Raw genomic sequence first — 144,179 nt, 5'->3', positions numbered from 1 at the left:
CTACCACTAGTCCTTCATAGCATCAGGAGAACTCCCAGACCCCCTCTTAATCTGTCCCCCTTTGAAGTACTGTTTGGTAGACAACCTCATTTGATTATAAGTCTACAGAAAGATTTGAAAAGCAACAACGAGGTAACTGTAAGGCATCTTATAACAATGAGTAAACAGTTGAAGCAGCAACAGCAGAAACTGAAATTGTTGTCATATGATATGCCAGAAACAAACTGTCATGATGTTGAACCTGGAGAATTTGTTATGATCAGAAATTTCTTACGTTCAGGTTGTTTGACAGATCGTTGGGAAGGTCCGTATCAAGTGTTGCTGATGAGTACAACTTCCTTGAAAGTGGCACAGAGAGAGATACCAGGGTCCATTCCACTCACTGTAATAAGTCAACCAACCGGTGGAGAAACAAGGTGGAGTTGAGGCAGATAACGTAGACCTGTCAATTGCCAGTCTGTTCCAGGAGGGTTAAAAGTTGCAGTGAGACAGCTGAGCTAAAGAAATTTGTAGATCACTGATCCAGCAATGGTATGCTGGGGTTACGTTTGTGTCTTCTTCCAGAGTTTTCATCATCCTAGTTTGTTTTGGGATTTCTGGTTTCTGTGATGGAGGACAGATGACGGAGAGGGGAGCTGATGGTGATATCGATGGAGTGGAGTTGGGAGAAGGAGTGCTAAACCAATCGGGGGAGTATCTGACCAAACCCAGCACAGTAACTGTTAAGAGATCTGTTATTTTGGAAACTCGGAGACAGTGTGAAGGTCTATCATCTGAGGATTATTGTATTTGTGAGTTTTGTGGGTCCCTAGTTGATGAGAGATGCATCCAGCGGTGTCAACCTAAGTATAACCCGTATTGGGGTGGGTATCCTTTAGAGGATTACCATACCATGGTGGGCAAAGTTTTAAACCAAACTGACTGTTGGGTGTGCTCTCACGTGCCTCAAGGACAGCATAATGTAGGGTTAGTGCCATTTCCATTAAATGTCCCTGAGGTCTTAGAATTGCAACAAGATGCTGGATGGAAAATTTCTTATGTCCAAACCACCGCATTTTAAACTCCACCAGTACCAAGTAGATAGATCACTTTTATGTTTGAACATCACCAACTTCAATAAACCAGGAAGTTGGGAGGTGACTGGGAATTACCAGACGATGACCTTCTCACTAAGAGCTGATAATGAGCCTATACATTTTGAACTGTTACGCACAATTAGGTTAAGTGGGAAACACTTTGGTATCGGTACACACTAAGTGACATCAAGAAATGGTTGGTAGAGTACCAGAAGGTTACTGTGCCAGGGTTATACAACCAGAAACGTGTGTTAGCCAGATGGGAGAACCTGAGATAGGATCATTTGTTGGGGAAATTGGTTGGATGATTATGATGCATTCTATTCCTTATGTTCTCCCCGATGATGTATATTTTATATGTGGTAGGAAAGCGTATAAGTGGCTTTCTCCGAGTTCAGAAGGTTTGTGTTACCTGGGAAGAGTACCCCCAGAGGTTATGACCTTTACACATAGTGAAATGCTTGGTAGTCATAAAAACATACCATCACCATATCTTCACACACAGTATGAACACAGAGACAAAAGAAATATGATACCTGGTGATGTACATAAAGCCACACAGTTGATTAGTGAAACAACCGGCTTTCAAGTTTTAGTAGCATTAGATCCCACCAGGATCGCTCGGGGTACTCTAAATTTCAGATATATTCAAGATCTTGCTAAATTACTAGATAGTATCACCGAGATGTATGTTGACACATTTAGGTATACAGGTAGAGAGTTACAAGCTTATAAGAAAGAACTTGTGCAACATAGGCTAGTGTTAAATTATTTAATAGCTGTCACTGGAGGGTATTGTGTAACTTTGGCCACCCAATTTGGTGTCAAGTGCTGCACGTATATTGCCAATAATACTAGTGACCCCAAGGAGGTGATAGACCAGAAGATGGATGAAATTCTACAGCTGAAATGGGAATTTCAGAAGAACCATAATGCTTCAGTGGCTGAAGTAGAGGAGAAGTTAGAAGAATGGGTTTCTTGGTTGAACCCAGTGAAATGGTTCTCTGGTCTAGGAGAGTGCTAGTATAGGTAATCTCCTGATCCTCATATTGGTTGTCATCTTATGTAATTGGCTTATGTGTCAGGTGTGTTCCTACTGTGTTGAAATGTGGAAAATGTAAAACTAAAGCAAATCGAAGGTATGAAATTATGATGGTGGTCAATAGTAACAATATGAATACTGAAGTAAATGAAGAATTGCATTACAACCCTGAACTACAATGTACCATCAGATGATGTATAGATTTAGCCATGCATGAAATGTATTATGAAATGTTATTTTAAATGTCTTAAATAATGTAAGTCCCTATCCCCTTCAAGACTTCCTTTATAGGTTAGGTGCATCCCCACATCTTTCCCATGATCTTCCAAGATCCGCAGTATGCGTATAAGGGTAGTTTTATATCCCTCCCAGAGATACATTATTGATGGTTTAAGAACCACCTTGTGCCATCCCATAATATAAAATTAAATAATATGTCATAGTGTAAGACTAAAAATAAATTTAAGACCAGAGTGTGATAGCGTATTGTTTGCTATCAAAGGGTGGACTGTTGAAGCTGGATGATTGGCCGAGACCAGAACTCAAGTTAATATCGGGCAACGCCATTTTGTTGCCCCTGACGACGCCATCTTGCGTTGTCAGCATGAAACCATTGTGTTCGATGCTAATATGATATTATTAGCATTGTGCGACTGCATTGCTACCGCATATTGTTGAAAGTCCTACCATACCCCATACGCGCATTAAATCATACATATAATATACAAGATGCACAGTTGTGCTGTTTATTAAAACACTCTGCTCATAAAATGCACCACGCATATTAGCGACTACACGCAATATCCTTACACTTACACATACCAAAACTTATAAAAAGGTTCCCTAAGCATTACCGTTAATATTAGAGGTTTTATACATTATCAAGTCTATTGTGAAATACATATATTTGGTATCTAAGGTTTAATACATGATAAGCAGACCATGTTTGGTGCCATTCTAAACCACTGTTTATTTGCAGACTTCCAGTTCCATCGGCAAGGAAATCGCAACATGTGTCTGCGAATTATGGATCATAGAGAGATAGGCATTGAAATGTACTCTGTAATGTAATGTTTATTAGCCAGTTTAGACTTGTTCTTCAGCAGGAAAATGCACACAAAGAGCTGTTGGAGGGCTGAACTATTACAATACAAACTGACCTATGAACTGTATTGTAACAGAAGAACCAGGAGGAAGAACCAATGGGATTATGCCAACTTGTTCTATTGTATTGCCTATCTCTGCAAGGGTACATATGCAAGCACTCTAGATCTGGTAGTGAGTCATCTTTTCTTTCTGTTGCCGGAAGTTTCATAGTTGATGCCAGGAAATCTGGATCCAGAGCGCATGTGTATGTATCGACTGTACCTTGTATTTTGTATAACCTTTGCGCTAATTGTATTATAGATCAAGGCGTGTATGTAACTATATGCTTTTTATGTGAATAATAACTTTTTGTGCTTTGGAACCACACTAAAAGTCTGGAAAGCGATTATTTCATATGCGTACGCAATGCTAAACAGCGACTTTAAGGTATAGAGGTTAATAGGAATTCATAGTAGTTACACTGGTTGTTAGGCGGAGATTGATTTCTGTCTGGAGGGGCTGATTTGTACTAGGGGGAAATGATTATCTGTGAGTGGGGGTATTCTGTTCTAGGGGGAGATAATCTGTTTGAGGGGGAGGGTTGTGGGTTATTCTGTTCTAGGGGGAGATGATCTGTTTGAGGTGGAGGGCTGGGGGTTATTCTGTTCTAGGGGGAGATTATCTGTTTGAGGGGGAGGGCTGGGGTTTATTTCGTTCTAGGGGGAGATGATCTGTTCGACGGGGAGGGGAAGTTATTCTGTTCTAGGGGGAGATGATCTGTCTGAGGGGGAGTAATTCTGTTCTAGGGGGAGATGATCTGTCTGAGGCAGAAGGGGGGTTATTCTGATCTAAGGGGAGATGATCTGTCTGAGGGGGAGGGGAGGTATTCTGTTCTTGGAGTAGATGATCTTTGTGAGGGTTAGGGGGGTTATTTAGTGCTAAGGAGAGATGATGATCTATCTGGGGAGGGGGATATTTTGTGACCGGCCAGCAGGATGGTCCTGGGGAGACGCAGGAGGATGGTGCTGGAGATGGTGCTGGGGAGCCACAGTATGATGATATTGCGGAGATATGGAAGGATGGTGCTGGGGAGAAGCAGGAGGTTGGTGATGGAGAGCCACAGGATGATGGTATTGCAGAGACACTGAAAGATGGTGCTGGAGAGCCACAGGATGATTGCTTTGCAGAGGCATAGGGGGATAGCGCCAGAAAGAAGCAGGGGCATAGCTCTGGAGAGACACATACTGTAGAGGGGGAATGGGCTGGAGACACACCAAGGTGATGGTGCTGGAGACACACAAATAGGATGGTAGGACCACTGGGTCTATTGGAAGAAAAGACTGGGGGACAGTAATCTTCAATAAGACAACAATTCTAATGAAACCATATAACTGATGCAAATGGTACCATATGAGCAAATATATTTTATTAATATAAAATTGATATGAGAAATTCACATTTTGTCCTACCCAAAACTTCTGTTACTATGTATTATCTGGTTGAACCTCTGTTACATGATAATGACATTGGCTTTATTGCTACACAAACAGGCGGCTTCCAGACCATGTGATCTCCTGCATGAATAGTGAATACAGACTCAAGACACTGACTGACCAGGAAGGATCAATTGCTTCAGAGGTTTCCCGTTGCAGAGAAATCATATACTGTAGGTAAGAAAATACTCATTCATATGCTTGCTGTTCTTATTCACTGCAGAGAGGGACTGTGGGCATGTCCATCTGCTCCTCGAGCGGTGGGCATGCCCCCAGCATGACGCAATGGGAGTTGTCGATTGCGGGCATGGCATTTCACATTAGACCACACCCCTTGCAGCAAGGCCATGCCCATCTTTGCAGGTGCACGCACATAGGGCCTCTTTTATGCTTTTTCCAGGGTCACTTTAAATTCCCAATCCACCCCTGGGTATGCTGATGCTTACTAGAAAGCTGAGTAACTTGGACATGTATGTTGGTGAGCTGTGCTCCCTGTGTGATGGTATTTAGTAGTTGGGTATGCCAGGGTTGCAACTAGGGGGGGGCTGGAGGTGCATGTGCACCGAGTGCGCCGCTGCACCCGCTGCCAGTGTTCTCCAGCCCGGCCACTGCAGGGGGGCTCCAAGCCGGACGCCCGCTGAGATTTTATTACCAATGGGCGCCCAGCTGCTTCCCTGCTGCGCCGTGATAGGCAGAGGCTGGAGTTCTCTCCTGAACTCCACTTTCCAGCTCTCCCCACGGGCACTATGGGAGAGATGTCATGACGTCTCTCCTATAGTTCCGAGGAGGAGCCAGGCGGACCGGACAGTGGCGGACATAGGAGCAGGGTTTAAGGTAAGTTTGTTTTTTTGGTTTTTGTTTTGTGTAAGCGGCAATACGGGGGCACTAATACGGGAGCATTACCATATGGGCACTACTACAGGGGCATTACTACGGGGGCATTACCATATGGGCACTACTACAGGGGCATTACTATATGGGCACTACTACAGGGGCATTACCTCAGGGGGCATTACTATAGGTGCACTGCTGAAGGGGGCATTACTATAGGGGCACTGCAGCAGGGGGGCATTACTATGGGGGAATTACCAGCGGGGGCACCAAATTACTGTCTTGCCCCAGTGACAAAAATCCTAGTTTCGGCCCTGGGTATGCTGATGCGCACTAGAAAGCTGAGTAACTTGGACATGTATGTTATTGAGCTGTGCTCCCTGTATGATGGTATTTAGTAGTTAGGTATGCTGATGCGCACTAGAAAGCTGAGTAACTTGGACATGTATGTTGGTGAGCTGTGCTCCCTGTATGATGGTATTTAGTAGTTAGGTATGCTGATGGCTCACTAGAAATAGTAGAGTAACTTGGACATGTATTTTGGTGAGCTGTGCTCCCTGTATGATGGTATTTAGTAGTTAGGTATGCTGATGCGCACTAGAAATAGTAGAGTAACTTGGACATGTATGTTGGTGAGCTGTGCTCCCTGTATGATGGTATTTAGTAGTTAGGTATGCTGATGCTCACTAGAAATAGTAGAGAAACTTGGACATGTATTTTGGTGAGCTGTGCTCCCTATACTGTATGTGCCAATCCTGATAACCAGATCTGTTCATGGAGCTCTTCATTCTACCAGGGAAGACTTTAAAAATGAGTCACGTGACAGAAGTGACATCACTATCCCAGATATAAAGGTATATTTTAAAGGATATATTCCTCATATTAATTTCACTCATTCTAAGCTATTTTTAGTGTATCTTTGGGAATTATATAACACACTGATTCCAATTGTCTACATAGCAATTACTTCTCTCTCCACATATTCTGCGGGAGTAATACTGTCATTAGGAGTATTTAATGAGTAGAATGGAAATATGGTATCATGTGGTAAACAAAAGTATGCAAGGAAACCACCAGTTAGACGCTTGCTCCAGTGTTTGTTGCAGTACAGACAGTACAGATTTAGTTGCTCTGTAACATCCCTTTTGCAGATAATTGTAGGTGAATCTCTTAATGCACCTCTGCTCATACACATCTATGTCCTTTTTCTCTCTCTCAGACAAATTAAATGTGTTTAATGGATCTCCTACCAATAACATCCCACGAGAACAGTGTTTCCAAAATGTGCAATGGATTGGCCAAGTTTTCTAAAGGAGACGATGAGGCTGGATGCAGAAATATTATTATTATTCTCCTTTGTACATAATCAAATGAGCAAACAAGAAAATAGCTACTTACAGTACAAAACAATGCAGGACAAGGACATGGTTTATAAACATTGCTCCAATAGCGATCATAACACTCAAAAGTAGCAGTGAATCAGCAACTAAGTGTTACAGGACTGGCTCGAGGCATGTTCGATCAGTGCAGTCAAACAGGGGTGCCACCCCTCCCAGCCATTCCCGATTTCAGCGGGAATGGCTGTCCGTTTTTTCAGGCACTGGCCCACTGTTCCACTTTGTCCCGCGAGCAGTCGGGATGCTGGGCACCTCAACCGCCGCAGCTGTGTGCCGGTGTCGGCCCCTGGGAACAACAATGGATGTCACGCACATGCATGCAGCATCCATTCAGTGCAGTGAGAGAGCTGGGGGCCAGCCTGACGTTAAATGGGAGGCATGCAATATGGGCACGTCCCCAAATAGCATCAGTATGGGGGGGTGGCATATGGTAAATATGGTAATCTCCTTGTTCGGAGATTTGTGGCATCTGTATACTTCGCCGAACAAGGCGCGGATCAAGCTGGAGCCGCCCCTGAAATGTTAGGTGCCCTTGTGGGGAGTTTGGAGTAGATGATGGTATGAGTAAGGGAAGAGAAGCACATGCTCGTGAGAGCTTATGTGATTTTTTTCTCTTCCGATCCTCAGCTTTAGCCATTATGAGAAGGATGATAGCGATAAGAAGACTGCAGCAGGACATGTCTTGCAGAAATCCTCCTTAAATAGGCTCCCCAGGCCATGGGGATGTTATTGCCGACGATAACCATTGCTCTCCAGCAATCTGTAGCTATCACTAACCGAGGGTTTTTTAAATAGGGAGAGGTCCTATCTTTTGCAAAAACACCTGTTTTCAGTGGATTTAGGGCCTGATTCAGACCCAGCCACAACCGGGTCGATGGTGGCCCACAGCGCATGCGCACGACGGAGCTGGCTCCGTCGTGCACATGTGTGATACCCGGCTAGCGACGGGCAATCCGTCGCTCTGGGTCTCGCAACAAAGGGGGTGAGCTGTCGATGTTGAGTGACAGCTCGCCCCTTTTGGTGGGCGGGCTGGGGGGATGGCTGCCCAAACGGAGGCGTTCCCATGAGAACGCCTGCCATTTGGGGCCGGCCCCACTGACATCACGGGTGATGTCAGTGGAGAGATTCTGGCTCTGTTAGAGCCGAAATCTCTCTGGGGCTTGCCGCCACGAGACCCTACCACAGGGGTCTCGTCGCCAGCCCGATGGTCTCGATGGTCTTGACCATCGCGACCATCATCATGGCTGCACTGACCACAGCTATGCGAGCAGCCAAGAGGCCGATCCAAATAAAAATGCCAGGCCCTGATTCAGAGCGAGTGGCTCTGAATCAGGCCCTTAGTGCCTATCATCCCTATCATAATTGCATCCCATAGGCTTCCAATGTACTAAAGGAAATAAATATAGCTATAGATTATTATTATTATATTATTACTATGATCATGTATATTATCATATTATGCAGAGCTGTACAGAGAATATGTATTATTCAGTCCTTGCCCCAGTGAGGTTTGTATTCTAAATTCCCAACAATGCACACAGCCTATCACAGCTGCTATATAATATACAAATGCTGGTATCAGCCTTCCCCTGGTGTAGTAGCCTGCGCCTGAGTGTGCAAGGACTGAGACACCCACTATCAGCGTCTCTGTACGCTGTAATACCACCAGTGATTCCTAAGATGCCACTATTGCGTTCACCATTAACACCTGCACCAGCCCTATGGCAGGTGCACATTCTCCGTCTGACTGTGGCCACTGCGGCTGTGCATTTGGGAATGCGGCCGCTGTCACTGACACACCCACAGCACACCCACAACGCTCCCATAACACGCCCATGAGTCACAATTCTTTTGCATTCCCTTCTAGCCACCACCCAAGAATGCCCATCACATTTCCATTTCTGATACCGTCTGTCCCGATCACAACAACAGATATGTGCGCAGATTCTGTGTAACACATGGGCCATAGAGGTTTTCTGAATTGTTTGCGCAGTTGAAAATAATCGCTGCACTACCTGAACATCGACACTGCCTGAGCCTCTGGGTTGGGCCCATAAAGTGTGGTGGAAGAGGCCTGGGAGTGAGCACGAGGTAATAGGGACACATCCCACTCTTATTTCTATGTTCTCATCCAGGTGACGATGGCACAGAGGGATTTACATTGTCTGTATTACACATACCAAGGTTACCAGGCTATTCTCACTGCAGGGGGACAACATTTAGCCTGAATGGGAGAAGGATATTAACCGTAATATGAATAAATAGTATAATGCAAAGACTTCATCATGGAAGAGGGCACTTAAATATGTAACCTATGATAATATAAGACCATACACTTTCCTCCCCTTTACATCATATCTTATTTTACAATCAGTTACATATTACCGGGCATTCTGCTAATCACTGAATTAGTGACCTACAGTATGTCTAACAGCTGTCTTTGGTGATTTTGTGTTGGGCCCAGCTTATTGTTGATTTATTCCAACCTACATGAGGCCACTTTTCATATTTTTTCAGGGACAGAAGAAGCTTGAATAATAAAGCAAAGTTATCTAAAGTTGGATACCCCATTTTTAAGCACCTTAAGACCCATTAGGGAACAACTATATATAAATATTATTATTATTATTATTATTATTATTATTATTATTATTTTATACTATGAATGTCTTACCCTATTTACCAAGGCAAAGACATGATCAATAATAATTTTAACTTGCTAATTAAGTGAAAGGGGGACATAGCACTGTCAGGGAGATGTATCAAGCCTTGGAGAGAGATAAAGTTGAGTAGTTGACGAAATCAACCAATGAGCTTCTATCATTTGAAATATTGTGCTACTGTACATAAATGACAGAAGCTGATTGGTGACTTTGGACAACTTCTCCAGGGCTGCTGTATATAATATATGATTGTGTCTAGCAGCTATACAGCACCAGAAGGACAGGACAGTAACAATCATATCTGTAATAATTTGTAGACCCTGTGAAAGTAGCAATCAGTAAGGAATGGAGACTCTGGCAATGATTACATCAAACAGTTATTATATGTTAAAATATAAAACATTTTTATTATGCAGAATATTTAACAACAAATATTTGTGAATTATCCAATCAGAGCCACTGTACCTGCATGTGATTGATAGGTGACTGATGGGTGATAATGGCGTAACAGCCACATACTTGGGCAACCTCCTGACTCACGAAGAGTCATCCTTCAGCACTCAGGAGAGGAAAAACCCCCTGTGGGGGAAACCTCTGGGGAACCATGGCATCAGGATCGCCCTTCCCTCTGGGCAATAAGAGGTGTACTAATAGGTACAGGGAGGGGTTCAGTACTTACCAAAGATCAGCAGCTTCTGTGCAGACCAAGGGGAGAAAGAGGAGAAGATGTTGTTAGTGTATGAGCAGGCAGAGGGACAAACTGTAACCTTGGTGCAGTTGTGAATTTTATTCCCCCTAATGTGTGGATCATATAAATAAGTTTTCGTTCTTATAGTAACAAGTGGGAACCTTCTGAAAGGAAAGTTGTACAGTAAATAAAAGCTATACAGTAAATTTCTAACGTTTAGGTGTTAAATGCGATAAAATAGTATACTGTACTGGTGCAATTGTGTGCAATAATGAACAGGATTCTGGGAAAAGAGCTATTTCACACTTAATATTTGCATAGAAAAAGAGATAGAAAAATATTCACTTATTACAGCTCTATATCACACGTTAGCCTATACTAGTTTGTAATATTTCATCATTTGGATATACAGCACTTTGTTCAGTTAGATAAAGGTTAGTACTTTCATTATCTCCAGAAGAGTAGCTTAGCCACCTCCACAGGTCCAGGAGTTTCCCACATGCCCCTTTTAAGGCCCATCAGATCCCCTACATGCCCCCGATCTGTATGTTCTGTTTTATGCCCCACTAACCTGTATGTCCAATATTGGGCCCCAATCTGTATTGTTCTCCCCATGATCAGTATATCCTGCATTATGCTTTCCCCACATTCCTTGTTTGATCTGTGTTCTATATTACCACCAGAAAATAATGTATATCCTGTATTGTGCACTTTCTCTCCCCTCATCTGTATGTCCTGTAGTGTACATTTCCCCATTTCTATGTTTTTCTATTGTGCCCCCACACCCACATCTCATGTCCTATACTGTGTTGGTCCCCATCTGCTTGTTTTGTATTGTCCACTCTCCACACACCCCACATACACACACACACGCAACACACTCATACAAAAGTACGCTAAATCACCTCATACATGCTATCCTCCAGTCCTGCCTGCCTCCGCGGCCCCCTCTAGCCATCTGCCGTCCACACTGTGCCACTGCTCCAGAAGCGGCTAACATCCTAACTACGCTACCACTCCAGAAGCGTCTGACATCCTACATGTAAGAAAAGACACACTGCAGATCCTGCCTTCCTCTGTTCCGTGGCTCCCTCCAGTCATCTGCCATCTGGCATCCTACACGGGGGAAAAGACAATGCAAATTCTGCCTTCCTCCATTCCGCGGTTCCCTCCAGTCATCTGCCGTCCGATGTCCTACATGTGGGAAAAGACAATGCAGATCCTGCCTTCCTCCGTTCCGCAGCTCCCTCCAGTCGTCTGACGTACTGACTCCACCTCTGCTCCTGAAGCGTCCGATATCTTACATGTTGGAAAACAACACACTGCAGATCCTGCCTTCCTGCATTCCGTGGTTCCTTCCAGTCATCTGCCGTCCGATGTCCTACATGTGGGAAAAGACAATGCAGATCCTGCCTTACTCTGTTCCGCGGCTCCCTCCAGTCATCTGCTGTACTGACTACGCCACTGCTCCTAAAGGGTCCGACATCCTGCATGTGGGAAAACAACACACTGCAGATCCTGCCTTCTTCCATTCCGCAGCTCCCTCCAGTCATCAGCCATCCGACGTCCTACATGTGGGAAAAGACAATGCAGATTTTGCCTTCCTCCATTTCGCGGCTCCCTCCATTTCATGGTTTCGTCCAGTCGTCTGCCGTCCTGGCTACGCTTCTGCTCCTGCAGGGTCCGACATCCTACATGTGGGAAAACAACACACTGCAGATCCTACCTTTCTCTTCCGCAGCTCCCTCCAGTCATCTGCCGTCCTGATTATGCCACTGCTCCTTAAGCGTCCAACGTCCTATATGTGGGAAAACAACACACTGCATATCCTGCCTTCCTCCATTCCGTGGCTCCCTCCAGTCATCTGCCTTCTGGCGTCCTACATGTGGGAAAAGACAATGCAGATCCTGCCTTCCTCCGTTCCGCAGCTCCCTCCAGTCATCTGCCATCCGACGTCCTACATATGGGAAAAGACAATGCAGATTCTGCCTTCCTCCATTCCGCGGCTCCCTCCATTTCATGGCTTCATCCAGTCGTCTGCCGTCCTGGCTACGCTGCTGCTCCTGTAGGTTCCGACATCCTACATGTGGGAAAACACCACACTGCAGATCCTACCTTCCTCTTCCGCAGCTCCCTCCAGTCATCTGCCATCCGACGTCTTACATGTGGGAAAACAACACACTGCAGATCCTACCTTCCTCTTCCGCAGCTCCCTCCAGTCATCTGCCATCCGACGTCCTACATGTGGGAAAACAACACACTGCAGATCCTACCTTCCTCTACCGCAGCTCACTCCAGTCATCTGCCGTCCTGACTATGCCAATGCTCCTGAAGCGTCCGACATTCTACATGTGGGAAAACAACACACTGCAGATCCTTCCTTCTTTTCTGTGGCTCCCTTCAGTCATCTGCAACCCTGACTATGCCACTGCCTTAGAAGCATCTGATGGCAGTGGCGTAACAAGGGCAGGGCGAGCGGGGCATGTTCTCTGGTTGCCATGGCAAGCCCTACAGAGGGAGGCACCGCTGGCCAGGGCATCATACCCGCACACCCTCCCCTGCACCACCATTGTGTCCTGAGTCTGGTTTTTAACGAGCAGGCAAGTGTGCCTGCTAGCCTGCTGTTGGCTTGGCTGCCTGTAAGGGCAGCTGCAGCGGAGGCTCGCAACCCCTCCTAGGCAGCCTTCCTACCAGCTCTATCCTCCTCCTGACCTGCTGGAGTCCTAGACTAGAGCTTCCGTCCGCATCGGCTGAGGAGTGATTCTTCCCTACCCGGCGCTCTCCATCGCCGCTGCCCGTGCTCACTACAGGTAAGTTCTTGGGGGAAGGGGGGGGTGGCTAGTGGATATACTGCCGCTGGGGGAGGGGCTGTATTGGATGGCTAAACTGCTGCTGGAGGGGGGGGGGTGTTAATTTTTAATGTGGGGGGCTGTTGGCTGCATTTGTGTGCGTAAGTGTATGTCTCTGTTTAGGCTTTGTGTGTGTGTCTCTGTATAAGCTTTGTGTGTGTGTGTGTGTGTGTAAGTGTCTCTGTATAGGCTTTGTGTGTGTAAGTGTCTCTGTATAAGCTTTGTGTGTGTGTGAGTATCTCTGTATAGGCTTTGTATGTAAGTGTCTCTGTGTAGGCTTTGTGTGTAAGTGTCTCTGTATAAGCTTTGTGTGTGTATGTATGTGTCTCTGTATAGGCCTTCTGTGTGTGTGTAAGTGTCTCTGTATAGGCTTTGTGTGTAAGTGTCTCTGTATAGGCTTTGTGTGTGTAAGTGTCTCTGCATAGGCTTTGTGTGCAAGTGTCTCTGCATAAGCTTTGATTGTGTATGTGTAAGTGTCTCTGTATAGGCTTTGTGTGTGTGAGAGTCTCTCTATAGGCTTTGTATGTAAGTGTCTCTGTATAGGCTTTGTGTGTGCATGTGTATGTGTGTGTGTATAAGTGTCTCTGTATAGGATTTGTGTGTAAGTGTATCTGTATAAGCTTTGTGTGTGTGTGTGTGTAAGTGTCTCTGTATAGGCTTTGTGTGTGTGTGTGTGTGTGTGTGTGTGTGTGTGTGTGTGTGTGTGTGTAAGTGTCTCTGTATAGGCTTTGTGTGTAAGTGTCTCTGTATAGGCTTTGTGTGTAAGTGTTTCTGTATAGGCTTTGTATGTGTGTGTAAGTGTCTCTGTATAAGCTTTGTGTGTGTGTAAGTGTCTCTGTATGGGCTTTGTGTGTAAGTGTCTCTGCATAAGCTTTGTGTGTGTGTATGTGTAAGTGTCTCTGTATAGGCTTTGTGTGTGTGTAAGTGTCTCTGTATAGGCTTTGTGTGTGTGTGTGTAAGTGTCTCTGTATAAGCTTTGTGTGTGTGTGTGGTGTGTAAGTGTCTCTGTATAGGCTTTGTGTGTGTGTCTCTGTATAGGCTTTGTGTGTGTAAATGTCTCTGTATAGGCTTTGTGTGTGTGTGTGTGTCTTTGTATAAGCTTTGTGTGTGTAAGTGTCTCTGTATAGGCTTTGTGTGTGTAAGTGTTAGGGGTGAGCGGGTTCGGATTTCTGAAATCCGAACCCCCCCGAGCCCCCCCGATCCGAGTCCGATCCGAGTCAGGCTCGACTTTTCCCGCCTGACTCGGATCTGAAATCGAGGCAAAACGTCATCATCCCGCCTTCCGAGTCTCGCGGGTTTTGGATCCTATATAAGGTACCCGCGTCGGCGCCATTTTCTCACTCGGCTGTGGACAGTGAAGAGGGAGGGTGGGAGTTAGGGCTGTGTAGTGTAGTGTAGTGTAGTGCTGCTGTTGTCCACTACTTCAAAGTCCATAGGGGCTGGCTGTGTTGTGCTGCTGTTGTTAATAGGGGCTGTGTCCACTACTTCAAAGTCCATAGGGGCTGGCTGGACTGTGTTGTGCAGTCAGTTCTCCATAGGGGCTGTGTCCACTCCAAAGTCCTGTGCAGTGTCCCAGTCCTAAAGGAGTGCTGTAGTGTTGTCCAGGGGGTGCTCTGTCCATCAGGGGTGCTCCCCCCAAGTGCTAAAAAAATAATATATTTTCTGTGTTTGTGAATTGTGTGCGCAGTAGCCGCACGTGCATCAACAAAGTAGTGCCAAGCGTGCGCCTGTGTCATAAGTAAAGGGCCGGCTGGCTTGACCGTTAAAGGGTGCTGTAACCCCCGAAAGTACACTCCAGTCCAAACCAAAAAAAATTATTTTCTGTGTTTGTGAATTGTGTGCGCAGTAGCCGCACGTGCATCAACAAAGTAGTGCCAAGCGTGCGCCTGTGTCATAAGTAAAGGGCCGGCTGGCTTGACTGTTAAGGGTGCTGTAACCCCCGAAAGTACACTCCAGTCCAAACCAAAAAAAAAATTATTTTCTGTGTTTGTGAATTGTGTGCGCAGTAGCCGCACGTGCATCAACAAAGTAGTGCCAAGCGTGCACCTGTGTCATAAGTAAAGGGCCGGCTGGCTTGACCGTTAAGGGTGCTGTAACCCCCGAAAGTACACTCCAGTCCAAACCAAAAAAAAAATTATTTTCTGTGTTTGTGAATTGTGTGCGCAGTAGCCGCACGTGCATCAACAAAGTAGTGCCAAGCGTGCGCCTGTGTCATAAATAAAGGGCCGGCTGGCTGGACCGTTAAAGGGTGCTGTAACCCCCGAAAGTACACTCCAGTCCAAACCAAAAAAAAATTATTTTCTGTGTTTGTGAATTGTGTGCGCAGTAGCCGCACGTGCATCAACAAAGTAGTGCCAAGCGTGCGCCTGTGTCATAAGTAAAGGGCCGGCTGGCTTGACCGTTAAGGGTGCTGTAACCCCCGAAAGTACACTCCAGTCCAAACCAAAAAAAAAATTATTTTCTGTGTTTGTGAATTGTGTGCGCAGTAGCCGCACGTGCATCAACAAAGTAGTGCCAAGCGTGCGCCTGTGTCATAAGTAAAGGGCCGGCTGGCTTGACCATTAAAGGGTGCTGTAACCCCCAAAGTACACTCCAGTCCAAACCAAAAAAAAAATTATTTTCTGTGTTTGTGAATTGTGTGCGCAGTAGCCGCACGTGCATCAACAAAGTAGTGCCAAGCGTGCGCCTGTGTCATAAGTAAAGGGCCGGCTGGCTTGACCGTTAAAGGGTGCTGTAACCCCCGAAAGTACACTCCAGTCCAAACCAAAAAAAAATTATTTTCTGTGTTTGTGAATTGTGTGCGCAGTAGCCGCACGTGCATCAACAAAGTAGTGCCAAGCGTGCGCCTGTGTCATAAGTAAAGGGCCGGCTGGCTTGACCGTTAAAGGGTGCTGTAACCCCCGAAAGTACACTCCAGTCCAAACCAAAAAAAAATTATTTTCTGTGTTTGTGAATTGTGTGCGCAGTAGCCGCACGTGCATCAACAAAGTAGTGCCAAGCGTGCGCCTGTGTCATAAGTAAAGGGCCGGCTGGCTTGACCATTAAAGGGTGCTGTAACCCCCGAAAGTACACTCCAGTCCAAACCCAAAAAAAATTATTTTCTGTGTTTGTGAATTGTGTGCGCAGTAGCCGCACGTGCATCAACAAAGTAGTGCCAAGCGTGCGCCTGTGTCATAAGTAAAGGGCCGGCTGGCTTGACCGTTAAAGGGTGCTGTAACCCCCTAAGTACACTCCAGTCCAAACCAAAAAAAAAATTATTTTCTGTGTTTGTGAATTGTGTGCGCAGTAGCCGCACGTGCATCAACAAAGTAGTGCCAAGCGTGCGCCTGTGTCATAAGTAAAGGGCCGGCTGGCTTGACCGTTAAAGGGTGCTGTAACCCCCGAAAGTACACTCCAGTCCAAACCAAAAAAAAATTATTTTCTGTGTTTGTGAATTGTGTGCGCAGTAGCCGCACGTGCATCAACAAAGTAGTGCCAAGCGTGCGCCTGTGTCATAAGTAAAGGGCCGGCTGGCTTGACCGTTAAAGGGTGCTGTAACCCCCAAAAGTACACTCCAGTCCAAACCAAAAAAAAATTATTTTCTGTGTTTGTGAATTGTGTGCGCAGTAGCCGCACGTGCATCAACAAAGTAGTGCCAAGCGTGCGCCCGTGTCATAAGTAAAGGGCCGGCTGGCTTGACCGTTAAAGGGTGCTGTAACCCCCGAAAGTACACTCCAGTCCAAACCAAAAAAAAATTATTTTCTGTGTTTGTGAATTGTGTGCGCAGTAGCCGCACGTGCATCAACAAAGTAGTGCCAAGCGTGCGCCTGTGTCATAAGTAAAGGGCCGGCTGGCTTGACCGTTAAAGGGTGCTGTAACCCCCGAAAGTACACTCCAGTCCAAACCAAAAAAAAATTATTTTCTGTGTTTGTGAATTGTGTGCGCAGTAGCCGCACGTGCATCAACAAAGTAGTGCCAAGCGTGCGCCCGTGTCATAAGTAAAGGGCCGGCTGGCTTGACCGTTAAAGGGTGCTGTAACCCCCGAAAGTACACTCCAGTCCAAACCAAAAAAAAATTATTTTCTGTGTTTGTGAATTGTGTGCGCAGTAGCCGCACGTGCATCAACAAAGTAGTGCCAAGCGTGCGCCTGTGTCATAAGTAAAGGGCCGGCTGGCTTGACCGTTAAAGGGTGCTGTAACCCCCGAAAGTACACTCCAGTCCAAACCAAAAAAAAATTATTTTCTGTGTTTGTGAATTGTGTGCGCAGTAGCCGCACGTGCATCAACAAAGTAGTGCCAAGCGTGCGCCTGTGTCATAAGTAAAGGGCCGGCTGGCTTGACCGTTAAGGGTGCTGTAACCCCCGAAAGTACACTCCAGTCCAAACCAAAAAAAAATTATTTTCTGTGTTTGTGAATTGTGTGCGCAGTAGCCGCACGTGCATCAACAAAGTAGTGCCAAGCGTGCGCCTGTGTCATAAGTAAAGGGCCGGCTGGCTTGACCGTTAAAGGGTGCTGTAACCCACAAAGTACACTCCAGTCCAAACCAAAAAAAAAATTATTTTCTGTGTTTAGCCGCACGTATATATCAAATCGATATAACATAAATGGAGGACCAAACTTTCTCCGATAAAAATAAAATAGAGAAAGATCAAGAACCACTTCCTCCTAGTGCTGAAGCTGCTGCCACTAGTCATGACATAGACGATAACATGCCATCAACGTCGTCTGCCAAGGCCGATGCCCAATGTCATAGTAGAGGGCACATACAATCCCAAATGGCAAAGTTCAGGAAAATGACCTTGAAAAAGACATTTAAATCAGCTGAAGAGAAACGTAAACTTGCCAATATGCCATTTACGACACGGAGTGGCAAGGAACGGCTAAGGTCGATCCCTAGTATGTTCATGACTAGTGGTTCAGCTTCACATGACGATGGAAGCCCTCCTCCCACTAAAAAAATCAAAAGAGTTAAGCTGGCAAAAGCACAGCGAAGAACTGTGCTTTCTAAGAAGATATCACAAATCCCCAAGGAGAGTCCAAGTGTGGTGGTGGTTGCGATGCCTGACCTTCCCAGCACTGGACGGGAAGAGGTGGCTCTTTCCACCATTTGCACGCCCCCTGCAAGTGCTGAAAGGAGCACCCACAGTCCACTTGCTGATATGCAAATTGAAGATGTCACTGTTGAAGTACAACAGGATGAGGATACTGGTGTAGCTGGCGCTGAGGAGGAAGTTGGCGAGGAGGATTCTGATGGTGATGTGGTTTGTTTAAATCAGGCTCCGGGGGAGACAGTTGTTGTCCGTGGGATGAAAAAGCCCATCACGGTCATGCCTGGGCAGAAGACCAAACATTCCACCTCTTTGGTCTGGCAATATTTCTATCCAAATCCGGACAACAACTGTCTTGCCATATGTACCATATGTAAAGGTGAAATAAGTAGGGGTAGGGACGTCAACCACCTAGGAACATCCTCCCTTATACGGCACCTGCAGCGCGTTCATAAAAAGTTACTGTCAAGTTCAGAAACTTTGGCTAAGACCGTAAGCAGTCCAGGGACACCTAAATCCCGTTGTCCTGTTGTATCCAAGCGCCTGCAAACCACACCATCAACTCCCTCCTCGTCAATTTCCTCCTTAGTCAGGATCGGAAGTAGTCCTGCAGGCCATGTCACTGGCATGACTGACTCTCCTATCCGGGATTCCTCTGGAGGATCCTGCATTGCTACGCCTACTGCTGCCGCTGCTGCTGTTGCTGCTGCTGGGAGTCGTTCATCATCCCAGAGAGGAAGTAGGAACACCACTACTTTTACTAAACAATTGACCCTCCAACAGTCCTTAGCGAGGAGGATGAAGTACGACAGCAGTCATCCTGAAGCAAAACGTATAACTGAGGCCTTGACTGCTATGTTGGTGTTAGACGTGCGTCCGGTATCCGCCATTAGTGCAGTGGGATTTAGACAATTGATGGAGGTAGTGTGTCCCCGGTTCCAAATCCCGTCTAGATTCCACTTCACTAGGCAGGCGATACCGAGACTGTACAGAAACGTCAGAAAAAGTGTCCTCAGTGTCCTGAAAAATGCCGTTGTACACAATGTCCACTTAACCACGGACATGTGGACAAGTGGAACAGGGCAGACTAAGGACTATATGACTGTGACAGCCCACTGGGTAGATGTATCACCTTACGCAGCAACAGCAGCAGCGTCACCAGTAGCAGCATCTCAGAAACGCCAGCTCGTTACAAGGCAGGCTACGCTGTGTATCACCGGTTTCAGTAAGAGGCACACCGCCGACAACCTCTTAGAGAAACTGAGGGAAATCATCGCCCAGTGGCTTACCCCACTTAGACTCTCCTGGGGATTTGTGATATCTGACAACGCCACCAATATTGTGCGGGCATTACATCTGGGCAAATTCCAGCACGTCCCATGTTTTGCTCACACAATAAACTTGGTGGTGCAGAATTTTCTGAAAAGCGACAGGGGCGTGCAGGAGACGCTTTGGGTGGCCCGAAAAATTTCTGGCCACTTTCGCCATTCAGCGACTGCGTGCCGAAGACTGGAGCGCCAGCAAACACTCTTGAACCTGCCCCGCCATCACCTGAAGCAAGAGGTTGTGACGCGGTGGAACTCAACCCTCTATATGCTTCAGAGGATGGAGGAGCAGCAAAAGGCCATACAAGCCTATACATCCACCTATGACATAGGCAAAGGAGGGGGTATGCACCTGACTCAAGCGCAGTGGAGAATGATTTCCGTGTTGTGCAAGGTTCTCCAGCCCTTCGAACTTGCCACACGTGAAGTCAGTTCAGACACAGCCAGCTTGAGTCAGGTCATTCCCCTCATCAGGCTTTTGCAGAAGCAGCTGGAGAAAGTGAAGGAGGAGCTAAGACGGAGCGATTCCGCTCGGCATGTGGGACTTGTGGATGAAGCCCTTCATTTGCTTTGCCAGGATTCCAGGGTGGTCAATCTGTTGAAATCAGACCACTACATTTTGGCCACCGTGCTTGATCCTAGGTTTAAAGCCTATGTGGTGTCTCTCTTTCCGGCCGACACAAGCCTGCAGAGGTGCAAAGACCTGCTGGTGAACACACTGTCAGCTGAAGCGGAACGTGACACGTCAACGGCTCCTTCTTCATTTTCTCCCGCAACTGGGGCTGCCAGGAAAAAACTTAGGTATCCTAAGCAACCCGCTAGCGGTGATGCAGGGCAGGCAGGACCAAGTTTGGACATCTGGTCTGGACTGAAGGACCTGGCAACAATTTCTGACATGTCTACTGTCACTGCATATGATACTGTCACCATTGACAGAATGGTGGAGGATTACATCGGTGACAGCATCCAAGTAGGCATGTCAGACAGTCCATACCTGTACTGGCAGGAAAAAGAGGCAATTTGGAGGCCCCTGTACAAGCTGGCTCTATTTTACCTGAGTTGCCCCCCCTCCAGTGTGTACTCCGAAAGAGTGTTTAGTGCAGCCGGGAACCTTGTCAGCGAAAGGCGTAGGAGGTTGCTTCCACAGAATGTGGAGAAGATGATGTTCATCAAAATGAATTATCAGCTCTTCCAGGGAGACCAGCCTCCAGAAGGTACAGAGGGACCTGTGGTGGTGGATTCAAGTGGGGACGAGTTAATACTTTGTGAGGATGAGGATGTACACACTGAAGAGGGTGAGGAATCGGTGGATGAGGAGGATGAGGATGACATCTTGCCTCCGTAGAGCCAGTTTGTGCAGGGACACATTAATTTCCAGCTTGTTTTGTGGGGGCCCAAACGAACCAATCATTTCAGCCACAGTTGTGTGGCAGACCCTGGCGCTGAAATGATTGATTTGTTAAAGTGTGCATGTCCTGTTTATACAACATAAGGGTGGGTGGGAGGGCCCAAGGACAATTCCATCTTGCACTTCTTTTTTTTCTTTGCATTATGTACAGTTTGGGGCCTAGTTTTTCTAACTGCCATCCTGTCTGCCACTGCAGTGTCACTCCTAGATGGGTCACGTGTTTGTGCCGCCCACTCGTGTCGCTTAGCATAGTCATCCAGCTACCTCGGTGCAACCTTTTGGACATGAAAACACTATTGTGAGGTGTGAGGTGTTCAGAATAGACTGGAAATGAGTGGAAATTAAGGTTATTGAGGTTAATAATAGCATAGGAGCAGAGAAACCAACAAATTCTGTGATTTTAGCTGTTTTTATGCTTTTTAAAAAAAAAATACAGATCCAAAACACAAAACCCAGAACCCAAAACACGGAAGGGTGGTTTTGGCAAAACCAATCCAGATCCAAAACACGAAGAAAGATCCAGATCCAAAACCAAAACACAAAACACGAAAAGTGGCCGGTGCACACCCCTAGTAAGTGTCTGTATAAGCTATGTGTGTGTGAGTGTCTCTCTATAGGCTTTGTATGTAAGTGTCTCTGTATAGGCTTTGTGTTTGTATATGTGTGTGTGCGTAAGTGTCTCTGTATAGGCTTTGTGTGTAAGTGTCTCTGTATAGGCTTTGTGTGTGTAAGTGTCTGTATAAGCTTTGTGTGTGTGAGTGTCTCTCTATAGGCTTTGTATGTAAGTGTCTCTGTATAAGCTTTGTGTGTGTGTGTGTGTGTGTAAGTGTCTCTGTATAGGCTTTGTGTGTGTGTGTAAGTGTCTCTGTATATGCTTTGTGTGTGTCTCTGTATAGTCTTTGTGTGTAAGTGTCTCTGTATAAGCTTTGTGTGTGTGTAAGTGTCTCTGTATAGGCTTTGTGTGTAAGTGTCTCTGCATAAGCTTTGTGTGTGTATGTGTAAGTGTCTCTGTATAGCCTTTGTGTGTTTGTGTAAGTGTCTCTGTATAAGCTTTGTGTGTGTATGTGGTGTGTAAGTGTCTCTGTATAGGCTTTGTGTGTGTGTCTCTGTATAGGCTTTGTGTGTGTAAGTGTCTCTGTATAAGCTTTGTGTGTGTGTAAGTGTCTCTGTATAGGCTTCGTGTGTGTGTGTGTGTGTAAGTGTCTGTATAAGCTTTGTGTGTGTGTGTAAGTGTCTCTGTATAGACTTTGTGTGTAGGTGTCTCTGTATAGGCTTTGTGTGTGTAAGTGTCTCTGTATAGGCTTCATGTGTGTGTAAGTGTCTCTGTATAGGCTTTGTATGTGTGTGTAAGTGTCTCTGTATAGGCTTTGTGTGTAAGTGTCTCTATATAAGCTTTGTGTGTGTGTAAGTGGCTCTGTATAGGCTTTGTGTGTGTAAGTGTCTCTGTATAGGCTTTGTGTCTAAGTGTATCTGTGTCTCTGCATAAGCTTTGTGTTTGTGTGTAAGTGTCTCTGTATAGGCATTGTGTGTGTAAGTGTCTCTGTACAAGCTTTGTGTGTGTGTAAGTCTCTGTATAGGCTTTGTGTGTGTGTGTGTAAGTGTCTCTGTATAGGCTTTGTGTGTGTCTCTGTATAGGCTTTGTGTGTGTGTGTGTGTGTATGTGTGTATGTAAGTGTCTCTGTATAGGCTTTGTGTGTAAGTGTCTCTGTATAAGCTGTGTGTGTAAGTGTCTCTGCATAAGCTTTGTGTGTGTGTGTATATGTAAGTGTCTCTGTATAGGCTTTGTGTGTGTAAGTGTCTCTGTATAGGCTTTGTGTGTGTGTAAGTGTCTGTATAAGCTTTGTGTGTGTGTAAGTGTCTCTGTATAGACTTTGTGTGCAAGTGTCTCTATATATGCTTTGTGTGTGTGTGTAAGTGTGTTTGCATAGGCTTTGTATGTAAGTGTCTCTATAGGCTTTGTGTGTAAGTGTCTCTGCATAAGCTTTGTGTGTGTGTGTGTGTGTATCTGTAAGCGTCTCTGTATAGGCTTTGTGTGTGTGTAAGTGTCTCTGTATAAGCTTTGTGTGTGTGTAAGTGTCTCTGTATAGGCTTTGTGTGTGTGTCTCTGTATAGGCTTTGTGTGTGTAAGTGTCTCTGTATAGGCTTTGTGTGTAAGTGTCTGCATAAGCTTTGTGTGTGTGTGTATGTATGTGTCTCTGTATAGGCTTTGTGTGTGTGTAAGTGTCTCTGTATAGGCTTTGTGTGTAAGTGTCTCTGTATAAGCTTTGTGTGTGTAAGTCTCTGTATAGGCTTTGTGTGTGTGTGTAAGTGTCTCTGTATAGGCTTTGTGTGTAAGTGTCTCTGTATAGACTTTGTGTGTGTGTGTAAGTGTCTCTGTATAGGCTTTGTGTGTGTGTGTCTCTGTATAGGCTTTGTGTGTAAGTGTTTCTGTATAGGCTTTGTGTGTGTGTGTGTGTGTAAGTGTCTCTGTATAGGCTTTGTGTGTGTGCATGTGTTTGTGTGTAAGTGTCTCTGCATAAGCTTTGTGTGTGTGTATGTGTCTCTGTATAGGCTTTGTGTGTGTGTGTATGTATGTGTCTCTGTATAGGCTTTGTGTGTGTAAGTGTCTCTGTATAGGCTTTGTGTGTATATGTGTAAGTGTCTCTGTATAGGCTTTGTGTGTAAGTGTCTCTGTATTGGCTTTGTGTGTGTAAGTGTCTCTGTATAGGCTTTGTGTGTAAGTGTCTCTGTATAAGCTTTGTGTGTGCGTGTGTAAGGGTGTCTATATAGGCTTTGTGTGTGTAAGTGTCTCTGTATAGGCTTTGTGTGTGTCTCTGTATAAGCTTTTCATGTGTGTGTGCAAGTCTGTATATGCTTTGTGTGTGTGTAAGTGTCTCTGTATAGGTTTTGTGTGTAAGTGTCTCTGTATAGGGGGTGTGTGTAAGTGTCTCTGTGTAAGCTTTGTGTGTGTGTGTAAGGGTGTCTATATAGGATTTGTGTGTGTAAGTGTCTCTGTATAGGCTTTGTGTGTAAATGTCTCTGTATAGGCTTTGTGTGTGTGTATAAGTGTCTGTATAGGCTTTGTGTGTGTGTAAGTGTCTCTGTATAGGCTTTGTGTGTAAGTGTCTCTGTATAGGGGGTGTGTGTAAGTGTCTCTGTGTAAGCTTTGTGTGTGTGTGTAAGGGTGTCTATATAGGCTTTGTGTGTGTAAGTGTCTCTGTATAGGCTTTGTGTGTAAATGTCTCTGTATAGGCTTTGTGTGTGTGTAAGTGTCTCTGTATAGGCTTTGTGTGTAAGTGTCTCTGTATAGGCTTTGTGTTTGTAAGTGTCTGTATAAGCTTTGTGTGTGTGTGTAAGGGTGTCTATATTGGCTTTGTGTGTGTAAGTGTCTCTGTATAGGCTTTGTGTGTGTAAGTGTGTCCGTATAGACTTTGTGTGTGTGTGTATGTATGTGTCTCTGTATAGGCTTTGTGTGTGTAAGGTTCTCTGTATAGGCTTTGTGTGTATATGTGTAAGTGTCTCTGTATAGGCTTTGTGTGTAAGTGTCTCTGTATTGGCTTTGTGTGTGTAAGGGTTTCTGTATAGGCTTTGTGTGTGTGTGTAAGTGTGTGTCTGTATAGGCTTTGTGTGTGTGTGTATATGTGTCATGGTGTATGTGTATATTTGTCAGTGTGTGTATATATATATGTGTCAGTGTTTGTGTGTATGTATCTGTTATTATATATATATTAAGTATTTGTCAGTATGTATAAGTGTCAGTGTGTATGTATATTATCAGTGTGTGTGTGTGTATATGTGTTAGTGTGTATCTATGGTAGTGTTTGTGTATGCCTGTGTATCTGTGTCAGTGTGTATCTATGGCAGTGTGTGTAATTGTGTCAGTGTGTGTGTATATGTCTGTGTGTATCTGTGTCAGTGTGTGTCTTTGTGTTGAGAGACAACGCGGGGGGGTGATGGTGTGCTGAGAGTTGATGCATGGGGGGGAGATGATAGTGTGCTGAGAGATGACGCAGGGGGGGCAGTGATGGTGTGCTGAGAGATGACGCAGGGGGAGGAGGCCATGGTGTGGCTAAAAAGAGATGACATGCAGGGAGATGATGGTGTGGCTAAGAGATGATGAAGTGAGATGATGGTATGGCTGAGAGACGCAGGGAGAAGGAAGTTACACAGGGGGGATGAGTCTGGTTGAACCGCTATCATATGATGATGACCTTGTTAATATTCCTATACAAACAGGCATCGTCCAGATGATGTGACCTACATGAATAGTGAATACCGACTGAAGACGCCATCGTCCTAGGGAGGATGTATTTCTTCAGAGGTTCCACATTGTGAGAAACCACCATATAGGTAAGGTGCATATGGAATAGAAAGGAATGTTCCCAGACTGACAAGAAATTGGTGGCGTGTCATGTTGGCTCGCCCCATTTTCAGTAGCCATGCCCCTTTCATCGTTTGACCATGCCCATTTTTTGCCGCGCGTGGAGGGGTGCTGAACTTGGATTGGGGAGGGACGGCTCCAATCTTAAATTTGCCCGGGGCTCCGAAGATCCTAGTTACGCCACTGTCTGACGGCCTACATGTGGGAAAAGAAACAATGCAGATCCTGCCTTCTTGCATTCCGCAGCTCCTTCCATTTTTCTGCTGTCCTGACTACGCCACTGCTCCAGATGTGTCTGACATCCTACATATGGGAAATGACACACTGCAGATCCTGTCTTCCTTCATTCTGCAGATCCCTCCAGTCGTCTGCCGTCCTGCCTTCAAAATTTCTTGGTTAAACATACTATTTGTATAATTTTACTACTACATTTTGTTGTGACTTTCAATTTTATACATTTTTCTATTAATGCGGTTTAATTAGAGATGAGCGGTTCGGATTCTGTGGAATCCTAACCGCTCCGAACATTGGGGATCCAAGTCCACCCGAACCCTGTTCGGGTGTTCACCGCCTGACTCGGATCCCCATTCGGGGCCGAACGGCGGCCGCCTGATGTCGGATTATCATTAGAGAATACGACATCAGGGCTCCTATTGTGTAGGGCAGAGCGCTGTAATAGCGGTCTGCCCTACACAGATACAAACACACAGCCGCCAGCGGCAGCTGTGTGTTTTTTACAGCAGCCAATGAGAGTCACACAGACTCTCATTGGCTGCTGCACGGAGGGAGCCGGCTGGAGCTCACACACGAGCTCCATCTTCCCCGGCTCCCTCCTCAGCGTGTGATAGCAGAGAGGATGGCACGGGAGCGGGGAATCAGGTAAGTTTTTTTTTTTTTACTTGTGTAAGGGCCGGGGGCGCTACTGGGGGGGGGTCTGCTACTGGGGGGGTCTGCTACTGGAGGGGCCTGCTATTGGGGGGGCCATACTACTGGGGGGGCATACTACTGGGGGGGCCTGCTACTGGGGGGGCTACTACTGGGGCGGGCCATACTACTGGGGGGGCCTTACTACAGGGGGGGCTACTACTGGGGCAGCCTACTACTGGGGGGGCCTGCTACTGGGGCAGCCTACTACTGGGGGGCCATACTACTGGGGGGGCTGCTAATGGGGGGCATGCTAATGGGGGGCATACTACTGGGGGGGCCTGCTAATGGGGGGCATACTACTGGGTGGCATGCTAATGGGGGGTATACTACTGGGGGGCATTCTACTGGGGGCACTGCATAGGGGAGCCTACTACTAAGGGGACTGCATTGGAGGAACCACTACTGGGGGCATTGTGTAAGGGACACCACTACTGTGGGCATTGTGTAAAAGTGGCACTACTGTGGGCACTGTGTAAAAGGGTCACTACTGTGGGCATTGTGTAAAAGGGGCACTACTGTGTGTGTTGTAACATAAATAAGAGACACTACGCTATGGTGTAATGTGAATCAGGCCCTATGTGCGGTGTAATGTGAATAAGATTGTGCACTGTGACTCCTTGGGCCGTAGCCCACTATTTAAACAAGTACTGTGACTCTGCTGGCCGTACCCCACTGGGTGGGTGCATTACTTTTCATTTCTGCCACTGCTGTGTGGCAATGTGTCATAGAGGTGCTTTATACTGTGATGCCTGTGTCGTTGTGCCACTGCTTTGTCGCTTAGTAACCAGTCAGCTCACTGCAGCCTTTGGCCAATAATGTTGAAAACAATATTATAAGCTGTGATATGGTCTAAATTGACTGGAAATTAATGTTATTGAGGTTAATAATACTCTAGGAAGAGAAAAAAGACCAATTTATGTGATTTTAGCTTTTTTTGTCAATTTTTGTAAAAAAATCCAAATCCAAATCCAAAGCCAGTCACCGCAGTTTGGCAAATCCAAATCCAAAGCCGGACGACAAATTAGAACCAAATCCAAATCCAAAATGGTCCGGCGCACATCCCTAGTTTTTATTACTCTTTCATCCAAAACCGAGATCCTACCTCATAGAGGCCCAAGTTATCTGCTCCAGGTTTTATCTTCCCTAGTGTTAAGACCATGTTAGAACCATACAAAACTCACATTGCTGGTTACACACTAGGTCAACCTGCCGATCTATGTGACGATTGGTAAGTACATATACACTTACCAATCGTCCGCCCGATGTGACGGGCCTGATGTCACAACTGGGCGGGCATTTACATTTGCCCACCCAGTTGAGCTGTCACTCACCGCCGAGTCCCTGCAGCAAGTGTACGTGCGATCGGCAGACATATCTGTAGATGTATAGGCCGTCTGCTCTGCTGCAAAGCCGTTGCGATATGTCTGTGAACAGCATCATTCACTGACATATCTATGGTACACACCCACCGACATGCTTGCGATAAATCGGCCATTCGATTGAACGTCCAATATAGCGCTAAGTGTCCACCCAGCTTTAGAGATGAGCAGTTTGCACTTATGGGGGTCATATGTGACAATTGGGGGTAAATGGGAACAAATATGATAAGGGATATGGGGGCATGTCTCTTGCTCACAATGCATGTGGTGATAAATAAAATCGGCTTAATCATTGCAATTGGGCTTAGTTGATAAATATACCCTTAAACTTCTGTATGTACAGTCATTGTTATCACATGCTGAGCACATTTATCTGAAACAAATTAATTTATCTGCTCCGTCTGTCTCTCACTCCATCAACCTGTACCTCCTCTCAGCCCATTGTATTACTAATGATCCCTCTGCCAGCCCTTCTCACTCTGCATCGTCCTTTGTTACTATCTCACATGGACAGATCTCTTGTCTTTTCCTCTTCCATGACCCAAGTCCCTGTTCTTCCAGCCACTGTACTTACTGTATGTGTAATTTCTCTAATACTACATGATACATTTTTATGCCTAAATGTGTTATTCGTCCCTGTACTTCTCCTAATTATATGTCCTTGTACATATATTCCCTGTTCTATCTATCTTGTCCTGCCTTTCACCCTATTATACTGCACTCTCCTTACCCCCCTCCATCTTACCCTGCTATGTAGAACTCACCTTCCTCCTTCCTGGCCAGTAACTGGAAACTGCACCAACTGTAGGTAGGATGTTACAGGATGAAGTACTGTGATGTCACAGGATAGGTGTATGACGTCATAGCAACCATAGCAACCAATGCTGCTGAGTTACAGCTATCCTACTTATACAATGTATACATCAGTTATAACTGGATTTACATGAACTTACAGTACAAAAAAAGAGAATATTTTAGAAAAAGAACATTTTGTTATGAGTGCCCCAATATAAAAGAGAAGGGTAAATGTAAACAACATCAATATCTAGATTACAGTAGAGTAGAGTTTGTGGGAGAGATGTACTAAGCCTTGGAGAGATATAATGTACCAACCAATCAGCTTCTAAATGTCAGTTTACAGGCTGTGTTTGAATAATTAGAGTTAGGAGCTAATTGGTTGGTACTTTATCTCTTTCCAAGGCTTAGTACATTTACCCCTGTATGTTCTCCCTGTGCTTGCGTAAGTTTCCTCCAAGTTCCTCCCACTATCCAAATATATACAGGTAGGTGAATTGTCTCCTGACAGAAAAAAACATTAGTGCATTAGTGTGTCTGTGTGTGCACCTTCCTGTGTATATATATATATATATATATATATATATATAGCAATCCAGACTTGCTTTTTATATTAACTTAGGATACTTCTTTATAACTATATAGGTGCGCCCTAATTGGGGATCGTAAGGGTGATTCTTGTTGTTTTAGACTGTAAGCTCCATTGGGTCAGGGACTGATATGAATGACTGAAATTTTCTCTGGAAAGAGCTGCGATATATGTGCTATATAAATAACAAATAAAATTATAATGATAGAGAAATGAAGAGTGTAGACATGGTAACTGTATGTATTTGATGTTGCTTGCAGGACTGTAACTAAGGTAGTGCGACATGTGCCGTGGCACAGGGCACCACAGGGCAGGGGGCGCTGTTCGGGCCTGTCTATGGGCCTGATTCAGAGCTGAACACTCTGACCAGAGCGCTCGCTCTGAATCAGGGCCCTCCTCCATGAAAATGGAGCGGCCTCCTGGCCGCTCGCATAGCTATGGGTGACCACGCACAGCATATGCGAGCGTCCATGATGATGGTCGCGATGGTCTTGACCATCACGACCATCAGGCTTGCGACGGAGACCTGCGGTAGGGTCGCACTGCCGCAAGCCCTGGAGTGATTTTGGCTCTATCAGAGCCAAAATCACTCCCACTGACATCACTAGTGATGTCAGTGGGGCCGGCTTCAGACGGTAGGTGTTCCCATGGGAACGCCTCCGTCTGGCAGGCACGCCCCCGGCACGCCCACTAAAGGGGGCGTGCTGTCAATCAACATCGACAGCACGCCCCCTTTGGTGCGAGACCCGGAGTGATGGAGAGCCCGTCGCTCGCCGGGTCTCGCGCATGCGCACGACGGAGCTCCCTCCGTCATGCGCATGTGCAGTGGGGGAACATCGACCCGCTTGCGAGCGAACTTCCCGCGTGAGCGGGTCTGAATGACCCCCTATGTTCCTGTTTATTATCATTCTCACTTGTAGCTTCCTCTTCTTTTATCCCCAGCATCTCCTGCCCCCCCTCTATCTCTTCCTTGGCCCTTCCCCATGAGGCCATGGCCCTTTTTCAGGTGCACTATCTTATGTCCCTATTTCAAAAATGTACCAAAAAGATGATCTAAATTGTTTTATAAGAGTTTTCAGCAATTACCTCTCTGAGATAGGTGAGATTATCTTCTCCTTGGCATGGTGTTAGCACAAACCCGGGTTCTCCAGACCACACTGTTCCTTATTGTGTATAGAGGCGCTGGCTACTCCTTGATGATCAGTAGTGATGAGCACTTGATTATCAGCACATGGCTCATATTACCTTCTTTCTTGTTGTGGAATCGCCATGGACATGCTCACTTTATCACATGGTGTCTTCATGTTGTGTGTTTGTCACTTGAGATTAGATTGATATAATGTAAGGACTTGGGGCCAGTTTAGATTCGGCCGCAACTGGATAATGTTTCTTCTACTGTGCATGCATCTGAGCCACACTGTGCATTAGGACACAGGATGACAGCGACCGCTTGGAAGAGGTAACGGGGGAGTGGCAACAGAAATGCAGGAGTGTTGTGACCATTTTGGGTGCATGTTGAAGCCCGCGACTGTGTCTTCAGTCGCAGTGTCACTGGCCCAGGCATCTTACTTACGATGGGTGTACTGAACAACCATAGGTTTGCACAGAGGTCCGATGGTGCGACCGATGTTTCAGACGTTCATCCCATGCTGACTTTTCTGACGCAAATGGCGGATCTGAGAAGTCAGCGGTAAATGTTTCTTTACAAATGACATCGGCTGCAACACAGTGCAACGGACCCATAGACTTAGCGGCCGATTTTGGTAAGCGCCACTTACCACACTTAACAATTGACCGCACGATCTGGTCTGAGCAGACATCACAGATGGGCAGCCATTTACATTTGCCTGCCCAGTTGTGATGTCAGTGTCATCGGCTCCTGCTGCCAGAGTACAGTCGGTCAGTGGGTTGTCCGTACACACAAGCAGATGCGCACGATAGATCTGCAAGATATATTGCATATGCCGTGCTGAACAGCCGACACGACATATCTGTAAACGACATAATTCATAGATATATTGTGTGCACACACTTAACGATATATCGTTCATCAGCTGTACGATCAATATACTGCACAGTGGGCCTGATTCAGACCCGCTCGCGAGCGCTGAGCGCTCGCAACCGCGTAGATGGTGCCCTAGTGCGCATGTGCACGATGGAGGGGGCTCCATTGTGCGCATTCGCGAGACCCGAATAGCAATGGCCAAGCCGTCGCTATGGGTCTCGCACCTGTCGATGGTGAGTGACAGCACGCCCCCTTTGGTGGGCGTGCCGGGGGCGTTGCTGCCCAGACGGAGGCGTTCCCATGGGAACGCCTACTGTCTGGGGCCAGCCCCAATGACATCACTAGTGATGTCAGTGGGAGTGCTTTTGGCTCTGGTACAAGCACTCCTGTGCTTGTGGCAGCGAGATCCTACCGCAGGGTCTCGTCGCAAGCCCGATGGTCGCGATGGTTTTGACCATCGCGACCATCTTTTTGGCGCTCGCATAAGCTGTGGGTGATCACCCACAGCTATGCGAGCGGCCACGAGGCCGCTCCAATAATAGGTAGGACGGCCCTGATTCAGAGCGAGCGCTCTTGTCAGAGAGTCCGGCTCTGAATCAGGCCCAGTGTGTACCCAGCATTACTGTGGTTCTGCCTTTCTACACTCCGAGTAATGTTCTTTCTAACAGCAAACTACAGAAAATGTGGACAGAGTAATAATTATGTATAAGGTACTGTAGGTGCAGGCAGCCGGGCTTTGTGTGACCATGGATGATATGTGTCAGTGCAGTATGTGATGCTATGAGGCGGACACTGAGGGGAAGTGCTGTCAGGTGGTTATTGTACTGTATATTGCTTCCTATATATTATATCAGTCACAAGAATAGTCTCAGTTTGTCAAACAAGGCTGGTAGGTGATGTCTTTGATTATAGTTATTTTTCACAAATATCATTACACATTTAGGGGGGAATTCAATTAGACGCGATAAAGCGCAAACTTCACGTCGGTGACATTTTCACACACTTTGGGTGTTTTTGTGAGATATTTTAGCGTCTTTTGTCTATGCACACTCCCGTTTTTCGCACTTTCCTATTACTAAAGACGTGAAAACGCATTCGCACGAAAACTGTTCGTGGAGTAACCTGCGAAAAGTACAGCACTTTATGAGGAAATCTGTACCCCATAAAAAGGCTAACTGACAGATCAATTTCTAAGTGTATTATTGGCCCTAATAAAAGTGTGTAAAATGGCTGTTATATGCTTATATGTATAACAGTGGAAAAATGAGAAAAAGCTATTATTTTGGGGCAAAATAAATGCTACAGTTAAATTGGGAGTACATAAAAATGGGTCCAAGTATAATTTTGAGTCCAAGAAGTGCACTTTAAAAAAATGTGAAAAATACACCAGGTGCAGCATCCTGCTATTTTTAAAACACATGTCCCATCCAAACAGCCCCCAAATACCAGACCCACTACTTTAAATACATTTTCCATTACTTTTAATTTTTTCACCCCAAAATGACATAATTATTTGCCAAATTAAGCTAATTAAAAATATTTTTTGCCTAATTTGTCATTAAGGGGGGAGGGTTGGTGTCCAAGGTGAACCAAGTACCCACATTTTTAGCCAAACACAGGGATTTTGCACAAGCCACATCCCTATTAGATAAACTACGCTTGCAGTTTTTATGTAACGTCCATTATGCCGTTGCTTTGCACTGGTAGAGAATCCTGGGTTAGTTAATTGCATTTGCCCCCAGGCTAAAACTTGCCAGCCAACCTCTGCCTATGGTCCGTTACTATCAGAAGCTAATTAACTTACCAGTATGTCATTGGACGATGGGAGGAAAATGGAGCACCAACATATGAACAATTGACCCCTGTTCCCAGGGCTGCAAGGTAGCCATGCTAACTACTGTGTCACTTTGCTATCCTTATAATTATATAGGGGCAGCACAATTAGTGATAATTGTTCCTCTTCTTATAATAGGGAGCAGAAAGCTGGGTTTACATTTGGTTGACACTCAACTCAACTCTTGTGCTTCTAATAGAGCGCTTTCATTGGGAAAACTCGCTGCTTGAAACTATGTCGGGAAAGAAGGAGAACCTCTGGCTGCATGGCAGAGCAGCGGGTGAATAAGTGCCGTGCACATCTTTTCACTGTGAGGGGAGAGCCTGGGGGCAGCCCCTCATCTCCGAGAGTGCTGGGTTTCGCCCCCTGAGTAATGTAAACGGGGGCGTGCTGCGAGGCCAAAGCCCTTTACCAATACGTCACATCCCCTTTTCTGGAGTGGAAGTCCCGCATCTAATATTGCAAATGTTGGGAGGTATGATTTATCCAAACATAGACACAGAATACCATTGGTGGGAAATAGGGTCAGCTTTATTTACCTTTATTACTTTTCCTTGAAGTTTTACTGTCAGAACTCCTCCTCCATCGCTTGCTCACTGTCACTGATTGGGCGTTCGGTCTCCGCCCGGGTGGGTCTGTGTCCGGTCCTCTCACGGCGGCTCCTGGCTCTTCGTGCGGCAGGAGAGACAAATGCGTGATGACGTCACAGTGTCCTCTCATTCCTGCCAGCACAATGGGAGGGGGACCAACGGGGATCGAGGGAGGCGGGCTGAGTGTCTAGCGCTACACAACAGCCACATATACTGATATTGGAGGAGCGGCGGCAGGTGGCAGCAGGGCAGGCAGAAAGTCTCATTCAGTCAGGCAGCCACAGCACTGTCTATACAGAGTGCTGTGGCCATGAACACTGCTGCCGTCCGCCTCCCTCCCCCGCGGCACTGCCTGGACCGGCCCCATCTGGCCGATGGTCAGTCCGGCCCTGCCTACATGTATCATATTGTTAGTCTCTATCTGTAGACCACCATCTGCACAGTTAGTGACCATGAATTACAATCCCGCAAATGTAGGACTTATTAGCTCTTAGAACATCTGACACAATCCAAGAAAGTTTTGACAGGTAAAGGCCCCCATACATCAGCAATTCTGCAATTTGCAATCGATTGTGTATAAATATCTTTCCCTTTTTCAATCGATTGCAGAATTGCCACAATCGATTGAAAAAGGGAAAGATTTTTATACACAATCGATTGCAAATTGTAGAATTGCTGCAATCAATTGCTGGTGTATGGGGGCCTTCAGAGCAATGCTAATTGCCATAATGGTAAGATAGCTTTATTCCATATTTTACACTTTATAGTTTATACATGTTACTTATCATTCAGATGTCTTTTTCTGTAGAAACATAAATGCATGCAGATTCTATCGTATTTATTTGTGTTTTATTCATCTCCATTATCTCAGCGAAACCTGCCCGAATAACCAGTACCTGTCTCTGAGATGCTCAGGTAATCAGCTCTTTAATTTCTCCCATTTATAGTACAGTGAGGCAATTTTGTGGGCTTAAACCATATTTAGAAGACATCTACAATGACAAACTTGCATTGTAAATACATTTTCAATACATTTCTTTCAAAAATAAAATATTTGCAGATAATTTCAGCACAAAGGGAACTATTAGCTGAATACTGCAATAGTTCTATGAGCCAAACTATAGGGAAGCTGTCATGTTTTAAGTGTGAACCCAGGTTATTGAGATTTCCAACCCTGCATATCTGCAGCATGTATCACAGTTAAGATACAGTCAGGTGCATAAATATTGGGACATTGACAGAATTTTCATATTTTGGCCTCTATTCACCACCACAATGGCATTGAAATGAAACAAACAAGATGTGCTTTAACTGCAGACTTTCAGATTTAATTTGAGGGTAATTACATCCAAATCAGGTGAACGGTGTAGGAATTACAGCGGTTTCTATATGAGCCTCCCACTTGTTAAGGGGCCAAAAGTAATAGGACTCTCATCTCAAAAGCTATTTCATGGACAGGTGTGGGCTATTCCCTCGTTATTTCATTATCAATTAAGCAGGTAAAAGGTCTGGAGTGACATTTGCATTTGGAGTCAGTTGCTGTCGACTCTCAATATGAGATCCAAAGAGCTGTCACTATCAGTGAAGCAAGCCATCATTAGGCTGAAAAATCAAAACAAACCCGACAGAGAGATAGCAAAAACATTAGGTGTGGCCAAATTAACTGTTTGGAACATTCTTAAAAAGAAAGAATGCACCGGAGAACTCAGCAACACCAAAAGACCAGGAAGACCACGGAACACAAATGTGGTGGATGACAGAAGAATTATTTCCCTGGTGAAGAAAAACCCCTTCACAACAGTTGGCCAAATCAAGAACACTCTCCAGGAGGTAGGTGTATATGTGTCAAAGTCAACAATCAAGAGAAGACTTCACAAGAGTGAATATAAAGGGTTCATCACAAGATGTAAACCATTGGTGAGCCTCAAAAACAGGAAGACCAGATTAGAGTTTGCCAAACAACATCTAAAAAAGCCATTACAATTCTGGAACAACATCCTATGGACAGATGAGACAAAGATCAACTTGTACCAGAGTGATGGGAAGAGATGAGTATGGAGAAGGAAAGGATCTGCTCATGATCCAAAATATACCACCTCATCAGTGAAGCATGGTGGTGGTAGAGTCATGGCGTGGGCATGTATGGCTGTCAATGGAACTGGTTCCCTTGTATTTATTAATGATGTGACTGCTGACAAAAGCAGCAGAATGAATTCTGAAGTGTTTCAGGCAATATTATATGCTTATATTCAGTCAAATGCAAACTAAAAATTAAGCCATGCAAAACACAATAGCATAGTAACAAACAATGGTAGCAGCCTCCTGTAAATGCCCCCGTCTGTAATTACTGATAATTTTAAATCATTCATCCAAATGAAGTCTAAAATATCATTACTTTATATAGTGAAGATCATGGGAAAGGAAGGGGATGAGTGAACTCAATGTATTATCTATTAAACTAACTTAGGGCCTGATTCAGATTTGAAGCCAATGGTGAGAACCGCAGAATAAACTTTAGTAACCTGCGGCTTTCCATTGGCTTCAATGGAGGACCCGTTCATTGGCTGAGAGAGGTGGGGGCTCACCTCTCTCAGCCAATGAACGCTCAGATATAAAGGCAGAAGCCACGTCTGAGCGTTTCATTTGGGAGATATCAACCATTCTGGTTGGTATCTGTTGCGTGGATCGGAATTTTCGTTTTATGATTTTAAGAAGACCTTGGATGCCTACTTTGGACAAGGAGACCACTCCTGGTAATGTAGGTGAGTATGTGTGTGTGTGCGTATGTTTGTAATAAAACAGTACTTTCACGGTGTGTGTGTGTTTTGTGTTTTTTTAGACATTTCTTTACAGGTACCAGCAGGCCCTTAATGTCCCGCATGCTGGTACTTGTGGTTCTCCAAGTACCAGCATGCGGGGGAGGCTTGCTGGGACCTGCAGTTTGACTGTAAAGACAATGTTGGTACTTCTATTTTTTACACACCACACATACACTATCAACCCGTGAACCACCGCTCAGGGGTGGCAGGGATAGCCCCAGGCTATCAGCCTAGGCCAGGGGTGCCCTGGAGAGTGGGACCCCTTTATTGGGGGGGTCCCCAACTCCCCAAGGATCCCTGGCCTGGGCTGACTAGCGGTCAGGACTGATGCTGCAGCTGGGGGGCCCAGTGAAAGGGCTCCCCTGGCTGTGGCATCACCCCCCCACTAGAAAGAGTTTGGTGCTGGTTCTAGTAAATACAGGGGGACCCTACGCATTTTTTTCCACTGTATTTCCAGAACCAGAGCTGGCTCAGAACTCAGTGCTGGTTGCGCTGAATACGGGGGACCCTTACCTCATTTGTCCCTCATATTTTGGCAACCAGGACTCGTTCTCAAAAGCTTGGTGCTGGTTGGGTTTCATACGGGGGACCCCCTACATCATTTGTCCCCTGTATTTAGCACAACCAGTACTGGCTTTCCAAAGCCCGGTGCTGGTTGTTTTTTGGGAGGGGGCCACACCATTTTTTTTTAGTCTTTTTAATTTAATTAAACACAGAAGCACAGACGGGTCTCACTGACTGGTCCCTGCTTCTGTGTTTGTTTTTTTAAACACAGATGCAGGTATTACGGATATTCCAGATCCGAGCCTGCATCTGTGTGCTGCTACCTTCCCCAGGTCCTAACGCCTGCACCACCACCACCGCTAACATCCCCGGTTCCCAGCCGCAGCTAACGCTCGCTAACCACTGCTCTCTCTCCCCCGCATCCCGGCGGCAGCAAACGCCAGATTCCTTCCCTCCAGACCTGGCCCCCGCTACCACCTGCAAACGACGGTCATCTTGGTACACTCAAGTGAAGCCACAGTGAATACACCTGCTGGAGGCTCCTACTGTGGCTGCGCAACAAGTTGAAAAGTCCTATCTATTCAATGGCGCATTCTTGAGGTAATAGTTTAAAAACTGTAACTTTTTAATTAATAAGCATACAACATGTGAGAATGGCCATTTAGATGCTGATTTATAAATGTTTTTTATATGTTAATACTGTGTAATTTTAATAAAATATTTTATTGTATTACATGTATCCTTATGTCTATGTGAGCGCACCCTGAGGTGAATAATTTCAGATACCACCTCTTATTAACTTTTTAATTTACCTGAACCCCAAAGGCACGTACCCTGGCACAATAGCTACCTAATAAAACAAACCCCAAGTCTAAATTTGACCCCTACCCTGAGTTATGCCTTCCCAAAAAAAAACATAGACTACAGCAGAAAAGTGAGAATGTCAGAAAAATGTGACAATTGGAACTTCAGATTACTCCCAAATCCTCATTTTTATGTTTTTGCCCTGAAATTGCATGCAGCACCGAACAACAGTTTTACCCGCCCGTGCCAAATTTCAGCTCGGTACCTCCAATAGCTTTTGAGGTGTAGCCCCTTAAACACCCTACCCCCCTCTGGAATTCTCTATGGGAGAATTGCAGTTTTATAAACGCAGCCTTAATATAAGTACACGACTATGCCCTTATAATACATATAGTATATGTGTATATATATATATATATATATATATATATATATGGGGTGTGCACCGGCCACTTTCCATTATTTGTGTTTTGGTTTTGGATCTGGATCTTTCTTCATGTTTTGGATCTGGATTGGTTTTGGATCTGTATTTTTTTTTTTACAAAACATAAAAACAGCTAAAATCACAGAATTTGTGGGATTTTCTGCTCCTATGCTATTATTAACCTCAATAACCTTAATTTCCACTCATTTCCAGTCTATTTTGAACACCTCACAATAGTGTTTTTATGTCCAAAAGGTTGCACCGAGGTAGCTGGATGACTATGGTAAGCGATACGAGTGGGCGGCACAAACACGTGGCCCATCTAGGAGTGACACTGCAGTGGCAGACAGGATGGCAGTTTGAAAAACTAGGCCCCAAATAGTACATAATGCAAAGAAAAAAAAGAGGTGCAAGATGGAATTGTCCTTGGGCCCTCCCACCCACCCTTATGTTGTATAAACAGGACATGCACACTTTAGCAAACCAATCATTTCAGCGCCAGGATCTGCCACACGACTGTGGCTGAAATGATTGGTTCGTTTGGGCCCCCACAAAACAAACTGGCAATTAATCTGTCCCTGCACAAACTGGCTCTATGTCGTCCTCATCCTCCTCATCCATCGATTCCTCACCCTCTTCAGTGTTGTGTACATCCTCATCCTCACAGAGTATTAATTCGTCCCCGCTGGAATCCACTACCACAGGTCCCTCTGTACATTCTGGAGGCTGGTCTCCCTGGAAGAGTTGATAATTCATTTTTATGAACATCATCTTCTCCACATTTTGTGGAAGCAACCTCCTACACCTTTCGCTGACAAGGTTCCCGGCTGCACTAAACACTCTTTCGGAGTACACACTGGAGGGGGGGCAACTCAGGTAAAATAGAGCCAGTTTGTACAGGGGCCTCCAAGTTGCCTCTTTTTCCTGCCAGTACAGGTACAGACTGTCTGACATGCCTACTTGGATGCTGTCACCGATGTAATCCTCCACCATTCTGTCAATGGTGACAGTATCATATGCAGGTTAAGTAGACATGTCAGAAATTGTTGCCAGGTCCATCAGTCCGGACCAGATGTCCAAACTTGGTCCTGCCTGCCCTGCATCACCGCCAGCGGGTTGCTTAGGATACCTAAGTTGTTTCCTGGCAGCCCCAGTTGCGGGAGAAAATGAAGAAGGCTTGTGTCGGCTGGAAAGAGAGACACCACATAGGCTTTAAACCTAGGATCGAGCACGGTGGCCAAAATGTAGTGGTCTGATTTCAACAGATTGACCACCCTTGAATCCTTGCAAAGCGAATGAAGGGCTTCATCCACAAGTCCCACATGCCGAGCGGAATCTTTCTGTCTTAGCTCCTCCTTTACTTTCTCCAGCTGCTTCTGCAAAAGCCTGATGAGGGGAATGACCTGACTCAAGCTGGCAGTGTCTGAACTAACTTCACGTGTGGCAAGTTCGAAGGGCTGGAGAACCTTGCACAACACAGAAATCATTCTCCACTGCGCTTGAGTCAGGTGCATACCCCCTACTTTGCCTATGTCATAGGTGGATGTATAGGCTTGAATGGCCTTTTGCTGCTCCTCCATCCTCTGAAGCATATAGAAGGTTGAGTTCCACCGCGTCACAACCTCTTGCTTCAGGTGATGGCGGGGCAGGTTCAAGAGTGTTTGCTGGTGCTCCAGTCTTTGGCACACAGTCACTGAATGGCGAAAGTGGCCAGAAATTTTTCAGGCCACCCAAAGCGTCTCCTGCACGCCCCTGTCGCTTTTCAGAAAATTGTGCACCACCAAGTTTATTGTGTGAGCAAAACATGGGACATGCTGGAATTTGCCCAGATGTAATGCCCGCACAATATTGGTGGCATTGTCAGATATCACAAATCCCCAGGAGAGTCTAAGTGGGGTAAGCCACTGGGCGATGATTTCCCTCAATTTCTCTAAGAGGTTGTCGGCGGTGTGCATCTTACTGAAACCGGTGATACACAGCGTAGCCTGCCTTGGAACAAGCTGGCGTTTCTGAGATGCTGCTACTGGTGACGCTGCTGTTGTTGCTGCATAAGGTGATACATCTACCCAGTGGGCTGTCACAGTCATATAGTCCTTAGTCTGCCCTGTTCCACTTGTCCACATGTCCGTGGTTAAGTGGACATTGTGTACAACCGCATTTTTCAGGACACTGAGGACACTTTTTCTGTACAGTCTCGGTATCGCCTGCCTAGTGAAGTGGAATCTAGACGGGATTTGGAACCGGGGACACACTACCTCCATCAATTGTCTAAATCCCACTGCACTAATGGTGGATGCCGGATGCACGTCTAACATCAACATAGCAGTCAAGGCCTCAGTTATACGTTTTGCTTCAGGATGACTGCTGTCGTACTTCATCCTCCTCGCTAAGGACTGTTGAAGGGTCAATTGTTTAGTAAAAGTAGTGGTGTTTGTTCCGGTGGGCGGGGCATCTGGTATGGCCGCGTTTTAATCTGGCTCCCTGTGGCGGGTATTGAATCCTGAGAAATCAGCGCATAAAACACAGGATTGAGACCAGCTGTGTTTACCACAGTGTTCCCCTTCACCTGAGGAATCCAGGGATACCTGTATTGCCAGGGAGCCTAACATATTTCCCCGGAATCCAGCCATTAGGTTGATGGCCTGCATGACCGCCAAAAGATTATTTGGCGCGAACACACCCTGACTGCTAAAAGTTTTTCTCGTGTGTGCCATTACCGATACAGGAGTCTCCTACCTGCTACCCATTGGTTTGTTGAGGACTCGGCATTCGCAAGAGACTAACCGGAGTTCACGGGGACCTCTTGGAGCCGACGGGACCTTCTGCGCGGACGAGCGCCGCATATTCCCAGCGGGCCTTGTGTGACCTACTACCCCTAGCCCACGAGGGAGGCATTGTCTGTTGCTGACTCGGTGGCTGATTACTGCCGTGTGTGCCTGCTGCCGACGCTCACTGTGGACCTGCCGGGCTGCATCTTATATGCTCACAGGCGGGGATGGTGCTGCCGTCTGCTCACAGAGGCTGCGGACGCTGGAAGTGGCCCCTCTCGGCTGCCCTTGCCTGAAGCGCTAGCCGCTGAAGAGGAAGATCGGCTTATTACCTGCAAAGTGATCACCGCTGCCCCGGGCTGCTGCGACGCTGCGGGGGCCAGTCCTCTGAGTCATCAGCCTTGTTAAGGGGGCTGTGGAGGGCTGTGGAGCCATTGCGCCTCTGCCATCCTGCTGAGCTGCTGGGAGTCGTTCCGGAGACTGCTGCTGAGGTCGGGGGTCAGGTACTGCATACGCTGCCCAGCGCTCTGACTTGCCTGTCTGGGTGACTCTGGTAGCCTAAGCCTGTGGTGTAGACCACTGACTGCCCTGGCTTAGAGTATTAGCGGTGACCAGTCCTGTCATCTGTTTGTGCCCCCTGACATTGACTTCCTTAAATCCCCCCACCCCCGTATTACCACTTTCCCCACAGCGTTTTGTTGAAAACATTCAACACGCTGAATATTTCAATCTCTTTGACTTTGTCTCCACCTAGTGGAGAAATTTTACAATTGCGGTGTGTTTTCCTGATGCTAAAATACACTGCATTATTTGCTTTTCTGTGATACTTGTATAATTACGTACAGGTTGCAATGGGTTAAGGTTGAATCGTTGACTGCTATTATATGGTAGTTTCAATTTTTCTAGCCCACTGACATCAAGTGATTGATTAGTATCAGTGTTTCTTCATCATAATTCGTGAAGTCACCATTATTTACAGTACTAAGGGCCTGATTCAGACCCACTCGCGAGCGGCTGTCCGCTCGCAAGTGGGTCGATGGTCTGCACTGAGCATGCGCACGACGGAGGGAGCTCCGTCGTGCGCATGCGCCAGACACGACGAGCGAAGGACTTTCCTTCGCTCGTTGTGTCCGATCAAAGGGGGCGTGCTGTCAATGTTGATTGACAGCACGCCCCCTTTGGTGGGCGTGCCGGGGGCGTGCCTCCCTGACGGGGGCGTTCCCACGGGAACGCCTCCCGTCAGAAGCCGGCCCACTGACATCACTAGTGATGTCAGTGGGAGTGATTTTGGCTCTGATAGAGCCAAAATCACTCCGGAGCTTGCGGTTGAAAACCTCAACCGCAGGCTCCGGCTCGCAATTTCGATGGTCGCGATGGTCACGACCATCGCGGCCATCAAAATGCACGCTCGTATAGCCTGTGGGTGGTGACCCACAGCTATACGAGCGTCCAGGAGGACGCTCCATGAAAATGGAGCCCGGCCCTCATGCAGAGCGTGCACTCTGCTCAGAGCGTACGGCTCTGAATGAGGGCCTAAGCTCTTATTATCGTCAGAGATCAGAAGTTTTCTGCTTTTGGTTATTTCATTTACTTATTTTTTTATTTTTTTTTCCCTCACTATATGATCACTGTGTTACCGCTATTGTGTGGTTGAATGGCAATAGTGCTCTATATGTGGTTTTATTTTTAAACACACTATACTGTGCCAACTTATTATAATTTTTGTGTTCATTCTATAAAGTGACCGTACATATGCTACTGTCAAAACTGTGTATGATACAATCTAAACTAACAAACAATGCTATCACTATGGTTATAGTTGTATTGTACAAATCCGAGTGGCTTCAACCTCTTAATTATTGCATTGTGAGTCTATCAGCCCTTTAAGATAACTATAGCCAAATACTGTATTGGCTACGCCGGACAATTATAACTTTTACTGTCTTGTTTCTTTGTGCTTGGATATGGACAAATACGTCCATAAGAATACTTCAAACAAAACTTCCCAATCTAATACAAATACCAGAATGAATAGATCTGGCAAATCCACTGGGAAATCCCAGCCGCCGCCCTCCCCTACTGGGGATTAATCATCGGCTAGTATTTCTAACGATGATGCTCCTTGTGGTCACCCATCAATTACGGAAATGGTTCAGGAGATTTCCAAACTGATAATGCCCCAAATAGAAAAAATTGAAAAAAAACTTGAAAACATTCAAACATCATTTGATACGGCTCTTACTAAAATAGAAGCCAACACAACTAGAATTAACACACTGGAGCAAAGGGTGAGTGATACAGAAGATCAGACTCATACGCTCCAAAATTCCTCAGATACATTAACAAATTCCGTTCAAGCCATGCAGGCCAAAATAGATGATCTGGAGAATAGACACAGGAGAAATAATCTCCAGTTTATTGGAATTCCGGAAACAATCCGAGACTCACAGCTGTCGGAATACATTCTTACTTCAGTGATAGGAGCACTTGACATCTCAGACGCCACGTTGCTTTCTCATATTGACAGGGCCCATCGAATTGGCCCAGAAAGGCAGGATGCAGCGGGCAGGCCCAGACCAGTTATAGCGAGATTCCTAGACTATAGGATGAAGGAACACATCTTATGTGCTTATCGCAAAATTTCTCAATTGCTAGATAATGGGGATCGTATCTTGATATTTCAAGATTTTTCGGCATCTGTTGCTCAGAAACGTAGAGAGTTTTCAGAGGTCTGTAAGATATTACATGATCATAACACACGTTTTGCCTTAATGTATCCAGCAAAACTCAGATTCCAAAATAATGGCCGTACATTGTTCTTTACCGATTCGAATAAAGCAAAAGAACATGTCTCACGTATGTTCAGACGACAAGACAGTCCTCCACACGATTGATTGAACTTATCTAATTTACCTGGTGTAGTTCATAGATTCAATGTATCTGTACTATAATAAGATACTTGGGATTTGTTATTTTCACAAATCTGGAATATGATAGAGAATAAATATAAACAATTTCTTTCAAGTTATGTTCTGCGACCGCCAATGTGTTTATTGGTGCTTGCTTGGTTTTGGATAATAATGGAAAATTTGAGAAAAAGATGGATAAAGCAATGTATGTTTTTTAAGTTAGTCTACAAAGGTGTCTGGCTAGCCTTCCCCCCCTTATGCTGAGATTATCCTGCTTAAACTGCAGAATGTACACACACCTGAACCTCCCTGCTTGCTGGGACGGGGAGGAGGTGATTTTTATGATGTCTCTGAGTCAACACGTCCATCCACGTCAGGGTATTGGCTAATGCAGCTATAACAAACCCTAGAGTTCTGTCCTCTCACTCTGACAAATATTTTGGGATAGTTTCTTGGAACGTGGGGGGTCTTAACTCTCCCATCAAACGTAAAAAAGTGGTCTTTCATCTTAAAAAACTTCGCCCACAAGTAATGTTTCTTCAGGAAACACACTGGCTGGCGGGAGGTGCATCGTCCCTAAAGGCTCCTTGGCTGGATCAATGTATTTCAGCGGACTACCAACGGAAAGCTAGGGGAGTGGCGATTTTATTCCATAGAGATCTTCAATACACCATTTTAAATACTGTATCAGATCCTAATGGTAGATATCTTCTATTAGATGTAGAAATCTGGGGTTTCAAATATACTTTAATTAATATTTACGCTCCTAATGTTGCAACTTCCGAATTCCTACAGGATTTTACTCATTTCTTGGCTCAAAGGAACAACTATCCTATCATTATGGGTGGTGACTTTAATTTAGTAGATAATCCCTTTATAGATAAACAACCTGTCCCACGTAATCCGAACTCTCCAGTTTGGAAACAGATTCAGCTCCTCCGCTCAGCCCTCCAGCTCACTGACATTTGGCGCCTTCTCAATCCAACTGATAAATCTTTTACGTTCCACTCGGGGGTTCATAAGTCCTGGTCTAGAATAGATCTCAATCTTACTATCTGACTCCTTGGTTACACGGGTGGGAGAAACGGATCTTTTGAATATTATTGTTTCAGACCATGCTCCTGTGTCAGTGACCTTGGAAAGAATGCAGCAGGCGGGGGGACAGAGAGGATGGTGCTTTCCCAGTTATTTGTACAATTCAGCTGATTTCAAACAATTTCTGACTGATAAATGGATGTTGTTTGTAGATGACAACATAGAACACTGGGATACTCCTACTTTATTCTGGGGCACCTCAAAAACCGTCCTAAGAGGCCACATTATAGACTATGTATCTTGATTAAAAAAAAAGTCAAATGCTGACTACTTCGCACTGCATAACTCATTGAATTTGGCCTTACAAAATCATATGGCTAACCCATGTGATGAGACGTTAGCTAGATACACCGAAGCCCAACAGTTATTAAATGACTTTTTATTGTCACAAGCTCAACGGAATTCAGTTTTCTCTAAATTTAAATATTATAAATGGGGCAATAAGACTGGCCGACTCTTAGCAACAATGTCCAAAAGTAAGACATATAAACGATATATAACGGCGATACGTCACCCCCAAACTAATCAAATATTGACTGATTCCAGGAGCATCCTGGAACAGTTTGACAGTTATTTTAGTACCCTATATTCAACTCTTCCGTTTGATGCAGAGCATCATAGCCGACTAATGCAAGAAGCGCATTTACCTAGCTTATCCGTACAGCAGTCTGAGTCGCTCAGTCTGCCAGTTACTCTTTCAGAAGTTAGTTCGGCTATTTCTCACCTACATCTCCATAAGTCCCCGGGCCCGGATGGGTTGTCAAAAGAGTTTTACAAGATACTCCAACCACATATAGCCCCTACTTTAGTAGAGCTATTCAATAATATCTTGCAGAACCATACACCCTTTCCCTATTTTAACTCGGCTTATACTATTTTGATCCCCAAGCCCAGTCGAAACCCTCAGGAAATAGATACATATAGACCAATAACGTTACTTAATTCGGATATAAAAATATTTGCAAAACTTATGGCAGACCGATTGCAAAACATACTTCCCCAAATACTAACAGTACATCAACTAGGATTTGTGCAAAACACACACTCTGTTAAAGGCATACGCTCAGCCATAGCGGCAACAATTGCCTCTTCACAAACACCTGCTTCTAAAAATATATTATTGAGTTTAGACACAACAAAAGCTTTCGACACAGTTCTTTGGCCACATCTATACTCGGTGCTTAAAGCTAGAAATTTTCCCTCTTTGTTTATTGACCTAATTCAGTACCTATATGCCTCGCCAACCACCACCCTACAAATTAACGGCCACAACAGTGAGCCAATTACTATGTTTCGAGGAACTCGTCAGGGTTGTCCCCTGTCTCCAATTCTATTTAATTTGGCATTAGATCCCTTGCTACGTCTTTTTCAAAATGACTTAGAATTTCATGGGATCAAAATAGGAAATAAAGAAATAAAACTCACCGCCTTTGCAGATGATATTCTGATTTATATATCAAACCCAACGGAATCACTACCTAAAATATTTCATATTTTAAAGCAATTTGGAGACTGCTCAGGATTCCAAGTTAATTGGTCAAAGTCGGTAGCACTTAGACTGGGCTCCGGAAACTTTTTGATAAATGGTTTGGGGGAAGCTGAACTGAAATGGAGATCGGACTTTATAACTTAGTTAGGTATTGTTATACCACGGAAGCCAAGTCTTTTGTACGAGCTAAACTACACGTCTACTATCCGGGGGGTGTCTGGTGAGCTGGAGGGCTGGGAAATACTGCCACTATCTTATACAGGCAGGGCAAATTTAATCAAGATGGTGTCATTCCCTAGATTGTTATATTTGATCCAAGTCTTACCTTTGATGTTAACACCTAAAGACACACAACAACTTAATTTCCTATTTCGGAAGTTCATATGGAGGGGTAAGCGTCCCCGTATTGGGCTTATAAAGCTGCAACAAACTGTAACTAATGGGGGAATTAACTTTCCAGATGTCCAGTTGTATTGCCAGGCGGCCCATCTTAGATATCTCAAGGATTGGCTGCATTGTCATGATAACTATGCAGTCACATCTCTGGAGAGGGAATTTCTTCAGGGGGGCGATCTAATATCTTTCTTGCATTTATATGATCAAGAAATTTTACCCCAATATCGAGATAACCCCTTACTGTGGTCTGTCAGAAAATTATGGTGCATCACACGCCATAAATATAATTTGAACGCTCATAGTACATTGTTTCTCCCATTGATATCAAATCCAGATTTTCAGGAAGGGCAAGCTGGTTACCCTTTTAGTATTTGGAGAGTAGGCGGAGTGACCAATATAGGATGCATGGTAAATTTGGAGACCCACCGACCCCTCACGTTCCAGGAGATGTCTGAAAAATATCCAGTGACAACTGGATACCCTGTAGCATTTTTACTGGCACAGCACTATGTTAGTATGGTATAGAGACGTTTTTCTTCTGCTGACTGGGATAATTTACTCGATGTGATGTTGAGGCAACAATCTCAGAATAAAGGGGCAATTTCTTCAGCTTATAACTAGCTTCGAAGCTCGTTAGATCACACCAAATCTCAGAGAGGAATAGTGGTTTAGACCTCTCAGGTTCCGAGTCTGCGGGTGGATGAATTGCTAGACGCACATTACAAAGCCTGCAGATCATTCCCTTCCGTTATGTATACGGAAATGTTAATTAACATATTACACAGAACGTATCTTTCCCCACACAGGAGATTTTTGATTGGTTTATCTGATTCGCATCATTGTTTTAAATGTAGAAATCCCCGAGCAGACCTAAAACACTGCCTATGGGATTGCCCTATAATACGTAAATTTTGGATTGATGTTCGTGCATATTCAGTAACACATTTAATCAATTATTTACCTCTAAGTCCCAGAGTGGGCACCGTTTGGGATTATTTCTAATGATCTACGTATAACAAGAGGAAGCCGTAAACTATTGTTGGCAGTGAGTGCTGCGGCAAGGAAATCCATCCTGCAGAGCTGGATTAACCCGGAACCACCTTCCATGAGTCTTTTCAAAGCTAAACTTTTCTATCTCTTTAGAATGGAGTGGGTGGGAGCTACTCTGGAAAAGGAGGCACAGGTTGAACATTTCTTTGCAGTTTGGGAGAGTTACATTGTAACCCTTTCTACAGCTGTTAAAACACAGATACGTAACTCGTTTTCAAATACTATATGGTTCATGCAGCGTATGGTAGATAATGATCCTCCAATTGTTTTGTGAATCTGGATTATAGTTATTAGTTTATAGACATAATTTTCAAGGGTACTACACGAGGAGGAAAAGTGGGGGTGGAAATAGGTGAGCTAACAAAGACATCTTTTGTTATATTTCTTTTTTGAAATGTATTTCTTTGTATTTTCGCTTGTTGCACTGTCTGTTCAATATGTTTCCCTTTTCATGAAGGTTAACTGTCAAAAACAATGGCCCTCATTCAGAGCCGTACGCTCTGAGCAGAGCACACGCTCTGAATGAGGGCCGGGCTCCATTTTCATGGAGCGTCCTCCTGGACGCTCGTATAGCTGTGGGTCACCATCCACAGGCTATACGAGCGTGCATTGTGATGGTCGCGATGGTCGAGACCATCGCGACCATCGAAATTGCGAGCCGGAGCCTGCTGTTGAGGTTTTCAACCGCAAGCTCCGGAGTGATTTTGGCTCTATCAGAGCCAAAATCACTCCCACTGACATCACTAGTGATGTCAGTGGGCCGGCTTTTGACGGGAGGCGTTCCCGTGGGAACGCCCCCGTCAGCGAGGCACGCCCCTGGCACGCCCACCAAAGGGGGCGTGCTGTCAATCAACATTGACAGCACGCCCCCTTTGATCGGACACAACGAGCGAAGGACTTTCCTTCGCTCGTCGCGTCTGGCGCATGCGCACGACGGAGCTCCCTCCATCGTGCGCATGCTCAGTCCATAACATCGACCCACTTGCGAGCGGACAGCCGCTCGCGAGTGGGTCTGAATCAGGCCCAATGTTTGTTATGCAATACTTGATTTATTTAATGTACTTCGGAAAAGACACAACTTGTACTAACATTTATTATCATTTTCTTGACTATTTTGTATACTGTTTGATAATATGTATTGCTTTAATAAATAAAATGTTTAAAAAAAAAAAAGTTGTGGTGTTCCTACTTCCTCTCTGGGATGATGAACGACTCCCAGCAGCAGCAACAGCAGCAGCGGCAGCAGTAGGTGTAGCAATGCAGGATCCTCCGGTGGAATCCCAGATAGGAGAGTCAGTCATGTCAGTGACATGGCCTGCAGGACTACTTCCGATCCTGACTAAGGAGGAAATTGATGAGGAGGGAGTTGACGGTGTGGTTTGCAGGCGCTTGGATACAACAGGACAACGGGATTTAGGTGTCCCAGGACTGCTTACGGTCTTAGCCAAAGTTTCTGAACTTGACAGTAACTTTTTATGAACGCGCTGCAGGTGCCGTATAAGGGAGGATGTTCCTAGGTGGTTAACGTCCCTACCCCTACTTATTTCACCTTTACATATGGTACATATGGCAAGACAGTTTTTGTCCGGAATTGGATATAAATATTGCCAGACCAAAGAGGTGGAATGTTTGGTCCTCTGCCCAGGCATGACCGTGATGGGTTTTTCATCCCACGGATAACAACTGTCTCCCCCAGAGCCTGATTTAAACAAACCACATCACCATCAGAATCCTCCTTGCCAACTTCCTCCTCAGCGCCAGCTACACCAGTATCCTCATCCTGTTGTACTTCAACAGTGACATCTTCAATTTGCATATCAGCAAGTGGACTGTGGGTGCTCCTTTCAGCACTTGCAGGGGGCGTGCAAATGGTGGAAAGAGCCACCTCTTCCCGTCCAGTGCTGGGAAGGTCAGGCATCGCAACCGCCACCACACTTGGACTCTCCTTGGGGATTTGTGATATCTTCTTAGAACGCACAGTTCTTCGCTGTGCTTTTGCCAGCTTAACTCGTTTGATTTTTTTAGCGGGAGGAGGGCTTCCATCGTAATGTGAAGCTGAAGCACTAGTCATGAACATAGGGAAAGACCTTAGCCATTCCTTGTCACTCCGTGTCGTAAATGGCATATTGGCAAGTTTACGTTTCTCCTCAGATGATTTAAATGTTTGTTTTTTAAGGTCATTTTCCTGAACTTTGTAATTTGGGATTGTATGTGCCCTCTACTATGACATTGGGCATCGGCCTTGGCAGACGATGTTGATGGCATGTTATCGTCTATGTCATGACTAGTGGCAGCAGCTTCAGCACTAGGAGGAAGTGGTTCTTGATCTTTCCCTATTTTATTTTTATCGGAGAAAGTTTGGTCCTCCATTTATGTTATATTGATATATACGTGCGGCTAAGGCGCACACAAACACAGAAAATAATTTTTTATTTTTGTTGGAGACTAGTGCACTTTGTGGATTACACCACCCTTTAAGAAATGAGCAGCCGGCTCTTTACTTATGGGGCACAAAAACAGAAAAAATATTTTGTTTTGCACTTGGGGGGAGCACCCCTGATGGGCAGAGCACCCCCTGGACAACACTACAGCACCCCTTTAGGACTGGGACACTGCACAGGACTTTGGAGTGGACACAGCCCTATGGACAACTGACTGCACAACACAGTACAGTCAGCCCCTATGGACTTTGGAGGAGTGGACACAGCCCCTATGGACAACAGCAGCACAGCACAACACAGCCAGCCCCTATGGACTTTGGAGGAGTGGACACAGCCCCTATGGACAACAGCAGCACAGTGCAGCACAGCACAACACTACACTGCACTACACTACACTACACAGCCCAGCCAGCCCTAATTCCCACCCTCCTTCTTCACTGTCCACAGCCGAGTGAGAAAATGGCGCCAACGTGGGTACCTTATATAGAATCCAAAACCCGCGAGACCCGGAAGTCGGGATGATGACGTTTTGCCTCGATTTCAGATCCGAGTCAGGCGGGAAAAGTTGAGCCTGACTCGGATTGGCCTCGGATCCGGGGGGCTCGGGGGGGTTCGGATTTCAGAAATCCGAACCCTCTCACCCCTAATATATATATATATATATATATACTGTATGTATTATAAGGGCATACTCGTGCACTTATATTAAGGCTGCGTTTATAAAACTGCAGTTCTCCCATAGAGAATTCCAGAGGGGGGGTAGGGTGTTTAAGGGGCTACACCTCAAAAGCTATTGGAGGTACCGAGCTGAAATTTGGCATGGGCGAGTAAAACTGTCGTTCGGTGCTGCATGCAATTTCAGGGCAAAAATATAAAAATGAGGATTTGGGAGTAATCTGAAGTTCCAATTGTCACATTTTACTGACATTCTCACTTTTCTGCTGTAGTCTATGGGGTTTTTTTTGGAAGGCATAACTCAGGGTAGGGGTCAAATTTAGACTTGGGGTTTGTTTTATTAGGTAGCTATTGTGCCAGGGTACGTGCCTTTGGGGTTCAGGTAAATTAGAAAGTTACAGTTTTTAAACTATTACCTCAAGAATGCGCCATTGAATAGATAGGACTTTTCAAATTGTTGCGCAGCCGCAGTAGGAGCCTCCAGCAGGTGTATTCACTGTGGCTTCACTTGAGTGTACCAAGATGACCGTCGTTTGCAGGCGGTAGCGGGGGCCGGGTCTGGGGGGAAGGAATCTGGCGTTTGCTGCGGCCGGGATGCGGGGGAGAGAGTGTAGTGGTTAGCGGGCGTTAGCTGCGGCTGGGAACCGGGGATGTTAGCGGTGGTGGTTGTGCAGCACACAGATGCAGGCTCGGATCTGGAATATCCCTAATACCTGCATCTGTGTTTAAAAAAACAAACACAGAAGCAGGGACCGGTCAGTGAGACCCGTCTGTGCTTCTGTGTTTAATTAAATAAAAAAAATAAAAAAATAAAAAAATGGTGTGGCCCCCTCCCAAAAAAGAACAACCAGCACCGGGCTTTGGAAAGCCAGTACTGGTTGTGCTAAATACAGGGGACAAATGATGTAGGGGGTCAACCGTATGAAGCACAACCAGCACCAAGCTTTTGAGAACCAGTCCTGGTTACCAAAATATGAGGGACAAATGAGGTAAGGGTCCCCCGTATTCAGCCCAACCAGCACTGGGCTCTGAGCCGGCCCTGGTTCTGGAAATACAGGGGGAAAAAATGCGTAGGGTCCCCCTGTATTTACTAGAAGCAGCACCAAACTCTTTCTAGTGGGGGGTTGATGCCACAGCCAGGGGAGTCCTTTCACTGGGCCCCCCAGCCGCAGCATCAGTCCTGACCGCTAGTCAGCCCAGGCCAGGGATCCTTGGGGAGTTGGGGACACCCCCAATAAAGGGGTCCAACTCTCCAGGGACCCCTGGCCTAGGCTGATAGCCTGGGGCTATCCCTGCCACCCCTGGGTGGTGGTTCACGGGTTGATAGTGTATGTGTGGTGTGTAAAAAATAGAAGTACCAACATTGTCTTTACAGTCAAACTGCAGGTCCCAGCAAGCCTCCCCCGCATGCTGGTACTTGGAGAACCACAAGTACCAGCATGCAGGACATTAAGGGCCTGCTGGAACCTGTTGTTCACCTGTAAAGAATGGCTTAAGAAAACACAAAACACACACACACACCGTGAAAGTACAGTTTTATTACAAACATACGCACACACACACATACTCATCTACATTACCAGGAGTGGTCTCCTTGTACAAAGTAGGCATCCAAGGTCTTCTTAAAATCATAAAATGAAAATCCCGATCCACGCAACAGATACCAACCAGAATGGTTGATATCTCCCAAATGAAACGCTCAGACGTGGCTTCTGCCTTTATAGAGCCGTATCTGAGCGTTCATTGGCTGAGAGAGGTGAGCCCCCACCTCTCTCAGCCAATGAACGGGTCCTCCATTGAAGTCAATGGAGAGCCGCAGGTTACTAAAGTTTATTCTGCGGTTCTCACCATTGGCTTCAAATCTGAATCAGGCCCTAAGTTAGTTTAAATAGATAATACATTAAGTTCACTCATCCCCTTCCTTTCCCATGATCTTCACTATATAAAGTAATGATATTTTAGACTTCATTTGGATGAATGATTTAAAATTATCAGTAATTACAGACGGGGCATTTACAGGAGGCTGCTACCATTGTTTGTTACTATGCTATTGTGTTTTGCATGGCTTAATTTTTAGTTTGCATTATAGGATATTATTTTTATATAATATATACAGTCAGGTGCATAAATATTGGGACATTGACAGAATTTTCATATTTTGGCCTCTATTCACCACCACAATGGCTTTGAAATGAAACAAACAAGATGTGCTTTAACTGCAGACTTTCAGATTTAATTTGAGGGTAATTACATCCAAATTAGGTGAATGGTGTAGGAATTACAACGGTTTCTATATGTGCCTCCGACTTTTTAAGGGGCCAAAAGTAATGGGACAAACTAAACAATCCTAAATCTAACTTTCACTTTTTAATACTTTGTTGCAAATCCTTTGCAGGCAATTACAGCCTGAAGCCTGGAACGCATAGACATCACCAGACGCTGGGTTTCATCCCTGGTGATGCTCTGCCAGGCCTCTACAGCAAATGTCTTCAGTTCCTGCTTGTTCTTGGGGCATTTTCCCTTCAGTTTTGTCTTCATCAAGTGAAATGCATGCTCAATCGGATTCAGGTCAGGGGATTGACTTGGTCATTGCATAACATTCCACTTTTTAGCCTTAAAAAACTCTTTGGTTGCTTTTGCAGTATGCTTTGGGTCATTGTCCATCTGCATTGTGAAGCTCCGTCCAATGAGTTCTGAAGCATTTGACTGAATATGAGCATATAATATTGCCCGAAACACTTCAGAATTCATTCTGCTGCTTTTGTCAGCAGTCACATCATTAATAAATACAAGGGAACCAGTTCCATTGACAGCCATACATGCCCACGCCATGACTCTACCACCACCATGCTTCACTAATGAGGTGGTATATTTTGGATCATGAGCAGATCCTTTCCTTCTCCATACTCATCTCTTCCCATCACTCTGGTACAAGTTGATCTTTGTCTCATCTGTCCATAGGATGTTGTTCCAGAATTGTAATGGCTTTTTTAGATGTTGTTTGGCAAACTCTAATCTGGTCTTCCTGTTTTTGAGGCTCACCAATGGTTTACATCTTGTGATGAACCCTCTATATTCACTCTTGTGAAGTCTTCTCTTGATTGTTGACTTTGACACATATACACCTACCTCCTGGAGAGTGTTCTTGATTTGGCCAACTGTTGTGAAGGGGTTTTTCTTCACCAGGGAAATAATTCTTCTGTCATCCACCACATTTGTGTTCCGTGGTCTGCCGGGTCTTTTGGTGTTGCTGAGCTCTCCGATGCGTTCTTTCTTTTTAAGAATGTTCCAAACAGTTAATTTGGCCACACCTAATGTTTTTGCTATCTCTCTGACGGGTTTGTTTTGATTTTTCAGCCTAATGATGGCTTGCTTCACTGATAGTGACAGCTCTTTGGATCTCACATTGAGAGTCGACAGCAACTGACTCCAAATGCAAATGTCACTCCAGACCTTTTACCTGCTTAATTGATAATGAAATAACGATGGAATAGCCCACACCTGTCCATGAAATAGGTTTTGAGTTGAGAGTCCCATTACTTTTGGCCCCTTAACAAGTGGGAGGCTCATATAGAAACCGTTGTAATTCCTACACCGTTCACCTGATTTGGATGTAATTACCCTCAAATTAAATCTGAAAGTCTTCAGTTAAAGCACATCTTGTTTATTTCATTTCAAAGCCATTGTGGTGGTGAATAGAGGCCAAAATATGAAAATTCTGTCAATGTCCCAATATTTATGCACCTGACTGTATCTTAACTGTGATACACGCTGCAGATATGCAGGGTTGGAAATCTCAATAACCTGGGTTCACACTTAAAACTTGACAGCTTCCCTATAGTTTGGCTCATAGAACTATTGCAGTATTCAGCTAATAGTTCTCTTTGTGCTGAAATTATCTGCAAATATTTTATTTTTGAAAGAAATGTATTGAAAATGTATTTACAATGCAAGTTTGTCATTGTAGATGTCTTCTAAATATGGTTTAAGCCCACAAAATTGCCTCACTGTACTATAAATGGGAGAAATTAAAGAGCTGATTACCTGAGCATCTCAGAGACAGGTACTGGTTATTCGGGCAGGTTTCGCTGAGATAATGGAGTTGAATAAAACACAAATAAATACGATAGAATCTGCATGCATTTATGTTTCTACAGAAAAAGAGATCTGCATGATAAGTAACATATATAAACTATAAAGGGTAAAATATGGAATAAAGCTATCTTACCATTATGGCAATTAGCATTGCTCTTAAGGCCCCCATACACCAGCAATTGATTGCAGCAATTCTGCAATTTGCAATCGATTGTGTATAAAAATATTTCCCTTTTTCAATCGATTGTGGCAATTCTGCAATCGATTGAAAAAGGGAAAGATATTTATACACAATCGATTGCAAATTGCAGAATTGCTGATGTATGGGGGCCTTTACCTGTCAAAACGTCCTTGGATTGTGTCAGATGTTCCAGAGCTAATAAGTCCTACATTTGCGGGATTGTGATTCATGGGGCTCTATTTACTACAATCCGCATATTGAATGCGGATTGTAGTGTGATATTACCGAGTGAATTCGCATTGCCAATTCAGGCAATATCACAGGGATTTACTATAAATCCCTTGCAGGGACAGAGCTTGTGATAAAGCTCTGTCCCTGCGGATCCCATCCGCACTCTAGTCGCGGTATTTTCGGAAAAAATACAGCGACTAAGAGCCCGCGCATGCGCCGACCCACCATCGCTGCTACCCCCCACCGACGCTAAGCCCCGCCCCCCGCGATCTCTACCAGTGCAAAGCAACGCCATAATGGACTAATTCTACTCCAATTGCCCTGTAATAACTACAGGTGAAACTAAAATAATGTGAAAAGGGTGTGAAAAATAAAAATAATGTTAATAAATAGAGCCCTTGGTCACTAACTGTGCAGATGGTGGTCTACAGATAGAGACTAACAATATGATACATGTAGGCAGGGCCGGACCGACCATCGGGCAGTCCTGGCAAATGCCAGAAGGGACGATGGCCAGATGGGGCCGGTCCAGGCAGTGCCGCGGGGGAGGGAGGCGGACGGCAGCAGTGTTCATGGCCACAGCACTCTGTATAGGCAGTGCTGTGGCTGCCTGACTGAATGAGACTTTCTGCCTGCCCTGCTGCCACCTGCCGCCGCTCCTCCAATATCAGTATATGTGGCTGTTGTGTAGCGCTAGACACTCAGCCCGCCTCCCTCGATCCCCGTTGGTCCCCCTCCCATTGTGCTGGCAGGAATGAGAGGACACGGTGACGTCATCACGCATTTGTCTCTCCTGCCGCACGAAGAGCCAGGAGCCGCTGTGAGAGGACCGGACACAGACCCACCCGGGCGGAGACCGAACGCCCAATCAGTGACAGTGAGCAAGCGATGGAGGAGGAGTTCTGACAGTAAAACTGCAAGGAAAAGTAATAAAGGTAAATAAAGCTGACCCTATTTCCCACCAATGGTTTTCTGTGTCTATGTTTTGGATAAATCATACCTCCCAACATTTGCAATATTAGATGCGGGACTTCCACTCCAGAAAAGGGGATGTGACGTATTGGTAAAGGGCTTTGGCCTCGCAGCACGCCCCCGTTTACATTACTCAGGGGGCGAAACCCAGCACTCTCGGAGATGAGGGGCTGCCCCCAGGCTCTCCCCTCACAGTGAAAAGATGTGTACGGCACTTATTCACCCGCTGCTCTGCCATGCAGCCAGAGGTTCTACTTCTTTCCCAACATAGCTTCAAGCAGCGAGTTTTCCCAATGAAAGCGCACTATTAGAAGCACAAGAGTTGAGTTGAGTGTCAACCAAATGTAAACCCAGCTTTCTGCTCCCTATTATAAGAAGAGGAACAATTATCACTAATTGTACTGCCCCTATATAATTATAAGGATAGCAAAGTGACACAGTAGTTAGCATGGCTACCTTGCAGCCCTGGGAACAGGGATCAATTGTTCATATGTTGGTGCTCCATTTTCCTCCCATCGTCCAATGACATACTGGTAAGTTAATTAGCTTCTGATAGTAACGGACCATAGGCAGAGGTTGGCTGGCAAGTTTTAGCCTGGGGGCAAATGCAATTAACTAACGCAGGATTCTCTACCAGTGCAAAGCAACGGCATAATGGACGTTACATAAAAACTGCAAGCGTAGTTTATCTAATAGGGATGCGGTTTGTGCAAAATCCCTATGTTTGGCTAAAAATGTGGGGACTTGGTTCACCTTGGACACCAACCCCCCCCCCCTCCCACCTTAATGACAAATTAGGCAAAAAATATTTTTAATTAGCTTAATTTGACAAATAATTATGTCATTTTGGGGTGAAAAAATTTAAAGTGATGGAAAATGGATTTAAAGTAGTGGGTCTGGTATTTGGGGGCTGTTTGGATGGGACATGTGTTTTAAAAATAGCAGGATGCTGCACCTGGTGTATTTTTCAAATTTTTTTAAAGTGCACTTCTTGGACTCAAAATTATACTTGGATCCATTTTAATGTACCCCCAATTTAACTGCAGCATTTATTTTGCCCAAAAATAATAGCTTTTTCTCATTTTTCCACTGTTATACATTAGGGGTGAGCGGGTTCGGATTTCTGAAATCCGAACCCCCCCGAGCCCCCCCGATCCGAGTCCGATCCGAGTCAGGCTCGACTTTTCCCGCCTGACTCGGATATGAAATCGAGGTAAAACGTCATCATCCTGCCTTCCGAGTCTCGCGGGTTTTGGATCCTATATAAGGTACACGCGTCGGCGCCATTTTCTCACTCGGCTGTGGACAGTGAAGAGGGAGGGTGGGAGTTAGGGCTGTGTAGTGTAGTGTAGTGTAGTGCTGCTGTTGTCCACTACTTCAAAGTCCATAGGGGCTGGCTGTGTTGTGCTGTGCTGCTGTTGTTAATAGGGGCTGTGTACACTACTTCAAAGTCCATAGGGGCTGGCTGGACTGTGTTGTGCAGTCAGTTCTCCATAGGGGCTGTGTCCACTCCAAAGTCCTGTGCAGTGTCCCAGTCCTAAAGGGGTGCTGTAGTGTTGTCCAGGGGGTGCTCTGTCCATCAGGGGTGCTCCCCCCAAGTGCTAAAAAAATAATATATTTTCTGTGTTTGTGAATTGTGTGCGCAGTAGCCGCACGTGCATCAACAAAGTAGTGCCAAGCGTGCACCTGTGTCATAAGTAAAGGGCCGGCTGGCTTGACCGTTAAAGGGTGCTGTAACCCCCAAAGTACACTCCAGTCCAAACCAAAAAAAAAATTATTTTCTGTGTTTGTGAATTGTGTGCGCAGTAGCCGCACGTGCATCAACAAAGTAGTGCCAAGCGTGCGCCTGTGTCATAAGTAAAGGGCCGGCTGGCTTGACCGTTAAAGGGTGCTGTAACCCCCAAAGTACACTCCAGTCCAAACCAAAAAAAATATTATTTTCTGTGTTTGTGAATTGTGTGCGCAGTAGCCGCACGTGCATCAACAAAGTAGTGCCAAGCGTGCGCCTGTGTCATAAGTAAAGGGCCGGCTGGCTTGACCGTTAAAGGGTGCTGTAACCCCCGAAAGTACACTCCAGTCCAAACCAAAAAAAAAATAATTTTCTGTGTTTGTGAATTGTGTGCGCAGTAGCCGCACGTGCATCAACAAAGTAGTGCCAAGCGTGCGCCTGTGTCATAAGTAAAGGGCCGGCTGGCTTGACCGTTAAGGGTGCTGTAACCCCCGAAAGTACACTCCAGTCCAAACCAAAACAAAAATTATTTTCTGTGTTTGTGAATTGTGTGCGCAGTAGCCGCACGTGCATCAACAAAGTAGTGCCAAGCGTGCGCCTGTGTCATAAGTAAAGGGCCGGCTGGCTTGACCGTTAAAGGGTGCTGTAACCCCCAAAGTACACTCCAGTCCAAACCAAAAAAAAAAATATTTTCTGTGTTTGTGAATTGTGTGCGCAGTAGCCGCACGTGCATCAACAAAGTAGTGCCAAGCGTGCGCCTGTGTCATAAGTAAAGGGCCGGCAGGCTTGACCGTTAAAGGGTGCTGTAACCCCCGAAAGTACACTCCAGTCCAAACCAAAAAGAAAATTATTTTCTGTGTTTGTGAATTGTGCGCGCAGTAGCCGCACGTGCATCAACAAAGTAGTGCCAAGCGTGCGCCTGTGTCATAAGTAAAGGGCCGGCTGGCTTGACCGTTAAAGGGTGCTGTAACCCCCGAAAGTACACTCCAGTCCAAACCAAAAAGAAAATTATTTTCTGTGTTTGTGAATTGTGCGCGCAGTAGCCGCACGTGCATCAACAAAGTAGTGCCAAGCGTGCGCCTGTGTCATAAGTAAAGGGCCGGCTGGCTTGACCGTTAAATGGTGCTGTAACCCCCAAAGTACACTCCAGTCCAAACCAAAAAAAAAATTATTTTCTGTGTTTGTGAATTGTGTGCGCAGTAGCCGCACGTGCATCAACAAAGTAGTGCCAAGCGTGCGCCTGTGTCATAAGTAAAGGGCCGGCTGGCTTGACCATTAAAGGGTGCTGTAACCCCCAAAGTACACTCCAGTCCAAACTAAAAAAAAAATTATTTTCTGTGTTTGTGAATTGTGTGCGCAGTAGCCGCACGTGCATCAACAAAGTAGTGCCAAGCGTGCGCCTGTGTCATAAGTAAAGGGCCGGCTGGCTTGACCGTTAAAGGGTGCTGTAACCCCCGAAAGTACACTCCAGTCCAAACAAAAAAAAAATTATTTTCTGTGTTTGTGAATTGTGTGCGCAGTAGCCGCACGTGCATCAACAAAGTAGTGCCAAGCGTGCGCCTGTGTCATAAGTAAAGGGCCGGCTGGCTTGACCGTTAAGGGTGCTGTAACCCCCGAAAGTACACTCCAGTCCAAACCAAAAAAAAAATTATTTTCTGTGTTTGTGAATTGTGTGCGCAGTAGCCGCACGTGCATCAACAAAGTAGTGCCAAGCGTGCGCCTGTGTCATAAGTAAAGGGCCGGCTGGCTTGACCGTTAAAGGGTTCTGTAACCCCCAAAGTACACTCCAAAACAAAAAAATATATATTTTCTGTGTTTGTGACTTGTGTGCACTGTGGCTGCACGTGCATCAACAAAGGAGCAGCGCCAAGCGTGCGCCTGTGTCCCATAAGTAAAGAGCCGGCTGGCTCATTTCTTAAAGGGTGGTGTAACCCACAAAGTGCACTACTCTCCAGCAAAGATAAAAAAATATTTTCTGTGTTTGTGTGCGCTTTAGCCGCACGTATATATCAATATAACATAAATGGAGGACCAAACTTTCTCCGATAAAAATAAAATAGGGAAAGATCAAGAACCACTTCCTCCTAGTGCTGTTGTTGCTGCTGGGAGTTGTTCATCATCCCAGAGAGGAAGTAGGAACATCACTACTTTTACTAAACAATTGACCCTCCAACAGTCCCTAGCGATGAGGATGAAGTACGACAGCAGTCATCCTGAAGCAAAACGTATAACTGAGGCCTTGACTGCTATGTTGGTGTTAGACGTGCGTCCGGTATCCGCCATTAGTGCAGTAGGATTTAGACAATTGATGGAGGTAGTGTGTCCACGGTTCCAAATCCCGTCTAGATTCCACCTGCATCCTCAAAGCAGCAGCGACAAGCGTGCGTCTGTCTGTTAAAGGGTGGTGACACCCTCAAAGTGTGCTACACAAACAATTAAAATATTGTTCTTATTTTTCTGTCTTTGTGAAATGTGTGGGCTGTAGCCGCACCTGCATCCTTAAAGCAGCAGTGACAAGCGTGCGTCTGTCTGTTAAAGGGTGGTGACACCCTCAAAGTGTGCTACACAAACAATTAAAATATTGTTCTTTTTTTTTCTGTCTTTGTGAATTGTGTGGGCTGTAGCCGCACTTGCATCCTCAAAGCAGCAGTGACAAGCGTGCGTCTGTCTGTTAAAGGGTGTTGTAACTCTCAAAGTGCTCCAAAAAACAAAAATTTTTTTTTAATGTGTTTGTGACTTGTGTGCGATGTAGCCGCACTTGCATCCTCAAAGCAGCAGCGACAAGCGTGCGTCTGTCTGTTAAAGGGTGGTGACACCCTCAAAGTGTGCTACACAAACAATAAAAATATTCCTCTTTTTTCTGTCTTTGCGAATTGTGTGGGCTGTAGCCGCACCTGCATCCTTAAAGCAGCAGCGACAAGCGTGCGTCTGTCTGTTAAAGGGTGGTGACACCCTCAAAGTGTGCTACATGAACAATTAAAATATTGTTCTTTTTTTTTTGGTCTTTGTGAAATGTGTGGGCTGTAGCCGCACCTGCATCCTTAAAGCAGCAGCGACAAGCGTGCGTCTGTCTGTTAAAGGGTGGTGTAACTCTCAAAGTGCTCCAAAAAATAAAAAACTATTTTTTTAATGTGTTTGTGACTTGTGTGCGATGTAGCCGCACTTGCATCCTCAAAGCAGCAGCGACAAGCGTGCGTCTGTCTGTTAAAGGGTGGTGACACCCTCAAAGTGTGCTACACAAACAATAAAAATATTCTTCTTTTGTCTGTCTTTGTGAATTGTGTGGGCTGTAGCCGCACCTGCATCCTTAAAGCAGCAGCGACAAGCGTGCATCTGTCTATTAAAGGGTGGTGACACCCTCAAAGTGTGCTACACAAACAATTAAAATATTGTTCTTTTTTTTCGGTCTTTGTGAAATGTGTGGGCTGTAGCCGCACCTGCATCCTTAAAGCAGCAGCGACAAGCGTGCGTCTGTCTGTTAAAGGGTGGTGTAACCCTCAAAGTGTGCTACACAAACAATAAAAATATTCTTCTTCTTTTTTCTGTCTTTGTGAATTGTGTGGGCTGTAGCCGCACTTGCATCCTCAAAGCAGCAGCGACAAGCGTGCGTCTGTCTGTTAAAGGGTGGTGTAACCCTCAAAGTGCGCTCCACAAACAATAAAAATATTCTTTTTTTTTTTCTGTCTTTGTGAATTGTGTGGGCTGTAGCCGCACTTGCATCCTCAAAGCAGCAGCGACAAGCGTGCGTCTGTCTGTTAAAGGATTACATCGGTGACAGCATCCAAGTAGGCATGTCAGACAGTCCGTACCTGTACTGGCAGGAAAAAGAAGCAATTTGGAGGTCCCTGTACAAACTGGCTCTATTTTACCTGAGTTGCCCCCCCTCCAGTGTGTACTCCGAAAGAGTGTTTAGTGCAGCCGGGAACCTTGTCAGCGAAAGGCGTAGGAGGTTGCTTCCACAAAATGTGGAGAAGATGATGTTCATAAAATGAATTATCAACTCTTCCAGGGAGACCAGCCTCCAGAACGTACAGAGGGACCTGTGGTTCCAGCAGGGACGAATTAATACTCTGTGAGGATGAGGATGTACACATTGAAGAGGGTGAGGAATCGGTGGATGAGGAGGATGAGGATGACATCTTGCCTCCGTAGAGCCAGTTTGTGCAGGGACAGATTAATTGCCAGCTTGTTTTGTGGGGGCCCAAACGAACCAATAATTTCAGCCACAGTTGTGTGGCAGACCCTGGCGCTGAAATGAATGGTTTGTTAAAGTGTGCATGTCCTGTTTATACAACATAAGGGTGGGTGGGAGGGCCCAAGGACAATTCCATCTTGCACCTCTTTTTTTTCTTTGCATTATGTACAGTTTGGGGCCTAGTTTTTCAAACTGCCATCCTGTCTGCCACTGCAGTTTCACGCCTAGATGGGTCACGTGTTTGTGCCGCCCACTCGTGTCGCTTAGCATAGTCATCCAGCTACCTCGGTGCAACCTTTTGGACATAAAAACACTATTGTGAGGTGTGAGGTGTTCAGAATAGACTGGAAATGAGTGGAAATTAAGGTTATTGAGGTTAATAATAGCATAGGAGCAGAAAAACCTACAAATTCTGTGATTTTAGCTGTTTTTATGCTTTTTTTTAAATAAATACAGATCCAAAACACAAAACCCAGAACCCAAAACACGGAAGGGTGGTTTTGGCAAAACCAATCCAGATCCAAAACACGAAGAAAGATCCAGATCCAAAACCAAAACACATAACACGAAAAGTGGCCGGTGCACACCCCTATTATACATATAAGCATATAACAGCCATTTTACACACTTTTATTAGGGCCAATAATACACTTAGAAATTGATCTGTCAGTTAGCCTTTTTATGGGGTACAGATTTCCCCATAAAGTGCTGTACTTTTCGCAGGTTACTCCACGAACAGTTTTCGTGCGAATGCGTTTTCACGTCTTTAGTAATAGGATAGTGCGAAAAACGGGAGTGCGCATAGACAAAAGACGCTAAAATATCTCACAAAAACACCCAAAGTGTGCGAAAATGTCACCGACGTGAAGTTTGCGCTTTATCGCGTCTAATTGAATTCCCCCCTAAATGTGTAATGATATTTGTGAAAAATAACTATAATCAAAGACATCACCTACCAGCCTTGTTTGACAAACTGAGACTATTCTTGTGACTGATATAATATATAGGAAGCAATATACAGTACAATAACCACCTCACAGGACTTCCCCTCAGTGTCCGCCTCACAGCATCACATACTGCACTGACACATAGTATCATGGTCACACAAAGCCCGGCTGCCTGCACCTACAGTACCTTATACATAATTATTACTCTGTCCACATTTTCTGCTGTTTGTTGATAGAAAGAACATTACTCGCAGTGTACAAAGGCAGCACCACAGTAATGCTGGGTACACACTGTGCACATTGATCGTACAGCTGATGAACGATATATCGTTAAGTGTGTGCACACAATATATCTATGAATTATGGGCCTGATTCAGACCCACTCGCAAGCGGCTGTCCGCTCGCAAGTGGGTCGATGTTGTGCACTGAGCATGCGCATGACGGCGGGAGCTCCGTCGTGCGCTTGCGCCAGACGCGACGAGCGAAGGACTTTCCTTCGCTCGTTGTGTCTGATCAAAGGGGGCGTGCTGTCGATGTTGATTGACAGCATGCCCCCTTTGGTGGGCGTGCCGGGGGCGTGCCTCCCTGACGGGGGTGTTCCCAAGGGAACGCCTACCGTCAGAAGCCGGCCCACTGACATCACTAGTGATGTCAGTGGGAGTGATTTTGGCTCTGATAGAGCCAAAATCACTCCGGGCCTTGCGGTTGAAAAACTCAACCGCAGGCTCCGGCTCGCAGTGGCGATGGTCGCGATGGTCAAGACCATCGCGGCCATCAAACTGCACGCTCGTATAGGCTGTGGGTGGTGACCCACAGCTATATGAGCGTCCAGGAGGACGCTCCATAATTATGGAGGGCGGCCCTCATTCAGAGCGTGCGCTCTGCTCAGAGCGTATGGCTCTGAATGAAGGCCTATGTCGTTTACAGATATGTCGTGTCGGCTGTGCAGCACGGAATATGCAATATATCTTGCAGATCTATCGTGCGCATCTGCTTGTGTGTACGGACAACCCACTGACCGACTGAACTCTGGCAGCAGGAGCAGCCAACACTAACATCACTACTGGGCAGGCAGTCTATAGGTCCGTTGCACGGTGTTGCAGCCGATGCCATTTGTAAAGAAACATTTACCGCTGACTTCTCAGATCCGCCACTTGTGTCTGAAAAGTCAGCATGGGATGAACGTCTGAAACATCGGTCGCACCATCGGACCTCTGTGCAAACCTATGGTTGCTCAGTTCACCCATCGTCAGTAAGATGCCTGGGCCAGTGACACTGCGACTGAAGACACAGTCGCGGGTTGCAACATGCACCCAAAATGGTCACAACACACCTGCATTTCTGTTGCCACTCCCCCGTTACCTCTTCCAAGCGGTCACTGTCATCCTGTGTCCTAATGCACAGTGTGGCTCAGACGCATGCACAGTAAAAGAAACATTATCCAGTTGCGGCCAAATCTAAACTGGCCCCAAGTCCTTACATTATATCAATCTAATCTCAAGTGACAAACACACAACATGAAGACACCATGTGATAAAGTGAGCATGTCCATGGCGATTCCACAACAAGAAAGAAGGTAATATGAGCCATGTGCTGATAATCAAGTGCTCATCACTACTGATCATCAAGGAGTAGCCAGCGCCTCTATACACAATAAGGAACAGTGTGGTCTGGAGAACCCAGGTTTGTGCTAACACCGTGCCAAGGAGAAGATAATCTCACCTATCTCACCTATCTCAGAGAGGTAATTGCTGAAAACTCTTATAAAACCATTTAGATCATCTTTTTGGTACATTTTTGAAATAGGGACATAAGATAGTGCACCTGAAAAAGGGCCATGGCCTCATGGGGAAGGGCCAGGGAAGAGATAGAGGGGGGGAGGGGCAGGAGATGCTGGGGATAAAAGAAGAGGAAGCTACAAGTGAGAAGGATAATAAACAGGAACATAGACAGGCCCGAACAGCGCCCCCTGCCTTGTGGTGCCCTGTGCCATGGCACAATGTTGCACTACCCTAGTTACAGTCCTGCAAGCAACATCAAATACATACAGTTACCATGTTTACACTCTTCATTTCTCTATCAGTATAATTTTATTTTGTTATTTATATAGCACATATTTCGCAGCTCTTTCCAGAGAAAATTTCAGTCATTCATATCAGTCCCTGCCCCAGTGGAGCTTACAGTCTAAAATGACAAGAATCACCCTTACGATCCCCAATTAGGGCGCACCTATATAGTTATAAAGAAGTATCCTAAGTTAATATAAAAAGCAAGTCTGGATTGCTACATATGTATATATAATATATATGTGTATATATATATATATATATATTTATATATATATTTATAATTATATATATATTATATACACATACAGGAAGGTGCACACACAGACACACTAATGTTATTTTTTTGTCAGGAGACAATTCACCTACCAGTATATATTTGGATAGTGGGAGGAACTTGGAGGAAGCTTAGGCAAGCACAGGGAGAACATACAGGGGTAAATGTACTAAGCCTTGGAAAGAGATAAAGTACCAACCAATTAGCTCCTAACTCTAATTATTCAAACACAGCCTGTAAACTGACATTTAGAAGCTGATTGGTTGGTACATTATATCTCTCCAAGGCTTAGTACATCTCTCCCACAAACTCTACTCTACTGTAATCTAGATATTGATGTTGTTTACATTTACCCTTCTCTTTTATATTGGGGCACTCATAACAAAATTTTCTTTTTCTAAAATATTCTCATTTTTTGTACTGTAAGTTCATGTAAATCCAGTTATAACTGATGTATACATTGTATATGTAGGATAGCTGTAACTCAGCAGCATTGGTTGCTATGGTTGCTATGACGTCATACACCTATCCTGTGACATCACAGTGCTTCATCCTGTAACATCCTACCTACAGTTGGTGCAGTTTCCAGTTACTGGCCAGGAAGGAGGAAGGTGAGTTCTACATAGCAGGGTAAGATGGAGGGGGGTAAGGAGAGTGCAGTATAATAGGGTGAAAGGCAGGACAAGATAGATAGAACAGGGAATATATGTACAAGGACATATAATTAGGAGAAGTACAGGGACGAATAACACATTTAGGCATAAAAATGTATCATGTAGTATTAGAGAAATTACACATACAGTAAGTACAGTGGCTGGAAGAACAGGGACTTGGGTCATGGAAGAGGAAAAGACAAGAGATCTGTCCATGTGAGATAGTAACAAAGGACGATGCAGAGTGAGAAGGGCTGGCAGAGGGATCATTAGTAATACGATGGGCTGAGAGGAGGGACAGGATGATGGAGTGAGAGACAGACGGGGCAGATAAATTAATTTGTTTCAGATAAATGTGCTCAGCATGTGATAACAATGACTGTACATACAGAAGTTTAAGGGTATATTTATCAACTAAGCCCAATTGCAATGATTAAGCCGATTTTATTTATCACCACATGCATTGTGAGCAAGAGACATGCCCCCCTATCCCTTATCATATTTGTCCGCACTTACCTCCAATTGTCACATATGACCCCCATTCGTGCAAACTGCTCATCTCTAAAGCTGGGTGGACACTTAGCGCTATATTGGACGTTCAATCGGATGGCCGATTTATCGCAAGCATGTCGGTGGGTGTGTACCATGCATATGTCAGTGAATGATGCTGTTCACAGACATATCGCATCGGCTTTGCAGCAAAGCAGACAGCTATATATCTACAGATATGTCTGCCGATCGCACGTACACTTGCTGCAGGGACTCGGCGGTGAGTGACAGCTCAACTGGGTGGGCAGATCAGACACAACGAGCGAAGGAAAGTCCTTCGCTCGTCGCGTCTGGCGCATGCGCACGACGGAGCTCCCTCCGTCGTGCGCATGCGTAGTGCACACCATCGACCCACTTGCGAGCGGACAGCCGCTTGCGAGTGGGTCTGAATGAGGCCCTTGGTTTTAACACTAGGGATGATAAAACCTGGAGCAGAAAACTTGGGCCTCTATGAGGTAGGATCTCGGTTTTGGATGAAAGAGTAATTAAAATGGATTAATAGAAAAATGTATAAAATTGAAAGTCACAACAAAATGTAGTAGTAAAATGATACAAATAGTATGTTTAACCAAGAAATTTTGAAGGCAGGACGGCAGATGACTGGAGGGAGCTGCAGAATGAAGGAAGACAGGATCTGTAGTATGTCATTTCCCATATGTAGGATGTCAGACACTTCTGGAGCAGTGGCGTAATCAGGACAGCAGAAAAATGGAAGGAGCTGCGGAATGCAAGAAGGCAGGATCTGCAGTGTTTCTTTTCCCACATGTAGGCCGTCAGACAGTGGCGTAACTAGGGTCTTTGGAGCCCAGGGCAAATTTAAGATTGGAGCCCCCCCCAATCCAAGTTCAGCGCCCCTCCAGCGCACGACAAAAAAATGGGCGTGGTCAAATGACAAAAGGGGCATGGCTACTGAAAATGGGGCGGGCCAACATGACACGCCACCAATTTCTTGTCAGTCTGGGAACATTCCTTTCTATTCCATATGCACCTTACCTATATGGTGGTTTCTCACAATGTGGAACCTCTGAAGAAATACATCCTCCCTGGGATGATGGTATCTTCAGTCGGTATTCTCTATTCATGTAGGTCACATCATCCGGAAGATGCCTGTTTGTGTAGGAATTTTAACAAGGTCATCATATGATAGCGGTTCAACCAGACTCATCCCCCCTGTGTAACTTCCTTCCCCCTGCGTCTCTCAGCCACACCATCATCTCACTGCATCATCTCTTGGCCACACCATCATCTCCCTGCGTGTCATCTCTTTTTAGCCACACCATGGCATCCTCCTCCTGCGTCGTCTCTCAGCACACCATCACTGCCCCCCCTGCGTCGTCTCTCAGCACACCATCATCTCCCCCCCATGCATCAACTCTCAGCACACCATCACCCCCCCGCGTTGTCTCTCAACACACAGACACACACTGACACAGATACACACAGACATATACACACACACTGCCATAGATACACACAGACATATACACATACACACACACTGACACATATAAACACACTGCCAAAGATACACACTGACACAGATACACAGGCATACACACACACTACCATAGATACACACTAACACATATACACACACACACACACACTGATAATATACATATACACTGACACATATACATACTGACACACACTGACAAATATATATATATATATAAAATATATATATAACATACAGACACACAAACACTGACACATATATACACACACACACTGACAAATATACACATGCACCATGACACATATACACACACGCAAAGCCTATACAGAAACCCTTACACACACAAAGCCTATACAGACACACTTACACACACAAAGCCTATACAGAGACACTTACACACACACAAAGCCTATATAGACACACTTACACACACACAAAGCCTATACAGAGACACTTACACACAAAGGCTATACAGAGACTCTTACACACAAAGCCTATACAGATACACTTACACACGAAGCCTATACAGAGACACTTACACACACACAAAGCTTATACAGAGACACTTACACACAAAGCCTATACAGAGACACTTACACACACACACACACAAAGCATATACAGAGACTTGCACATAAACACACAAAGCTTATACAGAGACACTTACACACACACAAAGCCTATACAGTGACACTTACACACAAAGCCTATACAGTGACACTTACACACAAAGCCTATACAGAGACACTTACACACACAAAGCTTATACAGACACTTACATACACACACACAAAGCCTATACAGAGACACTTACACACACAAAGCCTTTACAGAGACACTTTCACACACACAAAGCCTATACAGAGACACTTACACATACACACACAAAGCTTATGCAGAGACACTTACACACAAAGCCTATACAGAGACACTTACACACACAGCTTATACAGAGACACTTACACACTCAAAGCCTATACAGAGACACTTACACACAAAGCCTATAAAGAGACACTTTCATACACACATACACACACAAAAAGCCTATACAGAGGCACTTACACACAAAGCCTATACAGAGACACTTACACACACACACACAAAGCCTATACAGAGACTTACACACACAAAGCTTATACAGAGACACTTACACACAAAGCCTATACAGAGACTCTTACACATACACACAAAGCTTATGCAGAAACACAGAGACACTTACACACAAAGCCTATACAGAGACACTTACACACACAAAGCCTATACAGAGACACTTACACACACACACACACACAAAGCTTATACAGAGACACTTACACACACACAAAGCCTATACAGAAACACTTACACATACATACAAACACACACACAAAGCTTATGCAGAGACACTTACACACAAAGCCTATACAGAGACACACACACACAAAGCTTATACAGAGACACTTACACACACAAAGCCTATACAGAAACACTTACACACAAAGCCTATACATAGACACTTACACACACAAAGCCTATACAGAGACACTTACACACAAAGCCTATACAGAGACACTTACACACACAGTCTATACAGAGACACTTACACACACACACAAAGCTTATACAGAGACACTTACACACAAAGCCTATACAGAGACACTTACACACACACACACACACACACACACACACACACACACACACACACACACACACACACAAAGCCTATACGGAGACACTTACATACAAAGCCTATACAGAGAGACACACACAAAGCTTATACAGACACTTACACACACACACACACACAAAGCCTATACAGAGACACTTGAACACACACAAAGCTTATACAGAGACACTTACACACAAAGCCTATACAGAGACACTTACACACACACACAAAGATTATACAGACACTTACATACACACACACAAAGCCTATACAGAGACACTTACACACACAAAGCCTTTACAGAGACTCTTACACACACACACACACACACACACACACACACACACACACACACACACACACACACACACACACACAAAGCCTATACAGAGACTCTTACACATACACACACACAAAGCTTATGCAGAGACACACACAAAGCCTATACAGAGACACTTACACACACACACACAGCTTATACAGAGACACTTACACACATAAAGCCTATACAGAGACACTTACACACAAAGCCTATACAGAGACACTTACACACACACACAAAGCATATACAGAGACACTTACACATACACAATCAAATCTTATACAGAGACACTTACACACAAAGCCTATGCAGAGACACTTACACACACAAAGCCTATACAGAGACACTTACACACAAAGCCTATATAGAGACACTTACACACACACACAAAGCCTATACAGAGACACTTACACACACACACAAAGCATATACAGAGACACTTACACACAAAGCCTACACAGAGACACTTACCCACACACACACAAAGCCTATACAGAGACACTTACATAGAAAGCCTATACAGAGGCACTCACACACACACACACACACACACAAAGCTTATACAGACACTTACACACACTCAAAGCCTATACAGAGACACTTACACACACACAAAAAGCTTATACAGAGACACTTACACAAACACACACACAAAGCTTATACAGAGACACTTACACACAAACACACACACACACACAAAGCCTATACAGAGACACTTACACACACACACACACACACACACACACACACACACACACAGCTTATACAGAGACACACACAAAGCCTATACAGAGACACACACTTACACACACAAATGCAGCCAACAGCCCCACACTTAAAAAAATAACACCCCCCTCCCCTCCAGCAGCAGTTTAGCCATCCAATACAGCCCCTCCCCCAGCGGCAGTTTATCCACTATCCACCCCCCCCCCCTTCCCCCAAGGACTTACCTGTAGTGAGCATGGGCAGCGGCGGTGGAGAGCGCCGGGGAGGGAAGAATCACTCCTCACCCGATGCGGACGGCAGCTCTAGTCTAGGACTCCAACAGGTCAGGAGGAGGATAGAGCTGGTAGGAAGGCTGCCTAGGAGGGGTTGCGAGCCTCCACTGCAGCTGCCCCTACAGGCAGCCAAGCCATCAGCAGGCTAGCAGGCACAGTTGCCTGCTCGTTAAAATCCAGACTCAGGACACAATGGTGGTGCAGGGGAGGGTGTGCGGGTATGATGCCCTGGCCAGCGGTGCCTCCCTCTGTAGGGATTGCCATGTCAACCAGAGCAAATGCCCCGTTTGCCCTGCCCTAGTTACGCCACTGCCGTCAGACGCTTCTAAGGCAGTGGCATAGTCAGGGTTGCAGATGACTGAAGGGAGCCACAGAAAATAAGGATCTGCAGTGTGTTATTTTCCCACATGTAGGACGTTGGACGCTTCAGGAGCAGTGGTGTAGTCAGGACGGCAGATGACTGGAGGGAGCTGCGGAAGAGGAAGGTAGGATCTGCAGTGTGTTGTTTTCCCACATGTAGGACGTCAGATGGCAGATGACTGGAGGGAGCTGCGGAAGAGGAAGGTAGGATCTGCAGTGTGTTATTTTCCCACATGTAAGATGTCGGCCCGCCCCTGCAGGAGCAGCAGCGTAGCCAGACGACTGGACGAAGCCATGAAATGGAGGTAGCCGCGGAACGGAGGAAGGCAGAATCTGCATTGTCTTTTCCCACATGTAGGACGCTAGAAGGCAGATGACTGGAGGGAGCTGCGGAAGAGGAAGGTAGGATCTGCAGTGTGTTGTTTTCCCACATGTAGGACGTCAGATGGCAGATGACTGGAGGGAGCTGCGGAAGAAGAAGGTAGGATCTGCAGTGTGTTGTAGGATGTAGGATGTCTTACCCTGCAGGAGCAAAAGCGTAGCCAGGACGGCAGACGACTGGACGAAGCCATGAAATGGAGGGAGCCGCGGAACGGAGGAAGGCAGAATCTGCATTGTCTTTTCCCACATGTAGGACGTCGGATGGCAGATGACTGGAGGGAGCTGCAGAATGGAAGAAGGCAGGATCTGCAGGGTGTTGTTTTCCCACATGCAGGATGTCGGACCCTTTAGGAGCAGTGGCATAGTCAGTACAGCAGACGACTGGAGGGAGCCGCGGAACGGAGTAAGGCAGGATCTGCATTGTCTTTTCCCACATGTAAGACATCGGATGGCAGATGACTGGAAGGAACCACGGAATGGAGGAAGGCAGGATCTGCAGTGTGTTGTTTTCCAACATGTAAGATATCGGATGCTTCAGGAGCAGAGGTGGAGTCAGTACGGCAGACGACTGGAGGGAGCTGCGGAACAGAGGAAGGCAGGATCTGCATTGTCTTTTCCCACATGTAGGACATCGGACGGCAGATGACTGGAGGGAAACGCGGAACGGAGGAAGGCAGAATCTGCATTGTCTTTTCCCCCCTGTAGGATGCCAGATGGCAGACAACTGGAGGGAGCCACGGAACAGAGGAAGGAAGTATCTGCAGTGTGTCTTTTCTTACATGTAGGATGTCAGACGTTTCTGGAGCGGTAGCGTAGTTAGGATGTTAGCCGCTTCTGGAGCAATGGCACAGTGTGGACGGCAGATGGCTAGAGGAGGCCGCAGAGGCAGGCAGGACTGGAGGATAGCATGTATGAGGTGATTTAGCATACTTTTGTATGAGTGTGTTGCGTGTGTGGAGAGTGGACAATACAAAACAAGCAGATGGGGACCAGCACAGTATAGGACATGAGATGTGGGTGTGGGGGCACAATAGAAAAACATAGAAATGGGGAAATGTACACTACAGGACATACAGATGAGGGGAGGGAAAGTGCACAATACAGGATATACATTATTTTGTGGTGGTAATATAGAACACAGATCAAACAAGGAATGTGGGGAAAGCATAATGCAGGATATACTGATCAGGGGGAGAACAATACAGATTGGGGCACAATATTGGACATAGAGGTTAGTGGGGCATAAAACAGGACATACAGATCGGGGCATTTAGGGGATCTGATGGGCCTTAAAAGGGGCATGTGGGAATCTCCTGGACCTGTGGAGGTGGCTAAGCCACTCTTCTGGAGATAATGAAAGTACTAACCTTTATCTAACTGAACAAAGTGCTGTATATCCAATGATGAAATATTACAAACTAGTATAGGCTAACGTGTGATATAGAGCTGTAATAAGTGAATATTTTTCTATCTCTTTGTCTATGCAAATATTAAGTGTGAAATAGCCCTTTTCCCAGAATCCTGTTCATTATCGCACACAATTGCACCGGTACATTATACTATTCTATCGCATTTAACACCTAAACGTTAGAAATTTACTGTATAGCTTTTATTTACTGTGCAACTTTCCTTTCAGAAGGTTCCCTCTTGTTACTATAAGAACGAAAACTTATTTATATAATCCACACATTAAGGGGAATAAAATTCACAACCGCACCAAGGTTACAGATTGTCCCTCTGCCTGCTCATACACTAACAACGTCTTCTCCTCTTTCTCCCCTTGGTCTGCACAGAAGCTGCTGATCTTTGGTAAGTATTGAACCCCTCCCTGTACCTATTAGTACACCTCTTATGGCCCAGAGGGAAGGGCGATCCTGATGCCATGGTTCCCCAGAGGTTTCCCCCACAGGGGGTTTTTCCTCTCCTGAGTGCTGAAGGATGACTCTTCGTGAGTCAGGAGGTTGCCCAAGTATGTGGCTGTTACGCCATTATCACCCTTCAGTCACCTATCAATCACATGCAGGTACAGTGGCTCTGATTGGATAATTCACAAATATTTGTTGTTAAATATTCTGCATAATAAAAATGTTTTATATTTTAACATATAATAATAACTGTTAGATGTAATCAGTGCCAGAGTCTCCATTCCTTACTGATTACTACTTTCACAGGGTCCACAAATTATTACTGATATGACTGTTACTATCCTGTCCTGCTGGTGCTGTATAGCTGCTAGACACAATCATATATTATATACAGCAGCCCTGGAGAAGTTGTCCAAAGTCACCAATCAGCTTCTATCATTTATGTATCGTAGCACAATATTTGAAATGATAGAAGCTGATTGGTTGATTTCGGCAACTAGTCAACTTTATCTCTCTCCAAGGCTTGATACATCTCCCTGACAGTGCTATGTCCCCCTTTCACTTAATTAGCAAGTTAAAATTATTATTGATCATGTCTTTGCCTTGGTAAATAGGGTAAGACATTCATAGTATAAAATAATAATAATAATAATAATAATATTTATATATAGTTGTTCCCCAATGGGTCTTAAGGTGCTTAAAAATGGGGTATCCAACTTTAGATAACTTTGCTTTATTATTCAAGCTTCTTCTATGCCAGACAGGGGAGGATTGGGAATTTATAGTGTCCCTGAAAAAATATGAAAAGTGGCCTCATGTAGGTTGGAATAAATCAAAAATAAGCTGGTCCCAACACAAAATCACCAAAGACATACTGTAGGTCACTAATTCAGTGATTAGCAGAATGCCCGGTAATATGTAACTGATTGTAAAATAAGATATGATGTAAAGGGGAGGAAAGTGTATGGTCTTATATTATCATAGGTTACATATTTAAGTGCCCTCTTCCATGATGAAGTCTTTGCATTATACTATTTATTCATATTACGGTTAATATCCTTCTCCCATTCAGGCTAAATGTTGTCCCCCTGCAGTGAGAATAGCCTGGTAACCTTGGCAAGTGTAATACAGACAATGTAAATCCCTCTGTGCCATCGTCACCTGGATGAGAACATAGAAATAAGAGTGAGATGTGTCCCTATTACCTCGTGCTCACTCCCAGGCCTCTTCCATCACACTTTATGGGCCCAACCCAGAGGCTCAGGCAGTGTCGATGTTCAAGTAGTGCAGCGATTATTTTTAACTGCGCAAACAATTCAGAAAACCTCTAGGGCCCATGTGTTACACAGAATCTGCGCACATATCTGTTGTTGTGATCGGGACAGACAGTATCAGAAATGGGGCGGAAATGTGATGGGCATTCTTGGGCGGTGGCTAGAAGGGAATGCAAAAGAATTCTGACTCATGGGCGTGTTATGGGAGCATTGTGGGTGTGCTGTGGGTGTATCAGTGACAGCGGCCGCATTCCCAAATGCACAGCCGCAGTGGCCACAGTCAGATGGAGAATGTGCACCTGCCATAGGGCTGGTTCAGGTGTTAATGGTGAACGCTATAGTGGCATCTTAGGAATCACTGGTGGTATTACAGCGTACAGAGACGCTGATAGTGGGTGTCTCAGTCCTTGCACACTCAGGCGCAGGCTACTACACCAGGGGAAGGCTGATACCAGCAGTTGTATATTATATAGCAGCTGTGATAGGCTGTGTGCATTGTTGGGAATTTAGAATACAAACCTCACTGGGGCAAGGACTGAATAATACATATTCTCTGTACAGCTCTGCATAATATGATAATATACATGATCATAGTAATAATATAATAATAATAATAATAATAATCTATAGCTATATTTATTTCCTTTAGTACATTGGAAGCCTATGGGATGCAATTATGATAGGGATGATAGGCACTAAGGGCCTGATTCAGAGCCTCTCGCTCTGACAGAGCGCTCGCTCTGAATCAGGGCTGGGCATTTTTTGGGGATCGGCCTCTTGGCCGCTCGCATAGCTGTGGCCAGTGCGGCCATGATGATGGTCGCGATGGTCAAGACCATCAAGACCATTGGGCTGGCGACACGAGAACCCTGTGGTAGGGTCTCGTGGCCGCAAGCCCCAGAGAAATTTCGGCTCTAACAGAGCCGGAATCTCTCCACTGACATCACTCGTGATGTCAGTGGGACCGGCCCCAAATGGCAGGCGTTCTCATGGGAACGCCTCCGTTTGGGCAGCCACCCCCCCAACCCGCCCCTTGGGCTGTCACTCAACATCGACAGCTCGCCCCCTTTGTTGCGAGACCCGGAGCGATGGATTGCCCGTCGCTATCCGGGTCTCGCACATGTGCACGACGGAGCCGGCTCCGTCGTGCGCATGCGCTGTGGGCCACCATCGACCCGGTTGCAACTGGGTCTGAATCAGGCCCTAAATGCACTGAAAACAGGTGTTTTAGCAAAAGATAGGACCTCTCCCTATTTAAAAAACTCTCGGCTAGTGATAGCTACAGATTGCTGGAGAGCAATGGTTATCGTCGGCAATAACATCCCCATGGCCTGGGGAGCCTATTTAAGGAGGATTTCTGCAAGACATGTCCTGCTGCAGTCTTCTTATCGCTATCATCCTTCTCATAATGGCTAAAGCTGAGGATTGGAAGAGAAAAAAATCACATAAGCTCTCACGAGCATGTGCTTCTCTTTCTCTTACTCATACCATCATCTACTCCAAACTCCCCACAAGGGCACCTAACACTTCAGGGGCAGCTCCAGCTTGATCCGCGCCTTGTTCGGCGAGGTATACAGATGCCCCAAATCTCCGAACAAGGAGATTACCATATTTACCATATGCCACCCCCCCATACTGATGCTATTTGGGGACGTGCCCATATTGCATGCCTCCCATTTAATGTCAGGCTGGCCCCCAGCTCTCTCACTGCACTGAATGGATGCTGCATGCATGTGTGTGACATCCATTGTTCCCAGGGGCCGGCACTGGCACACAGCTGCGGCGGTTGAGGTGCCCAACATCCCGACTGCTCGCGGGACAAAGTGGAACAGTGGGGCAGTGCCTGAAAAATGGTACAGTCCCGCTGAAATCGAGAATGCTGGGAGGGGTGTGCCCTCCATGCGGTGGCACCCCTGTTTGACTGCACTGATCGAACATGCCTCGAGCCGGTCCTGTAACACTTAGTTGCTGATTCACTGCTACTTTTGAGTGTTATGATCACTATTGTAGCAATGTTTGTAAACCATGTCCTTGTCCTGCATTGTTTTGTACTGTAAGTAGCTATTTTCTTGTTTGCTCATTTGATTATGTACAAAGGATAATAATAATAATATTTCTGCATCCAGCCTCATCGTCTCCTTTAGAAAACTTGGCCAATCCATTGCACAGCGTCCGGTTTTGGAAACACTGTTCTCGTGGGATGTTATTGGTAGGAGATCCATTAAACACATTTAATTTGTCTGAGAGAGAGAAAAAGGACATAGATGTGTATGAGCAGAGGTGCATCAAGAGATTCACCTACAATAATCTGCAAAAGGGATGTTACAGAGCAACTAAATCTGTATTGTCTGTACTGCAACAAACACTGGAGCAAGCGTCTAACTGGTGGTTTCCTTGCATACTTTTGTTTACCACATGATACCATATTCCCATTCTACTCATTCAATACTCCTAATGACAGTATTACTCCCGCAGAATATGTGGAGAGAGAAGTAATTGCTATGTAGACAATTGGAATCAGTGTGTTATATATTTCCCATAGATACACTAAAAATAGCTTAGAATGAGTGAAATTAATATGAGGAATATATCCTTTAAAATATACCTTTATATCTGGGATAGTGATGTCACTTCTGTCACGTGACTCATTTTTAAAGTCTTCCCTGGTAGAATGAAGAGCTCCATTAACAGATCTGGTTATCAGGATCGGCACATACAGTATAGGGAGCACAGCTCACCAAAATACATGTCCAAGTTACTCTACTATTTCTAGTGAGCCATCAGCATACCTAACTACTAAATACCATCATACAGGGAGCACAGCTCACCAACATACATGTCCAAGTTACTCTACTATTTCTAGTGAGCCATCAGCATACCTAACTACTAATTACCATCATACAGGGAGCACAGCTCACCAACATACATGTCCAAGTTACTCAGCTTTCTAGTGAGCATCAGCATACCCAGGGGCGGATTGGGAATTTAAAGTGGCCCTGGAAAAAGCATAAAAGAGGCCCCATGTGCATGCGCCTGCAAAGATGGGCATGGCCTTGCTGCAAGGGGTGTGGTCTAATGTGAAATGCCATGCCCGCAATCGACAACTCCCATTGCGTCATGCTGGGGGCATGCCCACCGCTCGAGGAGCAGATGGGCATGCCCACAGTCCCTCTCTGCAGTGAATAAGAACAGCGAGTATATGAATGAGTATTTTCTTACCTACAGTATATGATTTCTCTGCAACGGGAAACCTCTGAAGCAATTGATCCTTCCTGGTCAGTCAGTGTCTTGAGTCTGTATTCACTATTCATGCAGGAGATCACATGGTCTGGAAGCCGCCTGTTTGTGTAGCAATAAAGCCAATGTCATTATCATGTAACAGAGGTTCAACCAGATAATACATAGTAACAGAAGTTTTGGGGGAGGTAAAAAATTTGACTTTCTCATATCAATTTTATATTAATAAAATATATTTGCTCATATGGTACCATTTGCATCAGTAATATGGTTTCATTAGAATTGTTGTCTTATTGCAGATTACTGTCCCCCAGTCTTTTCTTCCAATAGAACCTGTGGTCCTACCATCCTATTTGTGTGTCTCCAGCACCATCACCTTGGTTTGTCTCCAGCCCATCCCCCCTCTACAGTATGTGCCTCTCCAGAGCTATGCCCCTGCTTCTTTCTGGCGCTATCCCCCTATGCCTCTGCAATGCAATCAACCTGTGACTCTACAGCACCATCTTTCAGTGTCTCCGCAATACCATCATCCTATGGCTCTCCAGCACCATCCTCCTGCTTTTCCCCAGCACCATCCTTCCATATCTCCGCAATATCATCATACTGCGGCTCCCCAGCACCATCCCTAGCACCATCCTCCTGCATCTCCCCAGGACCATCCTGCTGGCCGATCACAAAATATTCCCCTCCACAGATAGATCATCATCTCCCCTTAGCACTAAATAACCCCCCCCCAACCCTCACAAAGATAATCTCCCCCAAGAACAGAATAACCCCCCCTCCCCCCTCAGGTAGATCATCTCCCCCTAGAACAGAATACCTCCCCTCCCCCTCAGGCAGATCATCTCCCCTTAGATCAGAATAACCCCCCTTCCCCCTCAGACAGATCATCTCCCCCTAGAACAGAATATCCCCCCCTCCCCCTCAGACAGATCATCTCCCCCTAGAACAGAATAATTCCCTCTCCCCCTCGAACAGATCATCTCCCCCTAGAACGAAATAAACCCCATCCCTCCCCCTCAAACAGATAATCTCCCCCTAGAACAGAATAACCCCCAGCCCTCCCCCTCAAACAGTTCATCTCCCCCTAGAACAGAATAACCCCCAGCACTCCCCCTCAAACAGATCATCTCCCCCTAGAACAGAATAACCCCCAGCCCTCCCCCTCAAACAGATCATCTCCCCCTAGAACAGAATAACCCCCAGCACTCCACCTCAAACAGATCATCTCCCCCTAGAACAGAATAACCCCCAGCCCTCCCCCTCAAACAGATCATCTCCCCCTAGAACAGTATAACCCACAACCCTCCCCCTCAAACAGATTATCTCCCCCTAGAACAGAATACCCCCACTCACAGATAATCATTTCCCCCTAGTACAAATCAGCCCCTCCAGACAGAAATCAATCTCCGCCTAACAACCAGTGTAACTACTATGAATTCCTATTAACCCCTATACCTTAGAGTCGCTGTTTAGCGTTGCATACGCATATGAAATAATCACTTTCCAGACTTTTAGTGTGGTTCCAAAGTACAAAAGTTATTAATCACATAAAAAGCATATAGTTACATACACGCCTTGATCTATAATACAATTAGCGCAAAGTTTATACAAAATACAAGGTACAGTCGATACATACACATGCGCTCTGGATCCAGATTTCCTGGCATCAACTATGAAACCTCCGCCAACAGAAAGAAAAGATGACTCACTACCAGATCTAGAGTACTTGCATATGTACCCTTGCAGAGATAGGCAATACAATAGAACAAGTTGGCATAATCCCATTGGTTCTTCCTCCTGGTTCTTCTGTTACGATACAGTTCATAGGTCAGTTTGTATTGTAATAGTTCAGCCCTCCAACAGCTCTTTGTGTGCATTTTCCAGCTGAAGAACAAGTCTAAACTGGCTAATAAACATTACATTACAGAGTACATTTCAATGCCTATATCTCTATGATCCATAATTCGCAGACATATGTTGCGATTTCCTTGCTAATGGAACTGGAAGTCTGCAAATAAACAGTGGTTTAGAATGGCACCAAATATGGTCTGCTTATCATGTATTAAACCTTAGATACCAAATATATGTATTTCACAATAGACTTGATAACGTATAAAACCTCTAATATTAACCGTAATGCTTAGGGAATCTTTTTATAAGTTTTGGTATGTGTAAGTGTAAGGATATTGCATGTAGTCACTAATATGCGTGGTGCATTTTATGTGCAGAGTGTTTTAATAAACAGCGCAACTGTGCACTGTGCGTCTTGTATATTATATGTATGATTTAATGTGCGTATGGGGTATGGTAGGACTTTCAACAATATGCGGTAGCAATGCAGTCGCACGATGCTAATAATATCATATTAGCATCGCACACAATGGTTTCATGCTGACGACGCAAGATGGTGTCGTCAGGGGCAACATAAAATGGCGTCGCCCGATATTAACTTGAGATCTGGTCTCAGCCAATCATCCAGCTTCAACAGTCCACCCTTTGATAGCAAACAATACGCTATCACACTCTGGTCTTAAATTTATTTTTAGTCTTACACTATGACATATTATTTAATTTTATATTATGGGATGGCACAAGGTGGTTCTTAAACCATCAATAATGTGTCTCTGGGAGGGATATAAAACTACCCTTACATGCACACTGCGGATCTTGCAAGATCATGGGAAAGATGTGGGGATGCACCTATCCTATAAAGGAAGTCTTGTAGGGGATAGGGACTTACATTATTTAAGACATTTAAAATAACATTTCATAATACATTTCATGCATGGCTAAATCTGTACATCATCTGATGGTACATTGTAGTTCAGGGTTGTAATGCAGTTCATTTACTTCAGTATTCATATTGTTACTACTAACCACCATCATAATTTCATTCCTTCGATTTGCTTTAGTTTTACATTTTCCACATTTCAACACAGTAGGAACACACCTGACACATAAGCCAATTACTAAGATGACAACCAATATGAGGATCAGGAGTTTAGCTATACTAGCAACCATTTCCTGGACCCACTCTCCTAGACCAGAGAACCATTTCACTGGGTTCAACCAAGAAACCCATTCTTCTACCTTCTCCTCTACTTCAGCCACTGAAGCATTATGGTTCTTCTGAAATTCCCATTTCAGCTGTATAATTTCGTCCATCTTCTGGTCTATCACCTCCTTGGGGTCACTAGTATTATTGGTAATATACGTGCAGCACTTTACACCAAATTGGGTGGCCAAAGTTACACAATACCCTCCAGTAACAGCTATTAAATAATTTAACACTAGCCTATGTTGCACAAGTTCTTTCTTATAAGCTTGTAACTCCCTACCTGTATACCTAAATGTGTCAACATACAACTCGGCGATATTATCTATTAATTTAGCAAGATCTTGAATATATCTGAAATTTAGAGTACCCCGAGCGATCCTGGTGGGATCTAATGCTACTAAAACTTGAAAGCCGGTTGTTTCACTAATCAACTGTGTGGCTTTATGTACATCACCAGGTATCATATTTCTTTTGTCTCTGTGTTCATACTGTGTGTGAAGATATGGTGATGGTATGTTTTTATGAATACCAAGCATTTAACTATGTGTAAGGGTCATAACCTCTGGGAGTACTCTTCCCAGGTAACACAAACCTTCTGAACTTGGAGAGAGCCACTTATACGCTTTTCTACCACATATAAAATATACATCATCGGGGAAAACATAAGGAATAGAATGCATCATAATCATCCAACCAATTTCCCAAACAAATGATCCTATCTCAGGTTCTCCCATCTGGCTAACACACGTTTCTGGTTTTATAACCCTGGCACAGTACCCTTCTGGTACTCTACCAACCATTTCTTGATGTCACTTAGTGTGTACCTATACCGAAGTGTTTCCCACTTAACCTAATTGTGCGTAACAGTTCAAAATGTATAGGCTCATTATCAGCTCTTAGTGAGAAGGTCATCGTCTGGTTATTCCCAGTCACCTCCCAACTTCCTGGTTTATTGAAGTTGGTGATGTTCAAACATAAAAGTGATCTATCTACTTGGGACTGGTGGAGTTTAAAATGCGGTGGTTTGGACATAAGAAATTTTCCCTTGTTGCAATTCTAAGACCTCAGGGACATTTAATGGAAATGGCACTAACCCTACATTATGCTGTCCTTGAGGCGCGTGAGAGCACACCCAACAGTCAGTTTGGTTTAAAACTTTGCCCACCATGGTATGATAATCCTCTAAAGGACACCCACCCCAATACGGGTTATACTTAGGTTGACACCGCTGGATGCATCTCTCATCAACTAGGGACCCACAAAACTCACAAATACAATAATCCTCAGACGATAGACCTTCACACTGTCTCCGAGTTTCCAAAATAACAGATCTCTTAACAATTACTGTACTGGGTTTGGTCAGATACTCCCTCAATTGGTTTAGCACTCCTTCTCCCAACTCCACTCCATCGATATCACTATCAGCTCCCCTCTCCGTCATCTGTCCTCCGTCACAGAAACCATAAATCCCGAAACAAACTAGGATGATGAAAACTCTGGAAGAAGACACAAACGTAAGCCCAGCATACCATTGCTGGATCAGTGATCTACAAATTTCTTTAGCTCAGCTGTCTCACTGCAACTTTTAACCCTCCTGGAACAGGCTCGCAATTGACAGGTCTACGTTATCTGCCTCAACTACACCTTGTCTCTCCACCGGTTGGTTAACCTTCTTACAGTGAGTGGAATGGACCCTGATATCTCTCTCTGTGCCACTTTCAAGGAAGCTGTACTCGTCAGCAACACTTGATATGGACCTTCCCAACGATATGTCAAACAACCTGAACGTAAGAAATTTCTGATCATAACAAATTCTCCAGGTTCAACATCATGACAGTTTGTTTCTGGCATATCATGACAACAATTTCAGTTTCTACTCTTGCTGCTTCAACTGTTTACTCATTGTTATAAGATACCTTACAGTTACCTCGTTGTTGCTTTTCAAATCTTCCTGTGGACGTATAATCAAATGAGGTTGTCTACCAAAGAGTACTTCAAAGGGGGACAGATTAAAAGGGTGTCTGGGAGTTCTCCTGATGCTATGAAGGACTAGTGGTAGGGCTTCTGCCCATTCCACTTTCTGCCATGATCTTACTGAGTTTATTTTTAATAGTACCATTCATCCTCTCCACCTTGGCGCTGGCTTGCAGTCGGTAAGGGGTGACGAGCTGCATCGCACTGGCTTCACCTGCTCCATTCGCGGTGTGACCAGAAAGAGCGAGGACTGCATCTCATGCTCCATTACCCATGGAGCAGCTCAGGCTGAGCACTACCCTTTCACTGCTGTCTTCCGATCCCAGGTCACCCCAGAGCGGCATTCCGGACACTGCCTGCCACGAGAAGATGGGACTAGGAGGATTACTAACTGATCGATATTGAGACCGGTCTGGTCAATTTCATTCATCAGCTAAGTACTGGATCTATTATCTTTTTATATTACAGTCATCTCAATCATCTGGGTTAACCCTTGTCTATTTTTTATATATTGGAATACCTCCCTTTTTTATATCACAGTACTAGAACACTAGTCAGGATAGCACTGGTTCACAGTGTTTCCACTTCTGTCTGGAATTGAAATCATTTTCTTATGATTGGACACTCATGATCCTATACAAGTTACTTATAACAGCATTAATACCTTCTAAACTACGGACATAACTGATATATTAACATTGCCACTGTGCAACTATTTATTTGTATGAGACTCAGCCTCTATTTTTATATATGTACAATTATATTATGTTTTCTATTATGTGAATTGAATTTTATTTTTATTTTCTATATCTATGTATTACAATTAAATGGTTTATGATCTCTATCAGTGCTCCCTTCTTTTCTATACCTACTATTAATACCCATCAACTTACACATGTTCTGGAAGACATCACTTGTGAAATGAGTACCCCTATCACTTTCAATAATTCTAGGGATACCGTATCTGCATACAAACTGCTGAACAATTTTTTTAGCAGTAAACACAGCAGTATTGGTGGCAGCTGGATATGCCTCAACCCAATTAGAAAATACATCTCTACAAACTAATACATACTTGAGATTCCTGCAGGGTGGTAATTGGATGAAATCAATTTGTATTACCTGAAAAGGTCCGTCTATCGGAGGAACGTGGGATGGCTCAGTTGGTATTGTTTTTCTAACGTTCTTCCTCAAGCATGTCAAACAGGACTTTGCCCTCTTTTCAGCTTGGGAAGAGAAACCTGATACACCAATACAACCTGACAAACTTGCACATACCTTGCTTTCCCAGGTGAGTCAGACTGTGCGCTGCCTCAGCCAAGCTTGGGTAGTATGCCTTGGGTGCCACCGGCTTACCTTGTCCATCTCTCCAGAGTCCAGAGGACTCTTGCCCACATCCCTTGGATCTCCAGACTGCTTTTTCCTGAATGGAACAAAAAGTTTGCATCTCAATTAATTTCTGCATATCAATCGTTTGGAAAACCATCATCATAATTGGCATGTTTACTCTTAAACCTGCTGCCCATTTGGCAGCTTTGTCTGCCCTGTTATTGCCCAGTGACACCGGATCTTCTTCACATGTATGGGCTTTACACTTAATGACGGCCACTGCCTTAGGCATTTGGATAGCTGTCAATAGTCCTTTTATATGTTTTGAGTATGTGACTGGTGTGCTGCTGCTGTCATAAAATTTCTTAGACGCCATAGAGCACCAACATCATGTACTACCCCAAAAGCGTACCTAGAGTCAGCGTAGATATTAGCAGATTTGCCTTTTGCTAATTCACATGCTCTCCTTAGTGCCACCAGCTCCGCCATTTGGGCCGAGTGAGGTGGACCAAGGGTTTCGGCTTCCATGATGACTTCGTCATTTACAATAGCATAACCTGTACATAACTCTCCAGTGTCAGTTTGTCTATGACAACTCCCATCCGTGTAAAATGTCACATCTACATTTTCTAAAGGTGTATCACGTATGTCAGGTCTTGCAGTAAAGGTCTGATTTAAATATTCCATACAATCATGTGCATCAGTATACCTGCAAAACCCACCTTCCATCAGCGACTCACCTCTCTCCACCCTTTGTGCATCCTGAGGCACATATGGTAAATATGTTGCTGGGTTTAACATACTGCACCGTTTAATGGTGATGTTTGCAGGTGCTATTAGAGCTAGCTCCCATTTTGTGAATCTAGCTGAGGAAACATGTCTTGTTTGGGCAGAATTCAGTAAAGCAGATACAGCATGGGGTGTATAAACAATCATATCATGGCCTAATACTACATTCTCACTCTTACTGACCAAAAGAGCAGTTGCTGCTACACTTCTTAAACACGTTGGGAGTAATCTTGTCACAGTGTCCAATTGTGCACTGTAGTATGCTATAGGCCTACTGGCATCACCATGTTTTTGTGTGAGGACACCTGTTGCGCAACCGTACAATACAAATCAAAGGTTTTTCATAATCAGGCATTCCCAATGCAGGTGCTCTTGTCAGACGATCCTTAAGATTAAGGAAAGCCTGCTCTGTTTCCTCTGTGTGTACGACACGATCGGGCTTTGAGGAAGAGACTAAGGACCCCATTCAGAGTCGGTCGAAGCAGCCGCACGGTCGTATGCCTCCGATGTTCACTATACTACGCATGCGTAAAGTTCGCAATGTGCGTGCACAAACTAGCCGCTACGATCAGAAATGTCTCTCTCCTTGAAAACAGCCAGGTTGGTAGTTTAAGTGACAGAATGAGGCGTTTGTGGGTGGTAACAGGGGAAGGTGCTTGAAAACGGGAGAGTGGAGATCCGAACGCAGGCGTGCCTAATTATGTGAACGGCATTTTATGGGAGTGCATAATTAGCAAAGTAGCGTCATGGCACATGTGACATGGGAGGTTTTTACACTGACATGATCGTAGAGCTTAAGAGAGGGTATGGTCAACCTTAAGCTCTACAACCAGTTCCGATGGTTATCGATGCTCGCGATTAATCCTTATATGCCTGGAGATGACGTGTAATGCGTTCGAGAAGGGGGCGTATTTTTTGTCATCCGACCGCTTCCTCCCCTTGGTTGGCCAGTAACCGATCCGAACTAAGGGACACAACTTGCGAGGGAATTATTTGCATATCCGGCCCCTTTTCCTGTACTACCGTGCGGCCGCTTCGACCAACTCTGAATGAGGTCCTAAGTCCTGTAATGGTAAAGCCAAAATAGAAAAACCTGGGATCCACATTCTGCAGTATCCACACATTCCCAAGAAGGTACGAATTTACTGTTGATTCTGCGTCAGTGTCATGGTCTGTACGGCCTGGATTCTGTCAGTAGTCAGATGTCGTAATCCCTGGGTTAGACAGTGTCCTAAGTATTTAACCCTGGACTGGCATGGCTGTAATTTGTCCTTAGCAACCTTGTGTCCTGTTTGCGAGAGATGAAGCAATAAAAGTTTAGTATCATTTAAACATGACATAAAAGAACCAGAACACAACAATAAATCGTCCACATATTGTATTAGAACAGATCCATTGGCAGGTTGAAAAGATTGTAAACAGTTGTGTAAGACCTGGGAGAAGATACCGGTGCTATCTATGAAGCCCTGGGGCAATCGTGTCCATGTGTATTGTACCCACCTGTATGTAAATGCAAATAGGTACTTACAGTCAGGATGAAGAGGGACAGAGAAGAAGGCAGAACAGAGGTCAATGACAGTGAAATGGGTTGCATTTGGTGGGATCTGCATTAGAATGACAGCTGGATTTGGCACTACGGGGAATTGGCTCTCTACTACCTTATTAACCCCTCTAAGGTCCTGTACCAGCCTATAACCCCTCTCACAACTCTTCTTCACAGGAAAGATGGGACCGTTGGCTACACTCGCTGTATGGATTAAAATTCCCTGTTGTAATAACCGCTCAATTATGGGATAAACCCCTATCTCTACCTCTTGTTTTAATGGGTACTGGGGAATTTTTGGAGCTTGCCTACCAATTTTTAGATTTACCATTACGGGAGCTACATTTGCCATTAATCCAGTGTCCTGTCCATCCTTGGTCCAAAGTGAATCTGGAATTTGGGATAACATTTAATCTACCTAAGATGGATTTTTACCTGAACCGGTAAAGTGATATATTAACATTGGGGAGTGTCCAATATATCCCTCACCTCGTGTGCCACTCTCTCTGGGATATCTAAGAATATACCATCAGGGGTACAATATATGACACATCCCATCTTACATAATAAATACCTTCCCAGTAGGTTAGTAGGAGCCGCTGCTGCCAGGAGAAAAGAATGCCTGGTATGCAATGGCCCGATAGTAACCTCTGTGGATTTGGTTAAAGGATAATGTTGCACTTTACCCATTACACCCATTGCTGGTACTATCTCATTGGTCACCTGTAAATTAGCTGGAGATTTTATCACTGATCTGGTCGCCCCTGTGTCTACAAGAAAAGGATGTTTAGTACCAGCTACATCAACCATCATCCCGGGTCTTCCCTAGTACTTCCAGTTAACCTGACTATCTGTAGACTACAGGTATGACCTGACCCCTAGCGTTGACTCTCATTCTCCAATACAGCATTTAAGGCCACAATTGGAGCTGGTGACTGTGGGAAATTTCCTGCACTCTGTGTATATCCCTTATGTGGATATCCAGGTACTCCCTGGTTAGGGGGTCCTACCTTCTTCACTTTACAGTTCCTACTTACATGTTCCACTTGGTTGCAGTTAAAGCACCTTCGTGAGTGGGGTGGGTGAAAAGATTGCTGTGTGGGTTGAGCGGTAGAGAAAGATTGTGGGTGTGGATAAGGATTTTGAGGGTAATATGGTGGCTGTTGATAGTATGGGTTTTATAATGCCCCTGTAGTAGTGCCCATATGTTAATGCCCCGGTAGTAGTGCCCATATGGTAATGCTCATGTAGTGCCCATATGGTAATGCCCCTGTAGTAGTGCCCATATTGTAATGCCCCTGCAGTAGTGCCCATTTGGTAATGCCCCTGAAGTAGTGCCCATTTGGTAAAGCCCCTGTAGTGCCGCTTACAGACAAAATCTAAAAAATATTGCTTACCTTAAACCCCGCTCCGCCGTCCTGTCTGGCTGGCTGCTCCTCGGAACTATGGGAGAGAGGTCATGATGTCTCTCAATAATGCCCGTGGGGAGAGGCGGAAGCTGGAGTTCATGAGAGAACTGCAGGGAAGGAGCCTGGTGCCCGCTGGTAATAAAATCTCAGCGGGTGTCCGGCTTGGAGCCTCCCTGCGGCTCCGGACTGGAGGACACTGGCAGCAGGTGCAGCGGCACACCCGGTGCACGTGCACCTCCCCCCCTAGTTGCGGCCCTACCCATAGCAACCAATCAGATTCTACTTAACATTTAACTAGCACCTTCTAGAAGATAATCTGATTGGTTGCAATGGGCAAAATCTCTTCTAAAACTCACTTCTAAAAATTCTCACTTTAGTAAATTTACCCCTAAATGTAAACATACCCATTCATATTTTCATAGCCTATTTGACCAGATGCCTTGCATAGTATGCTATAGGTTTGTGGTCTGGGTGTGCATACCAGTTAAAAGTAAAGGCACCTGTACATGTAGCTTACTGTTACACTAGGAACATCCCATCAATTATTTAGACTTTTAGGTTTTATATTAATGTACAGCTCATTTGAGCCCATCTATGTATTATGTAAATAATACTGAAAGCTAATTTTTAGTTCATACAAGGATGTTGTCACACATCAGGGTCTGAGTCCCCATTACCAGGTCTGGATGTGTTAATCCTCAGAAGGGGGACCCCAATTTATTTATATGCACAAACTTAAAACATAGACTGCTTGTGTTTAGTATCAACATTATGTGCCCCTCTCAATCAGGCCGTCTATGTTTTCCAACAGATTATATAATGTACACCATTTTAAACTACTCTCTATTGACCTTTTAAGGATAAAGCTTCTTTTAGCCCAGGGATGGGGAACCTCAGGCCCGGGGGCTGTATAAGGCCCATGGAATCATTTGGTCTGGCCCTCAGAGCTTTTTTCTGCTAGCCTCATCTGCTAGCAGGTGCCTAGAATAGCACCCTGCAGCCAGCATCTATGTAGCAGTGCCACCTGGAGCGTCCGTAGGATGCTTCAGACGGTTACACCACTGCCCATTAAGCATCCTCTGGATGCTCCAGGCATTGCTGTAATCACCAGCGATTGTGGTATCGCCTCCATGTGACATCACACGGAGGGGGTGTGGCCTGCATCGGGCCCGCGACTAAGGTTATATATATCAAAACAGCCCTCGGCAGAAAAAAGGTTCCCCACCCCTGTTTTAGCCCTACCATGCCTTGCCCTTATTCCTTCCACAGTGTTTCTGTTATATTTTAACAAGACATCTTTACTTATTTTTTAAACTTTATTTTCTTAATTGAGCAAGTTATAGATTTCAGTAAAAGAATCAATAGTGCATTTCCTGGGACGTAGCCGACATCCGGGGCAGGTGGCAGACAGTGCTTCTCCAGGGACGTAGCCGAGATCAGTGCAGGCGGCAGACGGTGTATCTCCAGGGATTTAGCCGAGGTTGGGACAGGCGGCAGGCAGTGTGCATCTCCAGGGTCTTAGGGCAGGCAGTGAATTACACTTAAGATTCAATTCTAAACTCGCATTGATTTTCTACGTGAAATTCTCAGTTGTTCGTGCTCACCCCCCTAAAGGTTTGAAATGAGAGGGAAAATTCTTTATTTTAAGGTAAAAATGTCATGCAGAACCCCCCTCCCCCCCCCAATGACTTTTTAGGCAGTTGGAAGTTTTCAATTAGCTTCACAGGGCCAATAATTACATGTCATTATCGTGGTAAAAAAAATGGCCTCAAATTAGCCCAAAATCAACCTGTTTTTGTTAGTTTAGGTATTCTAAATTTAATTAAAGGTTTCTCACAATGTGGAACCTCTGAAGAAATACATCCTCCCTGGGACGATGGTATCTTCAGTCGGTATTCTCTATTCATGTAGGTCACATCATCCGGAAGATGCCTGTTTGTGTAGGAATTTTAACAAGGTCATCATATGATAGCGGTTCAACCAGACTCATCCCCCCTGTGTAACTTCCTTCCCCCTGCGTCTCTCAGCCACACCATCATCTCACTGCATCATCTCTTGGCCACACCATCATCTCCCTGCGTGTCATCTCTTTTTAGCCACACCATGGCATCCTCCTCCTGCGTCGTCTCTCAGCACACCATCACTGCCCCCCCTGCGTTGTCTCTCAGCACACCATCATCTCCCCCCCATGCATCAACTCTCAGCACACCATCACCCCCCCGCGTTGTCTCTCAACACACAGACACCCACTGACACAGATACACACAGACATATACACACACACTGCCATAGATACACACAGATATATACACATACACACACACTGACACATATAAACACACTGCCATAGATACACACTGACACAGATACACAGGCATACACACACACTACCATAGATACACACTAACACATATACACACACACACACTGATAATATACATATACACTGACACATATACATACTGACACACACTGACAAATATATATATATATAAAATATATATATAATAACATACAGACACACAAACACTGACACATATATACACACACACACTGACAAATATACACATGCACCATGACACATATACACACACGCAAAGCCTATACAGAAACCCTTACACACACAAAGCCTATACAGACACACTTACACACACAAAGCCTATACAGAGACACTTACACACACACAAAGCCTATATAGACACACTTACACACACACAAAGCCTATACAGAGACACTTACACACAAAGGCTATACAGAGACTCTTACACACAAAGCCTATACAGATACACTTACACACGAAGCCTATACAGAGACACTTACACACACACAAAGCTTATACAGAGACACTTACACACAAAGCCTATACAGAGACACTTACACACACACACACACACAAAGCATATACAGAGACTTGCACACACACACACAAAGCTTATACAGAGACACTTACACACACACAAAGCCTATACAGTGACACTTACACACAAAGCCTATACAGAGACACTTACACACACAAAGCTTATACAGACACTTACATACACACACACAAAGCCTATACAGAGACACTTACACACACAAAGCCTTTACAGAGACACTTACACACACACAAAGCCTATACAGAGACACTTACACATACACACACAAAGCTTATGCAGAGACACTTACACACAAAGCCTATACAGAGACACTTACACACACACAGCTTATACAGAGACACTTACACACTCAAAGCCTATACAGAGACACTTACACACAAAGCCTATAAAGAGACACTTTCATACACACATACACACACAAAAAGCCTATACAGAGGCACTTACACACAAAGCCTATACAGAGATACTTACACACACACACACAAAGCCTATACAGAGACTTACACACACAAAGCTTATACAGAGACACTTACACACAAAGCCTATACAGAGACTCTTACACATACACACAAAGCTTATGCAGAAACACAGAGACACTTACACACAAAGCCTATACATAGACACTTACACACACAAAGCCTATACAGAGACACTTACACACACACACACACACAAAGCTTATACAGAGACACTTACACACACACAAAGCCTATACAGAAACACTTACACATACATACAAACACACACACAAAGCTTATGCAGAGACACTTACACACAAAGCCTATACAGAGACACACACACACAAAGCTTATACAGAGACACTTACACACACAAAGCCTATACAGAAACACTTACACACAAAGCCTATACATAGACACTTACACACACAAAGCCTATACAGAGACACTTACACACAAAGCCTATACAGGGACACTTACACACACAGTCTATACAGAGACACTTACACACACACAAAGCTTATACAGAGACACTTACACACAAAGCCTATACAGAGACACTTACACACACACACACACACACACACACACACACACACACACACACACACACACAAAGCCTATACGGAGACACTTACATGCAAAGCCTATACAGAGACACACACACAAAGCTTATACAGACACTTACACACACAAAGCCTATACAGAGACACTTGAACACACACAAAGCTTATACAGAGACACTTACACACAAAGCCTATACAGAGACACTTACACACACACACACAAAGATTATACAGACACTTACATACACACACACAAAGCCTATACAGAGACACTTACACACACAAAGCCTTTACAGAGACTCTTACACACACACACACACACACAAAGCCTATACAGAGACTCTTACACATACACACACACAAAGCTTATGCAGAGACACACACAAAGCCTATACAGAGACACTTACACACACACACACAGCTTATACAGAGACACTTACACACATAAAGCCTATACAGAGACACTTACACACAAAGCCTATACAGAGACACTTACACACACACACACAAAGCATATACAGAGACACTTACACATACACAATCAAATCTTATACAGAGACACTTACACACAAAGCCTATGCAGAGACACTTACACACACAAAGCCTATACAGAGACACTTACACACAAAGCCTATATAGAGACATTTACACACACACACAAAGCCTATACAGAGACACTTACACACACACACAAAGCATATACAGAGACACTTACACACAAAGCCTACACAGAGACACTTACCCACACACACACAAAGCCTATACAGAGACACTTACATAACAAGCCTATACAGAGGCACTCACTCACACACACACACACACACACACACACACACACAAACACACACACACACACACACACACACAAAGCTTATACAGACACTTACACACACTCAAAGCCTATACAGAGACACTTACACACACACAAAAAGCTTATACAGAGACACTTACACAAACACACACACAAAGCTTATACAGAGACACTTACACACAAACACACACACACACACACAAAGCCTATACAGAGACACTTACACACACACACACACAGCTTATACAGAGACACACACAAAGCCTATACAGAGACACACACTTACACACACAAATGCAGCCAACAGCCCCACACTTAAAAAAATAACACCCCCTCCCCTCCAGCAGCAGTTTAGCCATCCAATACAGCCCCTCCCCCAGCGGCAGTTTATCCACTATCCACCCCCCCCCTTCCCCCAAGGACTTACCTGTAGTGAGCATGGGCAGCGGCGGTGGAGAGCGCCGGGGAGGGAAGAATCACTCCTCACCCGATGCGGACGGCAGCTCTAGTCTAGGACTCCAACAGGTCAGGAGGAGGATAGAGCTGGTAGGAAGGCTGCCTAGGAGGGGTTGCGAGCCTCCACTGCAGCTGCCCCTACAGGCAGCCAAGCCATCAGCAGGCTAGCAGGCACAGTTGCCTGCTCGTTAAAATCCAGACTCAGGACACAATGGTGGTGCAGGGGAGGGTGTGCGGGTATGATGCCCTGGCCAGCGGTGCCTCCCTCTGTAGGGATTGCCATGTCAACCAGAGCAAATGCCCCGTTTGCCCTGCCCTAGTTACGCCACTGCCGTCAGACGCTTCTAAGGCAGTGGCATAGTCAGGGTTGCAGATGACTGAAGGGAGCCACAGAAAATAAGGATCTGCAGTGTGTTATTTTCCCACATGTAGGACGTTGGACGCTTCAGGAGCAGTGGTGTAGTCAGGACGGCAGATGACTGGAGGGAGCTGCGGAAGAGGAAGGTAGGATCTGCAGTGTGTTGTTTTCCCACATGTAGGACGTCAGATGGCAGATGACTGGAGGGAGCTGCGGAAGAGGAAGGTAGGATCTGCAGTGTGTTATTTTCCCACATGTAAGATGTCGGCCCGCCCCTGCAGGAGCAGCAGCGTAGCCAGACGACTGGACGAAGCCATGAAATGGAGGTAGCCGCGGAACGGAGGAAGGCAGAATCTGCATTGTCTTTTCCCACATGTAGGACGCTAGAAGGCAGATGACTGGAGGGAGCTGCGGAAGAGGAAGGTAGGATCTGCAGTGTGTTGTTTTCCCACATGTAGGACGTCAGATGGCAGATGACTGGAGGGAGCTGCGGAAGAAGAAGGTAGGATCTGCAGTGTGTTGTAGGATGTAGGATGTCTTACCCTGCAGGAGCAAAAGCGTAGCCAGGACGGCAGACGACTGGACGAAGCCATGAAATGGAGGGAGCCGCGGAACGGAGGAAGGCAGAATCTGCATTGTCTTTTCCCACATGTAGGACGTCGGATGGCAGATGACTGGAGGGAGCTGCAGAATGGAAGAAGGCAGGATCTGCAGGGTGTTGTTTTCCCACATGCAGGATGTCGGACCCTTTAGGAGCAGTGGCATAGTCAGTACAGCAGACGACTGGAGGGAGCCGCGGAACGGAGTAAGGCAGGATCTGCATTGTCTTTTCCCACATGTAAGACATCGGATGGCAGATGACTGGAAGGAACCACGGAATGGAGGAAGGCAGGATCTGCAGTGTGTTGTTTTCCAACATGTAAGATATCGGATGCTTCAGGAGCAGAGGTGGAGTCAGTACGGCAGACGACTGGAGGGAGCTGCGGAACAGAGGAAGGCAGGATCTGCATTGTCTTTTCCCACATGTAGGACATCGGACGGCAGATGACTGGAGGTAAACGCGGAACGGAAGAAGGCAGAATCTGCATTGTCTTTTCCCACATGTAGGATGCCAGATGGCAGACGACTGGAGGGAGCCACGGAACAGAGGAAGGAAGTATCTGCAGTGTGTCTTTTCTTACATGTAGGATGTCAGACGTCTCTGGAGCGGTAGCGTAGTTAGGATGTTAGCCGCTTCTGGAGCAATGGCACAGTGTGGACGGCAGATGGCTAGAGGAGGCCGCAGAGGCAGGCAGGACTGGAGGATAGCATGTATGAGGTGATTTAGCATACTTTTGTATGAGTGTGTTGCGTGTGTGGAGAGTGGACAATACAAAACAAGCAGATGGGGACCAGCACAGTATAGGACATGAGATGTGGGTGTGGGGGCACAATAGAAAAACATAGAAATGGGGAAATGTACACTACAGGACATACAGATGAGGGGAGGGAAAGTGCACAATACAGGATATACATTATTTTGTGGTGGTAATATAGAACACAGATCAAACAAGGAATGTGGGGAAAGCATAATGCAGGATATACTGATCAGGGGGAGAACAATACAGATTGGGGCACAATATTGGACATAGAGGTTAGTGGGGCATAAAACAGGACATACAGATCGGGGCATTTAGGGGATCTGATGGGCCCTAAAAGGGGCATGTGGGAATCTCCTGGACCTGTGGAGGTGGCTAAGCCGCTCTTCTGGAGATAATGAAAGTACTAACCTTTATCTAACTGAACAAAGTGCTGTATATCCAATGATGAAATATTACAAACTAGTATAGGCTAACGTGTGATATAGAGCTGTAATAAGTGAATATTTTTCTATCTCTTTGTCTATGCAAATATTAAGTGTGAAATAGCCCTTTTCCCAGAATCCTGTTCATTATCGCACACAATTGCACCGGTACATTATACTATTCTATCGCATTTAACACCTAAACGTTAGAAATATACTGTATAGCTTTTATTTACTGTGCAACTTTCCTTTCAGAAGGTTCCCTCTTGTTACTATAAGAACGAAAACTTATTTATATAATCCACACATTAAGGGGAATAAAATTCACAACCGCACCAAGGTTACAGATTGTCCCTCTGCCTGCTCATACACTAACAACGTCTTCTCCTCTTTCTCCCCTTGGTCTGCACAGAAGCTGCTGATCTTTGGTAAGTATTGAACCCCTCCCTGTACCTATTAGTACACCTCTTATGGCCCAGAGGGAAGGGCGATCCTGATGCCATGGTTCCCCAGAGGTTTCCCCCACAGGGGGTTTTTCCTCTCCTGAGTGCTGAAGGATGACTCTTCGTGAGTCAGGAGGTTGCCCAAGTATGTGGCTGTTACGCCATTATCACCCTTCAGTCACCTATCAATCACATGCAGGTACAGTGGCCCTGATTGGATAATTCACAAATATTTGTTGTTAAATATTCTGCATAATAAAAATGTTTTATATTTTAACATATAATAATAACTGTTAGATGTAATCAGTGCCAGAGTCTCCATTCCTTACTGATTACTACTTTCACAGGGTCCACAAATTATTACTGATATGACTGTTACTATCCTGTCCTGCTGGTGCTGTATAGCTGCTAGACACAATCATATATTATATACAGCAGCCCTGGAGAAGTTGTCCAAAGTCACCAATCAGCTTCTATCATTTATGTATCGTAGCACAATATTTGAAATGATAGAAACTGATTGGTTGATTTCGGCAACTAGTCAACTTTATCTCTCTCCAAGGCTTGATACATCTCCCTGACAGTGCTATGTCCCCCTTTCACTTAATTAGCAAGTTAAAATTATTATTGATCATGTCTTTGCCTTGGTAAATAGGGTAAGACATTCATAGTATAAAATAATAATAATAATAATAATAATAATAATAATAATAATAATAATAATAATAATATTTATATATAGTTGTTCCCCAATGGGTCTTAAGGTGCTTAAAAATGGGGTATCCAACTTTAGATAACTTTGCTTTATTATTCAAGCTTCTTCTATGCCAGACAGGGGATAATTGGGAATTTATAGTGTCCCTGAAAAAATATGAAAAGTGGCCTCATGTAGGTTGGAATAAATCAAAAATAAGCTGGTCCCAACACAAAATCACCAAAGACATACTGTAGGTCACTAATTCAGTGATTAGCAGAATTCCCGGTAATATGTAACTGATTGTAAAATAAGATATGATGTAAAGGGGAGGAAAGTGTATGGTCTTATATTATCATAGGTTACATATTTAAGTGCCCTCTTCCATGATGAAGTCTTTGCATTATACTATTTATTCATATTACGGTTAATATCCTTCTCCCATTCAGGCTAAATGTTGTCCCCCTGCAGTGAGAATAGCCTGGTAACCTTGGCAAGTGTAATACAGACAATGTAAATCCCTCTGTGCCATCGTCACCTGGATGAGAACATAGAAATAAGAGTGAGATGTGTCCCTATTACCTCGTGCTCACTCCCAGGCCTCTTCCATCACACTTTATGGGCCCAACCCAGAGGCTCAGGCAGTGTCGATGTTCAAGTAGTGCAGCGATTATTTTTAACTGCGCAAACAATTCAGAAAACCTCTAGGGCCCATGTGTTACACAGAATCTGCGCACATATCTGTTGTTGTGATTGGGACAGACGGTATCAGAAATGGGGCGGAAATGTGATGGGCATTCTTGGGCGGTGGCTAGAAGGGAATGCAAAAGAATTCTGACTCATGGGCGTGTTATGGGAGTGTTGTGGGTGTGCTGTGGGTGTGTCAGTGACAGCGGCCGCATTCCCAAATGCACAGCCGCAGTGGCCACAGTCAGATGGAGAATGTGCACCTGCCATAGGGCTGGTTCAGGTGTTAATGGTGAACGCTATAGTGGCATCTTAGGAATCACTGGTGGTATTACAGCGTACAGAGACGCTGATAGTGGGTGTCTCAGTCCTTGCACACTCAGGCGCAGGCTACTACACCAGGGGAAGGCTGATACCAGCAGTTGTATATTATATAGCAGCTGTGATAGGCTGTGTGCATTGTTGGGAATTTAGAATACAAACCTCACTGGGGCAAGGACTGAATAATACATATTCTCTGTACAGCTCTGCATAATATGATAATATACATGATCATAGTAATAATATAATAATAATAATAATAATAATAATAATAATAATCTATAGCTATATTTATTTCCTTTAGTACATTGGAAGCCTATGGGATGCAATTATGATAGGGATGATAGGCACTAAGGGCCTGATTCAGAGCCTCTCGCTCTGACAGAGCGCTCGCTCTGAATCAGGGCTGGGCATTTTTTGGGGATCGGCCTCTTGGCCGCTAACATAGCTGTGGCCAGTGCGGCCATGATGATGGTCGCGATGGTCAAGACCATCAAGACCATTGGGCTGGCGACACGAGAACCCTGTGGTAGGGTCTCGTGGCCGCAAGCCCCAGAGAGATTTCGGCTCTAACAGAGCCGGAATCTCTCCACTGACATCACTCGTGATGTCAGTGGGACCGGCCCCAAATGGCAGGCGTTCTCATGGGAACACCTCCGTTTGGGCAGCCACCCCCCCAGCCCGCCCCTTGGGCTGTCACTCAACATCGACAGCTCGCCCCCTTTGTTGCGAGACCCGGAGCGATGGATTGCCCGTCGCTATCCGGGTCTCGCACATGCGCACGACGGAGCCGGCTCCGTCGTGCGCATGCGCTGTGGGCCACCATCGACCCGGTTGCAACTGGGTCTGAATCAGGCCCTAAATGCACTGAAAACAGGTGTTTTAGCAAAAGATAGGACCTCTCCCTATTTAAAAAACTCTCGGCTAGTGATAGCTACAGATTGCTGGAGAGCAATGGTTATCGCCGGCAATAACATCCCCATGGCCTGGGGAGCCTATTTAAGGAGGATTTCTGCGAGACATGTCCTGCTGCAGTCTTCTTATCGCTATCATCCTTCTCATAATGGCTAAAGCTGAGGATTGGAAGAGAAAAAAATCACATAAGCTCTCACGAGCATGGGCTTCTCTTTCCCTTACTCATACCATCATCTACTCCAAACTCCCCACAAGGGCACCTAACACTTCAGGGGCAGCTCCAGCTTGATCCGCGCCTTGTTCGGCGAGGTATACAGATGCCCCAAATCTCCGAACAAGGAGATTACCATATTTACCATATGCCACCCCCCCATACTGATGCTATTTGGGGACGTGCCCATATTGCATGCCTCCCATTTAATATCAGGCTGGCCCCCAGCTCTCTCACTGCACTGAATGGATGCTGCATGCATGTGCGTGACATCCATTGTTCCCAGGGGCCGGCACTGGCACACAGCTGCGGCGGTTGAGGTGCCCAACATCCCGACTGCTCGCGGGACAAAGTGGAACAGTGGGGCAGTGCCTGAAAAACGGTACAGTCCCGCTGAAATCGAGAATGCTGGGAGGGGTGTGCCCTCCATGCGGTGGCACCCCTGTTTGACTGCACTGATCGAACATGCCTCGAGCCGGTCCTGTAACACTTAGTTGCTGATTAACTGCTACTTTTGAGTGTTATGATCACTATTGTAGCAATGTTTGTAAACCATGTCCTTGTCCTGCATTGTTTTGTACTGTAAGTAGCTATTTTCTTGTTTGCTCATTTGATAATGTACAAAGGATAATAATAATAATATTTCTGCATCCAGCCTCATCGTCTCCTTTAGAAAACTTGGCCAATCCATTGCACAGCGTCCGGTTTTGGAAACACTGTTCTCGTGGGATGTTATTGGTAGGAGATCCATTAAACACATTTAATTTGTCTGAGAGAGAGAAAAAGGACATAGATGTGTATGAGCAGAGGTGCATTAAGAGATTCACCTACAATTATCTGCAAAAGGGATGTTACAGAGCAACTAAATCTGTATTGTCTGTACTGCAACAAACACTGGAGCAAGCGTCTAACTGGTGGTTTCCTTGCATACTTTTGTTTACCACATGATACCATATTTCCATTCTACTCATTCAATACTCCTAATGACAGTATTACTCCCGCAGAATACGTGGAGAGAGAAGTAATTGCTATGTAGACAATTGGAATCAGTGTGTTATATATTTCCCATAGATACACTAAAAATAGCTTAGAATGAGTGAAATTAATATGAGGAATATATCCTTTAAAATATACCTTTATATCTGGGATAGTGATGTCACTTCTGTCACGTGACTCATTTTTAAAGTCTTCCCTGGTAGAATGAAGAGCTCCATTAACAGATCTGGTTATCAGGATCGGCACATACAGTATAGGGAGCACAGCTCACCAAAATACATGTCCAAGTTACTCTACTATTTCTAGTGAGCCATCAGCATACCTAACTACTAAATACCATCATACAGGGAGCACAGCTCACCAACATACATGTCCAAGTTACTCTACTATTTCTAGTGAGCCATCAGCATACCTAACTACTAATTACCATCATACAGGGAGCACAGCTCACCAACATACATGTCCAAGTTACTCAGCTTTCTAGTGAGCATCAGCATACCCAGGGGCAGATTGGGAATTTAAAGTGGCCCTGGAAAAAGCATAAAAGAGGCCCTATGTGCGTGCGCCTGCAAAGATGGGCATGGCCTTGCTGCAAGGGGTGTGGTCTAATGTGAAATGCCATGCCCGCAATCGACAACTCCCATTGCGTCATGCTGGGGGCATGCCCACCGCTCGAGGAGCAGATGGGCATGCCCACAGTCCCTCTCTGCAGTGAATAAGAACAGCGAGCATATGAATGAGTATTTTCTTACCTACAGTATATGATTTCTCTGCAACGGGAAACCTCTGAAGCAATTGATCCTTCCTGGTCAGTCAGTGTCTTGAGTCTGTATTCACTATTCATGCAGGAGATCACATGGTCTGGAAGCCGCCTGTTTGTGTAGCAATAAAGCCAATGTCATTATCATGTAACAGAGGTTCAACCAGATAATACATAGTAACAGAAGTTTTGGGGGAGGTAAAAAATTTGACTTTCTCATATCAATTTTATATTAATAAAATATATTTGCTCATATGGTACCATTTGCATCAGTAATATGGTTTCATTAGAATTGTTGTCTTATTGCAGATTACTGTCCCCCAGTCTTTTCTTCCAATAGAACCTGTGGTCCTACCATCCTATTTGTGTGTCTCCAGCACCATCACCTTGGTTTGTCTCCAGCCCATCCCCCCTCTACAGTATGTGCCTCTCCAGAGCTATGCCCTTGCTTCTTTCTGGCGCTATCCCCCTATGCCTCTGCAATGCAATCAACCTGTGACTCTACAGCACCATCTTTCAGTGTCTCCGCAATACCATCATCCTATGGCTCTCCAGCACCATCCTCCTGCTTCTCCCCAGCACCATCCTTCCATATCTCCGCAATATCATCATACTGTGGCTCCCCAGCACCATCCCTAGCACCATCCTCCTGCATCTCCCCAGGACCATCCTGCTGGCTGATCACAAAATATCCCCCTCCACAGATATATCATCATCTCCCCTTAGCACTAAATAACCCCCCCCCCTAACCCTCACAAAGATAATCTCCCCCAAGAACAGAATAACCCCCCCTCCCCCCTCAGGTAGATCATCTCCCCCTAGAACAGAATACCTCCCCTCCCCCTCAGGCAGATCATCTCCCCTTAGATCAGAATAACCCCCCTTCCCCCTCAGACAGATCATCTCCCCCTAGAACAGAATATCCCCCCCTCCCCCTCAGACAGATCATCTCCCCCTAGAACAGAATAACTCCCTCTCCCCCTCGAACAGATCATCTCCCCCTAGAACGAAATAAACCCCATCCCTCCCCCTCAAACAGATAATCTCCCCCTAGAACAGAATAACCCCCAGCCCTCCCCCTCAAACAGTTCATCTCCCCCTAGAACAGAATAACCCCCAGCACTCCCCCTCAAACAGATCATCTCCCCCTAGAACAGAATAACCCCCAGCCCTCCCCCTCAAACAGATCATCTCCCCCTAGAACAGAATAACCCCCAGCACTCCCCCTCAAACAGATCATCTCCCCCTAGAACAGAATAACCCCCAGCCCTCCCCCTCAAACAGATCATCTCCCCCTAGAACAGTATAACCCACAACCCTCCCCCTCAAACAGATTATCTCCCCCAGAACAGAATACCCCCACTCACAGATAATCATTTCCCCCTAGTACAAATCAGCCCCTCCAGACAGAAATCAATCTCCGCCTAACAACCAGTGTAACTACTATGAATTCCTATTAACCCCTATACCTTAGAGTCGCTGTTTAGCGTTGCGTACGCATATGAAATAATCACTTTCCAGACTTTTAGTGTGGTTCCAAAGTACAAAAGTTATTAATCACATAAAAAGCATATAGTTACATACACGCCTTGATCTATAATACAATTAGCGCAAAGGTTATACAAAATACAAGGTACAGTCGATACATACACATGCGCTCTGGATCCAGATTTCCTGGCATCAACTATGAAACCTCCGCCAACAGAAAGAAAAGATGACTCACTACCAGATCTAGAGTACTTGCATATGTACCCTTGCAGAGATAGGCAATACAATAGAACAAGTTGGCATAATCCCATTGGTTCTTCCTCCTGGTTCTTCTGTTACGATACAGTTCATAGGTCAGTTTGTATTGTAATAGTTCAGCCCTCCAACAGCTCTTTGTGTGCATTTTCCAGCTGAAGAACAAGTCTAAACTGGCTAATAAACATTACATTACAGAGTACATTTCAATGCCTATCTCTCTATGATCCATAATTCGCAGACACATGTTGCGATTTCCTTGCTAATGGAACTGGAAGTCTGCAAATAAACAGTGGTTTAGAATGGCACCAAATATGGTCTGCTTATCATGTATTAAACCTTAGATACCAAATATATGTATTTCACAATAGACTTGATAACGTATAAAACCTCTAATATTAACCGTAATGCTTAGGGAATCTTTTTATAAGTTTTGGTATGTGTAAGTGTAAGGATATTGCATGTAGTCACTAATATGCGTGGTGCATTTTATGTGCAGCGTGTTTTAATAAACAGCGCAACTGTGCACTGTGCGTCTTGTATATTATATGTATGATTTAATGTGCGTATGGGGTATGGTAGGACTTTCAACAATATGCGGTAGCAATGCAGTCGCACGATGCTAATAATATCATATTAGCATCGCAAACAATGGTTTCATGCTGACGACGCAAGATGGTGTCGTCAGGGGCAACATAAAATGGTGTCGCCCGATATTAACTTGAGATCTGGTCTCAGCCAATCATCCAGCTTCAACAGTCCACCCTTTGATAGCAAACAATACGCTATCACACTCTGGTCTTAAATTTATTTTTAGTCTTACACTATGACATATTATTTAATTTTATATTATGGGATGGCACAAGGTGGTTCTTAAACCATCAATAATGTGTCTCTGGGAGGGATATAAAACTACCCTTACATGCACACTGCGGATCTTGCAAGATCATGGGAAAGATGTGGGGATGCACCTATCCTATAAAGGAAGTCTTGAAGGGGATAGGGACTTACATTATTTAAGACATTTAAAATAACATTTCATAATACATTTCATGCATGGCTAAATCTGTACATCATCTGATGGTACATTGTAGTTCAGGGTTGTAATGCAGTTCATTTACTTCAGTATTCATATTGTTACTACTAACCACCATCATAATTTCATTCCTTCGATTTGCTTTAGTTTTACATTTTCCACATTTCAACACAGTAGGAACACACCTGACACATAAGCCAATTACTAAGATGACAACCAATATGAGGATCAGGAGTTTAGCTATACTAGCAACCATTTCCTGGACCCACTCTCCTAGACCAGAGAACCATTTCACTGGGTTCAACCGAGAAACCCATTCTTCTACCTTCTCCTCTACTTCAGCCACTGAAGCATTATGGTTCTTCTGAAATTCCCATTTCAGCTGTAGAATTTCGTCCATCTTCTGGTCTATCACCTCCTTGGGGTCACTAGTATTATTGGTAATATACGTGCAGCACTTTACACCAAATTGGGTGGCCAAAGTTACACAATACCCTCCAGTAACAGCTATTAAATAATTTAACACTAGCCTATGTTGCACAAGTTCTTTCTTATAAGCTTGTAACTCCCTACCTGTATACCTAAATGTGTCAACATACAACTCGGTGATATTATCTATTAATTTAGCAAGATCTTGAATATATCTGAAATTTAGAGTACCCCGAGCGATCCTGGTGGGATCTAATGCTACTAAAACTTGAAAGCCGGTTGTTTCACTAATCAACTGTGTGGCTTTATGTACATCACCAGGTATCATATTTCTTTTGTCTCTGTGTTCATACTGTGTGTGAAGATATGGTGATGGTATGTTTTTATGAATACCAAGCATTTAACTATGTGTAAGGGTCATAACCTCTGGGAGTACTCTTCCCAGGTAACACAAACCTTCTGAACTTGGAGAGAGCCACTTATACGCTTTTCTACCACATATAAAATATACATCATCGGGGAAAACATAAGGAATAGAATGCATCATAATCATCCAACCAATTTCCCAAACAAATGATCCTATCTCAGGTTCTCCCATCTGGCTAACACACGTTTCTGGTTTTATAACCCTGGCACAGTACCCTTCTGGTACTCTACCAACCATTTCTTGATGTCACTTAGTGTGTACCTATACCGAAGTGTTTCCCACTTAACCTAATTGTGCGTAACAGTTCAAAATGTATAGGCTCATTATCAGCTCTTAGTGAGAAGGTCATCGTCTGGTTATTCCCAGTCACCTCCCAACTTCCTGGTTTATTGAAGTTGGTGATGTTCAAACATAAAAGTGATCTATCTACTTGGGACTGGTGGAGTTTAAAATGCGGTGGTTTGGACATAAGAAATTTTCCCTTGTTGCAATTCTAAGACCTCAGGGACATTTAATGGAAATGGCACTAACCCTACATTATGCTGTCCTTGAGGCGCGTGAGAGCACACCCAACAGTCAGTTTGGTTTAAAACTTTGCCCACCATGGTATGATAATCCTCTAAAGGACACCCACCCCAATACGGGTTATACTTAGGTTGACACCGCTGGATGCATCTCTCATCAACTAGGGACCCACAAAACTCACAAATACAATAATCCTCAGACGATAGACCTTCACACTGTCTCCGAGTTTCCAAAATAACAGATCTCTTAACAATTACTGTACTGGGTTTGGTCAGATACTCCCTCAATTGGTTTAGCACTCCTTCTCCCAACTCCACTCCATCGATATCACTATCAGCTCCCCTCTCCGTCATCTGTCCTCCGTCACAGAAACCATAAATCCCGAAACAAACTAGGATGATGAAAACTCTGGAAGAAGACACAAACGTAACCCCAGCATACCATTGCTGGATCAGTGATCTACAAATTTCTTTAGCTCAGCTGTCTCACTGCAACTTTTAACCCTCCTGGAACAGGCTCGCAATTGACAGGTCTACGTTATCTGCCTCAACTACACCTTGTCTCTCCACCGGTTGGTTAACCTTCTTACAGTGAGTGGAATGGACCCTGATATCTCTCTCTGTGCCACTTTCAAGGAAGCTGTACTCGTCAGCAACACTTGATATGGACCTTCCCAACGATATGTCAAACAACCTGAACGTAAGAAATTTCTGATCATAACAAATTCTCCAGGTTCAACATCATGACAGTTTGTTTCTCTCATATCATGACAACAATTTCAGTTTCTACTCTTGCTGCTTCAACTGTTTACTCATTGTTATAAGATGCCTTACAGTTACCTCGTTGTTGCTTTTCAAATCTTCCTGTGGACGTATAATCAAATGAGGTTGTCTACCAAAGAGTACTTCAAAGGGGGACAGATTAAGAGGGTGTCTGGGAGTTCTCCTGATGCTATGAAGGACTAGTGGTAGGGCTTCTGCCCATTCCACTTTCTGCCATGATCTTACTGAGTTTATTTTTAATAGTACCGTTCATCCTCTCCACCTTGGCGCTGGCTTGCAGTCGGTAAGGGGTGACGAGCTGCATCGCACCGGCTTCACCTGCTCCTCTCGCGGTGTGACCAGAAAGAGCGAGGACTGCATCTCATGCTCCATTACCCATGGAGCAGCTCAGGCTGAGCACTACCCTTTCACTGCTGTCTTCCGATCCCAGGTCACCCCAGAGCGGCATTCCGGACACTGCCTGCCACGAGAAGATGGGACTAGGAGGATTACTAACTGATCGATATTGAGACCGGTCTGGTCAATTTCATTCATCAGCTAAGTACTGGATCTATTATCTTTTTATATTACAGTCATCTCAATCATCTGGGTTAACCCTTGTCTATTTTTTATATATTGGAATACCTCCCTTTTTTATATCACAGTACTAGAACACTAGTCAGGATAGCACTGGTTCACAGTGTTTCCACTTCTGTCTGGAATTGAAATCATTTTCTTATGATTGGACACTCATGATCCTATACAAGTTACTTATAACAGCATTAATACCTTCTAAACTACGGACATAACTGATATATTAACATTGCCACTGTGCAACTATTTATTTGTATGAGACTCAGCCTCTATTTTTATATATGTACAATTATATTATGTTTTCTATTATGTGAATTGAATTTTATTTTTATTTTCTATATCTATGTATTACAATTAAATGGTTTATGATCTCTATCAGTGCTCCCTTCTTTTCTATACCTACTATTAATACCCATCAACTTACACATGTTCTGGAAGACATCACTTGTGAAATGAGTACCCCTATCACTTTCAATAATTCTAGGGATACCGTATCTGCATACAAACTGCTGAACAATTTTTTTAGCAGTAAACACAGCAGTATTGGTGGCAGCTGGATATGCCTCAACCCAATTAGAAAATACATCTCTACAAACTAATACATACTTGAGATTCCTGCAGGGTGGTAATTGGATGAAATCAATTTGTATTACCTGAAAAGGTCCGTCTATCGGAGGAACGTGGGATGGCTCAGTTGGTATTGTTTTTCCAACGTTCTTCCTCAAGCATGTCAAACAGGACTTTGCCCTCTTTTCAGCTTGGGAAGAGAAACCTGATACACCAATACAACCTGACAAACTTGCACATACCTTGCTTTCCCAGGTGAGTCAGACTGTGCGCTGCCTCAGCCAAGCTTGGGTAGTATGCCTTGGGTGCCACCGGCTTACCTTGTCCATCTCTCCAGAGTCCAGAGGACTCTTGCCCACATCCCTTGGATCTCCAGACTGCTTTTTCCTGAATGGAACAAAAAGTTTGCATCTCAATTAATTTCTGCATATCAATCGTTTGGAAAACCATCATCATTTGATTAATTGGCATGTTTACTCTTAAACCTGCTGCCCATTTGGCAGCTTTGTCTGCCCTGTTATTGCCCAGTGACACCGGATCTTCTTCACATGTATGGGCTTTACACTTAATGATGGCCACTGCCTTAGGCATTTGGATAGCTGTCAATAGTCCTTTTATATGTTTTGAGTATGTGACTGGTGTGCTGCTGCTGTCATAAAATTTCTTAGACGCCATAGAGCACCAACATCATGTACTACCCCAAAAGCGTACCTAGAGTCAGCGTAGATATTAGCAGATTTGCCTTTTGCTAATTCACATGCTCTCCTTAGTGCCACCAGCTCCGCCATTTGGGCCGAGTGAGGTGGACCAAGGGTTTCGGCTTCCATGATGACTTCGTCATTTACAATAGCATAACCTGTACATAACTCTCCAGTGTCAGTTTGTCTATGACAACTCCCATCCGTGTAAAATGTCACATCTACATTTTCTAAAGGTGTATCACGTATGTCAGGTCTTGCAGTAAAGGTCTGATTTAAATATTCCATACAATCATGTGCATCAGTATACCTGCAAAACCCACCTTCCATCAGCGACTCACCTCTCTCCACCCTTTGTGCATCCTGAGGCACATATGGTAAATATGTTGCTGGGTTTAACATACTGCACCGTTTAATGGTGATGTTTGCAGGTGCTATTAGAGCTAGCTCCCATTTTGTGAATCTAGCTGAGGAAACATGTCTGGTTTGGGCAGAATTCAGTAAAGCAGATACAGCATGGGGTGTATAAACAATCATATCATGGCCTAATACTACATTCTCACTCTTACTGACCAAAAGAGCAGTTGCTGCTACACTTCTTAAACACGTTGGGAGTAATCTTGTCACAGTGTCCAATTGTGCACTGTAGTATGCTATAGGCCTACTGGCATCACCATGTTTTTGTGTGAGGACACCTGTTGCGCAACCGTACAATACAAATCAAAGGTTTTTCATAATCAGGCATTCCCAATGCAGGTGCTCTTGTCAGACGATCCTTAAGATTAAGGAAAGCCTGCTCTGTTTCCTCTGTGTGTACGACACGATCGGGCTTTGAGGAAGAGACTAAGGACCCCATTCAGAGTCGGTCAAAGCAGCCGCACGGTCGTATGCCTCCGATGTTCACTATACTACGCATGCGTAAAGTTCGCAATGTGCGTGCACAAACTAGCCGCTACGATCAGAAATGTCTCTCTCCTTGAAAACAGCCAGGTTGGTAGTTTAAGTGACAGAATGAGGCGTTTGTGGGTGGTAACAGGGGAAGGTGCTTGAAAACGGGAGAGTGGAGATCCGAACGCAGGCGTGCCTAATTATGCGAACGGCATTTTATGGGAGTGCATAATTAGCAAAGTAGCGTCATGGCACATGTGACATGGGAGGTTTTTACACTGACATGATCGTAGAGCTTAAGAGAGGGTATGGTCAACCTTAAGCTCTACAACCAGTTCCGATGGTTATCGATGCTCGCGATTAATCCTTATATGCCTGGAGATGACGTGTAATGCGTTCGAGAAGGGGGCGTATTTTTTGTCATCCGACCGCTTCCTCCCCTTGGTTGGCCAGTAACCGATCCGAACTAAGGGACACAACTTGCGAGGGAATCATTTGCATATCCGGCCCCTTTTCCTGTACTACCGTGCGGCCGCTTCGACCGACTCTGAATGAGGTCCTAAGTCCTGTAATGGTAAAGCCAAAATAGAAAAACCTGGGATCCACATTCTGCAGTATCCACACATTCCCAAGAAGGTACGAATTTACTGTTGATTCTGCGTCAGTGTCATGGTCTGTACGGCCTGGATTCTGTCAGTAGTCAGATGTCGTAATCCCTGGGTTAGACAGTGTCCTAAGTATTTAACCCTGGACTGGCATGGCTGTAATTTGTCTTTAGCAACCTTGTGTCCTGTTTGCGAGAGATGAAGCAATAAAAGTTTAGTATCATTTAAACATGACATAAAAGAACCAGAACACAACAATAAATCGTCCACATATTGTATTAGAACAGATCCATTGGCAGGTTGAAAAGATTGTAAACAGTTGTGTAAGACCTGGGAGAAGATACCGGTGCTATCTATGAAGCCCTGGGGCAATCGTGTCCATGTGTATTGTACCCACCTGTATGTAAATGCAAATAGGTACTGACAGTCAGGATGAAGAGGGACAGAGAAGAAGGCAGAACAGAGGTCAATGACAGTGAAATGGGTTGCATTTGGTGGGATCTGCATTAGAATGACAGCTGGATTTGGCACTACGGGGAATTGGCTCTCTACTACCTTATTAACCCCTCTAAGGTCCTGTACCAGCCTATAACCCCTCTCACAACTCTTCTTCACAGGAAAGATGGGATCGTTGGCTACACTCGCTGTATGGATTAAAATTCCCTGTTGTAATAACCGCTCAATTATGGGATAAACCCCTATCTCTACCTCTTGTTTTAATGGGTACTGGGGAATTTTTGGAGCTTGCCTACCAATTTTTAGATTTACCATTACGGGAGCTACATTTGCCATTAATCCAGTGTCCTGTCCATCCTTGGTCCAAAGTGAATCTGGAATTTGGGATAACATTTAATCTACCTAAGATGGATTTTTACCTGAACCGGTAAAGTGATATATTAACCTTTGGGGAGTGTCCAATATATCCCTCACCTCGTGTGCCACTCTCTCTGGGATATCTAAGAATATACCATCAGGGGTACAATATATGACACATCCCATCTTACATAATAAATACCTTCCCAGTAGGTTAGTAGGAGCCGCTGCTGCCAGGAGAAAAGAATGCCTGGTATGCAATGGCCCGATAGTAACCTCTGTGGATTTGGTTAAAGGATAATGTTGCACTTTACCCATTACACCCATTGCTGGTACTATCTCATTGGTCACCTGTAAATTAGCTGGAGATTTTATCACTGATCTGGTCGCCCCTGTGTCTACAAGAAAAGGATGTTTAGTACCAGCTACATCAACCATCATCCCGGGTCTTCCCTAGTACTTCCAGTTAACCTGACTATCTGTAGACTACAGGTATGACCTGACCCCTAGCGTTGACTCTCATTCTCCAATACAGCATTTAAGGCCACAATTGGAGCTGGTGACTGTGGGAAATTTCCTGCACTCTGTGTATATCCCTTATGTGGATATCCAGGTACTCCCTGGTTAGGGGGTCCTACCTTCTTCACTTTACAGTTCCTACTTACATGTTCCACTTGGTTGCAGTTAAAGCACCTTCGTGAGTGGGGTGGGTGAAAAGATTGCTGTGTGGGTTGAGCGGTAGAGAAAGATTGTGGGTGTGGATAAGGATTTTGAGGGTAATATGGTGGCTGTTGATAGTATGGGTTTTATAATGCCCCTGTAGTAGTGCCCATATGTTAATGCCCCGGTAGTAGTGCCCATATGGTAATGCTCATGTAGTGCCCATATGGTAATGCCCCTGTAGTAGTGCCCATATTGTAATGCCCCTGTAGTAGTGCCCATTTGGTAATGCCCCTGTAGTAGTGCCCATTTGGTAAAGCCCCTGTAGTGCCGCTTACAGACAAAATCTAAAAAATATTGCTTACCTTAAACCCCGCTCCGCCGTCCGGTCTGGCTGGCTGCTCCTCGGAACTATGGGAGAGAGGTCATGATGTCTCTCAATAATGCCCGTGGGGAGAGGCGGAAGCTGGAGTTCATGAGAGAACTGCAGGGAAGGAGCCTGGTGCCCGCTGGTAATAAAATCTCAGCGGGTGTCCGGCTTGGAGCCTCCCTGCTGCTCCGGACTGGAGGACACTGGCAGCAGGTGCAGCGGCACACCCGGTGCACGTGCACCTCCCCCCCTAGTTGCGGCCCTACCCATAGCAACCAATCAGATTCTACTTAACATTTAACTAGCACCTTCTAGAAGATAATCTGATTGGTTGCAATGGGCAAAATCTCTTCTAAAACTCACTTCTAAAAATTCTCACTTTAGTAAATTTACCCCTAAATGTAAACATACCCATTCATATTTTCATAGCCTATTTGACCAGATGCCTTGCATAGTATGCTATAGGTTTGTGGTCTGGGTGTGCATACCAGTTAAAAGTAAAGGCACCTGTACATGTAGCTTACTGTTACACTAGGAACATCCCATCAATTATTTACACTTTTAGGTTTTATATTAATGTACAGCTCATTTGAGCCCATCTATGTATTATGTAAATAATACTGAAAGCTAATTTTTAGTTCATACAAGGATGTTGTCACACATCAGGGTTTGAGTCCCCATTACCAGGTCTGGATGTGTTAATCCTCAGAAGGGGGACCCCAATTTATTTATATGCACAAACTTAAAACATAGACTGCTTGTGTTTAGTATCAACATTATGTGCCCCTCTCAATCAGGCCGTCTATGTTTTCCAACAGATTATATAATGTACACCATTTTAAACTACTCTCTATTGACCTTTTAAGGATAAAGCTTCTTTTAGCCCAGGGATGGGGAACCTCAGGCCCGGGGGCTGTATAAGGCCCATGGAATCATTTGGTCTGGCCCTCAGAGCTTTTTTCTGCTAGCCTCATCTGCTAGCAGGTGCCTAGAATAGCACCCTGCAGCCAGCATCTATGTAGCAGTGCCACCTGGAGCGTCCGTAGGATGCTTCAGACGGTTACACCACTGCCCATTAAGCATCCTCTGGATGCTCCAGGCATTGCTGTAATCACCAGCGATTGTGGTATCGCCTCCATGTGACATCACACGGAGGGGGTGTGGCCTGCATCGGGCCCGCGACTAAGGTTATATATATATCAAAACAGCCCTCGGCAGAAAAAAGGTTCCCCACCCCTGTTTTAGCCCTACCATGCCTTGCCCTTATTCCTTCCACAGTGTTTCTGTTATATTTTAACAAGACATCTTTACTTATTTTTTAAACTTTATTTTCTTAATTGAGCAAGTTATAGATTTCAGTAAAAGAATCAATAGTGCATTTCCTGGGACGTAGCCGACATCCGGGGCAGGTGGCAGACAGTGCTTCTCCAGGGACGTAGCCGAGATCAGTGCAGGCGGCAGACGGTGTATCTCCAGGGATTTAGCCGAGGTTGGGACAGGCGGCAGGCAGTGTGCATCTCCAGGGTCTTAGGGCAGGCAGTGAATTACACTTAAGATTCAATTCTAAACTCGCATTGATTTTCTACGTGAAATTCTCAGTTGTTCGTGCTCACCCCCCTAAAGGTTTGAAATGAGAGGGAAAATTCTTTATTTTAAGGTAAAAATGTCATGCAGAACCCCCCTCCCCCCCCCAATGACTTTTTAGGCAGTTGGAAGTTTTCAATTAGCTTCACAGGGCCAATAATTACATGTCATTATCGTGGTAAAAAAAATGGCCTCAAATTAGCCCAAAATCAACTTGTTTTTGTTAGTTTAGGTATTCTAAATTTAATTAAAGGTTTTTTTTTTTTCTTAAATTAAAAATAATTGCTTTTTTCATTTTTATAAATTTGTTTGAAAAAATTTAAAGTGGCCTCAAATTACCCCCCCCAAAAAAATCTCCTTTCTTTAACTGTTTAATTCGTTTGTGATTAAACGAAAAAAGTTTGCTTTTTATTTATTTATTTTTTAAATGCACAAAACAGCCATTTGACACTGGGGCTGATATATCAAACTGCATTTCGCATAAAAAATGTGATTGACTTCTTTATCACATAATACGTAAATGTGATAATGTAGTATCAGTCATATGTGTTAAGCAGGAAATTAAAGGTTTTTCGTGAAAGATGACTGAGATAATTTTCTTTTTCTTGAAGATCAAATAATCTCTGTCTTGCAAAAAAAATTAGTAGAAATGCGATATTTTCTAATGTATCATTCACATTTCGCAAACATTAATCAGATTTTCTTGCTCCTGTCTATCGCATGATGGAGTAGAAATAGCTTTCTCATAAGAAGAAGGTTTAGGAGAGAGGGATGTGAGAGCCCATCCATGTATGAGAAGACCTCCCATGTTTTCCAGGGGATGTAGTTGCCGGTCACAATCCGACAGCTGAATGCTGGCGTCGGATTATAGGCGTCGAAATATCGAAACTTTTCATAATCCTGACAAACGGAATCCAGGACGACCCGTGCCCGAACAAGGTAAGTCCGAGGCACCCATCCTGTTAGCCGCGGGGGGGGAAAGGTTAGGTTTAGGGCAGTTATCGGGGTTAGCGGTACGTTTTTGGGGGGGTGGTTATGGACAGGTACCCCTAGGGGGGAGGTTAGCATACTTACCTGCGTCTGTCAGGATTTTCATCCTATCGGGCAGCCACTGTCGGGATTTGAACCGGTGTTTTCCAGCTCCTCCTATTCCTTGGCCTACTTGTTACTAGTGAGCAGGAGCCTTCGTCACAGTTCACTTCAATTGAACCTTTAACTATAACTACTTATTTGATATGTGTAAGCAAATAGATCAACAATATGATATATTTTAATTGATTAAGTAACCTAAGCTTCTCTTCCCCCTCCACGGAGCGACTACATGAGGGAATTGTTTGTGGTTTTGATGAATGCGCATGCTCTGCTTCTTTCCCGGCACATGCGCAATGCTGCAGATTCCAGCGTGTTGGCCAACAAATTTGTGAAAATTATAAATAACATCACTTTTCTAAACTAGATTTGCTACCCACAGTGGTTTTCGAAATGCGATATTGCTAGTAACTCTCTTGTTACATTCCACCGATAAAAAATGTTTACGCATTGCAAAACTCCGCTATAATAGGAGTATTGTTTTTGCAAAAATAATACTTAGACTGCACTTTTTAAAAACCTCCAGTACTTTAATTATGCCCACTAACACCCTTCTATATGACTCTGCTAACGAAGTTGTCTCCTTTTTGGGATCTCCTCTTTCATGCACTTCTCCCAGGTCACATTTTGTAGAAAAATTGCACACACTAGCGGCAATTACCGCGAATAGGCATTTGTAATTGGGTCTCGCATTTCTCGGGAGTGTGCATTCATGCAATGTTTGAGAGTTTCATGAAACAAAACTTGCTTTTCCCACCTAATTTGAATGACCCCATAGAGGGTTTTACCTAAGCCACTGTACAGACTGATAAATATGTTCCTGCTCTAGAAATTTAACCTGAGTTACCTAGAGATGTTACAGATCTCCAGTCACTTAAGATTGGCTATACGATTTATATGGGGTCGAAACGTCGATTTGTGATACTTACCCTGATGAATTAATAAAGCCTTCATTTTACTGATACTGGTGAGTGCTTTCTTTTGGCCCAAGTGACCATAACTTTTTTTTTATATATATATATATATATATATATATATATATATACATATATATATATACAGTATATATAGGCAGTGGAAAGCCGCGGCACCCACAGGTCTTGTTTGATCACAAAAAATGCAGGTGGCTCTACACCAATAATCCCTCTTGTCAACGTTTCAGTTTTAATAACTTTCATCAGGATGAAAGTTATTAAACCTGAAACGTTGACAACGCTTTACTATTTGTTTTCAGGTTCGGTTGCATCTGCAACATTGTCAACTCTGGCATCAGGAAATGGCAACCCCTACTTGATATTGCTTGTCTTTCTCTGCAGCTTAATGATCCTTCTACTTATCATTTATGGCTCCGTTATGTTCCTTAGAAGGATGAAAGAGGTAGAATTTGGGTAAGTCTGACCACTTAAATGACAATAATTTTGTTTTCAAAGTGATCATCAAAATTTGTTGATTTTATTTTCTTAAATTTAAATAAGAAAATATTATAAAAAATGTATTTAACTATTTTAGCACCCTCCTCCCCCTCCAGTGTCCAAAAATCCCCATTGAAGTATTGCACCTTCCACACTCCCAATGACTATAAAATTTTGGTATAATCCCTCTCCCTCACACACACACACCCCACTGACAATACCGCTTCCCGAAGCCATTGACCCTTTTCCTTCCACCTAATGCAGAGCATGTCTCAGGGTGGGGCTGATGTGTCAGTAGCTGATCTCTGCAGTCACTAAGATCAGCCTAATAGTGCTCACAGGGCATTCGCTGAACATGGCGCCAGTTCCCGCAGTCAACCTCCATAAACTTTCAGTTTTTGGAGCTTGATGAATGAAGGTTCCCATATTAGTATATGGAGACTGCAGACTATATCGGGACCGCAGGGTAATCAGGAGCTATCCGTGATATTTCTTGCAATAATTACTAATGTTATGAATAGCCCCGTTACTTTAGTTAAACAAAAGTAGGTGAAAATAAATATTTTTACCTACTTTAAGGAATGATGAATAGACCCTTATTACCTGGGTGATCTGACCCACCCAGCAATTGCAGAAAATGTTTTAAATACTATCCCTGACTGTCACAGTGAGTATTTCCAGGGGTACTGTTTTCACCTGGTTGAGAACCAATGTCTTATAATGAATTTTCATTAACAGTTGAAAACACATTAGCTGGCACTAATATATAATGAAAATATAGTTTATAGATATTTTAATATTGTATGGTATGCTAATGTACTACGTATATTTTTTTGAATAGTTATATTTAATACTAAATTACAGGTTTGTTTTGTTGAAAGAGGAGTGCGCTACTGCGCAGACTCCAGTCTTCCTGTTCTCCAGGGAGGCTCCATGCCCTGTCCCAAGATGGTTTCCAAGCTCACTACTGAGCATGTGCAGGGGCATCTTGTTTTTACTATGTAGAGTGACATGGTGGGAGATAGAAGTCTCCTACCTAGCTCCTATGAGAGATCTGGTTAATACCTGCAACACTACCTGTCTGCAGCATACACTTACCAGCTGGTGAGATGTATAGAACCCCGCTCCACTCCATTACCAGTGTGTATGTAACAGTGAGTATGGCTGAACCTGATATCCTTCAATAAACCAACACCACTGGTTAAGTAACTGGACTGTTCATAGTTTGAGTCATCCGCTGGTGTGTGCCTATACAACTCTGCAATAACAACACCTGCACACATAATTTCCAACAGCTTTTAGAATCCTGAGAGTAATATGTTTTTGCATAAATATAATGGGAGGATGTCATTGTAATTTCACAAATTCAAGCATTTTCTAATAACTGAAAGTGACTTTCTGAGTATTGGAAATACTGGCTGAATGATGTGATTGGGTATGGGAGACCGGCAGTCGGGATGTGGGCCGTCAAAAGACAGACAGCGGCATCCCGATGCTCAGAATCCTCACAGGGGCTACGTATGTATTCTAACCCTCCCCCCTTCACCCCCTAACCCTCCCTTCCTGCATCCTAACCCTCCCTGCACTCTAACCCTCCCTGTTAGTTCCTAAACCTAACCCTCCTCATTAGTGTCTAAATTGAACCCTCTCCCTTAGTGCCTAACCCTAAACTCCCCCCGGGGGTGCCTAAACCTAACTCCACCTGTCCTCAGCCTAACCCTAACCTCCCCCCTCCCACAGCCTAACCTTAACCACTCCGTGGTGCCTAAACCTAATCCACTACAACCCCCCCCCCCACGCGGCTAGCCGCTAACCCGGCCCGCTGTACTTGCGGTCGGGATGCTGACTGTCAAGATTCCAATGACGGCATCTGAACTGATGTCGGGATTCCGGCGCTGGTGTTCTGGTAACGGGTCGGGATTCCGGTGCAACTGACATCCAGTGCATCCCACTATTTTTAGCCTAACCTAATAACACTGTATAAAATTACATAATGATTGTTAATCTAAAGTATGAAAACAACCATCTGGTGAGGAAAAACTTCTTTTGAAAGCAAGTGAAGTGCAATTGCAGACAATAGATGCAGCTTTACTGCTGTTATTTTTGTGATTCACACCCTGATGCATCACTAATAGAAGAACGGAACCTGGAATTTAAACATTGTGTCACAGAAATACCAGGGAAATGAAGCAAGTAGAAAGAATGTTATTATGTTTCCGTCATCTCAGGCACATACATGATATCAGGAGTTAGAGGCAGGCCCGGCGACAGGGGGGGACAAAGGGGACACCCATACTGGATCAGAGGGGCCCCGATGATCAGGAACAGAATGAATGTAGCAGCAGCACCTATAAAAACATTTTAAACAGCTGCTACTCAGCTGGCTGTGTAACACGCGTAATGATAGGGCCGGCCCTGCCTGGAAGGAGGAGCCCTGCTGCCACAGAGATAAAAGTGTTCTGGGCCCAAGATTTCTGTTGCTGGCCCTGGTTAGAGGGTGTGTCATAGAGGAGGCGGCACATCCTGCTGTGTGTCTCCCTGCTAAGCATGAACCTTGTTGGGTGATTGTGTAAATAAGGGTGTACTGCTATCAGCATGGGGACTCTCTCTATCTGGGTCTTCCCATTATCTCTATACCAGAGCTCAAAATATCTCACCTCTCCATCAAAGAATATTATTAAAACATTGGATTAGAGTTCTGTATATAAAAGTTACATTATTTTGGGAAATTTTACATTTATTTGGCATTGGATTAATATTTATGAATTGTATTTAGACTGATTTTATGACGCACAATAATAATAGCACACATGTACTAAGTCTTGGAGAGAGATATAAAGTATCAAGCAATCAGCTGCTAACTATCACTGTACAGGCTGCGTTTGAAAAATTACAGGAGCTGATTGGTTGGTACGATATCTCCATCCACTTTATCTCTCTCCAAGGCTTTGTACATCTACCCCATAATAATTAAAGTCATCTTAATATCATTATGAATACACTTATACAATTATCCCATTAAAAGCTAATCTATTCATGTCTTTAAAGTATACCTGTTGCCTAATCTCAGTTCGCTGGACCAATATTCCTAAATTGGGAATTATCTGAGGTTGAAGCGAGACAATTTCCTTCCTGATTTACAGTATGTCTCCACTAACCTACTGCCTGACACACTGACATTGCATTTAGGTGCAAAAATGACACTGAGCCACAGCAAACAATTAGCTTTTATCAGTCCAGTGCAAAATTGACAATGAAATCAGGAGTCTGATTGCTTGCTATAATATAGTGCAGCAAAATACAATGTTAGTTATACCCCTTTTACACCAGAGCTAAAACACGGTTTATTGCAGGGTTAACCCGGGTAGCTCTTTGGTTTAAAAGGGTAAGGGGTTGGATTGCCGGGTCGAGTGACCCGGCAATCCATCCCAGGTAAATCGCAGGGTTTAACACGGGAATAACCCATGAAACCCTGCAGTGTGAGCGGTGCGCTCCGACTCACGATGACCTGGAGCGCACCGCATCCCGGCCAATTGGTCCGGCTTCAGTGGCACTTGGGGATGACGTCATCTCCAAGCGTCCAGTTCAACGCCGGAAAAGCCGGGTCAATGCAGACCCGGCTCCGGTGTGAACGGCGCCAACTCAAGAATATCCTGGGTCGGCGCCGGGGAAATTCCGGGTCTGATCCGGGTTGGAACTGTTCTGTATTAATGAGCCCTAATAACTCGATTTTTATGGAAACATTGCAGCGTCCAGCAGGTAGCCTATAAATGATATTGTTTAATAAATAATCCTATTCCTTGTGCTACTATAACTAGTGTGTGTATTATTGTACCGCGGAAGATACAGTATCAAAGATCTTTGCGGCAGTCCCTCTTTTTTGATTGTAATAGTAGTCTCCGTAGTGGTTTCTAATACACGCCCCTCCCAGCTCTGCATCTATCCAGATATTTGAAATAACCAAATCTGCTCCATTTTTTGCTTTGCTATTATCTGTAAATAGTGCCTTAAATAGAATGGGAATGCCTGGGGAAATGTGAGAAAATGGAAAAGTGTAAGTAACAAGCCTTCTGGATCATTCTAGTTCCAACAACAATAGTCCACAATACAACAATATGCTCATCCCGTAACACATCCTAAGAGGCATACAGTTTAAAAGAGAAATGTTATCATTTACCATAACCACCTCCACAATGTATATTGACATAGCAATTAATGAGCTGCTCCCACTTCTTATCTGAGATATTCTAAGTAATTGACTAAACACATTTTCTGTCATGCTGGGTACACACCTAAAAGATAATGTATATCTGCAGATCGAGTGATTTGCACATATATCTGTAGATGATCGTTGTTCATAAAAACTGAACAACCATCATCTGTCATCTGGCCGTGGGTCGCACTGGCCGGGGGTTGCGTCACGCCCCCCTCCCCACAGCCTCTGCTACAAGTATATAGGCAGTAGGCAGACTGCCCATACACACAGCGCGATGGACAGCCCCGCGGCCTCTGCTTCAACCGCCAGCACACACCACATGCTGGACAGATATATCTGCAGATATATCTGCCATCGGCTGTGCAGCATAGCCGACACTATATGCCTGTGAACGACGTCGTTCACAGACATTCCGCTGGTACACACTGGCCAACAGGCACACGATCAATCGATCTGCCAATATATCTGCCAGTGTGTACCCAGTTTTAGAGTAAAAAGTGTGACCTACAGTATAGTATACATTAGATATGGAACAGATTGTACAGTAAGTGTGACAGCATCTGTTACTTAATCTTATACTGTCCCTAACATATACTTGATTGTTATTAGGGATGTGCAGGCTCGGATAGGTTTGAATTTTCCCGCCAAATTCGGATTTTTCCCGCCAAAAATTGGGTCTCAGTAAGAGGCAAAACGTCATCTTTCATGGACAAACATCATCATTCCTGGAAGTCCAGGAATGATGATGTTTGTCCATAAAGATGACGTTTTGCCTCTTTCTGAGACCCGATTTTCTTCCAGGAATGATGATGTTTGTCCATGAAAGATGACGTTTTGCCTCTTTCTGAGACCCGGTGTTTGGCGGGAAAAATCAGAACTTGACGGGAAAATTCAAACCTATCCGAGCCTGCACATCCCTAATTGTTATATGGCCAGACACTGTTCTAGCATCTCCTCACAACTGCATATATGGAATGTCAGCGTTTCTGCATGATTTCCACCTGTCATTGTTTCCATTTTATTTATCTAGACATGCTTTTGTCAATTCGGATGATTCAGACTTCATACTCATAGTAAATTACAAAGCAAAGAGATCCTACAACAGGAAAGCCATTGAAGTGACATGTAAGTTGGTTCCACCTCATTGAATTTTAACAATTACAGATAAAATGTGGAATTTATTTTATATGTACCTGTGTTGTACTGTACCTTAGTTGGTGTAAACAGCTTTGTCTGGATTTAATTATAAAATGCAATCATATGAATAAAGATTGCCACTTATTGGGCACAGGTTGCATAACATTTCTTATACAGTTGTTTATGTGTTAGGTTTTCTTAAATGTCATGTCATGTATTATATTATTAGAATTTTAAAAAAGCACATTTAAGACTTTTTTTGTATTTATTTCATAGTGAGTACTTTAGGGATCAGCCAGGATCTGCAGTAGAAACTGGAAGATGTGATGGTTGAAAGGAGCCTGTTGACTCTAGGGAAGGTGTTGGGAGAGGGTAAGAAATTTAACTTTATTACCAGAAGAGCTTATTCATCATATTGTGAATTTTATGAGAAAGGTAAAAATGTAAATGAACCACCATTATATATACAATAATATGCATGTATTGCCTTCCCCTCCCTGTGACCCGCCAGTCACATTACAGTCAGTTACCCAATCCTCGCCACTTGTCAGCTTCCTACCTAGTTTGCTAGTTTATTGCTCTGTCTTCTTCCCACAATATATTAGCTTACATTACTTTACCTATGATATGTCAAGTTTCATTGTTACTTTGTATATTCTCTGCTGTGGAATTTGTGTGGCCCCTTAAAAATAAAGGATGCTAATAATAAATTGTACATATTTGGACAGAGAAGTCTGAATATTTGGTTGACAGGTGACAAAATTGACAAGCATGTGTAGACGGACCTCATGTTAAACATAATATATGGAACCCTCTTGGCCCTGGCCTGGCTGTTTGGTGTCAACATATGTTGAAATCAAATGTCATATATTTATTAAATCAAATTCCATTGTTCCAAACGCTTCTCTGCTTTAGTCTGGGAATCTCATGCGTATTATTACTATACTATGTCAGTATCTTTGTTGCCTATATGGAATTCTTACTTTGTACAGTGCTGCAGAATGTGTTGGCCAGGGACAGTTGTGTCTTACCATACAGCTGCCCTGAGGCACAGAGACTACACAGGGCACATTTCCTTACTTTATTAAGTCTTTTCCTCTTCCCTCAGACCAACAAACTACTGTAGTTGCCTGATTTCCTATATTGTGCATAGATTTGTGTGTCTGTAATTACCTAGTAAGTTCTAGAGACATGGTGGAACTCGCCCCACCCCATCCTCAGCGCTTTCTTAATAAAGGGACAGCACGCACAAAAAAGGGCGTGGTCTCAAACAAAAGGGGCGTGGTCACACAATAGTATCCCCAATTCAAATTACGCCACACAGTAGCACAATCTTATTCACATTACACCGCACATAGTGCCCCTAATTCACATTACACCACATAGTAGTGTCCCTTATTCATGTTACGACTCACAGTAGTGCCCCTTTTACACAATGCCCACATTAGTGCCCCTTATACACAATGCCCACAGTAGTAGTGTCCCTAATACACATAATGCCGACAGTAGTGGTGCTCCTTATACAATGCCCATAGCAGTAGTGCCCCTTACACATAATGCCCACAGTAGTGCCCCTTATGCAATGCCCATTGTAGTGGTGCCCCTTATGCAGAGTCCACAGTAGTGGTGCCCCCAGTAATGGTGCCCCTTATGCAGTGCCCCCAGGAGTGGTGCGCCTTATGTGGTGCCCCCAGGAGAGGTGCCCCCATTAGTAGAGCCCCCAGTGGTAGTGCCCCCTGTAGTAGTGCCCCCTGTATTTATGTCCCTAATACTAATGCCCCCTAGTGCCCCCAGTATTAATGCCCTCTATAGTAGTGCCTCCAGTAATAATACCCGCTGTAGTAATGCCCCTTGTAGAAGTGCCCCCAGTACTGGTGCCCCTTACAAAAAAAAAAACAGTAACACGCAATACTTACCTTAAGCCCCGCTCCAGTGTCCGCTGCAGTCCGACTGGCTGCTCCTGTGCCCTCCCATAGTGCCCACTGCGGGAGCCGGAGCTAAGGAGTGAACTCCAGCCTCCGGCTGCCGCTGTAGTGAAGGAACCGGGTGCTCAGTGGTAACAAAATCTCAGCGGTCGCCGGTTAAGGTGGCGGAGGGTTTTGGAAGAGGAAGGATGGTAAGAAGTGGTGCAACCAGATGTAGGGTATTGCCTAATATCATTACCATATGCGTGCACTATCGCTCCAACATGACTCTATCTCCGACCACACACACTGAATAAATATGCAAATGTCCTGCTCTTTCTCCATTTTTGCTATAGACCCCATTATGCACTTGCTCACCTATTTCAAAGAAAAAAGAAAAAGCCAGTTCTCCTCTGCAGTTCCCCAATCTGGAACTGGGAAATCTTTCTCTTCCTTTGAAATGGCTGAGCAAGCTATCCACCATTTACAGTAAGTGATTTTTTCCCCTTCATCAGATAGAGGTACTGCAAAGGAAATCTTACTAAAATGTTTAATATCTTGCTCCACCATTTCAGAGAAAGAGTAAATACACACAGCTATACAAAAATAAAGTAACGCATTCCCCTCAACATATCCCGATTTATAGCGGGACAGTTCCAATTTTTGGGCTATGTCCTTATCTTTCAAGATTGCAGTGTCCTGATTGGTCCAGGATTTGTATGTTCCACCCTGCATAATATAGCAGCAGTGACCTGGTGGCACGGCCCAGTCCAACGGAAGCCCCTGTGACATGTGACCTTTCAAATGTGCAATTGCATTTTATACAGATTCCCACCTGTGGAAATGTTGGGAGATATAAGTACAGGCATAGGGGGGCAGGTGGATTTTAGTGCAAAGTACTGTATGTGGATTTTGAATATAGGATTTAAATGAATTTGTCACCCGCAATAATGTATATTTTTTTGTCTGCTTAGGTGAATTTGGATCGGTAATGGAGGGTGAACTGCACTATCCTGATAACACAACTCAGAGTGTAGCTGTGAAAACCATGAAGTGTAAGAAAATATCTTTGTTATTGTCGGAAAGGACACAGTGGGCGAGATGTAATAGGGTCCGAGTTTTATGTGTGAGACAAACTTGGACCTTCTCGCACATTTAAAGGTTGGAGTTTGTCTCACAAATCTCCAAATGTAATAATAGCCTGCAAACTTGTGAGAACGAGGTTATTACATTATGTGAGTCCAGGTGAGTTTTCTCCTATGAAACCTCGGACCTTTTAATGAGACTAGCCACTAGCTGAGGCATTACACCCCCACTAGAAAGAGTCAGGTGCTGGTTATGGAAAATACAGAGGACCAGGGTCGTAGCTAGGGTAGTGCGGCTTGTGCCATCGCACAGGGCACAACAGGTCAGGGGGCGCTATTTGGGCCTGTCAAATTTCTGTTTATTATCGTTCTTGCTTGTAGCTTCCTCTTATTTCTTCCCCAGCATCTCCTGGCCTCTCCTATCTCTTCCCTGGCCCTTCCACATGAAGCCATGGCCCTTTTTTGGGTGCATTATCTCCCTTTGAAAAATGAGGGGGGCACCAATGCTCTTTCTGGCACAGGGCACCAAAAAGTCTAGTTACGGCTCTGCAGAGGACCACTACTCACTTTGTCCCTTGTATTTCCACAACCAAGACCGGCTCAGCAGAGCCTTGTGCTGGTTCATAAAATACAGGGGGACCCTACATGTTTCTCCCCAGTATTTTAAGAACCAGGACAGGTTGGTTATGCTTGTGGGGGAACGCATGTCTTTTACTTTTTTACATTTGTTTTTTTCTTTTTCTCACGGATCTGTGTATCTTTCTGTGTAACTCGGACCTGCTCAGGCTAGACTTGCTATGCTGAAGCAGGGTTTTTTTTTTTTTTTCAAGTTAACAGAAGTAATATTGAACGAGTTAAACACTCGCACTCTATTACATTGCCCGAGTTGTATGCTCGCAATGGCAAAACATCCGAATGTGTGTTTTGCCATTGCGAGTTGCAGGGGTGTGAGAAACATGCGAGTTTGCATGTTCTCACACTTTATTACATAGGGTGAGTTCCGAAAATGTGCAAGTATAGCTCTATACTTGCACTATTTCAAAACTCACACCCTAAATCTCGCCCAGGGACTCTTTTCAATACAGATGTCATATTGGGTCATTAAAACAATCTTAAATATCATTGCGGTTAAATATGAAATATGTACCAAAATCATTTTGAAATATAATAAAGATACACATCAAAATATGAACACAAAAAAATATTACAAAATATTAAAATCAAACCAAATAGTCAGCATTAAACAATCAGGGGAAAAAAAATAAATAAATATATATATATATATATATATATATAAATATAAGTCCACATCTAGCCTCCTGGCGCGTTAATCAGCCCTTCTAGTCGCGCCATGCGCCATGCCGTGGCTCAGTAACGCTGACCGTCTTTTTGTGCGTCTTTTTACCTTCAAATGCGTCTTATCCACACAAGCAGCTTCTGCTGATTACAATTATGTGCAGCATGCCTATATTCTGTGTCTGACTGTGGGTGTATCTGCATGCTAAACACTACACTACAGTGTTACAGCCGCTGACACTGTAATGTAGCATTTCGCATGCAGATACACCCGCATTCGCACAGAGAACATAGGAATGCTGCATATCATTTTAATCAGCAGAAGCTGCTTGTGTGTCCTAGTCGCATCGTCGTGCGAATAAGATGCATTTGAAGGTAAAAAGAAGCACAGAAAGACGCCTGACGCCACCGAGTCACACTGAGCTCCCGCGTTGTGTGGCGCGACTTATAGCGCATGGAGGACAGATGTATGTGGGCACATCTCTGTGAGTTTGTGTGTGTGTATATATATAGCGCGATGCAAATCAGCGGCACTCAGTGGACTTGTAAGAGGCAGCAGAAGGAACTGTTCATCACAACAGCTTTAGGTCAAAGTTTCAGAATTAAATTTTTCGTGCCGGATAAAAACAGCTGTGTGTGTAATATATTTATATATAATTATATAATTATTATTTTTCTTTTTTATATTTATTTATTTTAATTTTAAAGGTATTTCTTGAACTTTACTTGTTGGCTTATAATTATTGACTTCAACCATTTGTTGCTTACTTTACATTCTTTAGTCTTATGCGATTGGATTGTCAATTATCTCCTTAGTACATTTTTTGCAGAAGTCTGTTTTTCCTTTGTTTTAGCATTATAATAATGTGTGTGTGTGTATATATATATGTGTGTTTCTTTCAGTGGACAACTTCTCACAAAGGGAAATAGAAGAATTCCTAAGCGAGGCGGCCTGTATGAAAGACTTCAACCATCCAAATGTTATTAAGTTGCTTGGTAAGATTTATGGATAAACCATTGTATACAAATCTTTGTTTAATGCTGACCACATGCCCTTGGGTTATGAGTAATTTTATGACACCAAAAGTAGTGCGATGTCTGAAAGTAATGAGATCACAATAGATTGGGAAATTATTGGGCATATTGGCAGAAAAGGTTTCAGGATGAATACAAGATGCCTACTAGTGATCAGAGGATGAGATTATTGCCCAACTTCACAACGAAGCCTCTGATGTCATATTGGCAGTGATGTGGCCACTGTCATACATGTATGGTCAAATTGGTATTGGCCTATGTTTCCTAGCTGTAAAAAGTCAGATAAACCTGGGTCAATGTGAGTCACTTGGTGAGTTATGTCAGGTACACACTGGCAGATATATTGGCCGATCAATTGATCGGCCAGCATATATCGTGTGGCCGTCAGCCTGCCAGTGTGTACCGGCGATATGTCTATGAATGACGTCATCCACCTACATTTCGTGTCGGCTGTGCTGCACAGCCGATGGCATATATATCTGTCCATCGTGCTGTGTGTACGGGTGATCAACAGGCGCAACCCCTGGCAAGATGGTAGATGTTGGTTGTTTAGTGTGTATGAACAACCATTATCTGCAGATTACTCAATCTGCAGATACAGTATATCTGCTAGGTGTGTTCCCAGCTTAAGTCATTTTCACCCCCAAGACACATTTAGATAAATCAAGCATAATATTTGATAGCGACCTGTAACTGTCCTATAAACAGATCATACCGGTAGTGTTTACTCTTCACATTCTGTCCTAGTAAAGGTATCCTCTTCACAGGTCATGTAATGTGTTTCTCTTCCAGGTGTTTGCCTAGAAGTTGGCCCCAGAAGAATCCCAAAGCCCATGGTCATATTACCATTCATGAAGTACGGAGACCTGCACAGTTTTCTTCTCTCCTCCAGAATTGGCTCTGGCCCTCAGGCAAGTTGCCCAGATGGCTTGTTTGTTGTTTCTGGTCAATACATGCGTGTACATAGAGTAAGTCTGATCACATGTGGTTTGTTGTTAGCATAAAGATATGTAAAATGGTAATTAAATGTAAAAAGTGTGCAACTAGCTGTTTTTGTCCATGTTCTGAATTCCCCGATGATTTTGTGGTGGAAGGTTTCTTTTTTTTCTTTTTAAAAAAAAAGCAGATGATGTATCAAGCCTTAGAGAGAGATAAAGCGAAGTACAGTTGTGTCCTCATAAACCTAGCCTCAAATACGCCATGCGACGCAAAACACCTTCTGTGAGTGGGCAGTGCCAAGGGCCGTAGTGTTGCAACTTTTTCTAAAACTCTGTTCCAGAGATGCCATGTTGCTGTTTTAACGCACAGGAATTTAGTCTGAAATATGTACAAAGTCATGGACGAAGCACAAAGGAACATGGCATTAAAAAAAAGCAGTGGCCGCTGCATCATAGCACTTCGTATACAGTCTCACATGCACACAGATATACAAGTGTTGCATATCAAATTACTCAGTGCAATCTGTTAAACTGTTTTCTCGCATCGCATTGTGATTAAAGCACATTTTTGGGGGGTAAAAGAAGACGCTCAGTGCAAGAGTCGCACAGGACCTGGCAAGCCGAGAAAGGTTATTCGATGTGACTGCAGCAATAGTGTATGAGGACACAGCTGTAGTTCTCCAAAGCAACCAATCATCTTCTGTCATTTCAAATGCTGTTAGAAGTTGATTGGTTGCCTTGGGCAACTTCTCCAATTTATTGCTCTCCAAATCATGAAACATCTCCCCCTAAGTGAATTACTCTAGCTGCCTGGGGAGAATTGCGAGGATTAGGCCATCAGGGGGTAAATTTACTAAGGGTCGATTCTCAGTTCCATTCTATTTTGTGGTGATTTTGAGGTGAATTGGTGGTGATTTTGACAATCAGGTGTATTTACTAAAGGCGACTCAAAATCCCCAGAAATTAGACTTCACGCACAAATAGAACTTCAAATAGGCAATCAGTACTTCTCCATAGCCATCAATAGTAAAAGCTCGTTTACTAACAGTCGATTTAAAAATCAACCAAAAATTGTCACAAAATCGACCCAAAATCAACACAAAAAATGACAATTTCAATAAAACCATCAGAAATAGTTCTATTTGATTTTAAATCATGTAAAATTGTCTGAAAACTCAATATGATGGTAAAGCAACATGGGAGAGAAGCATGTGGGGCACTCTGGCCGTATAAAACAGGCATTTAAAGGCTCAGCAAAGAATTTAAAAAAATCGTGTATTTGCAAATTAGCACTGGGAAGGGACTCAAAACAAGTTCATTTAACTAAAAACTGTAATTTGAGTATAAATCATCTGATTGCTATAACAGTCCATAGAATTAGCTTGCATGGCTAACTTTCTGTATGTTGTTGCATGTTTACAGCATGTGCCTCTACAGACGCTGGTGAAGTTTATGATTGACATTGCGACTGGTATGGAGTATCTCAGCAGCAAGAACTTCCTACACAGAGACCTGGCAGCTCGGAACTGCATGTTAGTCTATTGTGCATTCTCTTCAGTCCATTTTTACATTTACTGTAATTAAGCTCATCTATAAAAGACAATACATATAACTGAATTATTCAGATAAATTACCCTTGTTATATCCATCAAGGAGATCTTTGCTAAATATGTACTGTTTTACTTTATTAAATTATCATTCAGAATTATATGTTGGCCTTTTAATATCTCATTGACTATTGTCAGGAAAGCCATTGTCTGTGCTTTAATAACTTCTATGTTGATCTAATAAAGTAAAGAAATATTTTAGCAAGTACAAAAACCAGCAACATATTCCAATAACATGTCAGAAGGCTATTGTGTGGCATCAATATACAGTCTTTTATTTCACTAAGCTATAAATTAGATCATGGAACTCCAATTAATAAAATTGATTGAAACAGTTTCCTATTATCCATGTTGCATCACGTATCTTCCATTTTAAGCTGAACCATTTTTTTCTTCACATGTTCTAGGCTGAGAGATGACATGACTGTATGTGTAGCTGACTTTGGACTGTCCAAAAAAATATATAGTGGTGATTATTACCGTCAAGGACGTATCGCTAAGATGCCTGTGAAATGGATTGCCGTGGAGAGCCTTGCTGATCGCATCTACACCATCAAAAGTGATGTGGTAAGATCAGTGGTTGAAGTGGGAATTATGAAGTGGGGGTATGGAGGTAGGCGTGTATGCAAAAAAATGGGTGTGGCCATGTGTCAGAAGGGCGTGGTCACTCAAAATTGGGTCATGTCAGCATTTCCTTAATGTCTCATGTCACCCCTGCTCCCCTTTCCTTACTTTCCCCCTGCACCAAACATAACGTTATTTCTCTAACCCTGCACTTTTCCAGTGAGACACACAGGTGTGGGGGGTATACAGGGGTGGTGAGGCACACAGAGGTGATGGTCTACACACAGGGGGAGATTGAGGACAGAGCACACAGGGGGACAGGGAGGGAGGACAGCGCACACAGGGGGACCGGGAGGGAGGGCAGCGCACACAGCGGGACAGGGAGAGAGGACAGAGCACACAGGAGGAGAGTGAGGACAGAGCACACAGGGGGAGAGGGAGGGAGGACAGCGTACACAGGGGGACAGGGAGGGAGGGCAGCGCACACAGGGGGAGAGTGAGGACAGAGCACACAGGGGGGCAGTGAGGGAGGACAGCGCACACAGGGGGACAGGGAGGGAGGACAGCACACACAGAGGGACAGGGAGGGAGGGCAGCGCACACAGGGGGACAGGGAGGGAGGACAGAGCACACAGGGGGAAAGTGAGGACAGAGCACACAGGGGGGCAGTGAGGGAGGACAGCGCACACAGTGAGACAGGGAGGGAGGGCAGCACACACAGGGGGACAGGGAGGGAGGGCAGCGCACACAGGTGGACAGGGAGGGAGGGCAGCACACAGGGGGACAGGGAGGGAGAACAGTACACACAAGGGGACAGGGAGGGAGGGCAGCGCACACAGGGGGACAGGGAGGGAGGACAGCACACACAGGGGGACAGGGAGGGAGGGCAGCACACACAGGGGGACAGGGAGGGAGGGCAGCGCACACAGGGGGACAGGGAGGGAGGGCAGCTCACACAGGGGGACAGGGAAGGAGGGCAGCACACACAGGGTGACAGGGAGGGAGGACAGAGCACACGGGGGGCAGTGAGGGAGGACAGCGCACACAGGGAGACAGGGAGGGAGGACAGCGCACACAGGGGGACAGGGAGGGAGGGCAGCGCACACAGGGAGACAGGGAGGGAGGGCAGCGCACACAGGGGGACAGGGAGGGAGGGCAGCGCACACAGGGGGACAGGGAGGGAAAACAGCACACACAGGGGGACAGGGAGGGAGGGCAGCGCACACAGGGGGACAGTGAGGGAGGGCAGCGCTCACAGGGGGACAGGGAGGGAGGGCAGCGCACACAGGGGGACAGGGAGGGAGGGCAGCGCACACAGGGGGACAGGGAGGGAGGACAGCACAGACAGGGGAACAGGGAGGGAGGGCAGCATACAGGGGGACAGGGAGGGAGGACAGTACACACAGGGGGACAGGGAGGGAGGACAGTACACACAGGCGGACAGGGAGGGAGGGCAGCGCACACAGGGGGACAGGGAGGTAGGGCAGCACACAGGGGGACAGGGAGGGAGGACAGTACACACAGGGGGACAGGGAGGGAGGACAGTGCACACAGGGGGACAGGGAGGGAGGGCAGCGCACACAGGGGGACAGGGAGGGAGGGCAGCGCACACGGGGACAGGGAGGGAGGACAGTACACACAGGGGGACAGGGAGGGAGGACAGCGCACACAGGGGGACAGGGAGGGAGGGCAGCGCACACAGTGGGACAGGGAGGGAGGGCAGCGCACACGGAGACAGGGAGGGAGGGCAGCGCACACAGGGAGACAGGGAGGGAGGGCAGCGCACACAGGGGGACAGGGAGGGAGGGCAGAGCACACAGGGGGACAGGGAGGGAGGGCAGCGCACACAGGGGGACAGGGAGGGAGGGCAGAGCACACAGGGGGACAGGGAGGGAGGGCAGCGCACATAGGGGGACAGGGAGGGAGGACAGAGCACACAGGGGGACAGGGAGGGAGGGCAGCGCACACAGGGGGACAGGGAGGGAGGGCAGCACACACAGGGGGACAGCGAGGGAGGGCAGCGCACACAGGGGGACAGGGAGGGAGGGCAGCGCACACAGGGGGACAGGGAGGGAGGGCAGCGCACACAGGGGGACAGGGAGGGAGGACAGAGCACACAGGGGGACAGGGACGGAGGGCAGCGCACACAGGAGGACAGGGAGGGAGGGCAGCACACACAGGGAGACAGGGAGGGAGAGCAGCACACACAAGGGGAAAAGGGAGGACAGTACACACAGGGGGACAATGAGGGAGAACTTTAGTTTATATACACAGGGAGGGATGACAGTGTACATATGGGGCCAGTGCAGACATGGGGACAGGGAAGGAGGGCAGTATGTGAACAGTAAGCGATAGGCCAGGATATACATATATATTACTCACCTTTTTTCCTCCTGCTGTGGCTGCTCCAAGTCATTGTTGCGCGGCCCCTCTATATCCTTTGGCTCCTTCTTGTAGTCCTGGCTGAAGTCTCTGTGCTGCACCTGGCGGGTCCCTCTCCTGCTTCTCCACACACGCAGTCACACTGAGTGGCTGAGGCTGTCCCCGGCGCTGTGGTTCTCCTGCTCGACTGTCCCTGCAGGCATTGCATCCCATGTGGTGGCGGCGGCGACGGCGGTAGCATGAAGTGATGTCACACGTCAATGAGGGGGAAGAGCTGTAGGGGCACAGCGGAGCTAAAGGCTCTGAACGGATCTTTGCTCATCTGTGTCAGGTGGCGTTGATTGTGGCCTCGACACAGGCTACCTCCTTCGTTAAGGCCTGCTATGACTGACTGGCCAGTATACTATAATGAGTCACTCAGACTCATTATTAGTACTGCTAATGCCACGGCCCCGGTGCTAAGCACCGGCTGCACCGCACATGGTTGCGCTCCAGCTACCTGTACTTTCACTACAGTACAGTTCTGAAAACCTGGAAAAAAAAAAGTTCAGTGCTTGAAGTGACGGTATGTCATACCGTTACTTACCGGCACACTTCGAGCACTGGGTAAGATACTAAATTAAGAAATGTTGGGCAACTCGGTGTATGACATAACTTACAATTGTCTTTTGTATGTATGACAAACATTATGTGACCACTAGGTAACTATAACTAAACAAGACACAGAATCCTCCAGCACACTGCAATAGGTCAGCATAAGAGACATGCATCCAGTGGCATCACTTACTGTGAGACACCTGGTGCGGACTACTCCTGGGCAGCTAGTAGTGCGCACGGCGTGCCGGGAAAAAAGGGGCGTGGCTTCACAGCTAGAACACCTGGTTAAATCACTACGGGGGTCCAGGAGGTGCAGACTGCCCCCGGGGACCAGTAAGTTCACAGTACCAGCTCCCTGACTGTTTCAGGAGCTGAGTGCTGCATGTAATGCTACAGTGCAGCACCCGGCTCCTGTCACTGAGGGGGAGTCGGCACTTTGGGGTCACCCCTCAGCAGGTGACACCTGGGTGTGGCCCGCACCCCCTTGTGACGCCACTGCATGCATCCTACATAATAATGAAATGCAGGGGACTCAGCTACATATATTTGCAAATGTACAGCCATGGCTGTATGATAAGCCACTGTGTCAAGGCGCCTCTGCTCAGGTAGTCCTACATTACATAATAATAGCCATATTTTGTGTCATATATTCATGTATTTATAAGTTGATTCATCTGGAGTCATTCCAAGATCCCCCAATATAGAACTACAAGGATCAGCATTCCCTAGAGCTGTTGGCTGTCTCTCCCATCTCTCTCGTAGAGAACAACCTGTTCCTTCCTGGTTGACCAAGGAAGGAACAGGTTGTTCTCAAGTACCTTCAACGTGTCATGGATTTCCTACTGTGGGAATTGATGGGATAAGTAGTGAAAGTCAAGAATAATTAATCTCTGCATTATTAAGACAATTAAAATATATGACTTGATAAGGGAATTTGAGATCCATAATTGAGGAAACTTGGTCTAAACATTTAAGGTAATGACACACCAGTGCTTTGTGGATTAGCATGCCCTAATTGAATGACCTATAAAGTGGTATAAGCTTTAAGCATTCCTGACACACCAGCATCGATGTGCTGCCATTAGTGTAGGGCATCAGCACTTATAGGCTCTGTGCCGTCATATACAGCATGCAAGTGATGGGTTCTGGGTGCTATAAAGCACAGATACACAAAATGCTCATGTGCCACTAAGCATGGGCATATTTATAATGGGTACTGGGTGTGCAGTGCACATGGGCACCACGGGGCCCCCGCACCACACACCCTGCACCCATAGTTTACTTACCTTGTGCGGGCATGAGGGTTTGTCCTCCTCCACAGCACCATCTACCCAGTGTCATCTTGGGAAGGTGGCACCACACTGTGCCGAAGCCTTTGCTATCTTGTATGCATGCTCCATTTTCCGCCATATCACTGGGATAGTGAAGCACAAGAAGGGGGACCCGCTTGCAGGCACAAGGTGAGATACAGGGCTTGGGGGTGCGGCTCAGAGGAGGGGACCTGCTGCATACGGGCACCCTCGGGCATTAATACGCCCATGCCACTAAGGGTATAAAAATACGGATGCTTTTCTCTGTGGTTTGCTTCAGAACTGAGATTACTGCATGCAACTGAGCATAAACAGGGAATGTAATATGTATAATTGATCGCTATGCAAAATGACAATACGGTACACATAAATATAAACGACAAATGAAAAATGGGCCATGGACAAGGGTGGTACTACAGGGCTTGCGGGTGCTATGAGACCCAGAGGTGAGAGGGGCTAACTGTTATCAGAGTAGAGACTTCTGTGGGTGCACAGGCCTGATTGTGGATGCTTAAAAGAGGCCCCCGTTCTAGAGTTAAAAGGTAGATGTGCTTTGCTGGGCACCTACCCAAAGTTCACTAGGAGGCGTGGGTATACCCAGTTCCACCTCTGACCATGGATGCAAGAAAATAGCACATACTGTGTTTTCTATTCATGATTGCTTGTGTGTCATGTATGGATGGCCACCACAAGCATCATTTACATATTATGTGCATTCTAATATGCATATGACGCAACATATAATACATGCTTTTAGTTCATTCAGTTATATTGGAAAAAGCAAAATACATGAACTGCATGTTAAAAGAGTCACTAAAATGCATCTAAAGCTTGTTTTAATTTTCATGCGTGTTACCTATTTTTGCAGCACATATGTGTAATAGGGCATAATGAGCCCTAAATGTTACACAGTTGCAAGTTAATTTTGGAATTACATCATCATGAATGAAATGGTTTTTAGTGTACAACTATAATCAGCTGTATTAATACACACTGCAAACAGCTTGCTGCTATGGTTATTATATTTCATTGTATGTGAGTTTCCAATGTACTTCTTGCATTGCACATCTAATTGGGTTCCATCATTTATGAATTTAATCAGGCTGAAATTTAATTTTCTGATCAGTAGGAATCTTACAAGAACAGCAGAGTTTAATATAATGTAATTAGTGTAATCTCTGCCATTTTTTTTGTATCTGAACATAATGTATGTTTCTGCCTTATCTCAGTAATACATACAGTGCATCCGGAAAGTATTCCCAACGCTTCACTTTTTCCACATTTTGTTATGTTACAGCCTTATTCCAAAATGGAATAAATACATTTTTGTCCTCAAAATTCTACACACAATACCCCATAATGACAACGTGTAAAAAGTTTTTTTTTTAATTTTTGCAAATTTAATAAAAAAAAAAAAACACTTAAGAAATCACATGTACATAAGTAGTCACAGCCTTTGCCATGAAGCTCAAAATTGAGCTCAGATGCACCCTGTTTCCACTGATCATCCTTGAGATGTTCCTACAGCTTATTTGGAGTCCACCTGTGGTAAATTCAATTGATTGGACATGATTTTGAAAGGCACACACCTGTCTAAATAAGGTCCCACACTTGACAGTGCATGTCAGAGCACAAACTAAGCATGAAGTCCAAGGAATTGTCTGTAGACCTCTGAGACAGGATTGTCTCGAGGCACAAGTCTGGGGAATGGTGCAGAAAAATATCCGCTGCTTTGAAGGTCCCAATGAGCACAGTGACCTCCATCATTCATAAATGGAAGAAGTTTGAAACCACCAGGACTCTTCCTAGAGTTGGCCAGCCGTCTAAACTGAGCGATCGGGGGAGAAGGGCCCTAGTCAGGGAGGTGATCAAGAACACGATCGTCACTCTGTCAGAGCTACAGCATTCCTCTGTGGAGAGAGGAGAACCTTCCAGAAGGAAAACCATCTCTGCAGCAATCCACCAATCAGGCCTGTATGGTAGAGTGGCCAGACAGAAGCCACTCTTTAGTAAAAAGCACATGTCAGCCTGCCTGGAGTTTGCCAAAGTGCACCTCAAGGACTCTCAGACCATGAGAGACGAAGATTGAACTCTTTGGAGTGAATGCCAGGCGTTATATTTTGAGGAAACCAGGCACTGCTCATCACCAGGCCAATACCATCCCTACAGTGAAGCATGGTGGTGGCAGCACCATGCTGTAGGGATGTTTTTCAGCAGCAGGAACTGGGAGACAAGTCAGGATGGAGGGAAAGATGAATGCAGCAATGTACAGAGACATCCTGGATGAAAACCTGCTCCAGAACGCTCTTGACCTCAGACTGGGGCGACGGTTCATCTTTCAGCAGGACAACGACCCTAAGCACGCAGCCAAAATATCGAAGGAGTGGCTTCAGGACAACCCCGTGAATGTCCTTCAATGGCCCAGCCAGAGCCCAGACTTGAATCCAATTGAACATCTCTGGAGAGATCTGAAAATGGTTGTGCACCGACGCTTCCCAATCAACCTGATGGAGCTTGAGATGTGCTGTAAAGAGGAATGGGCGAAACTGCCCAAAGATAGGTCTGCCAAGCTTGTGGCAAAATACTTGAGGCTGTAATTGCTGCCAAAGGTGCATCAACAAAGTATTGAGCAAAGGTTGTGAATACTTATGTACATGTAATTTCTTAGTTTTTCTTTTTTTTAATTAAACTTGCAAAATCGCAAAAAAGCTTTTTATGCTATGGGGTATTGTGTGTAGAATTTTGAGGACAAAAATGAATATATTCCATTTTGGAATAAGGCTGTAACATAACAAAATGTGGAAAAAGTGAAGCGTTGTGAATACTTTCCGGATGCACTCTAAGTGTAGCATACATTGGGCATGATTCAGCATTGCATGTATGTAGAATGCTGAACGCAGGTTCCCGATTATAGGGAAACTGCGCGTCTGCACGACCCGTTAGGCAAATGTGCAGAATGGGTTCTGCGTGATCAATAGGCAGAGGCATTTAAGGGGTGGTGATTACAGTGGGCGCCAGCAGGGCTCAGCTAGCCACTCCACTGCCACTGAGGGGGCAATATTCAGTAACTCAGGGCTGCCAGAATTAAATTATATCTTGGCTTACAGGTGTGAGGGAGGCTCATTGGAGTTGTGGTGGATTTTACTGTGGGGCTGCAGCCTTGAGGTAGAATTCGCCACTGGTCAGATACACAAGAGAGGATACTAGATCAAATTGATCCAAGTACAGAAGTCTATCTATTAAATAATATTTCTGTTTTTTCTATCTTACCCTAGTATATTTCTCTGGAAAAATCTTCTCTCTCAGTAATACTAGGAGTAGTAGCACCCTCTAGTTTGATATACAAACAGTTAAATAACAGGACAGGACACAAGAATCTATGATCAACATCTTTTTTTTTTTTTTGAATAAAGTTTTTTATTTATTGACATAAATTCAAAAAGTTACAATGTAAAATTCTTGTCACATTATACATTGTGATTGTATAAAGTTTAAATTAAGAAAACAGTAGACTTTATTGTATTCCTTTTTCACAAATTAAAAAACTCCATCTAACTCCAGGAGTAATATTGTCTTAATTGACATATATAATTAACTGTCAACATATTTTAAAACACATAACCATATATCTTTAGAAAACCATATCTATTTAAGTCATTTATTTTTCAATTTTTATTATAAAGGTGGCTATCCTTCTATAACTGTTAAATTGTACCAAGTCGTCCACTGAAAACTACGTTTGAGAGCTGTTTTCAGTTCGGGTGTTAATGTATGTATGAAAGGAAGCCATATTGAGAAAAACTTCCCTGCTAATTTTTTCTTTGTCTAGAGTTGTGGAAGACCAGTCCATATTAAATAAGTAAAGTATTCTTGGCATCATCAGATTAAGGGAAGGTACATTGGGTTCTATCCAGAAGGATAAGATCGTTTTTTTGGCTGTAGCTGCTACTTTTGTCAAGAGAAGTTTCTCCGATTTGCTCAATATATATACAGAAGAAGATTCATATTTACCCCAAAAGGCCCATTCTGGAGTCATCAAAAAGTCTATGTGTAGTGTATTTTTAATATATAAAGAGACCTGTTCCCAAAATTGTTTAACATATGGGCATGTCCATAGACAATGGTAAATATCGGCGTTGGGAGATTTGCATTTAAAGCAGTCAGCGTTTGTGGATTTCCCTGTTAAGTATTGTAATCTAGGGGTATAATATGCCCTATGTAGGATTTTATAATTCATTTCTGCATATGAAATGGAAATCAAATCTTTGTTTTGTCTTTTGGTGGCTTGGGTTAGGAAGGTTAAATCCAAATTAGGGAAGTCGTTTTTCCACTTGGCCAATCCTCCCATTATTTTAGATAAGTCCAGTATGGGTCTTATATGTGCATATATATTGGAAGAGGGGAAAGGATCACCCAGCTGAAGACGTAGCATTTCATCAAGCCTAAATTGCTTATCTGCTTCTGTAAACACTCTCATTGTTCTTTGTAAGTAGCTAGATGCTTGTAAATAAGGAAAAATAGGAATAAGTAGGTTAGGGAATTGTTGCTGAAGCTGGCTATGTGAGTATGGTTGCTGAGTATTAGTATCTATCATATGGTTTAAGTATCTTAGACCATGAAGGGACCAGGCCTTTGTGTAGGGAAATGTCCTACCGCCAGGGAAGAGGGGGTTGTCTGACAATGGGAGAAAAAGAGTATGGGACCAGGATAATTTTAATGTTGATCGAGTTTGCCTCCAGGCTGCACATGTGGTGGATAAAAGTATGTTCTCTTTAATGTCTGTCGGGATATTAGCGGGGTGCATGTGTAATAAAGCTGCCAGATGTGTTCCGGGGCTAAACGCCTGTTCAATACTATAATTGCTAAAATGACTATGGCCACCTATCCAGTCCATGGCGAACCGGTAATTAGCTGCCAAGGAGTATGTTTTAATGCATGGTAAGTTCACTCCTCCTAAATCAGTAGTTTGTTGGAGTTTAAAAAGAGAAATTCTGGGTCTCTTTCCTGCCCAAATAAATCTCCGCATCTCTTTATTCAAGAATCGGAGATCTTTTCTCTTGAATAGCAAGGGCAACATCTGAGTTATATATAGGATTCGGGGGAAACTCACCATTTTCACAACATTACAACGTCCAATATAAGAAAGGGGTAAGGTAGACCATGTCTTAAAGTCTCTCAACATTTGAGCTAGAATTTCACCATGATTAGCAACATATAGTTGGGAGGGGTGTACAGGTATTTTGATGCCTAAGTAGCTTATTTGCGTAGAAGCCCACTTAAAAGGAAATGTGTTTCCCCAGTTATTACGTGCTTGCGGGTGGAAAGCTAAAGCCTCCGTTTTGACAGTGTTAACCTGAAATCTCGCTATGGATTCAAATTTATTAAGTATATTTTGTAGTAGTGGGATAGCCTGTCTGGGGTTCTGAAAATACAGTAATAGGTCATCGGCAAAGGCTGAAACTTTGAGTTCTTGATTAGCTATAGTTATACCCTTCCATCCCTCCTGCTGTACAAAATGTCTTATTAGTGGGTCAATTGCTAGATTAAACAGCAGGGGGATAATGGGCAGCCTTGACGCATTCCTCTGTGTAAAGTAAAATGTTTGGTGTTAAGATTATTTATTGTCAAGAATGCAGATGGGGAGTTATATAATGTCTCAAAAACATGAATAAAATTTGGGCCAAAATGCTGTAAGTGAAAAATTCTTATCAAGTGAGACCAGTATACCTTGTCAAATGCCTTGTCGGCATCGCAGCTGACAATGATGTTGGATAATTCTTTGGCTTGGTGGGTGTGTGTCATTGCCGCTATAAGGGTTCTTATGTTGTGCACGGAGTGTCTCCCCTTTATAAAGCCCGTTTGAAATGGGTGTATAATTCTAGAAAGGATAGGTTGTAGTCTTTGTGCTATTAATTTGGAGAATATTTTTAAGTCTTGGTTTAACAAGGAGATGGGTCGATAGGATGAAGTTAGGGTAGGGTCACGGTTAGGTTTATGGAGAGCTATAATACGAGCCACATTAAATTGTGGTGGGGCTGTATTACCATTCAGTATGGAGTTGAACAAATCTTTAAGGTATGGGGTGATGTGTGGTAATAGCATCTTGTAGTATTCTGTACTCAGTCCATCAGGACCAGGGGATTTTCCTCCTGGTAAGGAGTTTATAATACATTTAATTTTTTCCTCAGTTATTGGGTCATCTAAACTAGAGCGTTCCTCCTCATTGAGTGTGGGCAGTCCTGCCTGACGTAGAAATTCAATCCCTAAGTTCTGATCAGTGTTAGGGATTTCATAAAGTTGTTGGTAGTATTGGAGAAATTCTTCCGCTATTTTGTTGGGATCTGCAAGAACCTCCGAGGTGTTGGAAAGCTTGTGATATGTTTGGGGGCCGTATGTTGTTTAAGCATGGAAGCTAATAATTTGCCAGGTCTGTTACCCCATTTGAAATATCTTTGTTTTTGAAATGTGACATCTAATAAGGCTTGCTCTGCACATGCATTGTCATAAAGCAGCTTGGCTTCTTTGTATTTATTTTTATTGTCATCCCTGGGGTTTTGTATGAAACAGGAATATGTCCCTGATAGTGTCTGGCTAAGTTCTCTTAATTTATTAATCAATTTCCTACGGCGGTGGGTGACATAGCCAATAATATGGCCTCTCATCACAGGTTTCGAGGCGCTCCAGAATAGGTTAATGTCAGAAATATGTTGTGAGTTGTCTGTGGCATAATTTGTAAAATTATGTTCTAGTAGTTTTTTTAAATCTTCTGAATTAGCAAGATAAGCGGGAAATCTCCAGTCATATGAGCTGGAGACTGGTGTGTAATTTTAGAACGAACCAAATGGGGGCATGATCTGAAATCATGATATTGTAAATGCCAGAGTCTATCACTCTATGGAGTAAACAAGGGGATAGTAACCAAAAATCTATTCTGGAGAATGTGTCATGAGGATTGGAGTAGAATTTGTATTCCCTGTCGGCTGGGTGTTGGTATCGCCAAGGGTCTGTTAACTGCATTGACTCCTTCATGTATAACAAAGAAGAGGGTGCGCTTCCTTCTGACCTACCCGAATTTCCAGATCGGTCTAGGGATGAGGAAAGCACTGTATTAAAATCGCCTCCTAGGATTAATGGGCCTTCCATCCAGCCCTGTAAATTGGTAAAGATTTCTGAAAAAAAGGGAGTTTGTGAATTGTTTGGACCATAAATATTAGCAATTGTAATTTTTTCTCCATCTATGTTTAATTTCATAAAGATATAGCGCCCTTGTGTGTCTATAAGAGTGTCAATGATCTCATATTGTATCGATTTGCTAAATAAAATAATTACACCTCTTGTTTTTGTGGAATATGAAGCCGCAGTGAAATTCTTAATCCAATTGCCTCGAATTACATTATTATCTATATTTTTCCAATGTGACTCTTGAAGTAGAGCCACATCTGGTCTAAACCTTTTCAGTTGATGTACTATTTTTTTCCTTTTTATCGGGGTGTTTAGGCCTTCCACATTCCAAGATACAAATTTAACTGAATGTTTCACCCTTACTGAGTCTAAAGTTATATCTATTGGTTGTGACATCTAGCCAATCCCTATTTTGACCCAAAACCGTGTGTAATTAAGTGTTTTGTCTAGTCATGGCATGTCCCAGCCATCACTCCATGACTGTCTTTTTAAGAACCCAAATTAGGAACCAGTATGGTCCCATTACCAACAAATAAAACGTATTCGGTAAGAAAAATGTACATGGAACATGTACCCATTTACAGGAATTCCTATATCTATAAAACATAGGTAAGCAACCTAAAAAAGTGAAGTATAAACAATGTACTATCAATTTCAAACTTAAGTGCATTGTATAATTAAACATTTAAACTGTAATAAAGGATATTTGCATCACAAGAGTTAATCAGTGATTGTTGCGTGGTGATCTATCGCCATTCGCAGTTGTAGGAGGAGACAACAGTATAGCCGAGCTAAGAAAGTTAGATGCGGCCTTCGGGGAGTCAAAAAATAGAGTTTTGCCATTATGTAGAATGCGTAATTTAGCCGGATATAATAAGGCAAATCTGAAGCCGTTTTCGAACAGTTCTTTGCAAACGGGAGAATTCACGTCTGCGCATAGCAACACTGTAGGAAAAGTCCTGGAAAATTAGCAATTTTGCACCCTGGTATGTCAGATCAATGTGTTTTCGGTAGGCTTCTAGGAGATGAACCTTCTCAGCATAGTTTAGAACTCTTAGTATGACCGGCCTTGGTCTGCGTTGGTCATTGCGGTTTTCGGGGCCCACCCTGTGCACACGTTCAGTGAGAATAGGATGAGATTTAATATCGATGCCCAGTGTTGTAGAAAGCCATTGCGACACCAAGTCCATCAGTTCTCTTGGTTTTACAGACTCAGGCTAGCCAATGATGCGGAGATTATTGCGCCTGTTCCTGTTCTCCAGGTCCTCCAATTTGTCGTGAAATGCAGCCATGGCTAACTCCTGTTTTTGAATTAAGGCTTTTGACTCTGTGAGCTCATCTTCCAAAGTTGAGATTCTCTGTTCTGCCTCATCGAGACGTTGTGAGTGTTGTAGTAACTGTCCTAGTGCAGATTCTACAGATTGTTTTAGCTCAGAAATTCCTGCCAACTTTTGGTCCAGTAAAGGAGATATGATTTCCGATATTTCCTGAGCTCTTTGAAGAGATTGAGCACTGTACTGGGAGCTCTCTTCGGTCATGTCAGGTGTATTCACCTTTTCTGGGGATCCCAAAAGACGAGGAGGGTCAGCAGTAGTATTTTTCTATTTGCTTTTGGGAATAGTGCCCCCTCTTGAGCCACGCTGTTGCTTGGCCATGTACTTTTCCATGCAAATAATCAAATATATCTTACGTAGGTTCCCAGTTATTGGAGTTCACGTTAGCTGAGAGAGGTAGTGTATGTTATTATATACGCCTGTACACTTGCGTTCTGCGGTTATTTCAGCTAGTAATGGGCGTTACTTGCACAAGGATAAACAATAATTTTTTTTATCTTCTGACAGTATATACCTGCGGGGAATCACTCCCGCAGCGGTCTCCTACCCCGATATTTCTTGTTGTAGGTCAGCTTTGTCTCAAGTGTCCAGTGGAGAGACAAAGGAGCACAGTTAAAAGCAGCCTTTACTGAGGTCCGCTCGCCGGAAGCAGTTATAACTTGTTATTTAACAAGTATTCAGAACCATCACAGTTATTGTGGGTATCCTAAAATGATGGCTGTCATTTGAGTATTTTTGCAGAACTTAAAGTAAACTCAGGGCTCTTTTGGCATCGTTATGAAAGTTGGTAAGTGATTATATAACACCAAAGTGTCCATAGATTCTTTAGAGGGTATCCGGCATCTGTGAATGGAGAAAGCCTAGTGCTATATAATTTGGTTTAATTGGGGTGTGTTAGTTGTCAATCCACCTGTGGCCACAGAAGGGGGTTTAAAGCCAAGTATGTAATAAAGTAAGGCTTTAGTTTCAGTAAAAGGTAATTTCCTAAATACTTTAATATTTAAAATACCCTTGTGAGTGGCAGTATTAAAGATTATAGAGGGCTGAGCAACAGATTCATGGGCAATGTAGCAGGCCACACACGAGTGATGTTAGGATGTGGGGAGAAGCTGTGCACTTCAGAATATCTCACACTGTACACTGCGATCTCTCCAGCCCGCCGGGCGTGAGAGCAAGGAGGCACAGATCTCCTCAGATGTGTGGTCAGTCGGATGGGGAGAAGTGTAGGGAAGGCTGTGGACCGAGGTCTCAGTGTCTGGAGGTGAGTGAGCCGGCAGCAGGAGAAATCAGCGCTTCAGCAGCGCGCCTGTCAGCAGTCGCCGCCGGCCGTTACAACAGGGCACAGTGACCAGCGGCAGGTACCTGGGGTCCCCTGCGGCAGGGGGATCAGCGGGAGGGAGTGCCGGCGATGTTCTCAGCGCTCCAGGGATGTCCGCGGAAAAGGCGTCGGACGGCACCCGGAATCGAGGCCGCGGCTTTTGGCGCGGTGTAGGCCTCAGAGCCCTGGGATCAGGAGCAGTCCTCCAGAGTCCAATATGACCTTTCTGATGGGTCTGAAAGGTACAGTAGGCTGTGGGTTGTAGGGCAGAGGCTGTTAATGCCCTTTTTTAATGAGTAAAGAGGGTATTTTTAGCTATAACGCTGGAGCTGATATAAAACACCTCCGCTCAGCTCTCTTATCAGGCCACGCCCCCTATGATCAACATCTTATATGGGATAATGTGAATGTATTTGATTGTCCGGATAAGGAGACTATTGTGTATATATAGAGTGGACACATTTCAATCAGTAATAGCTTTAATGAAGGCAAAAATATAATGCATGTACAAGAAATGCAATAACATTGAAGTTTATTTTGAAACATTGTCTTGGTAACTCTAATGTACTTTGTCCAGTCTGACTTCCTCAGGAGGAGATGTAAATACGCATTTTTTTGTGCGTATATGTGCAGTAAGGAAATGGGTATCTTACGCAAAATAAATAACTACATTAAAATTTAAATGAACACGAAAGTTTTTGACATAGAATACTCTGTTAGCAAAATTAACCAGGTGGCATTTGCAAAGCATGACTAAACATTCTCATATATTATAGCCTAAACTCTCCACAGGATGAAACTGTACAGACCTCATTACATTACACCTGTCAGTGAGAATTACCATTACTGTCCACTGATGTGCAATTGCCAGCTGGATTCCTGTGGTCACGTGGATTATGTGTTACCTGCAAGGGCAAAGGGCTTTCATTCTTTAATCATGAATAAAGTAGAAGCAAAAAATTCTGAGGACCATATAAATAATATAAAAAGTGTTAGATTCTGTGCAATAGTTGAACCTGTTGTAAACTGACAATATGTAATGTGTGACTTCAGTGCTGGTAATGCATTCTTGGTCTGATTCTGAGTTAGGAATAAAGCAAGAAAGAGCAAGTAACTGTGCACCTGGGTAAAACCATGTTGCATTGTGGGGGGAGGGAGTGTTTGCTTTAATGCTGTGTACACACTGGCAGATATATTGGCCGATCAATTCATCGACCAATATATCAGGTGCCTGTCGGACAATGTGTACCAGCGATGTGTCTGTGAACAACGTCGTTCACAGACATATCGTGTTGGCTTTGCTGCACAGCCGATGCTCAATATATCTGCAGATATATTGGGGCATCGTGCTGTGTGTACAGGCAGTCAGTCGACTGACCGTACACTTGCAGCGGCAGCCGCGGGGCAGCGGGTCCCACCTCCCCTCCAACACACAGAACACAGGTGATGGTTGT

This window comes from Taudactylus pleione, unplaced genomic scaffold (genome assembly GCF_031769625.1).
Source record: "Taudactylus pleione unplaced genomic scaffold, aTauple2 ptg000201l, whole genome shotgun sequence".
In the NCBI taxonomy this organism is placed as follows: Eukaryota; Metazoa; Chordata; class Amphibia; order Anura; family Myobatrachidae; genus Taudactylus; species Taudactylus pleione.
The sequence above is the reverse complement of the archived record's forward strand: the minus strand, read 5'-3'. Positions refer to the sequence as shown.